Source organism: Rhea americana, unplaced genomic scaffold (genome assembly GCF_003343005.1).
Source record: "Rhea americana isolate MKP2758 unplaced genomic scaffold, rheAme1 scaffold_390, whole genome shotgun sequence".
Taxonomy (NCBI): Eukaryota; Metazoa; Chordata; class Aves; order Rheiformes; family Rheidae; genus Rhea; species Rhea americana.
The window spans coordinates 10,742-137,640 of NW_028186524.1; the positions used below are offsets into that span (position 1 = coordinate 10,742).

The following is a 126,899-nucleotide window of genomic DNA, read 5'->3' on the forward strand; positions in this document are numbered from 1 at the left end:
GGGGGAGCTGCGGCGCGGGGCACGCCGGGAGGCGCCCGGGGTAGCGGGGGGAGCTGCGGCGCGGGGCACGCCGGGAGCGCCCGGTGGTAATGGCGGCGCGGCCCGTGTGCCTCCCTGCAGGACGAGGACGCCGTGGTGCGCTGCCTCTCCGTGCTCACCAACGTGGCTGACCAGCTGTACTACCCCTGCGAGCACGTTGCGTGGGCTGCCGACGCCGGCGTCCTGCGCGCCGGCTCTGCCAAGTGGTGGGCTCTGAGCACGGGGCTCTGGGCCCTCTCCCTGCTGCTGGGCCTCGGACGGTAAGGCCGGGCCGTGAGGCCGCCGTCAGGAACGGGGGTGTCGCAGCGAAGCTGTTGCAGCTGCAGAAGGATGTTCTTCCAGCCCTCTCAGGGGTGGGACTAATGCAAGTAAAGTCCCTTCAGTGCAGGAAAGAGAACTCTGTGTTGTCTTGTTTTCAGATCCCTGAGAATTTTGTTCCAGTTAAGAAGAAAGCTGAGGCAGCGTGAGGGGTATGATTTCTCTCTTATGCAGTGGAGCTGTTTAAACACAGCTATTTCTCACTCAAAATAATTCATCTAGGGGCTGTTACTTATTATTATTATACTATGGTCTATTGCTAATCGTATTATTTTTATTCCCAACAGTAAATCTTCACCTCTGAGCCAAAAGAAAATGAGAGCCCAAGTGAAGGCTGAAGTTTTGCACATCATTAGTAGTTTGGCAGATCTCTCCAATGCCATCCATTGGCTGCCTCCAGGATTTCTCTGGGCTGGACAGTTTCCTCCATGGTTAGTAGGTCTCTTTGGGACCATATCCTCCCTGATTGGTATCTACCAGGCATCTGCAGGGGAAAAATCTGGGGTTGCGTGAACCAGAAATAAGCTTCAGGAATCCATTTTTTATATGGAAAAAATGTGGATAGTGTAAGCAGGGCATGTTTTAATTTTCCCAGATGTCAATGATTGTATTTCCATTCATTCTATAACTGAGACTGGGATCGAGATGTTCCTTTTACAGAGAGAATTGGTTGGGGCTAAAATGGTTCTTATGGCTCTTCATCACAGTAAGGTCTTTGAGGTGAATCCTCTGAAAATTAAGCAATCTCATAGGATTGGTAAAGTAGGGGAGGATGAAGTTAGATGGAGATAYGGCCATGGTTCTGTTATACAAAACTTATGAGGGAGAGATTCTGCGAGCTTAAGTTCATGGTGCTTGATGCCTCATCTGAAACCAGCAAGTGACCTGTATCATGGAAGTTTCTCTATCAGATATTTTGGTCTTTGAGTGCAGACCAGATGCCCTGACTGCAAACAGTAGCAAGTGACCAAGGGAGGTTGTTGGGTGGTGGGTTCTGTTTCTTTAGAGATCATGTGGGAAAGAAAAAGCAACTGTAAACAATGTCTTGCTAAGCTTCCTTCCAGTCAGTATTACTCATTTAAGGAGAAATATTAGATGTTGAGACTTCTAAATTAAATCAGAAAAAGCAAAAGTGCACTGAACCTCTAGAGGTGCCTTAACAGAAGGCCACGGGGTGGAGCTCTTCCGCTAGGCTGTGGCTGAGCCAACGGCCTTTTTTACAAAGAATCAAATATATTAATCACCTTTCAAGGGACCAATCAAATGCAGAGATGAGTTTTACAATCACATTCTAAGCTGTGCCGATAATAAAGGAGACGAATGTTTCAAAGGTGGCCTTGAGTGATTTTTACTACTGATAACTGGACACATGCTCTTTATCTGGCTGTGGAAAGTTCCAAACTGTTCCCTGGCAACAAAAGACATTTGTGCTTGTGTTAGCTAAACTGCCATAGGCGCAGGCAAAGACCATCTGTTAGCCAGACTCCTTTCTAGTGCGATAATTCAGAGCACCTGACTATTTCCGTTTTCCTAGAGATGCAGCTTTTGAAAGTTTTGCTTAGTCTGAGCAGTGCTCGTGTTCCACGCAACTTAGTACCAGACATACCACCTTTGTAGGATGGCTGATTTTTTTCCATGACCTTGCCAAAAGATTTTAAACTGTCTCCTCTACCTACCTGCCTACCTCTATCTACAAGCAAGGAACACAGCAAGGCCCTGATGGTCTTTTATCCTTTACCCTGTTCTTGCTTCTCTGCTTGGCTGTTTGTCTGGACCTTCACCCTGCTAAGTGCCCAGCCTGCCACAGAGGACACTTTGATGACTTTGCCCAGAGGCTAGTGTCATGGATTGGCGGGGCAAGCATAGGCAGGTAGTAACTGGTTTTTGCTGTAGTCACAGTGCAGGTCTTGTTTTGCAAACAGGCARAAGACCTAGGTACTGCGGCTTATGGGCAGTTGTGTCTGGCCCAGTTCTGTCCTTAAAAAAATCAGCAGRAGGCAAACCTCTGATGCAGAAGTAAAAGTTTAAACTATACCTTTAATGTAGAGGAAGCACACTGTAAACTGCTTTAAGTGTATTTTGCACYTAAATTTTTAAATCGCAGCAGGTAAAGCACTGAGTCTTCAAATACGATGCAGTCTTGAAATCAGCAGTTTTAGCCCCGAGTGACACTGTGTTCAAGCACCTATGGGTGGCTGCTGCTGACCGCCGAGCCTGGCCCCAGCAGCACTCGCTGCAGCTGACTTGCCGAGGGTTTTTTTGCACAAGAGCTGTTGTGAGGGCTGGACCGAGCTCCCAGGAACCTGCCGTCTCTCTGCWGCAGCCATCCGCCCTCGGGCCTGCAGAGCAGGAAACCATGTGCAGCGCAGCGCCGGCTGGTTTGGCCCTGACCTCCCCGCGCCCGGGCGAGCCCCGCGCAGACCCGCGGCTCCTGCCTTTAGGGCCCTTTATGGCGAATGACTCGGTGAACAAAGCTGCAGCCGAGTTTTACTGCCCTCAGATCCGCCGCGGAAGGGAGGAGCGCTCCTGCTTGGGCAACGCTGCCGAGCTACCGCGGCAGCGGTGTCGCGGCGCCACCCCGACGAAGGGGGTACGGAGCGGCCCCCCCCCCCCCGCGGCGCATGCGCACGGCCCCGGCCGCCGGTTCCCATTCACAAAGAGCGAGCCGAGGGCGCCGCGGCCGCTGATTGGCTGGACGGCGGCTCCGTCACGCGGGGGGCGGTCACGCGGCGGCGGGGCGGTCACGCGGCGGCGCGGCGCGGCGGCAGAGCGTGGACCGCGAGCGGTGAGTGCGCGGCGGCGCCGGGTGCTGCCACGAGGCTGCCTGCGGCGGCTGGACACCGCGTCCGTCTGTCCGCCCGCAACCCGGGACAAGCCCCGGTGAGGCGCAGGACCGCGGGGCCGGGGCGGTGCAGGCAGCAGACATCACCCGGTGCCGCTCGGGGCCCGGCGGTACCGGCGGGGGCCTCGCCTCCGACCGGGGGCTGCCCGACGTCGCGCTGCGCGCCGCGCTCGGCTGCCCCCGGCGCCGCTCCCGCAGCCCCCGTACCGCCGGCACGGAGCACCGTCTGCTCCCCGCCGCTGGCCCCCGGCACGGCGCCGCCGCGGCCGCCGTCCCGCTGCCGCCTCCGGTGCGGCCCCGGCTCCGGGCCTCCCCCCGGCGCCCGCGCTCCCGGGGGGTGAGAGCGGAGCTTTCAGTGCTGACTCCCTGGTTTTGCCTTTCAGAGCAGCCTGGCAGCGATGTCCGTCAGCAGCCACGAGAACCGGAAATCCCGCTCGAGCTCCGGCTCCATGAACATCCACCTCTTCCACAAGCCGGGCCATGCCGACAGCCTCCTCACCCACCTGAACCTGCTCCGCAAGCGGCACCTCTTCACCGACGTGGTGCTGCGGGCCGGGAACCAGGCCTTCCACTGCCACCGGGCCGTGCTGGCCTCCTGCAGCCGCTACTTCGATGCTATGTTCAGCGGGGGCCTGAAGGAGAGCAGAGACGCAGAAGTGAACTTCCACGACTCCCTGCACCCCGAGGTCCTGGAGCTGCTGCTGGATTACGCCTACTCAGCCCGGGTGTTGATTAACGAGGAGAACGCCGAGTCCTTGCTGGAGGCCGGAGATATGTTGCAATTCCAGGACATTCGGGATGCTTCTGCTGACTTCCTGGAGAAGAACCTCTACCCTGGCAACTGCTTGAACATGCTTCTGCTGTCTGATGCCCACTGCTGTGAAAGGCTGCTAGAGCTCTCCTGGAGAATGGCCCTGGCCAACTTCACCTCCCTCTGCAAGACGGAAGACTTCCTCAGGCTGCCCAAGGACAAGCTCCTTGAGCTGGTGGAAAGCGAAGAGCTGGAGGTAGAGGATGAGACCCTGGTATATGARGCTGTTATAGGTTGGATCCAGTATGATTTGCCCCGACGTCATGAAGATCTGCCAGAGCTGCTGCGCTCTGTCCGCCTGGCCCTTCTGCCTGAGTCCTACCTGCGGAAGCAAGTGGCCTGCGAGAAAGTGGTGACCAGCCACAAGCTGGGGGAGGAGATTGTGGCTGATGCTGTACGATGCAAAATGAAGATCATGCAGAACGATGGGCTCGTGACCGGATGCTGTGCCCGGCCCCGGAAAGTCAGCCAGGCCCTGTTGCTGCTCGGGGGCCAGACGTTCATGTGTGACAAGATTTATATGCTGGACCATAAAACCAGCGAGATCATTCCTCGTGCCGACATCCCAAGCCCTCGCAAAGAGTGTAGCGCCTGTGCGATCGGGTGCAAAGTGTACATCACGGGTGGAAAAGGCTCCGAGAACGGTGCTTCCAAAGATGTCTGGGTTTATGACACTCTCCACGATGAGTGGGCGAAGGCTGCTCCAATGCTGGTGGCACGGTTTGGCCACGGCTCCGCTGAACTGGACTACTGTCTYTACGTGGTTGGGGGTCACACAGCAGTGAGTGGTGCCTTCCCAGCCTCTCCCTCCGTCTCTCTCAAGCAAGTTGAGCACTATGACCCACAGCTGGACAAATGGTCCTTGGTGGCCCCTCTCCGAGAAGGCGTAAGCAACGCTGCTGTGGTGGGAGCCAAGATGAAGCTGTTTGTTTTTGGTGGCACCAGCACCAACCAGGAGAAGCTGCCCAAGGTGCAGTGCTTTGACCCCTGCCAGAACCGCTGGACGGTGCCTGCCAGCTGCCCCCAGCCCTGGCGGTACACAGCTGCCGCCGTGGTGGGCAGCCACATCATCGTGATCGGGGGGGACACGGAGTTCTCCGCCAGCTCCGCTTACCGTTTCCACAGCGACAGCTACCAGTGGTCCAAGTTTGGGGACGTGACTGCCAAGCGCATCAGCTGYCGTGCCGTTACCTCAGGCAACAGACTGTACGTGGTGGGGGGCTACTGCGGGGCTCAGCGTGGCAAAACACTAGACTGCTACGACCCATCCTCTGAGACCTGGAGGAGCATCACGACAGTGCCGTATTCCCTCATCCCCACAGCCTTCGTCAGCACCTGGAAGTACCTGTCTGCCTGAGCTACGGCATTGCAGTCAGCATACCTGGCAGGCAAGTATCAGCCYGGGGCCCTGTCCTCTGAAACTTAGTGCTGCACAAGGGTTAAACCCTGCGAGYAGATGTACGTGGATCCTAGCTGGGGATGTCCTAGCAAACATCAGCTCCAGAAATGTGCTTCCAGTCTAGTAGTTAGATATAGTTAGTAGAAGATATCTAAAACCATGCAGGAGAAGTGTCTCTTTAGGTGCTCAAACGCTGTCGGGAGAAGATCAGTATAAATAACAGAACATATAACCTAACAACCTAACCCTTCCGCTGAGTCTCAGCCTATGCAAAGATTTTGGGGAATGCCATAGCTGAGTAGGATTAGGCGTCCTTGGTAGGGAAAGCTCGTCAAGCCGATCAGGACGGTATCATGCAATCTGTCTGCAGGAGCTCAGAGAAGATACCACGTGGTGCCACGAGGGACCGGCTGCTGCTTTTAGCACAGCCTTCTCCTGGTGCCACAGTTAATCTGCTGGTGGCACCCAAATAGCAGCCACTGTCTTGTGGGACATGAGCTATGTCTATGGGACATAGCTCATGAGGGCTATGAGCTGGTGCCAGGACGGAATTATAGCTGGGATTTAGTCCCAGAATGGTATGTAATTGCATTTTTAAGACAAGCCCTGTCTACATATAAACACAGGGTTTCTCCACTTTAATTATTCTCTGGTCCCCTTCATGCTATTTCTTTTCTGCCACACAGCAATTAATTTTTAAAAAGCTTGCAGCTGAAATTAAACCTTTCTAGAGACTCTTGGCAGAAAAGATGCCAGTGAATCACAGATCCCAGGGAGTTAATTCTTTTTCATTTGCAAGAGATCTAATACCCAAATGAATTTGTTTGATGCAGAAAAACCATTCTGTAATACCTATAGAAAATTCCTGAAGTAGAACTGGAGTGGAGGGAATCAAGTACGAGTACTTCTATAGCAACAGAATTCTCGGTTAGTTTTGAGGCCTAGGGAGTGTTCTTGGGTTTAAAGCGCACTATTCATAATACGCTCTTCTGCACTACAGGTTTCACATCTGATTTTGCTAGTGTTTTGCTTCATCAAGCATCCAGACAGAAGACGTGAGCAGTAGGAGACTTCTACCGAGCAARTCTGTGAACTTCCAAGTCTGGATGGATTTATCCAGAAACTTCCAAGCCCTTGCATGGATTTATCAGCATGAGAAGGGCTCAAGGCAGCACAGCTTTGGCTTTGAACTGCTTTGGAAAGGGGTGGGGGAAGAGCTTGGAGAAACCCCCTTGGACTGGCAGCTTGYGCTGTCCCTTGAGACGGCAAAAGGTTTCCAAGTTTTCTCCTAACTCATGTGGTCTCACAGCAGGAGCCAGAGGAATACTTTTTAGTTCTTTCATTTAATATTTTGCTTTGAATTATATTTACTAGAAAGAACAAAGGAAGTTCCTACTAGCCGGCAGCAGGCCCTGGGCTATGCTGCTGTCTCTGTATCTGTGACTTGGAATGCAGTCAGCACCAGAGGCAGTTGCCTGAAATGTCTTAACACTTGACAGTAACTTGCCCATGGGCTGGTTCTGTGTATTTTTTTATACAGCAGTTGCGTGTGTTTCTTATTCACTCTGGAGCTGCTTCAATAAATCTGAATAAAATCTACTGTGTGCCTTGCCTGTTCTGTATGCTTAAGCTGCAAATTCTCCCAGCCCACACTCAAGGTAATGTTTAGCAGAAGTAGAGAAGATCATTCCTGCTGCCAAGTCCAAACCTTGATCTGCACGAGGAGGGGGCTCAGATCTTTCTATACCTTCGTAACACAGGGTTCACAGAAACTCGGCTGCCATTTGCCTTCCTGCTCTGAAAGAAAGACACACAAACCTCTTTCTCATAAGCCCTTCTTGGCCCTTACCCGGGCATCCTTAGCTGGGCTGTCTTCCTCATCGCCGAGCTGCTGCTCCTCTCCCAGACAGCTGCGTGCTCCGGCCCTGCTGCAGGTGACGAGATAGAGAGAGCAGTTAGGAGAGAACAGCTCTATCAAAGCAGGGGAGTTAGAAGGAACCAGTGTGGGCAGAAGAAACAGACACTGAAGGTGCGAGCAGACGTCTGACCACAGAAAAGACGGTTTAGGTGCGATCTGTTACACATTCTTAGACTCAGTGTCACAACCTTTCCCAGCCACTAGTAAAGGCAAGACTGGAAGGAGAAAAGCTGCCCTATTGGTGGCGGCTACAGCAGATACAGTGACTTTTGCATCCTGTTTTCTGATGCCTCGGCCGTTTTCAGCCCCGGGCTGGGCCTCTTTCCAGAGCTACCCTTGCTGTGCCTCTTCTCCGTTGTTCTCTGAGCCTGGCTAGAGGCTCGTTCAACAGGCAGCAGGGCGAGGAGCCCCCAGCTTGCACCACAGCCTGAACCTGGACCCCCGCACAGGACAGCCGGCATGTGGGGCAGCTCCCAGCCCGAGGCAGCACCCGCCCGTCTGGTCCCGCGCACGCAGCTGGGTGAGCATGCTGCGGCCAAGGGGAGAATCACAGGACGGGACGGAGCTGGGACGAGAAGCCAGCAGGAAGCGCCTTTATCCCTGTAATTTAGCACGAAGCTGCTCCCCCCTTTTTAAATCGATGGCTAATCTTGCAGGCCGGACAAAGTCCAAAGTTGCCCAGCAAGTCAGAGGCGCTGAGGTTTCACTTGTGGCCATTTGAGCAGCGGCTGTTTTGTTTATGCTGCCAAGCAATAAATGCTGGCTCCAAGCCACATCCGGCTTTTGCACTAGGGACAAAGTTGCTTCTAGCAACATCAGGTCTCTGTCTGCCTCCCGTTCCCGACGCTGGGATGTTATTTGAGCCCTGCTTGCTGCATTTTCGGTAGTGGTGGGGGAGCAAGTGTCCCTTCTGCTGAAGCCTTTGCAAGGCTCAGTGACTTGTTTCCTCATTGCAAACTGTTATTACAGCTAACTGCATCTCAGGGAAAAACAGCACTCGAAAAGAAGCACACCTGGGTTTAGCTCTGCAACRGCTCCCTGCTACTGGCAGCAAAGAGCTGCTTTTTATTGCCTTTAGCCTTCCCTCTTCTGGCAGAAAGCCCTGTCCTGGCTCTCCAGCTCCTCAGAGCAGGACCCAGCTCCCAGCACTGCGGAGAGCACTCCTGGGGAAAACCAGACAGCGGTTTCTCTTGCCTGCTTTGCTTTGGGCCCAGCAGCGCACAGCACAGACCTGTTTTCCCAGTCAGACTTTTCTGTGCGTTGATCCAATCGCTGCCTCAGTGTGGAGGCCGGAAGTTTTAGGCTGACTGAACTGCAAATAAAATTGGTTTGGGGGGAATTTGGTTACGGGGACAGAAGTCCTCCTGAATCAATACCATCCACTTGGACTCAACATAGCTCAAACCAAAGGATCTCCTGCTTAGGCAGGAAAATGATTCTCAGTGCTTYCACCCCTCTGGAAGTGCATGTCATGTCCCCCCTGCCCCATCAGCAGATTCCCATATCCAGTGTGCAATAAGGTCTAGGTTTGATTTCACCAGTTATCCAGTGACACAGTGAACTGGATGCAACTCCCGTATCCCACAGACAGCTCCCGTATCTGCCTAGCTCCTTGCGCTCTTGTTCCCAACTCTGAAGAGAATTGAATTCAGTGGCAGCTGAGACCTGCAGCCACTTGCTGACACGGCATAACAGTGCAGAGATGCCTTTGAGCACCGAAGCTCATGCAGGAAGCAGCAGGTATGACCTAGCTGCCAGGCCGTAACGCAGCAGTTGCTCCGAGGTCTTCCCTGCAAWGGTCACAACCCCAGCAAGACAGAGAGGAGAACTGCAAAAGCATTACCTAGACACGGCTTCTCGGGCTCCCAGCTGCATTCTGCTCAGCAGCTCCCGCCGCCAGGGTTAGGGTAGCAGAGTCTTCCTCCCCGCTCCACYAGGGAAGGCCAGAGCTGTTAAATGTAAAAAGCAGCACAACAGTAACTGAGACATCATCTTTTCTGGCTTAGAGCAGATATGGATCATTCAAGTGTCCTGTGGTGCTCTCACTGCACAGCTAGCAAAGCTGGGCACACGTGGCCGGGCTGCAGGGACAAGCCGTGGYGGTACAAGAAGAACAAGGCACCACACTCTGCAGGCAGCATTATTTTGCCCATGAATTTAGATATTTTATACAAGGAAAAGAGCATTATACATCTACCTATTTGGCTCCTGAAAGATCTGTTCATCACATGCAGCTCTGGGATGGCTTCAACACATTATGCTGCATCGAATGAAAAGGAACCATCTGCTGCTTTGGCACGGGAAGGGCACATCTGCATTACGCTGCTCAGTGAGGATTTTCGTGCTCCTATGTACTTGTACCTCTGCCACAAAGCAATCCCTGCCTTGTTCAAGCCTCCTGAGCATGTAACTGTACCAGAGCTAGCAACCATGTGTCTCATACTCCAACCCTGCCAGCTCCAGTAGAGTTTGGCTTTTCTCCTCTGCCAGATCCCATGGGCCCAGAAGCAGCAAACAACGTAGGCATGACACAAGGAGAAGCCCCAYGTCCCTTGTCTGTTGAGCCTTGGGCTGGCCCCACTCGGGGGTGAGAAATTAGCCCAGATTTGAGTCACAGGAGTGAGGAAAGGAAAAGGCAAAACCTAGCCCCCTCCCACTATTAAAGCACACCAKGAGCCAATATCCGTTGTGCATGTTYGTCTTCAAGCATCTGGTTCGCCAACGAATCGCAGATGCGCGTATGGGAACCATCCGCCATTCCTCACCCACATAAAAGAGGAAGGTTTAGCATAAAGCTGGTCGTTGCCTATAGCCTCAGAGTGATTCATCCAAAGAGAAGGAATGTGGTTTGGGTTTCGGGTTAATTATCTGCAGATTTTAAATGAGACAAGGCAGGGTGGAGCTGCTGGAACACCAGTGCAATCGGTGCAAGCAATTAACAGCTATGAACACGCTGCCAACCGTCCTGAAATCACATCCTCCTTGTGACAAATGGAGAACGTACATCAAGGGAGTGACAGCATTATCAGGGACAGTGTCAGCCAAGACCTTTACAGACACCTGAGGGACCTCTACGCTGAAGTGTGACACAGAGMCACCCACAGTAGTTTGAGCACTGATGGCTGCAGCAGTACTGAGTTTCTAACAAAAACAAATTCTGCCCAAGAATTAAACTTGCCCTTACAGAGCTCTGGGCTGTTGCAGCACCAAGCTGGGAATCGGCACTGCGGGGAGACCTCTGAGCCGTGTTACTCCCAATCCGGCCTCATTCAGGCTCTTCTACCTTCCTCAAAAACTCTTCCACCATTTGGTCTGAGGCGTGATTAGGGCTGCAAGGAGAGTACAGTGCAGCTAGAAAAGAGTCCACTGCTCTTGAAGTGCTACCTTTTAACCCGAGCAGTACACTGTGCCTTTCAACTGTCCCCATGAAGTCACTTTGATTCCATTTACTGTTGTGGAATAATATTTAAAAACAAACACAAAGAATTATTTTCCTCTTTCTAGCAAGAAACATGGGGAGATCGGAAAGTGCACAGAGGTAGCGACCTCCAGTGGTCACTGCAGCTCAGCTCCGTGGAAGCTGAACATCAAGCAGAAGCATGCAGATCTAAGATATTTTCTCTTAAGGAAGTGCAAATAAAAACTTTATATTCACAGTTTAAAACTCCATTCTCTAAACCATCAGTCTTGCTTCCTATAAAGAACAAAATCATATTGTAAACACTAGTGTCCCAAGTTTTTAATTATCTAAACACACTAGAAGAAYTGTCTTTCCAATTCAGAGTTCCAGCTTATGCTGCAACACAAATGCCAGCAGCATTTCAGTAGAATACAGTCTGCATTACTCAGCCCCTGACTCCTGTGCACGAAGAACCTCGATCCTTCAAAGAGGCCTCGATATACGTAACAGCTTATCACTGCACAGATCAATTCAGACTGCGCCACGCGCACTGTCCCATGCAGAACTGGCTGAGGGTCCTTCTCAACGCTGGTTCCAGCACAGGATCATGACAATAAAAGATTTGCACCTCATCCTTTGAGGATGTCTATCTGAGGCCTGGTTCTCTCACTCTCGTCCTGGTTTTACCTCTGCTCTAATCTCCAGAACTATCTGAGGTTACAGAGTGTTTGGGCTAGCCTGTCAGCAAGCCACAAATGAGGATTTTACTAGGAAATGCAACATGCTGACTCTGGAGCAGGGGAGCACTGCACCAACAAGTGGCTCTGGGACACTACTGAGAACAAGGGCTGCCAAACTGACACAAGCAGTAGCCAGAAAGTTTCTATTTTTGTTATACATGTTACAAATGGGAACTGATACTGGCTGGGACAGTCAGGTATGTCTCAGACTGTGGCCCCATGCGAAGTACCTGTCTGCCAATACAAGCAACTTTGCTCAAGCTCACTCTTTCACTAGTATGCTGTACTCAATCGTTTTGAGATCAGCTGATTTTTTCCTAGAGTGCTCACCTCGTTGGCAAAGTCTGCAATCATTAGTATCCTCCACTTAATTCATCCTACACACTCCTCTTCTCTGGAAGACAGACAGTTTTGTTCATATGGCAGGTTAATTCTGTCCGGGGTAGCAAATGAGAAACCCATGAGAAATGCTGCTTTGATCTTTAGGCAAATAAGAAAAAAATATATATATTAAGGCAGTCAGTTTTTAACTTTTTTTTTATTGCTAGAAGTTGGTTTCAGTCCTATTGCAGCTCTGAAATCCTTCAGTAGAGAAACATTGCAATCATTGTAAAAATCATCATTTGGTGTGCTAAGATCAAGTTTACAATTAATCAAGAGTGCACAATTCAACAGAATATTAACATTTAACCATCAACTTTACAAATAAAATAAGGACTACAAAGACGCTGCTACTGAGTATCAACAGTAAGGAACTATTTACAATGTTTACATCCTAAGAAAAAACAAAACTCTTCCCCCCAAAAATGCTCAATTTAACCACGAACCATGATTATTTATTAAATCTTTACAGTGCAAAGTGGGCCTAGAAACCAGACCTAGGACTAAACAGCATCAAGAGAGTTCACAGCTCTGAGTGAGATGCACACAACTACACCAACACAATTTCCTTTCATGAAAGATTTCCTTCCAGGTACAAACAGAAGTGGAATTTGAAATAAACTTTTCTAAAGTGCTCCAATTTCTTTCAGTACAAAAATATAAAACACTGATTTATAAACATGGCACAAGTGGTATTGGAYGTATAACACGCTGATGGTAAATGATGAAGAGCCGTCAGTGGTCACAAAGACGTTGGGTCTGGCCTTGAAGAGGCGGGGGAAGGCTTTTCTTTTACTTGCTCAACAAGGTTATGCAAGGAGAGCAAATAYGTAACCTGTCGCCAAGAAGATTTTTCTTGCACATGTGAGAACTGCTGGGGAAGACAACAAAACGCTCCAAGTTCCCTTGCACAGGGGCACAACACACAGGGATACCACTGAGCAGCACCAGGGGAGCCTTAGCTCCCACTCTGAAGGATTGAATGTAGAAGTTAAACTACACGTGTTTTTAACCCTTGGCTATTCTAATTTTTGACTGTCATTGTAAATGCAAATGGCAAACACCTAGTTCCATGAAAGCAGGATCATCTGACTACTACGCAGAACGACAAAATTGCCAGCAAATTATTTAGAATTACTCCTACATTTGCAGGAATGCTATTACCTTGGTGAGCAAGCATCTCTAGAAATACCAATTCTTCTGCCTCACACTGGGAAATGATTAGTAATTTCAATTTGTGGAACATGCCACAACGACAATCCACAGATAGTACATTTAAAAACTAGGAGAGCATTTACAATACACACAGGGCAGATGTGCTCAATACTAGTGAATATGGACATTCCTTCAGTCCAAAATACAAAATGACCATAGTCTGAATGGGAAGAAATAGAGGAAACAACCTTTACACCAGAGTTGAAAATTGAAGATCAAAACCACAGTCTCTACATTTCAACATCACAATATTGAATACAAATATGATCATAATTTTAAGGCGGTGACACAAAGCAAAGAAAAATGCAGTTCAAAKCTTGTGCTCTAATTTCCTCCATACCCCAGTTCAGCAAAAAAGCCAAAAAGCACATCGGAGGCACACAATTTTGAACTGTCTAATCCTTTGACATCAGTTAAAAGCAAACTTTTATTTTAAGTAACCAAAACGTCCAATGGAATCAAAAGCAGGTCACTTAGCCCAGGACACAGCAGTATTTTGTAATCTAATCTGCTTCAAAAAATAACTTTGCTTCAAATGAGAGTTAAGAATCCAAAACTAGCTCACTCATCTAGAGTGATTTAATGACAATCTGACAGATTAAACTTTGCGAAAGTGGAGAGATGAAACATTTTTCATTTAAATAAAATCTTTCACTTGGTTTCCTCCATTTTCTACAAATACTTTTACCATACTCTGGTCTGTCGTTGCACTAAAATGAGATATCACAGCATTTGCTAATTCTAAAGTCTCTCCCTTGCTGGGTACTGCCCAGGAAACCACATTAATACCCAGTATGGCACATAATGATTTTGACCCACGGAACTATGAGCAGATGAAGATCCAGTCTCAACTCAAGGTGAAAACAGTTGTCATAGCACTAGCTGCAGCTAGACATGTATACTGAGGACAGACAGTCACTTAAAAGGTAATTTCTCAGTTACAGAATTAAGATTCATATTCCAAGGAGGTTTTGTGATGTTGAACCACCAGCCTAGCTTGTAAGCATCCTACGTCCATTCGCTAACAGTCATAACAACATATTTAGATCACTGCTGACAACAAGGATTAAAACAGTTATATTTAAGTTCAAACATACTAAAAGAAATTAGACCTCACTGCAGACATAATATTTTCCAGATGTCACKGTTCGTTCTCTGACTTTGTTCACTGTGCAAAGGAAAAAAAAGGCAGCCAAACAAACCTCTTCAGTCCATACACATTTCTCTCACACTTCGAGACAGACACAAAATTAAATCAAAGAAATGTCTCTAAAAATTGTTTTAAATCCTCCAAACAGCCAATGGAGACCTCGCTGCTTGGCTGAGGCTCAGGACATGAGCTCCTTCCCCTCATCCAACTTAACTTCATGCTACAACTCCCCAAAACCTGGTAATCAAAGGAAATCGGACATAGTATTTTCACTAGGAGTGGCCCAAACCACAGCATAAAGGCAAGAACATACTGTGCATTCCTGCTGTTTCACTGTGTGTTTATGGAAGAAAATACATGGTAGCACAGATGACTGGAGCCTTGACATCAGCAGACTGAAAAATCATTCTTATAAAGCTGTTGGATCTTACATGCTGGCTTCATCAGAACTGATTTTTCTTTTAAGAAAAATTCTCCTCCACTTCAACCTAACATTTAGGAATGCAGAAATGAATACAATGTAGAACTATGTTCTAACTATCATCAACATCATATCAACACAAAAATCACTACGTTCCTAATAGYGACCATATTGTATTTTGCAAATTTAACCATTGATAATCCGCACCAGTTCTGCATGACTGATGATTTACCAAGCAATACTTTGGTATTATAGTGAAGTCTATCGTATTTAATAGTGATAATTTGTTCTAGCAACAAGTCAGATGGTTTGGAGTCTCCTCTCATTCATAACCTTGCAACTCTATTAAACTCAACAGCATTGCTTCAGGTTTACACCAATATCAGTTCCTAAAGAAATGATCATTAAATCCAAGAAGTACTGCAGAAGGAGTGCTTGCTCTGTAAGACAGAATCAGTATTTCATCACTTATCYTTTTCCTCTCACACCAATCAATAAATTTGGATTTTTCCGTTTTTTGTCTGGAGATAACAACCCAAATTGTCACCAGCTGGAAACAAACTTCAGATCTTCTGCTGAAATGTATAATGTTTCTCGCATGGTAGCTACTGAGCTAATTTTAAAATCTTCAATCAAAGTGAAGCTACTGTGTTAAAGAACATTACTAATGTCACATAGGCCCTAACCACTGAGACAGAGTCAATGATTTGAAAAGAAACTGCTGAATTGCCATTCAGTGCCATTACCATACAACAGAATGGAAAACTGATCAGGCATTCCATTCATCTGTGCTAAAATCACTTTAAATCAAGATATGACAAAACTATTATCAGTCACATTCTGAAAGGTATTAACTCAAGTTTTTAAGCACCGAGATACTGATTTCTCTAAATCTATAACAATCCCCTTCTACATAACCTCTTCTGTGCACAACGTATCTGACTGCTCACCTTGGAATACATGTCCTTAGGTGAASTGTCTAATAAAAACGGAGACACGGAAATAATATACACCAGATGACTGTACAGATTACTACAAAGGGGCACAAAGCCTTTTGAACAGAACTACGTTAMTACCATCACTATTTCATGATTAAGAACTGACCTATTTAATAAGAGGTGTTCAAGCTGGCTTAGCTTTAAGCAGCTAAACCAATGGAGTTTTAGCCAATGGTACATTTTTAAGAAACAGTTCTTATTCCCTTCATTCCTGACAGTGTTGCAGAGAAGTCTCTGCAGTAACAGCAGCCTTATTATCTTCTGATACGTGGAATAATGTCTCATCAAGCTGGCTGACAAACAAGAGATGCAGAAAACTTAGGATTAAGCAAGACAATAAATTACTGCATTCAAACACTTCCTATGTCTTCAGTGAGAAGTAAAATGCAAGTCTCTAAGTTCATTCTGAACCAACTCAACACTTTTGATTGGGAATCTGCGCTGCTCTCGTTAACATGGAGAACTACTCACAGTATGTATCTAAGGACATAGTTATTCCCTAGTGCAAGCTGATGGCCAAAGAAATGTGCATTTGGTCCAACTCTTCATTACTGTCGTATATTTTCACATGTCCAACCCTTCACATCCACAAGCAGGTGAAGCTCCTGACCCTTGATCACTTAAGAAGCCTACCTTCTCTCTTCCACTGTGCCTGGCCATCAAACATGTGCTCCACTGAATCTCTAAAGGAATAGAGTTGCTAGTCTGGCTCCTGTGAGCAGGTATCACAAYGGTTGCCATGCCTGGCTGTAAGAAGACTGGCTTGCTAGTCAATTAGTCACTGAAACACAGTTAGCATAACCCATTACACTGACCATGTATCCGTAATAATGCATTTAAAAATTCTCAGCCAACATTTGGGGCCTACTACTAAAATGTTTTTACATAAAAAATCTGGGAGGTTCAACATCAATTAAAACAGTTTACTTCACAAGRTGGTGCCCACAAAGAGCACAGATTCACCAAAGAGTAAATTACAGTAAATAGCAGCATTTTAATATGCTCTRAATTTATATATCCTTGCCATGTATCAATATATTTCCATGTTTGGAGAAAATAAAAGCAAGTTATTACTACTGTGTCCTCATTCTGAGCTGCTGGCAGAGAAGCCAACAAAGTAAAACAGTAATCCTGGTCTGGTCTTTGCTAGTATTAATGGGGCAGGGATGAAAAGCCATCCACATCAGGTCTCTGTCATGTTGAACACTTGGGCCTGAGTTCTTGAAACAGTATGTCAAAAAACTAATCTTCAAATGGAAACAATCAGAAGAAAATCACATCTTCTTTGCTGGTATCATCTTGCACATTTAACAGAGCTGGCTGAGAGGCCACGAGGGTCTGGACAGAAACATTGTTGGGCTTGAATAAGTTTGCTGAGGCAGATGAAAGTGCTTCTGGCTGAGCATCAGTAGGGCCATACAATTCTACAGAAGAAGAGAAAGAAGAAAGACTCATGACACTGCACAGAAAGCTTGATGCATCTCCACACATGAACAAGTTGGTCAAGACATACCTGGCTGGAATGCAGTGGTCTGGCTGCTTGGGAGGACTGGACTTGCTGATCGCCTGCCTCTCAAGACACCCTCCTCTCGTCCAACAAGCCTGGGGGGAATCAGCTGTTTCTGATCAACAGATGCTGAAGAAAGTATTTTACAAATTAGTATTTCATTCTGGCAATACGCAGATTTCATTGTTTCATGCTGCGGCCCATTTTATTGACACTTTTGTATATCCGAGGAAGCTGCTGTTCCACTAAGAGCTGGTGCTCCTGATGCAAATTACTTAATTTTTCTCTTCAGTTACTTATGATATAGATATTTTCCCTCTCCTCTTCCTTTAGGATTTCTATTTCAGTTACCAGCAGTGCTGACAACCAGATTTAAAACAGAGTATTAGAGAGCACAGTGGAGAAAAGTATCTTTGCCCTAACATTCAACTGACAACAGCTATTTGCTACTTTTAATGCTGAGAACTGTGATGAACTTTTGTCTCTGTTCTCCATCTGTCTCACAGCTGCTCAGCAGCAGAGTACATTGCTTTTATTGTTGAAATTTAGCGACTGACAGGCCATAACACCAATTCACAAAAACAATTGTTCTGGATCCAGAGAATTCCTCTCAGTACACATTCCTTACACATCACACAAACCAAATACAATATTTGCCTCTGGTACAGATTTCTTGTTCCATTTTATTCTATGATCTACATATGTGCCTAACAAGCATGCATCCCACTAATGCTCATGAGAGACTAGAGGCCAATATATCTAAGTTTTATATCTTTCATAAAAATTCTATAAAAATACCATTAAGTACATTTTCACTGCAGAGATCATTATGTAAGAGTTATTAAAAAATAAATCACGAGAGATGTGGCATTAGAGCTTTATTTTCTCATTTACCTGCATTTGGTATTCAGGGTAAGAGGATATCAGGCTTTATTTATGTGCAAAAGCGTAAGCAAGTTCGTAATTGCATTAAAATTTAAGCAGAACAGAGAGAGACATTTCTACAAAGCGCAAAAGCCCTCTCAAGGGCTTTGGCCCCAAGTCCACAATAGTCATGCAGGCCTAGGCAACATGTAAACTTGCCAGGTCTGAATCCTATATAAAGGTAAAAAGATAATTTTGTAACTTTAAACTATAGGCTATTCTCCTAAGCTGGAAATAAGGCTCTTCTAAGCAGCAGGAAAAAAAAAAAGTGGTTTTTGCTGGGTCTGTCATTGGCAGAGATCACTACTTCAGTGCCCTGTAGTTTGCAGCACAAATTACACTATGACAAGATGACTGCATTTTTAACTTGTTTCTATTTCTGACAAAATCAGCCCCCTTTGAGCAATGCAGCACACACAGCATCTGATTTCTGGCCTGGAAAACTGTATTTAATGATTGACTGGTGCTAAGAAAGGCATCACATTCGATGTCATTACAACTCTGGACAGTTAGGGAGAAAAGGTTAAGCCAGAATCAAAATGTTCCATGCGTGCAGAACAAGCAAAGCATTTGCTATTTTCTATTACCACTACTATATTTGCATACCAGGCAAGAAGATTTTACATCTAGGCTTACAAGTTCTTACCACAACTCTGTTCTGTTAGGTTAAGACACTCCATTTTCAGCATTACCCATTTGTGCCATATCTCCAATTCAAGCAACATACACAGCCGTAACTTTTAACTTTAGAATTTTTATGGCCTATCAAGCACAGTAAGCAYACTAACAACTCGTAGTACATTATTTTCGGCCTCCACATGGGTAGCCAGAGGTTTAAACTATCGTKTTCTGTCTTACTGTGACGCTAGCAGAGCTCAAAAATGCATTTAAATACACTTACCTGAACTGTCGGTCCTATGAGATGCCTTGTTCTTCCCACCTTTCTCTTTGCTTCCTTTTGTAAAAGTGGCAAGCTTAGTAGGAATCTGCTGCTGAACAGCAGCTGGTTTCTGTATCTGATTAGTTGCACTCAGGAGATGTATTGGCACTTCATTCTTCAGCGCAAGAACTGGACGATTCTCCATGGTAGTACTGTCCCTACGAACCAGCTCYGTCCGTTCCAAGTAATCCATCCCAGAGACGCTCACTCTCCCAGAGGTTTTCAAGACTGGCAGAGATGGTTCTATCCCTTCTCCATTGAAGCTAATGGAATGGCTCAGCATCTGATTTTAAATGAGAAAAAAACGTATTCCAAGTAAAACTAGTATTTTCATACTCTAAGACACAATGAGGAGAGACCACCCTAAGCCCTGCACTTTTTTGTGATAAATGCAACAGGCTAAACCAAGCCCAAAGACAGTGGCAATCAGGAAAAAGAGCAGGGGCAACACAGACTATGTGAGTCCTTGAAAACTGAAAAGGACCTTAGCAACTCCAGACTGCTTAAATGTCATAGCTAGCACAGGAACTAAAAAGCAGATTGCACTAGGTGATGACAAAAGGGAAAGAAAAGTACAACTTTCAGCCAGTGAAAAATGATCCAATTTCATCAGACCTCAAAACGCACACTTTGAAACAGAGATGTTTTTAGAAATCAATTGTATAAAATGCCACCAATGTAGCACATCTCCTTCATTCATCTGTCTGCAGTAGGACAGTTCCTGTATTTAAAAAAACCTCAGTTAGTCAGGTTCAAAAGTAACCTTTTCTCTGTTTCTACTTTATATATATATATGTATATGTACGTATGTATGTATATGTACGTATATATATTTATATACGCATACATATATTCCCATTATCTAAACGTCTTGGTTGAATTTCATAGATATCTGAGGAACTGCAGAGCTCTGATGTCTCTCATGATGGCCTTTGTCAGCTATTTTAGATGATGGCACGCAAACCCCCATAAGAAGCAAACAAGGATAGTCTGTTCGCAGAGAGTTACATTGTTGAGACAATGTTACTGCTACAAAGAGGGGCCTTCTTCATTCAGAAGCAAGCAGGTATCAGTTAGAAATCAAACTCCAAGAATACCAGTTCCTTACCTGTCCTAATTCTGGGGAGCACGTGCCTGATACTGTGTTCTGTTTCTTCAGCTTCCTTAGTTGATCTAGACGCTCTCTCTCTTTCTCAACTGCCCTCTGAGCTTCCCGCAGCCTCTCTAGATCATGCTGATAGGCCTCTCGCTGCCTCTCTAGCTCTTCCTTCTCCTGATTCAACCTATCTTTTAGCTGCCGAATCTCCTCTTCGTGCTCCTGAAGCCGGGCTTCTGTGCTTTCAAATTCCCTCTGCTGCCGACTTCTTTCCCGTTCCCAGCGCTGCTGCTCCAGCTTCAGCTGGTTCTGAAGTTTCTGTACATTCATCAGTTCTTCTCTCTGTTTTTCAAAGTTACGTTGCTTCTCCTGCTCTAGCAGTAGGTTACCTCGCGTAGACTGCAGCCGGTATTGCTTCTCTCGGTCTATCATAGTGGCTCGTTGCATCTCAATATAGCTGTCCTGCTGAGAGATCACTGCCTGGAGGGGAAATGCGAGTCCCTCGTAAGGCCCATGGGCTCAAGAAACACGTACAGCAAAGCAAAAAGACAACAGCATCTACCAGAGTTGATCACCAAGACCTTTGTCTTCAAGTGCAGGTCTAACTTCCTCAGCTTGCATATATCATCACAAATGGCAAAATACTACAGACAGCTGAGCAAACTGTTATCTTCACAGATGTCAAAATTAACACATTTTGCATGTAAAACTATGACTCTGAATCTGACAAAAATCACTTAAAATATTACTTATTATAAAGTTACAGTAAATACATAGATACAAGTATATATCAAGAATAAAAATTTTATTGGGAGATGTATCTCAGTAGCAGGGAGATTAGATGGAACTCAAAGCAGCAAGAAAACTACCTTACATGAGCAGGAAAAAGCATTCAATTATTTAAGATAGTATTACCGTTGTTTCAAAAACTGGACACAATGTTTCCTTGAGACTCAAGTCTTAAATTGTTTCCCAAGACAAGTCTTAAATTGCTCAGGGGATATATCTAAGGTAGTTCCTCTATATCTGCCTAAAATTCATTAAACCTAATGCCTAACAAAATTTCTTAGAGTATGTAGTCGTTTTACCTGTAGACTGAAGAGTAACCGCAACAGTGTTTGTATCCTTCGGACAAGCTGAGGAGGAGAGGTAGGGAGGAAAGAAGACATTAGGCATTGTGGAAGAGAGCTCTGTTTTGAAGCAGCACTAAGGTTTTTATTTTTTAAAAAATAGTAAACATAATCAACGTTATCTATACAGAAACACACAATAGAAGCATGGCAAAAAGAATATTCTAATATAGTAATAGCCAATATAGCAATATGCAGGCACAATCAATTTGAGCGTATTAGCCTTTGCACAAATATGCTATCCAAATCTCACTGGGATTCCAGGGAGGAATCTTCATCATCTGTTTTCTTCATATGAGCTATTTAACGACCACTTCCTCCTATGCTCCAGGTGTAGCACTCATTAGCGGTTCAGAGGCAAATTTTGTCAGTGAGCTGAGAGCATACAATCCTTGCAAACATGCAGGAAAAGTAACTAGCCAGCTCTTTGAAACATTATCTGCCTACATACCCAGAGTTCATCTTTGTTTTCTAATGGGGCTTTTATCTCTGCATCCATAATGCATTAGTAATGGTAAGATACAGTTTGTTAGTGAACTTGCAGTTCTACAGATACTTAAAATATTGTTTTCTTTTGCATGCTATTATTATTATTATTGCTATTTCCCTTTATATTTCCTAACAGCAGAAGTAACATACCTCAGACTCTATAGTGGGCTGCAAACTACTGCTGTCACCCAGCCTTGTTGTATCACTCTGAAAAAAGACAAAAACAACATAGGTCCTAGAGCACACATCTTGGGCTGTGGCAGTGCTGCCAAAACACTTTGGAAGTGTTCATCTCATTAGAGAACAGCATTTACAGCTGGAACACAGATTGCTCCCCTGAACTGAAGGAGGTATATCAAAAGTACTTAAGCCACAGGCCAGTCTGAAACAAATGCATGATCATTAAAGCTAGAACTAAAGATATAGCATCAAATGAACAAGTATAAAACCAAATTATCATGTCTCCCAAGATCTAAGCTACAAACCATTAACTCGCCCCACACAAATAGCCTTAATAGAGTCAAGTAATTTCACAGAATGCTGTCACAGTCCAGCCCTTCCAGCTATTAGGACTTTTGGCTTTCAGAGGTTTATCCACCACTATTATGAACAAGGGCCATCAGGAAATACATTCAAGTTGTATACAAGCCCAACATACGGTTTGAGATCCTTCTTCTGTATCAAAAGGGAGGTCGTGGAGCTGCACATCTGAATTTACTGCAGGGCCTCTCCAGTCCCACTCTCTCTGCTCACCACCACTGTTCTTCCTAAAACTATCATCTGAAAGAAGAGTGGAGTGTGAGTGGCTCATACTAGCACAGAGCCTTTGGAAACTCACTACATAACAGAGCAAGCAGAAAAAAATTGTGATCTTGAAGCCAGAAACAGATTGCAACTGCATGGCTTATCCATACTGATTAAAAGAAGTAGTAAAGTAGAAAATAGGAAGAACAACACTGCTCAGAAAGGTATTATAAGCTTGAAGAGATTTAGTTAAGATAAATAGGGAGAGTAAGGTCAAATTACATTATATTACTTTAAACAAAGTAACTACAAAGCAGCATGAACAGATCACCTGTAGCTACTCATGAAGATGAGATACTTACTGGCAGAAAAATCCTATTCAAAGTTAGCACTGCTTTAACATTCAAGGAGGTGGGGGGAGATAGAAACCATACTACATAGAGTACTACAGTCTGATAGACCTATACAGCTCTTCACAAGCAAATGAAACAATTTCTAGAGATAACCAGTGAAATAAGGACTGTTTCATTTTTTTAATAAGCACATAAAATAAAAATGAAGAGAAAGAAACAGTATCTAGTATTTCTATTTATTTCATTAATTAGCTGATAAAGCACCTGTGCCAAAAGGACAATTTACATTATCCAAGAATTCAGCAACCCTTTAGTGACAGTGCAGATACAAGGGCAAAAGGTTTTAATGATTTAATAAATAAATAAAAAGGGCAGCTGAATTAAAATTTCCTGCACTTTCAAGCTTAACTTTTCATCAAAATTAAAATGCTAGGTGGAACTGTGATAATTAGAAAGCATAGATTCAGGTAATAATGCCCTTAGCAAAAAACAACTAAGAGCCCTACTCTGCTCTCTAGTGTTGATATTGGAAGCATAGGATACAACATGCTGATACCACATGGCATCTAAAAATCTGTACTCAGCCCTCACAGCCCTTATTTCTTACTTTTATTTGAAATTGAGGGGCTGCTGTCATATCCTCCAAAGGTCTCTGCTCTCTTGGGGAATGCTGACCCACAGCTATCTTCAGGCTGACAGGCTCCACTGCCCAAATGAGTGAAGATGAGGTTTTGGAGATTTTCAGCTACGAAAGAGGAGAACATGTCATTTTAAACAACCATATCTACATAGTGAGACAACTGCATCATGCTAGCAAGTCACGAAACACTTCAATCACCATGTACATTAAAAAAATCAGGCAGTTTGAGAACTTCTGTACAGTACAGATAACTCCTTATGACAGGCTCTTCATATTGCACATAAGAAGATAACCTCCTCCTTGAATATAAGGTTAAATCATTAGGACTTGAATGGATTTTTGTCAATCTTAAAGTGATGTCTGTGTTTATTCTCCTTCTAAATATGCTATCCCTCGACAGGCTATCTTGTTCTAGAACCCTCTGATCTAAATAAACAGATAAATAATCCAAGCTGCAGACAAGGTTTTCTACCTAAACAAACAAGGTGCACTTTACCTGTCTTGAAGATTGGTTCTGACACCAAGAAATCTGAAGAGCATTAAGTGTTATGTTATTACAAGATTTTCCAGATCAACAAGCTGTACTTAGATCCTGTGTGCTTATCCACACTTGCATCTGTTTAAACACATACACATTCCCACATTGCATTTACCTTCTGTCACTGCAGACTTCAAAATCACCTCTCCTTGCAGGTTCTCTGAGATATCCCCCCGAAGAAGTAGTCTAGATCGGACTCCCTGTGAATGGTCTTCAAATCCATTCATTTCAGACATTTCTAGATAAATCTGTTGCTTCTCAGTCAGACTTTGCACAATCAGGTCATCTTTCATGTTCAGACGCTCTAAAGGAAGAAACAAACTCAGTTCTGCCCTCCAAATCACTGTAAGAGTACAATGCTAAATTCAGAAGATTATTATTCATTTTATATTTAGAGCATCAAACATACAGATATCATTAACAGTTTAAAAAACAAGTGGGAAAAGCCCAAGGAGCACAGAAAGCTTTGCCTCCTGTTCAACAAAAAACTGGGAAGATTTTGTCTAATTTTATTAGATTTATTTAACTATTTCTACATGGTCTTGCAACATGCTGAAAGACTTACAAAGGAGAAACTTGATCACATCATATGATAAAAGAACAAGATGGTCATAAATCACAAGCGATGCTGAGAAGCTGTTTGTGGAATATATAACTAAGCCATTACCCTGAAAGTCTTTCAACTTAGCGGCTCTTGCTTCAGCCAGCCTCCTTTCTGCTTCAGGTTCATTAAAAGTTCCTCCCTCTTCATCAGGACAGCTGTAAAAAGGGGGAGACAGAAAGATGCTTGACTTGCTCATTAGATAACTTAGAGTCATCTCAGGATTCAACCCATGTCTTTCCCTAGGATGTGCTTTATCTTCTGTTAATCTTCCTCCCTTATCCAAAGCCCTGTTGTATTTGGCATCAGTGAGCTAACTTTTTTTTTTTTTTTTTTTTTTTTTTTTTTAACAGCTATGTCTTAGGATGTTTTTTCTTGCATCTTTTACGCATGATTTCTTCACAATAGGCATACACAGAAGTACATGCTTCACTCTTGCAAAAGAGAGTTTTGGGATAGTTAAATGTATTTTTAGCTAAGGTTACTCCTATGAGGCCTGCTGAAGAAGAGACAGATGAGCAAGAAATCAAATCCTCTGTCTTTCATTCATAATTTACCTTTCTACAGCTCTGCGAATGTGAGCCATCCAGGAATTCCTCTCTTCTTTTGAGCTTGTATGAATTTCATACATTTCTGGTCCTTTTAAGGAAGCACTAATTAAGAACATTGCTTTTTCCTCATTAGCTACCTCTCTTACAATTAACTTTTGCAATGAGATAACTGGTGGTTTAGAGTCCTGCGAAATAAAATATAGTTTATTACACGATATTATATACATTCTTTAGGGTTAGTGCTTCTTAGCCCTCCCCTCCTCCCCTTTTCCTATTTATACAGGGCCATCATGGCTGTAACATTCTGACATTATTAATTTACTACTGTGGCCTTTTCACATGACACTTTTGACATCCACCATCTTTTACTCATCAACCATAGATCAAAACACTGAATAAGAACGTACATTCCAAAAATAAGAGGTCTTAGTACTTGTTTGAGTATTAAAGCATGCATTGATTTAACCAGCTGAACGTTCCCACTGGTCCCGGAAATCAAGCAAAGGCAAGTCAAGCAAAAGCAAATCAAGTTAAAGGCAAGAAACAGCAATTTCAGAGTTAGTTGTTACGATTTGTGAAAGCATCCCCATTCCGTGCATTAGAACATGGTCAAATTGAAAAGCCATTGCTTTAATAACCCTGAAGTTACCCAAATAGATTTTTCCATTAGAATTCAGCTTTAATTTTAATGTCTTGAAAAAAATACATATCCCAAAAAACAATTACATAAGACAAATAGTTTCTTTGTTCCTACTTCCATTACATCATAACTGAACTAGATCAGTACAAAATGTACACAATCAACTGTTCTGAGGATACCTGTGGAAATGCCCCAGAAAAACAGGCAAATCTACTGAGTGTTCCAAAGTGCTGCGGTAATTACTTTTGCATTTAATGTTGGTTACATTTGCTTCAGGAAAATTCTCAGCCTCCAGTAAGTCATAGGTTACTACGGCCATGGCTTCCCATTTCCCTTGCCAAGGTGAAAGATTCTTTCCTTCATATTAATGTACAGAAGGAGACCTTACTTGCATGTGCCTTTCAAACTAGAATTGTAGCATGTTTAACATATATGATTTGTATAAATAGCATCATAACAGAGCTTGGTGAAAGGGCAAGTCACAGCATAAGAAAAGAAGGAAGTAATAAATCTCAAAACATGCTCAAGGCATCAAAAAACCATAGGAGATGCCACAGCTAGAGCAGACTGATGCAAAGGAACACTGTTTTGTACCAAGAGACAGCAGGAGCACCAGGACTGCTTCAGGAGAATTGACTCTATAATATCTAACTTGTTTATTAACTTCATTTTCCTTCTGAACCTGCCATAACAAGTATTTAACATTTCTATCTGCACTTCTTCTGTAGTTACTGTAACTTTCATAAATACAATGAGTGAATGTATTAACTAAGGAGAACAATACCTACCACTGATGCAAATACATATTTTTGGTCCTTTTCTTGTAATAGCAAAAGTACATCAGTTAACAGGACTGCCAGAATATCTACAGCAGAAATAGAAAGACAAAAAATAAATTATTTTACATCAAAAAGACTGAAGCAGACTCAGATCACTTAACTTTAATTCCCCGTGGGACAGGAAAATAGGAGGGGGATAAGTCAATGTTTGCAATATTCAGTCTCCCACCACATTCCACTTGGAATCCCCATCAATAGCCTATACGTGTGCAGAACCAGCAGAATACAAATGGTCCATTTAAAATTTTAAAATACCTGCTTAGGCATGCTACACATGGTCTCAAACACTCAAGAGCGAACACTGTCTACCTTAACAGCGGATTCTTCTGGAACTGCCGATGTTCACAGTACCAGGTACTCTTAGCTGCATTATATGAACCAGTGAAGCTTCTCCTTGAACATTTGAGCAAGGAAGCTGTTAAAATGTTCACTTGTGCACGCTGATTTGATTTTCTGGTAAAATAGGCACTATGTAGAATGAAGGTGTCATAGGGTTGACTTGACACAATTTTTCAAAGTGTGAACCCAGAGCTCGCACAAGATAATGTCTTTCCACAGGAGACTGAATCAGTATGACTCAAAGCTTTGTCATCTATCTAAAGACCTCCCACTTGAATTGGAAAGCAGATCAGACAGATAATAAGCAAACAGCATAAGGAACTTAGCACGCACCATTACAGAGATGCTTATTGGACAAGCCAAGAATAGAACAAGTGCTATTTCCTCCAACATCCTATTAAACAAGCAGGTTATTGTCATCATGCTTTATACTTAAGTCAATTGGTAATAAACAGTTACTAAAACAAAGAAAAATCTTGCTTCCTAGTTGCACTTTTCCCCTTCCTAGCCTTTTACCTTTGAGTCGCCCTGATGCGGCTTTCCAGTATAGCATCCCATCCAGCAAAAGCCGCCTCTGCCCCATGTCGTCCTTCCGGAAGAAAAGCCCATTCTTGCATTTCCCAGATGATTTCAGCTCCATTTTATGCATAATCTCTTTAAGGCGCTGCCCTTTCTCACACTCATTTACCATGGCATCCACATGAGTGATTGTGTCCTTAATTAAGCTGAGAGACTGTGTCAGCTCTTCGTAATCTTTAGTCCCAGCTACAAAAGAGGGAAGAGTTGCAATTAACCAGATTTTGAACTCTGGAATGCAAAATGAGCCATCCAAACATATTTTAACATGAAAAGTTTCATACTCAATATCTAATGATAATTTCTAAGCACATAAGGATAAATAAATGATTTTAAAGAGACTCCTAAAGCACTAACTCCCCAATAAACTGACAGGCTTAATTACTATGATTTCATGGCGCTAGACTTGAAACAGAACACCCCTGCTCTTGACCCTCTGATGAGGTGCGACTGAACTGGATCTGCATCTAGAACTACATCTTCATCTAATAAAGAAGTGAGGAAGCAAGAATAAGGCAGTACCAGCCTGCCCTCCTTGTCTGAGGGAAGGACATGCAAAGCATGGGAGAAAAAGGATGAGCAGACAACTGTCAGGCATCCAGGAAAGATTAGGCAAACTACCTTCAGTATTCTGAATAATACGTTCCACCAACACCGGGTATTTGGTGATCCGCTGTGTAACTAGAAGGATACACTCCTGAACACCAAGTCTCCTCACAATGGAATAGTTGCCTATTTTCTAGAAAACAAAAAGACAAATCATTCATATGCTCTTCTAACTCCCTCCCCTCTTCATTCACACATTTTCTATCTTGAAACATTTTGTACAGCTAGGCATAGCACCAGAAAATTAGCTGCACTCTTTTACTACAGCAAAATTCAGGACAGCAATCAAAAACAAGTAATTTATTACTTTTTGCTTTTATTCCTAGAAAAATATTTTAAGTATTATTTCCAACTACTGTTAATTAAATCTGCAGTCAAGCAGAGAAAGTTCCAAATTTTAACAGTCGATTTGCTAACTATCTGCATTTTTTTAAATATTTTTAATAATAGGATCAATTCTTAAATACATAGAAAGTACTATAGTTTTAAAATCAGATCCAACCACCTAACCACAAAACTACATCAATAAAGACTAAAAAAAGTGTTTACTTTTTAACACTTTATGTTCGTCACTATGTGAACTACAGAAATACATTTCTGTTTAGAAATACAAAACAGATCTGCAAACATCAGAATCTCAATAGCTGGCCTGACTCCAGGTACAACACAATCCTGGCAGCAGAATACAATAGCAAGCTCTTTTTTGTCAAGGACTGAGGCTATATATTTTAAAACTCACTCCGTTTACTTATTTGGTTCCTTGTAAGGAGAGCTTTTTCACTTTTGAAACACCTAGTTAAGAGAAGCTATAACTACAGGGACACGTTGGAAAGTTCACACTGTATCACTTACTAATGACTGGAAAATGAGAATACTTTGGACTGTGCAATGCCATCTAAGACTCAGCTTACATGCTTGCCGTTTGGCTGTGTTTCCCCAGTCCTTCCTGTTAACTGCAGTTTACAGTGTGGAGTAGATAAACAGAACGTCCTAGAGCCAATCTCCTGGATTTGGAAAGATGACTTAGCAGGCAGAACTAGAGCAATATTACTTACCTTTTCTATTGCGTTTTATCAACAGCATTAATCATGATTTGATTTATCAAACCAATATAGAAAGGCGGTCACCTATCAGGTAAGTCAGTGACAGAACCATGAATAAAACAAATATCCTAGTCTTAGTCATACGCACTCTTAAAAGAAAATCCTGCCTGACTCAAATTTAACACCTGCTAATTGTGGCTCAAGAGATCGAAAATACAGAAAGCTAACAGCCCATCAAACAATAAGATCACGCTTCTTTAATTCCATCCATTCAAATTTAAGAGATCTTCAAGAACAAAATAACACCCACAGTAGTCAAGCATATGTTGCTCTGTCAGAATGGAAGGTTTCTAATTGTTGTTTACCTTTATTAAGTTTTGGAACTTCTTATTGCTTTGGAGAAGGTCTTTGTAGTGACTAACAGCTTCATTGTGACCACAACAGAACACACCATATTTTTCTTTCATTCTCTCCCCATTTTCACCTGAAAACTAATTGGAAATAGAAGGATGGAAAATACGAATTACAACAGTACACCTACACACTGCAAGACCTGGATTTAACCAGGTTTTATGGTAACTGACTTCTGAGACAATGTTTCTTTGATATTTCAATTCCCTCTTTATCGGAGAGATTTATGCAGAGTGACATGAGAGAGCTTGGAGTAACACAGAACAACCAAAACTAACTGACTGCTGTCATAATGAGAATTTTTAAAAGGACTCCTGGGCCTCTGCACTTCCAAAGACTAAAAGCTGCAAAAGGTGAGGGGTTAAAAAAAAATAGTCAAGATATATGAAAGAAATCATTTTGCATCTACTCCAGATCAAAAAGGGCATTAAAATTAAAAGCAGCAGTGATCAGCTGAAAGAATCTTTACTACATTTTTAAAGGGCCAAAATCCAAGCAAAATTAAATGCGGTAGAGCTGTGATCAAGAAGGACATCAGTAATATGTTACTTGAATTTTGGAACAGATGAAAAATAAAACTGAACCATTTGCAGTAGCATACACAGACATATATGTGGACCCAAAGGAAAAATATTTGATAAACATTCCATTTTAAAACATTATTTGTGATGAGACATATTCCTGGGAGCCAAGATCACACACTAAACTAGGAAGATAATCTTAAACCCAGTGTTAAATGAAGGCTCTATTACATTCAAGCTTTACAGAACATGAAGCTAAAAGTAAGATTGAAGTTAGTAATTTAATCATGTCAGCTGATGTTGGTAGAACTTAATTCACACCTGCTTTACCAAGATGTCCCCAATGTTCTGGATAATATAATTTCGGTCACTGCCTTCTTCCAAGGACTCCCTTCGCCGCTCCTTTAATTGGAGCAGGAATTGCCCATGCATCTCCAGCAACTCATCCACACAAGGGAAAAGTTTGTTGATGACTGCATTTGGGAACTGCAGCTCCTCTCTCATGGCTTTGGAGTACACCTTCAGCATAATTTTCAGTGTTCTGACATGGTGCATTTCAGTCTGCATTAGTTCTGGGCAAGAGGAAATAATAATAATAAAAAAAAAATCATGAGTCATTTATATACTGTGCAATGACTAGTAAAGATATCACAGAGYAGACTCTGAAAGGCAACACCTTTTGCAAGTGACCAGCAAGCCCATCACCAGAATAACAATAGCTAGACCGACTATCCTGGATTATAAAACACTCCTACTCGTTTATACTGGTAAGAGTAAATAGTAACAAAAGAGTTATACTGATACATATTTGATGCCATAAAACTTCACCAATTCTAAGTGATGCAATACACATTTCTAGTTTCTGAATTTAAGTACTTCCAAATATGCTCTTCAGTAAAATTAACAAATATCTTCCTTTTAAAAGAAAGCTAGTAATCCCTGAGAAATTCTGGTCTAAAGCAGACCATCTGTCCAGATAAAATGTCTAGTTAGTGTAATCTACACCTATTATTTAGGATAGAAAAATGCAACACTACTTCTAACTGCTAAGAAGAAGAGAACAAACTATTTTCACTATCAGAGGGGTATGACAAGAGAGACAAGGTAGTAGTCTTACACTGCAGCAAGAGAAACTCATATCATCAGGAATAACTATTTCCTTATTATCACAAGGATTAACACTGGAACAGATTGCATAGAGCACCTTTGAAATCTCCATTTTCAAAGATTTTTAAGAACAGGTTAAATAAAACTCTGACATCTAGGTGCAGCTGATTTTATAGTAGCCCAGCAGTGAGGACTAGATGACATCATAAGTTTCCTTCTAGCTCTATTTTGTATTGTTCTAGATCTCAATAGAAGCAAACTATTCCAGGGCTGTCCATACAGCTTTGCTAAGGTATCATAACAGTATTGAGAAAAGAATATAAACATCACTGATGTAAAGTTCTTAAATTTGTCCTGTTAATCTCCCATCTAAGTAGTGACCAAGATTGACCCTACTTATTTAATGACATCTCTCAGTCACAGTTGAGCTAGGGATATTCCCTAACTGTACCGATGGGCTTTGTTGCTTACACAGGCATATTGGAAACTATGGGTTGCTCAGAATTATTAGTAGGAGAACTTATGCACACTAAGACAGGGAACATACATGAAAATCTTCACTCAATTTTAGATTCCAAGCATAAGTCAAAACAGGAAGCCAATTAAAACAATGATTTCTACCTCGGTTCAAAATGGTGGCACTATGAAATACAAAATATATTCATAAAAATAACAAATATTCTTACCATAAATGACATCTTGCCTTTTTATAACTTCTTTCTTTTGCCTTTTTGCATAAGGCTGTTCCACTGCAACACTCCAAGACTCTGCCTCAAACTCAAGAGCATCTGTTTCTATTTCACTTCGGAGGGACACAGAATACACATCTGGATCAAAAGCACATTTAATTTCATTAATCAACAAATTATGTCTAGCCATATGCCTCATTACCACCTTTAAGAACAAGAGTAAAAACCATCTGTGTTGTTTTGTTAAGACTGTGTTAGAAATTGTATAAAATCCTGTAAAGCATAGAAATTCCATACCTTCCAGAAAAATGGAGTCTGATGTTGAAGGTGCAAGTGATACAACATCATCTGATGATTGCTTAAATTTTATAAATCCAGAATCCCCTTCATCCATGTCTCCTGAAATTAATCTGAATAGCCAAAGAAATCAGACAACAAGGAATCAGAAGAGAACTTCAACATACATATTTTTTAAGTTGCTCGACTAAACAAACAAACAAACCTCTAATTCCTGTAACAAACATCTTTCCTTAATTATAGTGCAATTAAGTTAAAATAAATATATAAAAGGTATTTTTGCACTCCAACTTTAAACAGTTGGATCAACTGAGTAACTTAATAATGAAATGTTACAGCTCTAATTAGAAGAGTATGAGCATGCAACTTCTGTATGACATTTTAAAAGACATCACCTGCTGACAAATCATATCCAGTTCAGAGTACAAAGAGCACTTTCACTGAGAACTGAGCATAATTGTGGCACATTAAAAGGACATAACTATATAAACAGTATATATTTTTGAATTTGTCTACTATCTTAATCAACGTATACTGCAATTTAGAACACTGCTGCCTCCTACACTAGTCAGAACTAGTAATATCTAGAAAAAATGATCTCAGAAAATATTCCTGAATTTCAACAAGTCTGAAGACTAATACACCCATGGGGGGAAAAAAATAATCTACACAGAGCTACTGAAACATTCCCCTATTTTATATAATATTTTGTGGCATAGTGCAGGGAGACTAAAGAGAAAGTGTTGATTTAAACCAATAAATAGCTTACTACTTAGGGGATATTTTAAATTAATTTCAGCATTAGAAGCTGACTGAATCTCTTTCTGAGCTTGAAAATAAACATGAGCTCTTGTTTTAGCACTGTAATTGTTTTTACTTTTACAAAGGGAGGATGCAGCAGAAGCTAGTGGATTAGAAGAGAAGCAGTTTACTTACCCAAATTTATTAACAGCTCCAGCAGTATTCAGTGAAGATTGAGAATTTCCTCTTTGGGTGATAGTCATACCGAGATTCCGCGACAATACCGGGGTGCCATCCGGTCCCAGGAGAAGACCTCGGGGCTGCTCCTTCAAAGAAGCGGCTAGAGAGGCAAAAATTGAATTGGTACTCAGAAAATGAGGCGTACACTGCAGATCGCCTGCTCTCAAACCTCTCTCTGAATGTGGACGGAGAACAGACAGGATCTTGGATGTCAAGAGCTCATTGTCCAAAAAGACATTCTCATTCCATTTTCTTGAAAAGGAACCACAAAAAGACAGCTCAGGATGAGCTGGAATTGTATTGCTTCTGCCGCTGCTTTTTGAATTTGTATTCCCCATGCTCACTACCGGCTGCCCTAAGACTTGGCACAGTAACGTGGCCCCAGAGATGCACTGTTTTTATACTACCTGTGATCCTTCTAGAAATGTAAAGCTGCCACTTAACTTACTGTATTGGCTAAATCAGCAGGTCTGAAGTGCAGGAAATTGGTCCCTACTGTGCCCATTTAGTGTGGAAATTGCAAAGTATCTTCTCCTTTAGTAAAACACCAGAACCTACACACAATTATTCACACCCTGCCATATAAGGGCACAGAACATTTCATGGCAAACGAGAAAATCTGAGATCACATAAAAACCACAAGTTCTTTGCACTGCTTACTGCTACATAGTGATTTATATCTGCATGTGCACATGCTGAACGTAATAGATACCAGAGCTAAATTTAATTTTAGTACTGCAGCTTTTAAATGCTTTTTAAATCTAGACAGACTGTGAACTGGAAAGATTTTTAAAACTTTAATCACTATTATACAGTGCACGGAAGCCTGTAATAGACTTATAAAAAATGTATATCGTTATTTAGCACTAATGTCTATAATGACTTGTAAGGAATAGGAGACAAAATACATTCTTTTAAAAAAGGATCTTCAGAGAAGTCTAAGGTGAAGAATCAGTGCGAGACAATCTTCAAAACTTTGTGTCACTTATGAAGTCTGCAGCTGCCCTTTCTTCAAAGTGCTTTTAAGGACATGGGAGTGAAAGAGACCTCGTGGATCCTTGAGCCCAGGTCTCTACTATTGYATGCAAGCGTTATCTTACACACAGACTGAATTCCTCTCCCACTACTGTGCCTGGGAGGCTGCTTCAGGACCATGCTGTTCAAGCAGTTCAAGAGTGTCTTCAACTTCCAGCCTAGGTTTATTGATGGCCAATTTATAACTTGTTCATTTGATAACACTGGTGCTTATCTAGTCCGAACAGTTCCTTTTTCTTAGTATGTACTCTTCAGTGTACTTTCATCAGCAGTCATCTATTCCTCCACTTCTGTTTTGTTCAACTAAACACAGCTAAACAAAGGTATTCAAGTTTCTTCTCATAAGACAGGTTTTTCCAGATTTCCTAATATCCTGTATTCTACATTTGCATGTCTTTCAGTTCTCTTCCTTAAAAGACTTGACTAAAATTGTATGCAGGGCTGCAGATGAGATTTCACCTATGACTTTTAGTACAAATGTTATCAGTAGATCTTTTACCCACTGGAAATACCTCTCCTGGTACCTCCCAGGATCAGGTTCAAAACGTCTTGGCTGCACTGCACACTTAATTCTCAATCTACAAYAAACTGGATAAGCTGACATGTAACTTCCTCCATCGTCTCCARATGATGAGCTCCAAGTCGACCGTCCCAAATAAAGGAGACTAAGTGGATTTCAACAAGATCTGCAAAGGAGGATTTCTTGAAGAGAGACTTAAAAATAAATGCCATCCTGTTTCCATATGAGGAAATATTAAAATCATCACGTTCTCCTACTTTGCTTCACCCACCAAGAACATCAAGTTTTGTTTCATAAACCTGCTAGGTCAAATCTAAAAATCTCCAGAGGGAAAATATGAAGGGAGCACAGCTTGCACCTTTCATAAAATGTATTCCTCTTTTACATTGATACCATACCTTTGGCTTTTTCTGCTTGGCATTGATGTCTGCGGTGWTATATTGTGCATAAAGACATACAATGCCTGTGCTATTAGCTGTTCCTTTAACTTCCTGCTTCTGCTTTTGACTATGAAAAATAAGTACTGCCTGCCTAGCAGAGCCTGCACCAACAAAAAGCCATTTTCTGAGTTCAATTAGCACTGTCTGCACACTGCTGAGAGTCCGTATCGATTGTTGTTAACCTATCACATCAGACCAGACTGTATACCACAGAGCAATTTCAACGACAAGCCCTATGGTCAACTTTTCCTATTTTCATTATTCCTTATTGTTTCCTATTTTAGTCTCTGCACTTTCCCCTAAGTGGACAAAAACATTCTTGGCAGCACAAACAACCACTTATCTTATTATAACAATTCTTCCCTTTGTGCGGTCTCTCAGTAAGGTTGTTTCCTAAAGAAGTAGGAGCCTGAAATGCAGGTCAGAGGATACCTAACAAAGATGTACGCAACATTCAGACTAATACTCAAAGATTCTCATCAATTCTGTTTCTTACAGCCAGCAAAGTAACCAAATAGACCAACTGTAAAGCAAAAATAATTGTTCAAGCTATTGTCAAACATCTTAGGGCCAAGAAATCTGTTCTGTTAACGCAGATCTTGTAACTTCTACTAACTAAAATACTATTTAAATCTTAGACCTGCAACTCTGATGTCTGTTGTATTTGGAAGTATAAAATAATCACTTCAGTAAGCTTAACAAGAGTTGAAAAGAAAAGAAAAGAAAAGGTTACAATCGCACAGTTTGAGAAGAATTCTCTTAGATGGTGAACATGCCAAAGAATTCAGCAAAACTAGGTAAAAGAAAAAAAAGAAAAAGAAAAAAAACAGCTATTTGGTCTTTTCCAGTAGCAAAAAGCTATTTCAAAGCCCTTGCTGCACAATAGCTGTTCTTTCTTCTTATTTTTTTCCCAGATCCCTTTTCCCACTTTGTTTCAACAAAGATTTATGTTCAGACCATTTATGCTAGCTTGTCTTAGAGATTTCTAGCAACCAGTAGCTGCAGGCAAGTTTTAAATAGACAATTATGAAAATCTGATGTAAAACAAAGTTCACAGTTCTAGTCTTTTCAGAGGCCAGAGAATAGACAATCAATGAGAAACTAGCTTATTGATCCCCTTTCACCATGATATTTTGAGGTTACACAGCAAGAAGGTATAAAGGAAAATAAAAAGATAAAAAGATAAAAACACACAGGAGATTGCTAGGAGCCTCTAAGCCATTCCCAGTAGAAAAAAAATGAAGCCATCTTATTAAAAGAGACCTTTTCTATACTTCAATAACACACTGTGTATAGCCTTTAAAACATATTAAAGAAAAAAATACAATTGACCAGATAAGCCTTGAGCACGGAAATCATTCTTTAGTACAAACCTGGGGAAATGCACTGGGACGAACTTTGTGGAGATCCAGAAGGTCTGTGCTGCAAATCTTTCTGTTGTAGGAAAAAATACAATATTCTTACACATACAAACCAAACTTTCAGTCCAAAACAAATCATATTTTCCCTGTAAGTAGAACTTTATACTGAAAATATAGAAGATTTGACACAAGATCAGTTTCGATTTTTTTCACATTCCAGAACAATGGTATATTGACATTTACGTTACATATAAATACTCCATCAAGTACCAGCTAGACTGAAGTTGAACCAAAAAGGAAAAGTTACAGCTGAATTAAAGCTATGATCAGATAATCTAGTAAATGAAAGCAAACCCTTTAAGTTGGTAGTCTTCATCCACACTTTGTTGCAGTTCAGCTTACAGCAATACTAATTAAAGTAACCCAGATAATGTTTGGTTTCAACCAAAATTAATACTGTCCATTTAAAAATGTGCCTTTGTTCAGCCGCACAGCTTTTCTCATTCTTACAGCACTAAAATATTCCAAATTCATTGAGAAAGAATTTGTATAAAAGTTAGAGAAATTAAATAAATAATACAGTCTGCAACAAATGGTTCTCTGGGGGTCTCACTTCACTCTGAGTCTCACTTCTGATTTCATTCCCTGTATCACTTTGTGTTACCTCTCCTTTTTCTCTTCAGGAGTAGTTTGCAGGGGGTGATTCAAACATCAAAATTTGGAGACAGTCAAGTGTGGAAATCAAAYCTCTATTGCATTTAGCACAGGAGCAACTGAATGTTTATGTTTGAAATAAAAATGCACAGTGACTTTAAAAGTATATATATGTGTATATACCTATATATGTATATAGATATACTTATATAGATAAGTAGATAGATTTATAAAACCACACATCTACCCTCAAAAAGGTTACATCCTAAATCACCAGAGCCTAAAGTACTTCCTCCAACCTCTACTTGCCCAAAAAGAGCTGTTCTGTTTTCTCCTTCTCATAGTACTCCCTAATCTGCTGTCAGTCTCTGAAATCACCAACAGTCACAGGCTAACACAAACTAAAAAACCCTCCAGTTTAAATGGTTATAAGGAAGAGGAAATAATTTTCAAATAAAATACCAGAATGAAAAATGACAGCTACGTAGCTATCAGAAACCAACTTGTGACCTTACGTGCAATCTTAGGCACCCCTGTGACAAAGAAAAAAAGTGAACATCTTGGCAAGATTTAAAGTTTATCACAGTTCAAAAATGAAAGGACTTATTCCGCATTGCTCAGCTTATAAATAATATGCAGCTATTACGATCAAATTCGTCTCTACTCCTCATTCTTCTATCAACTTTGAGGTTGCACTGTATTTATAAATATAGTAGCACAAAATTCAGAGGTATCAAATTAAGAATATCCATTTTTTAAGCAAGAAATAATTCAATTATGTTCCAAAAACAAGACATTGTATTTGAGCATTCTAAGGGCAAGTCACAGTTCTGACAGACACAAACAATGGTAATTAGTYTTCAGTAACACAATACAACGTTTCACTATTTTCTCTACATAAATTCTCACAAATTACTATAAAGACAAGTTAATAACTATTCGATGTCTTGGAGATGTAGGGCAAGATTCCACACTGATTTAAATTAAAACACTCGCACTAAATTCAATTCATTATGTCAAGCACTATTATTTACAGGACAAGCTGTAAAACCTACCCTGGGTTTGATGCTGCTGCATTCAGCCAGTAAATTCTTGCAGTTCTTATGGACATTCACTGCACAATCTGAAATGAAAACAAACAAAAAACTTAAATTATTCTTTCCATGATCTTCCAGGGAAATAAAGGGTAAGCAATAAAAGATTTTAGACAAGATGCACAGTAATCTCAGATGATTCAGTGAGCATCCCTTTTGTGCATATTCTATTCTTGATTTTACATCAAATACTCAAACTTTAGAAATAAGATTCAGAATCAATAGTAAAACTCACAGAGACACTACTGAATGCACTAATATTATCCTGCTTAGCTTCCACTTGACCAGAACATCACTTTCTTCAGATTTGAAAGTGTTATTTCCATGTCTCATATAACTCAGAATTAATACTATTCAAAAAAGAAGAAATTTATTTTGCTCCACGTGTAGTTGTCATTTCTACATAGAGTATTAATAGGAGCCAAAGTAGATAAAGTGAAAAAGTTCAAAACACATTATAGAATCATTCAAGTACTATCATCCTTTGAGCTTCACAAAGAAATTGTTTCCAGAATATGGAAATAGAACAGCCCTTTCTCACTCCAAATGCATAACACCACTAATATCATGGTTAAATCCAATCTCAACTTTTCTCATAACAATTATATATTGAGGAAACAGCATGATGAAAACTGGTACTATCAAACATTCTTCAGAATCTCTCTGTCCCTCTTTAAGAATCAGATACTTTCTTTATCTAAAGACCACAGAAGCAGGACACCAGGAACCCAACTAGTAAGGCAAACCAGGATTTGTTTCTTCCCACAGATTGCACACATGCCTCTTAAGAGACAAATTGAACAAAACCAGGAAGATGGATGCTGTATCTGCTACAGAAAAGCCCATTTGTGTTCATATCACAGAGAAATAACTATTTAAGGCCTGTTCATACAAACAGAACTATTACCCACTTCTGGCACCAAGACTGCTGACCTGCTTTAAGGCTCCTGGCTAACAGAAATTCTCACTTAGAACTGCTTTTCATAATTACAGCAAATCTCTGAGAACATAAGCAATATTTTTGCTTGGTCTTATTTATAAATAAATTAATAAACAGATATAGAAACAAGCCTAAGAGAAAAACTGAACGCATGCATGAAACTGAAAGATGTTTACATGTTATGCAATTTCCACAAGCATGGGAAACAAGTTCAGAATGCTCTACTTTAGGTGCCTGCCATACAAAATTTTTCACAACAAACACCCTCCAAAACTTCCCTCTTATTTGTGATATTTCTACCAATATCTTACTATATGCAACAAAATAAAAGGCACTATATACAACTTCAGGTGAACATGCCTCTAAAAACGCATGATAATAAATGTATCAAAATTATTTACTTCCTGAAAGTATGTACAGGACAACTAAGATATTAGCTATTTCAGCATCGATAAAGTCTGCACAGATCACTGTGAAATACAGAGCTTGTTAAAAACAGGCCAAAACAACAATCAGTTGACAATGACAGCTCCTTCCTCCTGAGACAAAGTAGCAATTGTAGGGCTAAATCACCATACTAAAGGAAATAGAAAAAAAAATCTTATTACATCATGCTGAATTACATGGACCACAGAGGCTGGATTTTAGTCTAGTTTACAGATGGATTCCCTTCAGGGCAGAAGAGGCACCGCGACACAACGAAGTGTGACACAGCCACCACCTGCTCTACTATACACGCTTTGAGAATAATCAACATCTGCAGTGATGACTACAGCATGTCGACTAAGCATAGTTTCTATTTAAAATTAGACTGGATAAAGGAATAACACTCCTATGCTTAAGCTAATTAGTTTTAAATTACAATCAAATATTTTCAAAAACCAAAGGTCACCAGTATAGGGCAGTCATTGCACATGAATTCTATTACTTGCTAAAGTTATGTTTTTGCAAAAGCAATTATTCTGGTTCCTGTGCACCCAAGAGTGCTAAACGCATGCACTCCCAACTTCATTAGCATGCTCTTGGCAATCATCTGTATGAGCCTGAATACATTTTCAGTGTTAGAAGGCAATGTCTACACACACACATATATATATATATGTATATATATATGTGTATGTATATATATAAAAAATATGTAAACACAAACATTATATATATATATATATATACACACACACACACAGACACACACAGATAGATACCTACTTGTAGATACACAAACATATACATACATATTTATGATTTGATATGCATTTTGGAGATATATCATATACAATTCTTAAAAAGCTCTAGTTACATAGATATATATAAATTTATAACTATTTACAATAAAATTTTATTATAAATTTGCAGATACACTATACAGACTGTAGAAACTCTGTATGGTGTATCTTCAAATCTCCTTTTGAAATTATTTCATTATCTAGAATTGTGTAATACAGCACTCCATAATCATTTACTCCAACTATGACTGGACATTTGTATTCCTTGGTACTTACATATCTTTAGTGATTAAGTTCAACAATTTTTTTCTTATTAATGATTATCAAGACCACTCCTACTTCAAAAACTTGGGCAGTTGGTTAAGCTAACTGTAAAAGGGATATTAACTTAAAAACATATTTCATTTTCAAAATCATGCACTTGCTCTGCTACAAGTAACATCTTATACCACTCCCAGTAGATATTTTCCAGGTAATTACATGACATCTCTAACAATACCATATACTAGTTTCTTAGGCTGCTGAAACACTCTTTATGTGATAGGAGAGAACATACTAGAAAACACAAAAATACTACAGGAAAGCCTCAGAAAACTGCAGGTGAATCAAATGATTCTCTAAGAGACTATTTGAAATCCAACAATTTTAATGATTTCTACATGGCATTATTTTTACCCGTGTAACAGAGAGAATTTTGAAAACTAGCGGAAGTTGGCAGGGAAAAAAAAAAGTGATTTTATAAACATACTTCATTTTTTAAAATATAATCCAGCTGTCCCTACTCAACACACTTTTTGAAGACAGCGCTGAGTCAAGTACATTCCAATTCAGGGTAAGAATGATCATTTGAATACTAGTGAATCTGATTTCCTCTCCTCTAAATCTAAGATCTCTTTGCAGTCTTTATTCTTTCAGATAGCCTCTTTGAACAGGACACTAGAGAAGAGCAGGGGTCAAGAAACAGCAAAGAGAAGAATGAGGAACAGATGAATCTGGAGAAATCAGAGAAACCTGAAAACATCCAGACTGATATGTAAGAACAGAAATAAATCAGAGAAATCATTATAAGAATATACAAATAGAGATATAACTTTAGAAATGACAGATGGAAGGAACTTTCTTTCCTGCATCATAATAGAAAGAAAAAGAAAAGAAAAGAAAAAAGGAGATCAATAAAAGAAAAGGAATATTGGTAAATTCAAAACTGATAAAGAAAATATTTCTGCATGTAACACTTCAGTAGCTGATGGCATTAGGTTTTATTTGGATCAATAACTTGGAAAAGTATACAAATGAACTGGACACTTGTTTCTCAAACTGGAGAGACACGGGAAGTCCAAAGAAGCACAGGGCTGAGAACGCTCAGGGAACTCCCACTAAATCTCTTCCTTTCCTCTTCCCAGTCTTGTCCTCCCTCAACTTTTCTCCCAGCTACATGACTAACTGGAACTACAAGAATATGAGTTTGAGAAAGAAAAATAATTCCTCCAAAGGATTTTATTTCCACAAAGGCTATACAGAAGGACTGCAGCTATAGCTAGTGCTGAGAACACCAGCTAGGCAGCCTCAGAAAGGATCCTCAGCTATAAGCTAGTAGGCAAGTATTTGGGTCACCTTGACTGGATGGGGACAGAAACACCACTTCTAGAGCTAAAGCAATCAATCAATACCACAAATAGCAAGAGAAATTAAGTAAAACCAGCATGGTGGTTTCTGGGCTTAAATCAAGCCATTTGTCATTAGACTGAGCATTTTGAGAGCATCACATTATCTTCCTTCTGCCTATTATGTGAACAGTCACTGCATTGGAGGCATTTCACATTGGTTAGAGTCAGTGATGACCTTTAGTCCATTGACTGACTAAATGAAACCGAGGCCACATCCAGCAAAGAGATATTCAGGACCAAGGAGCTCAATAAACATCATAAAAGATTCTGTTCAAGATTCAGGATAATGAAAGTAATTTCTGGTAGAATAATAAAAACTTCCCTTTTTAATGAGATGCCTTCCAAAGGCACATAAAAAAAAACAATTCACAAGTAGTCACTTAAGAGTATTTTATTGGACAACATATTACACTGCCCCAAAGCGTAACACTGATTCACAGTATTCAAGAGGGCAATGAACCAAACTCAAAAAGAGCATGTGAATGCATTTTCTCCCACAGCTGTAATACCTTACAGTGGATGAGACACTGGCAATGTCCTATAAATGTCTACCAGAATTGAATTCCAGGATAAATCTGTGACTCACCAAACATTATGAGTATTATGACCCTGACCTTTGGTATGGAACAGTACTACCCAATAAAATAACTCTTAAATGGCTATTTGCAAACTAATAGTTAGGTATGCTGTAATCAGTCTAAAATACAACTTCTCCCTTCCCCCCCCCCACAAACATATTTTTATTTATGGTAGATTGAAAAATCTTTAAAACATAATTAACCTCAAACAAGGACAGCCTTCAGTACTGATTCTAATGATACAAGGAGTTAGAACACTCTTAATGCTATTAAATTCAACCAGCAGAAATGAGCTGTGGGCAGAATAACTTTCTTGTAAAACTAAGAATTTTTCTGATATTAAGTAATTCTGGACACTGCAGAGACGAAAGAAAATCTCTTCCCTTTTTCCTCCTTGTTACAACATACAAGATCACTACTCTCTATTGAACTAACAAAGAAAATGTTTAGTTCTGAGGAACCTGTATATGAAGGATTAACATAAAATATAAAATCTAAATTTACACATAAAAACACACAACACAATCACTGAGAAACATTTCAAACTATAGTATTCCAGAAAAAGCAAACCAACTTTGTGAATCCTCATGGAAGAGGAGGAGTTTCACTTGAACTTGAAGAAGTTCCTGTGTTCGCTAAAACCAGGTCATGTATCCTAATGAATTCAGAACAGATTTAACGTTTGTCCTAGTGGCTTTAGTGTTTATTTGTTTTGCTAACATGCTCCATTGAGCAGAGGCAGAAACGAAAAACTGGAAGAGTGCAGAGTGACAGAGGACACTTCACATTCTGAAACACAAACAGCCCACACTAGACAGCAACAACACTAAATTATTAGGTTTCAGTTTCCCTGTTAAAATATTCCTCTTGTTCTCCACAGATGATCTAGGAATTACTTTCTCAGTGTTTTTGTTGTTATTGTCAATAGCAGATTAGAATGGTTTATGTCATTCCTAACAAACTGTAAGTTCCAGTGGGCTGGGTCTTATTTTTGTTTCTGTTTTTTTAAGCACTAACTCCTTCATCCCCTGGAATGGATCAAATGAACAACTGATAATTTTTTTTTAAGGCAAAATAAAAATAGTATATTGTTCTAGAAGAAAGATTAGTACCATTTAAATTCACTCACACTGAACCCTTCCCCCATTTTACAGAAACACTGCAGCATGACTGAAGCAGCAAGTATGACAATCATAAATGGTATTTAAAATATTTCATAGGTAAACATTAAGTGGAACTACAACACACAGTGTCTGATGGCTCCTGTGTGAGAGTCATAGCTCATGCATTTATTTTTTACCATAACAAGGGGGATCTTACAAATATTTTATAACTTTAAAGATTTAAAAAACATGCCAAATTAAAAAAAAAAAGTCACTAAGAAGAAAAAAGACCTTCAAAAGGGATAGCACCAACAACTCAGGAGCTGTTCCATTTCTTAGTTTTTGGTAGGAGGCCTACATATGCTACAGTAAGGAAACCACAGTGCAAAATCTTCAGACAGTATTTATTAGAGCAGTAAACCCAAATACACTACCAGAAACACTTTGAAAGCTACTCTATTTATCAATCAGCCCCAGTTTCTCCCAACCCCTCCCAAAATCTGTCATTGCTTCTAGCTCTCTTCAGGGATTTCCTTTCCAGCAGGTATAAGCATTTCAGCTAAGCCTACAATCTGATATTATCTCTCTCTCGTTTCTATATTGAGGAATATGTCAGCTTTGGGGAATATTTCAAACGGGTCAGTCATCACAATTGTGGGTAAGCACCAGTATGCAATTTCCATCATTTTTTTCTAACATAGTCAAAGTCCTTTTATGTGCACCTTGGACATTCCTCACCCCTGCAGCCCCAGCATGAGTAGTACAAGCAAACAAGAAGACAAGACATAGGATATTTTCCTCAAGAATAAGGATGCTGAGACTCAAGCTATGGGGTAAAAAGAACTAGATACACGTGATGCTAGATCAATTCCTTTCCGTAATTCACACAGTAATATTTCAGTTCCTTCTCTGGCTCCCAAGATAGACCCCTAAGTCTCTGAGATAAAGACTGGATCTTCACAGGCTACATACTGCTTTATCTCCCTAATCAAGCCTTGAAATGCTGACGTTGGAATGGCTTGAAGCCTGCAGAAGTTATCTTGAAAGGGAAGAGATAAACCAAGCGCTCTGTACAAAATCTCGATTTCCTTCACGTTTTCGAAGGAGGCAGGTGTTGTGCAACTCGCCGGCGCGGAGCGCGGCGGGACGTTGCTAGGCGGCACTGGCCAGCTGACACACTCTCCCCACAGCCAGCAGGTCCCCGCCGAAAACCCCGCGGGCACCAGCGCGGCGCCTGCGGAGCCCCGGCCCCAGGCCCCAGACACCGCCGCCGCCCCGGTCCCGAGGCTGGGGACGGCCGGGCACCGGGCCGAGGCCTCTCGGGGCTTTGCTCTACGGGAGAGAGAGGGGGGCCTAGCGCTAAGGGGGACCCCCCGCTAAGGCCGGGAGGGGGTGCCGCCTCGGGGAGCGGCGGAACGAGGCTCAGGGCGCCGGCGGGCTCGCTGACACCCCGGTCTCTTACCGGACTCCCCGGGGAGCCGCCGCTTGAACTCTCGGTCCCGGGAGCCGCCGCCACAGCAACAGGAAACGCCCCTATGTCCCGGAAGCAAAAAGCCGCGCCTGCGCCGCCGCGCAGAGGGCAGGGCAGGGCGAGGTGGTCTCCCACCGTGGGCTCGCGGCTTCCCCTCAGGGAGCGCGCGACGCCCCCCTCAGCCCGCGCTCTCCCCTCAGGAGCGCGCGACGCTCCCCCCCAACCCGCGCTCTCCCCTCAGGAGCGCGCGACGCTCACCCCCAACCCGCGCTCTCCCCTCTGGGAGCGCGCGACGCTCCCCTCAGCCCGCGCTCTCCCCTCAGGGAGCGCGCGACGCTCCCCCCAACCCGCGCTCTCCCCTCAGGGAGCGCGCGACGCCCCCCTCAGCCCGCGCTCTCCCCTCAGGGAGCGCGCGACGCTCCCCCCCAACCCGCGCTCTCCCCTCAGGGAGCGCGCGACGCCCCCTCAGCCCGCGCTCTCCCCTCAGGGAGCGCGCGACGCCCCCCTCAGCCCGCGCTTTCCCCTCAGGGAGCGCGTGACGCCCCCCTCAGCCCGCGCTCTCCCCTCAGGAGCGCGCGACGCCCCCCTCAGCCCGCGCTTTCCTCTGAGGGAGCGCGCGACGCCCCCTCAGCCTGCTCCTTCCCCTCAGCCGGCTCCCCGCCGAGGGGGACAGGCTGCCCCCTGCCCCGAGCCAGGAGAGCCAGCTCCTGCTCTTCGCCCTGCTCCTGCGGGCGGATGTAAACATCCCGCACCGCGGGGGGCTTTCTGAGGGGAGCTGCCTTCCGTCAGCGCCTGGCCACGTCCTGAGCAAAGACTAAACAAAGCCCCTGATGGATGGGATGTAGCATCCCGAGTGACAGCTTTAACATGGTAGTTCATATGTTTGTGCAGAGCCAGGGATTTATGCTAAATACCATATTTATCATTAAAACCCCAGGGTGATTTGCATTCACTAGGGGCTGCGCTGAAGTGTTTACAGTCGCTTCTGCCAAGGCAAGGTTAGGGCGCCTGTGAGTTGGCAGGGTGCGCGCTGCCTGGCCACCTTGGTGCTGCTAGCGCCCACAGTCCGCCCAGGCCTTCGCACACGGCCCCTGCGCAGACAAGCAAGGAAAAGGGGCTATGGCTCCACTTTTAGCACATCTGTGCACCGGCTTGTACAACTGAATTGCTTACTGAAAACAAAAGCTTTTCCTGATACCAACAGGGCCTGCAGTTTGCCCTGGTGCTAGTGCCTGGCTGCTATAGAGCTCTCTGTGTGGGAAGAGGAAAAATTAGAGGAGCGCGTGACCTGCCTTTACCTCCTTATCTCTCGCTTGCTCTGAGGACTCACGATACTGATCTCCACTGCAAGTCTGTCATATTTTGAATCATACACGTTCATGCTATTACCCGCATTCCCTGACAAGCTTGAAAATGCAACACATTTATAAAACAAATGTCTCTCTCAAAATCCACCCTACAGCTTTCCTGCACTGCTTTGAAAGAACCTGGCAGCAGTTGGGCTGGAAATGTGCTGAAATCACAGACTATCATGGGACCAATATTCTTTCTTCTTTCCATGTTGTGACCTGTTTCATCAATTTTTTCCCCCATCTTATAGTTGCAAGCTTTTCAGAAGTGCTCTCTCTTGTTCTGCTTCTCTACAAGACTACAGTGAGGTCCCAGTCCTTTATTGGGACCTCTCAGCACTGAAATAATACAAAGAAATAATCACTATATGAAGCAATTTGTGGGTAAACAGCTGGCTGCCATTTAGTGACAGATTAATCCTTAGACACTTCAAACTTTGTGCTTCACTATAATATACAAGTAAAGCATTGCAGATTGCCCAACTGCAGTTTTCACAGAACATCCTGTGCTTGTATGGCTGGCCTCAGGGCATCTCCGCAAAATCAGAGTAAAATCTGGCACAGCGACCTACGCAAATACTCTAGCTTAGAGCTAAGGTTTGGATCACAGTGAAGAGTATAGCACCCACTTTCTAATTCTGTTTAATTATCTACAATAATAAAACATTTCTTACTGAACGAATAGTAGAGGGAATGGTAGATAGATTACCACCAGATCAGCTTATGCATTTGTCAGGCCAAGTGTTTAAGATCCTGAGGTTTTATAAGGGAAGGCATGGGTGGGGGGAGCAGCTTGGAAATGTTCCAAGTAAAGGCAGTACTGCCCAGATAGGAGAAGAAAGTGAAAAGCAGAAAATGAGGAGGACTCAGAATAATGTTTTGCAGCTTCCTTCTCTAAACCCTCTAGAGTTGCAAAGACTATTTAGCAGGGCCAGCTGTATGTCAGCAGATTCATAGTTCGGTCAGTGTTTCCTCTGAAACCAATACGACAGACCACTTTCACAGTTGCTTTACATCCTGCTTTGTTGGCTTATAACAGAATTAGCCCATAGTCTCTCTGATTTTGCCTGTTTTATTTGGACTTCTGTCAGTAATCATTTATTCCAAGTAGAACTCCCAGTCCATTTATCACTGTCATCACGTTACAGCAGCTAAACCTCTTTCCCCAAAATAGAAGCTTTTTGGCAGTTGAGTTTCTTTCCAGAAATGTAAGTCTCAGGTTGTCTGCTGCTTTTTAGATTTCTCTGGACTCTGAGTGGGCTATCAGCAGAAATGTCATGATAGGAAATGAGACGAGTCCTCATTAATGTAAGCCAAACCTGTCTTTCTTATATTAGCTTACTGGTGCTGCACTGGAAATCCTAAAAGCAAAAGTGTGCAAACACAATTGCGAAGTGAGAGGTGAATTTCACACACTACATTTCAAGTCTAGACTAGGCAATATTTTGGGCTGTTTCCTTTACAGATGAAAACAGCATGAGTGAAAGATGTTTGTCCGACAATTGCAGAGACCCATGTCCTCCATTTACCCACAGAACTATTAGAAGAAAGGAAGCAGCTCTCCAAACTTCTTTCACAATATGCCTTAAATTAGTCCTGGAGACTGCATGTTACAACCATTTGTTATAAATTAGCCTGTCGACTGAAACAGCCAGCAAGGGTCATCCTAGGACAGGTGGGCAGTATGATATTAATCACAGCCAGCCCTCYAGCCTGCATTATTCGTGAAGATTCAGTAAATGGAGTGCCTTCTCTTAAAGAAAAGGWGTTTGTCTGAAACCTGCTGAATGCTTTAGTTGCAATTTGGTTAACTTTTGAAGATGGTGGCCTCTCTGAGCAACCAAAGGGGGCTACAGCTGCATCTTTCCCATAAAGTAATAGACTGGTTGCTCTCAACTAAAGAAGATGTAGAAGACCCACCTCTACTCCAGTGTTCAAGCTTAGGTCACTAGGAGGAAAGCAATCCTTCTGTCATATGTATTCCATGACATATCCTTGGCTCCCCTCCACGGCACAGCCTGTTTGGAGAGCTCTCCTCCTGTCAGGGCTTTCCTGGGATTCATCTAAGTCCTGTTGCATAAACTCTGGAAGCATGTTTATAAGAAAGGATTAATTTAGGCATAGAACCTTTTCCACACTTGACATCAAAGGCTCAAAAGGAGCTTTCTCTATTTCCAGGTGAACAACAAACTAAGAGGCACACAGTTCAAAGTTTATGTAACAAGTGAAGTTTGGGTGGCCACTGTTGTTGAGATCCCAGTTACCACAAGCATTCCTCTTTGTTTTTCATCCCTGCCATACTCTTAACATTGTAAGACTGAAACTGGAGCTGCAGAAACTATCCTGCATCTGTACTCCAGACACACACAGCAGACTCCTTACCTCCCATGCTGGGAGATTTGTACTGCTAAGATGTCCCTGGTGTGAGGCTACACCATGAGGTGCGGGCAGGGAAGCAAGTGTGCCATGTACAGAGCTACCCAGGCTGCTGACCTTCTTCACAGCACACATTTATGTCTCTAGCAGAAGAATTATAATTCGTCATTCTGAACTAAGCGCACAGCTCCTTGCTGTTACTTCCTCGAATAAGAAGAAATCTTATTCCTATTTCACGCAGTTATGGTAGCTACCTGACCTTCTGTGCCACAGGGTAGTGAAAAGACTTAAGGCTTCCTAGCCATTCCCCTGTCCTTCCTCTCTTTGGCCTCAACTCATCCCTCTCCTTTTCRCCATTTATTCTTTTATTTTCTTTAGATGAGCCTATTTTGTCTTCTACCACGTGGTGGTGCTACAGTTAAAAATACCATGGAGATAACAAATAAACAACAGCACCTGACCATGAGGTGGACAGAGAGCTGGCCTCAGGCCAAAGCATATAGATGGTGAAGTGTGAATTTATTATGAGAAAACAAAAAGAGCAGCCAAATATTCTTAGATGCTGGCAACAACTACAGCTCAGACTGAACGCTGGCAGAGCAGCTCTCACTGCTGAAAAGTAGACATGTCACCCTGGCTGAGGTGTGGCCCAAAATCTTCCTTTTCAAGAGCCTTATCAGGGACTCGCCAGGAGACAGTGCACCACTCCTCACTGCAATAACAGGAGCTAGTGAGATCAACCACCAACTCTGGTGCCCAGAAGGAGCTTGCAAAGGTCTCAGCATTCTGCCCAGCATAATCCAAATATAGGCACTCTCAGACTAACAGCTGTCCAACGACAGGTCCCAATCCAGATCTGACCAGAGACAAACCAATAATTTTAACAAACATCTCAAGCCCTGCCCAATTCCTCAGCCTCAGCTCAAGCCACCACAAAGGGAGCATATGAAAACAAGCTCTGCAGCCCAACCACCTACACTGGCCTCTACACAAGCAGCAAAATCCCCATATAGCTCAGAAAGCCAAAGGAGACATCACAGAATCCCGAAGACATCCAGTTCTTCAGTCACCTTGTAGTTTTTCTCCTGAAAGTTAGTAAGACTCAGAAACACAGATTCCTCACAGCAGGGCTAAGAACCAAGGTAAAGATTACTCCAACTTACACTCATTCTCCGCACATTTATAGTGGACAACGATATGCTGAACCATACTCCAGTTTAGACACATCTTCGACCTCTAGCTCACACCCCTTGTGCTCCGGATCACCAATTACTAAAGCAGCTGTTCAAAGAAGCATCACTTGTGCCATCCTGGGCAAACAGCCTCAGAGCTTCCAGGGCCATACAGAGCGTGACTCCAAGCTCTTGGTGCTCTGGGGTCGGAGTCTACCTGCATCCTCTCAGATTCAGATACTCTTTGTAAAGCAGCATACCATGCAAGTAGAGCCTCCGCTATGAGGTTCCTTGGAAAGCAAGCATAAGGTCTTGGCACAACACCACCTCCTCTCACAGTTGTTTCTAAACATCCACAAAGCACTTGCTCTCACTCAGCTCCCTGCTGTCCCTTGCTGCAACACATGCCATGTGTTCACTAACAGCTAGGCCCATGATCCTTTTACATTTCCCTCCATCTGCCCTGAAAGGAAAACATGCTCCTCACAATACATGTCCAAGGGCAGCCAGTTCTCTTCTGTCCCAGGAAGGTTTTACTGACCTTAAGAGCCTCTGAGAGTCTCCTACTTGAGAATGAGCATTGCTTGAGGATACAGGGCAGAGAAAGAGAGCAAGTCTCTCATTTCCAAAAGATTTATTCTGTGCACAGACAATCCCTCTGGAAAGAAAGTGTTCTTCAGTGCCCTGAGTGCCTGCCCCAAAGAGCAGAGGCAGGGCTCGCCTATCAGCCAAGCCCATGCAGCAAAGCCCACATGTCCCCTGCATGCCAAGTGAACACAACAGGAGGACAAGGACAAGCAAAGGAGCAGCTGCAATTCCTGTGCACTGCTTAGATCTGCAAAGCAACAGTCTCATCCTTGCAGGTCCTGGGAGGCACCATTTAACTTTTGGATTAGCTAATAAAGCTCTAGGAATTCCCTGTGTCCATTCACAGAGCAGATGTGGAGCTGACAAATTACTATGTGTGGGGAAAAAAAGCCTAAAAGACCCAGCTTCTCTCAGGCAGCAAGGATAAGTGCTTGGGCGATGCAGAACTTTGTGAAAAAGCAGAGTTGACCCAGAACCCTCCTTTTGGGAATAGGGCAGGAAATGTCAGATGGCCAAAGATAATGAGAASAAACTAATGCCAGGCAGGGTTTAGAGATCATTTAGCCTATCTGGAGAACAACTGAGCCAGGCCAAGCAGGGTGGTGCAGTATAGTCAAGCCAGGCAGAAAACTGAAGCAATCTATGAGGCTGATACAGGCGGGGGTATAGCCAGCCTGGCCCAGACAGCAGGTTGGGGAAGCAGGTTACAGCCAGGCTGGGTCAGAGTCAGATAGTGACAGCCGTACTCACTCAGGCACTGCAGACCACTTTTATTCACAAGAGGTTTGGCACACAGTGAGCAGCTGGTGCAACTGGAGAAAACCCCTGGCACAAGCTGGTGCCCATTGATCTCTTTCCACCTTTCTTTTGGCTCCTTTGGCTCTTTCTCCTTCTCTTTCTCTTTGGTCTGCTCTTTGTTCTTACCCTGGAGGAGAGAAAACACAGCTATTACAGGCCTCTATTATGGGCCTTGCACTCCCCACACGTTCCTTTTTTCCTTAGTAAAAATGAGCAGGCAGAGAGGTGGCCCATAGAAAGTACAATGGGCCTCTTAGTACTCCAGCCTTTGAGATTCAAGTGACTTTCCCAAATGCCTTCCTAAAGGCTAGAGCCACATGTGATGAAGGGCAGGACATGGCGTTACAGCACGAGTTGGCCCTTCTGCTGGCTCTCCTCCTTGCCACAGTGGGTGATCTGCCATTGAAGGGCAGGCAGAACATGCCCATGATCAAGGTGGTCGAAAAATCAGGTATCAGTTTGTCCAGTGCTGGACAATAGTCCAGGCGGGCTGGGAGTATAGAGGTCACGTCTATCCAAAAGCAATCCAACTGGCTTMTTGGGTCAGATCATATTTTCTACTTGGAAAATTCAGTAAACCCTTTGCAGATTCATCATCTCTCCCTTACCTTATCCTTCTGCCAGGATCCAGTGACTCGGCTCCGCAGGGAACTCAGACGTCGCATCACCTTTGTGCCTCTCTCTGCTTTATCAGTCTTTCCACTGTCCTCATTTCTGAAACAAGCCCCCCAAAATTTTAGCTACGGGGAAGGTAACTGGGCAAGCACAGTTCTCTAAAAGATCACTCATAGATTTCACTTGATGCACTACTTTAGGACCCCATCTCTGACTTTCCATCCCCCCAGAAGTTCAAGTTCAGCATCAGTCATGTCTTTCAGGGAGAGATGTGCAAATAAGGAGCTGAGCTTTCAAATTATCTGTGCAAGTTCTGTCTGTCTCTCTGTTTTTTGATCAGTGCCATACACAACGGGGGCCCCAGTCCTGTCTCATACCAGTGTCCTGCACACAGCGTTAGCAGGGCAGTAGAGCTTAGATGGAGGGGAACTAGAAATCAGAATCTGCTCAGGGGACACAAAGCATCTGGGTTACTGCCTGGCTTAGCACTCACTTACTCATTAGACAGGAACTCAAACCACGTGAGGTTCTGCTGGGAAGCATCGCTGCTTTCTTGCACACATGCTCTCTGCTTCGCCCTGTGCAGGGGAAAGACATTAGACACACAGCACAAAACACCAGAGCAGAACTTGTGCRTCAGCTGAAAGGCCCGTCTTTGGAGAGTGGGCAGTCACATGTGTTTAGAATTACAGAACAGGCCAGTAAAGTGCTACTTCTCCTTGCAATCTCACTCTAGTTTCAGAAACACTGGAAGAATACAGCAATTCTGCTGCCCTAGGTATTTGTCCTCAGAGGACTAAGTGTCATTAGCCTTTGGGTCCCAGGCAGGCCCATGACCTCCAACCCCAGTGGAGGGATTTAGAGCACAAAGTCATGGGCTCAGAGAGGAAGCATCAGTAATTCTGTGCACTCTCCAAAAGGGCTGTGTGTAAGGGGGCAAGCTCTGTTCTGTGCTGTTCCTAGGTACCAGTTCCAGAGGCACTCACCCATGATACTGTTTCAGCTCCTGAAGTACCTGCTGGACAATTAGTCTACCAAGGATGAGGCAAAAGAAAAATGAGAGATTAGAAAATRTCCTTGTAAATACATTTTGTACCCCGTGAAGCATCAGATGCCATTTTATGACCAACTGTTCAGCCCCAGCATGGAGTGGGATCTCCCTTATGGTTTGATACTGGATCTCCAGTAGCTCAGATGCACTCAGGAATCCCAGCCATCTCGATATGGCCATTCCAGGACTGACAATACCTACACTTGGTCTGGGGACACATGGTCCTTCTCCAGCATCTCCAGAGCAGGGGGTTCAACACCTGGAACATAAAACACTCTCAGCAGGGATTCTGGTTTGCCTTTGCAGAGCACCAGGTTTCAAGCTATGCAATTAGACCCTGTTAATYCTGCTAGGTTTAAACTCTGCATCTGATGGTGTGAGAGAAGTGCTGAGCGAGGGAAAGGCTGCATCACTTTTCTGTGTTATCGCTCTATTCTCCAGTCTATTTTACTTTAATTTCTGAGCAGCCTGCTTGCAACCAGAGGGTAGGAAGTAACACYGTCGCACAGACCCTACCCATGAGGGCCAGCTTCCACACTTGGCTGCCCCTCCACTCACTTCCCAGGCTGTGCTCTCAACAACTTTCTACATTTTGCCTCAGGGCAGTCCTCACAGGTGTAAGAGGTTAATAGATTCCAGCAGTAGAGAGATGGCCAAAATTAAGTTTGCATCAGCTGTGGTGCTGATAGGCCATCTGTTGCGCTCTCATATGAGCTGAGTCCTGTCACCACATTTTGCAGCAGAGGTTGCAATAAGAGCTGGAGCTCAGGAAAAAATCTGAGCAGGGATTTCTCTTTTCTCAGGCTCATAAAGCCCTCCTAAGGAGGGCATTTAAACCCAGTCAGATAAGATGATRCATTTTGTTCCTAGGATACCATCTTGTGTGAGTAGGGAACGACCAATGCACCAGCCACAGACAGGTTATATGGCAATGTGTCACTGGAGACAGGCATGTCTGCACTTAGACTACACACTTTGCCTAGAACAAACTCTAAGTCAGCTTGATTTTGTTCCAGGAGCTCCTGGGACCATGTAGAAGGCAAGGGCAGAGGATGTCTAGGCTTTCAGAGGCTACATCTCCAGTTTTGTATCTTCTTAATCACAAAAAATTTGAATTCATTTAATGCCATAGATTTAGTATATACCAACCTTCCACAGCTGAAAGAGGAGTGTCGAAACTGCAAGGTATCTGAGGGGAGGCAACCTTGTCGCAGGCTGATGGGACAGACTTTGACCTCAGTCTCTTCCCATTGCTGCCACATTCCTGGAGAAGTAAAAGGTCATGGACATCTTTGGTCCTTGGTGCACCAAGGGAACCTCCATCGGTGGCACAGCGTGGCTGGTGAAGTGCAAGGCAGGGGATAGGGCTCCCATCTCCAGCTAACTGCTAGTGGGCAGATTATTCCCTCACTGCCTGGCTGATGATAGCTGTGGCATCAACCACAGCCATAGCAGGGCACAGGATTAGTCCAAGGCCCAAGAGATGGATCCTGTCACCAGCTCTGCCTCAAAGTCTCAGTGGGGAACCAGCAAGGCAGCTGCCAGAAAAAAAAAAACCTTCAAAAACAAATACAGAGGAAAACTACCAGGAACAGGCTGACTCCTCGCCCCTTCCCTCTTGTTTTGTCAGGTTGTGATGACAGCAGCCTGTAGGGCCCATTTGTTTGTTGGACTTCAGGTGTGGACTCCAGGGCAGGCTGGAGCAAGTATATGCTGCTGTGACATTTGTTATCTTGTGGCTGACACCTCCTTAGCTACTTCCCACTTCTTACTTGTGCCTATAAGACATGTTACACTGCTATGCAGTTCTCCTTTTAATATGAATTGAATCCAAAGAAATTCTCTGGAAAAGCAAAAGGTGAAAGTGGAGGAGTCAAATTTCTGCCTTCAACTACCCGACGGAGGATAATAGATCAGACGAAGCCAGACTCTTCGCAGGGGTGCACAGTGACAGGAAAAAAGGCAACATATGCAAGTTGCCATAAGGCAAATTCCAACTAGATGTAAGGGAAAAGAGGGCTGTGTATCAGCCAGCTCTCAGGGCCTTTATCCTGCAAGAGGAGACAGTTTGTCCCAGAGCAGAGAAAGCTTGTCCTTGCTGAGATTCCTGCCAACACCTTGGTATACCTGGTTCAGCACTGGCATCTGAGGAATCCAGCCTGCGGCTGCCACCTGTGCGTGTGGCTTTCTGCATCCCCAGCTCGCCCCACTGCGAACATGCACACAGCCCTCACGCACTCACCACCTCCTCAAAGCTGGGGCCAACCGTGAGGTTCGGGCRTAACGGCTCTATCTCCACTTTGATCACCGTGCCGCCCCACTGCTGCTCCAGGCTTCCAGCTCCCCTCTGGGCAGTTGAAGGCACACGAGAGGCCACGTCCTCATGCTCTGGGTCACTGCCCATCTCTGTGGCATCCAGGCTAAACCTAATTCAGGAAAGAAGCACAAGCCAGCTTAGCAAGCCAGCCCTGTTGCGCCATGCAACACCCTGGCTTTGGACAGACAGTCCTGAGGAGCGCATGAAATTAAGACAAAGCAGGGTCACTACAGCAGGCACACGGAAAGGGAAATGTCAAGAAGCATCAGCCCAGACACCAAATCCTGGGCCTGTTAAAAGCAGCTGCTCTGGCTGCCATCAGCAGGTTCACCCAGAGATGTTTAGTGCCCAGCGGCTCCTGCTGATCTCTTAGCAACCCTGAGACTGTGCAGCCATCCTGACAGCAGCCTGCCTTGCCTGCGTGAGCGCTGCTGCCCTGGTGGCTGCAATGCCAGGAAAGTTCCTCTGGGCATTTAGAAATGGCAGATGTTGTTGTTTATCAAATCACTGTACTAGCATCATGTCGTAAATCCTACCCCACCACAGCCTAGCTTCAAGGAAGGAAGAAGAAATCCTTTTCTGGGAAATGAGGGGCAGAACAGCCTTCCCAGTGCACCATGGTTTCCRAGCGCAAAGTGCTGTCGCAGTGCCAACAGCATAGGAGCAAAATGATGAATAGGGCTCAGTGGAAAATCTTACTCTCCCCAGTGGATTCTGTCTGCAGATCACTGTCACTTCATTCCTGCTGCCAGAGACAGGCTTCAGGAAGCATTTGCTTAGGGGACAGTGGGGCATATTCCCCTTCCCTGGCCCTACACTCACACATGCTTCATCACCCAGCAAGGGGACTGAGTAAATCCCTGACACTCTGATAGCTGTTCTGTGAGGTTGTTGCTCATGTGCCTGTTGTACAGTATAAACTGTGACTGATCCGCAGCGCATGGAACAACAATAGGTCTGAGAACTGAAGCCTGAGCTTGATAAAGAGTGGTCAAGATTTCAGACTGAGATAATTTTAGGGCACCTTATAAGGAGGAGAGATAAAAATAGTCATTGCTGGCCTGCACCTAACTCCCAACCAGCAGCAAGATCAATACGTTTGTCAGGAGGGGAAGCACGCGTGCAAAAACCTGGAGCCTGAGGCCTTCATGTGACAGGAGCACGGCACAACAGTAATGCCAGGCCTGGAAACCAGAGCTGCCAGCCAGAGCTCAGCATCGYGCCGCAAAATACACTGTCTTCTGCRGCCTCATGGAGAACAAAGGGCAGGAGGACAGTGCTGCAACTGCAAGTACAGACTCCACCAAGCCAGCTCACTGACAAGAAGGAAAAGCAGGTTTGACAGAGCTGTCTTCATACTTGTGGAGTGGGCGAAGTTGCCTCTGAGCCAGGAGACAGAGGGTATCAGGGCAGCTGATACTATTCAAAAGTTCCCTCTAGGCAGAGATGTGCTCTGCCCAGATGAGAGATCCTCTTCCCAGCCCCAAGAGCAGGAAAGAGGCTCTTCCTAATACCAAGAAGACGTAAAAGCCTTTTGCCGTCCCACTGTCTGTTCCTCCACATCCCACCCAACCTGAGCAGTAGGCTTCCAGCAGATGCTGATGTGGGAGGGAGACCACCCAGCTGCAGCCAGAGCTCGGGGCAGTGTGATCGCTCCAGCTTTGCACTCTTTCATTGAACTGTATGTATCAGATTCTGCTCCCAGGCCTGCTTTACCTGCGCTTACAGTCCTGGGGCGATGTGGGGCTCTCCCAGCTGTGTCTCCGTGAGGTAGACATGGATCTCACAAGCGTAGGGAAGGTCTCCTCAGCCTCCTGCAGCTCCAGCACTTTGCCCAGCTCTGCAGGACATTCAGAGGTGCCAKTTCCCTCTTGCGGTACTGCTGTGCAGGAGGAAACACGGTCTCTGTTCAGAAAGTGGCAGTCGGCCTCCCCATAACGTACCGAGCAGGAGACAGGATTGGAAAAAGCAACATCCACGGACATTTTGCTCAAAATCCCTGGTCTCTCTTCCAATAAGCGAAAGGCAGATACRACTTGGGGTGCTTGTTCTGGCTGTGATGCAGTCTCTGGTGCTGTGCTGGTAACTGGCAGGCTCAGAAATCCCAGATCTCTGTAATACTCCGTGCCATGGAGAGCAGACTCTGAGAGGAGATCCTCCGTGCTGCTGTGCAAATCTGCCGTAGGGACATCCAGCTCTACGGAAGATGAGTCCTCCTGCAAAGGGAACAACAGCTTGGCATAGAACAGGTTGCYCAGAGAGGTTGCGGAGKCTCCTTCTCTGGAGATATTCAAGGCCCGCCTGGATGCAACCCTGTCTAACATGCTCTAGGTGACCCTGCTGAGCAGGGAGGTTGGACTAGATGATCTCCAGAGGTCCCTTACAACCTTACTGATTCTATGATTCTATGGCATGAGCATGTGAATCCTATACTCCCTTCTGAAGGTGTTGCATATATCCTGCAAAGGGGGCATTTCCCTGTGGAGCCATACCTGCTTTTCTTTCCTGTCCCAGCCCACCTGCAGCTAGGCAGGCCCARCCTGCAGCTTGGTTTCTCACAACAGGCTTTGTAACATCCTGCTGCACCTCACGGCCAGGCTGTCCCAGCCCCAACTGCTCAGCTTGCTGCAGGGGATGCGGATATTGCCCTCAAGGTCTCTCTCTCTCTTATTCCCACTAACATCAGTGTGAAGCAAGGAGCTTTGATTTTGCCTAGCAGCAGGAACAATACAACCTTGTATTCCTTCCAGCCCATGACAGTCTGTATTGGTACCCCTTTTCCCCATCCTTATTCCACCCACAGACCCCTTGGGATGCAGTCTTGACTACCRAGTTAGCTGACCCTGGCTCCTGCCTTGTGCTGTGGTAGCAGAGCAAAACAGGACACTTGCCTTTTCTTCAGCCATACAAGTGAAGAAGGAGTCATTCCCAGCAATCAGGGGTGGGAGGAAGTTTTTGGGGTTGCGATACTCCGAGGCAGCAATGCTGCGGTCAGTGAATTCCTGTAAGCATGGCTTGCCCTCGGATCCTGCAAGAGAGAAAGTCACAGCATGTGACCAGGCAGCCTGGAGGTGTGTGAAATCAGCCGCACACGGAGAGCTAGCATCTGGTGGCACTGAAAGGCTCCAGGTGGCCCTCTGCTCTCTTGCAGACAGGCAGTGCAGGTGGTATCAGCACCTTGGTGGCCTTGATCCTCCAGGAACATGACGCAGGGGTCCCCTAGCAGCAGAAACTTTATCCCTCGAGCTATGGTGTGTGCAGAGACAAAGACCAGGCTTGCACTGCTCGAGCCAGACACTTACTTACAGCATTTCCTGTGCTACAGAGGCTGTTTCTGTAGTAAGACAGAAGAGTTAAGCACATTATGACTGCTGTCATTTAGATTATGGACCTTTAAAGCAGCAGGAATCCGTGAAAAAGAAATATTGTCAGCAATTTTATTCTCATCCTTAAAGAACAAAGGATGCCGCTGGGAGATGAGATCAGAGACACATTAATGACTCCAGGCAACACTGAACATTCAGAGCAGCAGTGGAAGCATAAAATGCTCCTGATACCAAGGTCGCTGTGGAAGGTGTGGATTTTGCCCGCACAGGATTGTTAAACGAGTGTGAGCCTGAGTGTGTGTACACCATCTGATAACTCATTCAGAAACAAAAACAAGGTCTGGACATACTTCATGGTACAATATATTGTCCAGCTGACTAAAGCACATTCCTATGTAACGAGACACACTGTAAATGTTAGCTACGATCTCTAAACCAGCGCATGACTCACAGAGGGCTTTTATTCCTTTGAGATACATACAGCTGAGGCGAATGGACAAAAGCCAGGTTGCTGGATGAGGCACCCTAGTCGATGTCTGAAGATGTGGAGAGCAATAGCAAGAGAATGTAAGAGGCCATGTCTACCCAATGGGAAAAAGAAAAACACTGCTAGAAACCCATCATACTCCACAAAAGCCAAGGATAAAAACATGAACGTGAGTAAAACATAGCTAAAAACACACTCTTGGAAACAGCAGAGCCTGCTGTGGGTTTTAATGCTACACCATGCAGCCAGAAAGGCAGAAATAGCACGGTGCCAATGAGAAAAAGGCATCAAACATGCGGGAGAGTTTGGAGGTTTGTTCCTTGGTGCACACTGCACACTGCTGTTGCCAGAGTTTCTGTTTTAAGGAATGTTTGGGGTGTTTAAATGTGTGTGGTAATTTAATGTAAGGGACTGTAAATAACACACTAAAGAAAACACTCTATAAAGGTTCTATTTTAATTCAGGGGCTTTTAACCATAATAGCAGTGAAAATTTGAAGCAGCCTAGCTAGGAAGGTGGTAGAATTCGCTTCACATGAAATATTTAATTGATAAATTCCTGCACAGGGTGTACAAACTGTCCTTGATCCACATCTGAAATGCTTTATCTATAAAACTGGTAAGGGCTTAGCAAACTATTTAACATCACCTTTTGTTTTCCTCAGCTATGCTTGGAATAGCTTTATTCCATGTAATAAAAAAAGTCAGTATTTGGAAATGAATAGCCATTTAACAAATGCAGGGTTTGGCACAACATTGGAAAAAAAGGGCAGCCGGAGATGTCTGCAGGGAATAAAAGCCACTAAACCCCCAAACAGGCTGGAGCAGAGCCAAGGTAGAACTGACCTCAGGGGAGCAACCAGGTGGCTGGAAGTTCCCAGAGGGATGAAGATAAATTTTGCTTCCCCTCATACAAGTTATCTTCAAGGAAAGAAGTAAAAGGAGATTCCTTGCTCTTATCATGCCTTGCAGCAGGGAACTCATCTCGCTGCAGGGAGCAGAGCCCCAAGAGGCAGCAGGGATGGAGCTGCATGAGCTGACAAGCGCTGTGCCCTGACAGAGGCCAGAGCCTGGCCCACAGGTTTACCTAAAACAAAGAGGTATTTTCCTCTCAAGCAGGGTCATGTCTGGCCTGCCAAGGCTTCGCTGTGCCTGCCGAAGGCTCCAGCCTACAGCTCTGAAGTGGATCCCTGGAACAGAGTCAGCAACGGCTCCTTGGAGGTCTGGAAAACATTTCCTGTGCTCTGCCTGTGCCATGCAGGGTTAAGGATTTGGGCAAAACATGCTGCCAGCAAAAGACCCTCTGCAGCCTCACAGAACGACTTATATCCTCCTCGGGCACTTTAGACACTCCTGCTCAACACTCGATAAATCAGGCTTGCAGCCACCCTCCAGGGAACACCACAGCACCAGCCGTTAGGCAGCAGCACACAGAGCGCACAGAGTTACGGCGATGGGGAGACCATTTTAGGCAATGTGTGAACACCAGACATGACAATTCAGAGCTCCCCGCATCTAATTCCTGTGCTAGCTCCATGTATAGAGCTGTGCTGTGCGGACAAGAGGGCAAGGGGGGTGCTGGAGGGGTTTCTGGGRTGGGGGAAAAGCAGTTTCAGGTTCAGGTTCCAGCAGGCCGAGCAAGGAGAGGTCAGTGTGGAGCACACAGAGAAGGAAGGCAGGTCTAGGGGGCTGTGAACATCCTTGTACCCGCAAAGTGGTCACCAACACGCTAGCAAGACGAGCCAGCTGAACAGCTCTTGAATCTCCTGGAATTTAACCTGGAAATGAAGCTCCGTCTAGCTGCTGCACAGTGGTAAGGGACAGGGCCTCTCTGCTCTCCAGCAGAGCTGGACAACAGCGTTCACTTTTCCTCAGTTGAGGCTGGAGACAAGATGACGGAGCGACACTTTCAAGAGCGCACTCTGTTTGCTTTAGGGGAACATTAAGCAGATTAGGTACTGCAGTTGCTTAATTCGCCTCTGTCCGGGAACCATAAAAGGTTATTGCTGCAGGGAGCAGCCTCATCAGAGGAATTCCCAAGGCAGAGCTGGGGAGGAAGCACTGCTGRCAGGTCCCGGCAGGTCCCTGTGGCTCGTGAGCGGGGCTGTCCAGGGCTTTGCCAGGTCAGCTTCCTGGTAGGCAAAACATGACAAAGCTGGGTTCTGCATGGGGAGGAAGGAAGTAGTGACCAGCACTCACCACATGTGATAGTCAGGAAGAGTCTTGGGGGTTTTGATGCCRTGGAGACAGAGGGCCCAGCCAACTGATCTGGTTCTTTTCAAGGAAAAACCCCCTGTCCTCCTGTAACCTAGTGCAAAGATACTGGGACCTCAAGAAAGATTTAAATTCTTCCATTTCAGACCTGCAGTCCAGACCTCCCTCCTCTCTGCAACTAGCTGCTCACATGAGCCCATCACCAGCAAATGGTTACAGCAGGGGACAGCAGCTGAGCGGTCAGTGCTGGAAGAAGATCTGCCAGCCACCGATTCGCGGCAGCCCTGGGAGCAGCTCCCGGCCCTTCCTCGCCCACCTGCTCTGCTGGTCAGCGCAGGATGCTGACAGGCCCCGAGTGACCCTGGAGCCAGGCCAGCGCTGGCAGGGAAAAACGTTAGAGGAAACGTGGGGCGCGAGCTCTCTCCTTGCAGGTCACATCCTCTAAGCATCGACTGCTCCCGGCGCTTCCACTGTGAAAGGTCACACCAAACACGGTGGCGCAAAGGCAGTGGATAGTTCTGCTAAGCGAAACAATCCCAGGAGGAAGGAAAGACCAGTGCATCTGGGCATTTCCCAGCAACCCGGGACAGAGGCTGCTGGGAAACCACCAAGAGCATCAAGACAAGAAACAAAAATCGTTCAGTCTCTGCCCCAGCCGCTACCTTGCTGGCCCAGCATCAGCTGCCCTTTACATCCTGCCTTCTAGGATGACCAGAACTATAGGATAAAACCTCTGCAAAGCTAGTACTAAACTTGCTGTGCCAAAATCAGGGCAAGTGCAGTCCTTGGCATGGTCTGGGCCCCAGGTCAGCAGCTGCTGGCAGCGGCAGGGATTGGCTCATGCGGCGGAGGCTGGAGGAGGGGAGAAGATAAGCTGTCCAACACTATAACACACCGTACAGCGAGCTGCTGCCTTATTGCTGTGTTTGAGTCCTGGTTTTAGGGCATGCGGGGCTGGGGAATAACGGATCTAGCACAATCCAGCTGCTCCTCAGCTCTCTCTCAGCTGAAGGGTCTCAGCAGTTTGCTGATGAAGGATTTGCAGCCCCTCTGAGTCTCCAGCTAACAATCCCAATGCAGCTTCCATTGGAGACTCTTCCAGGTACCGAGGGACAGCCGAGCGCTACGGCACAGTCAAGCAGAGGCTGAAGAGGAACTGAGTGAGACCCAAATGTTTTATGTCTGCAGTGCAAACCCCAGTGGGACAAACTGCTCACGCTTTTGCTCCCTCATGCTGGAGGGAGAAGACCCTACTGGGACACGCTCTCCAAAACAGTCAGTGCTTTGGTCACTCTGAGGGAGGTTTATTTAATATAGAAATTTGTCCAGCTGAACCTTCCCCATGAGGCCATAACCTGCAGGTGCAGCTCTAGCAGGGATGGAGGGGGTGTCCCAGCCAGGGCTCGGGGGAACTGCTTGGGGCTCACCGTGGGATCAGATCCCTGCACGATCCTGCTCCCTGCTCTGACTTTACCTTCCAGTGACTGTTCAGTTTGGATCTCACTCTGCTGCATGTCCATGGAGGAGACTGGAAAATGGGGGGGGAGAGCAATGAGGGAGGAAAGAGCTGGCGCATATCAAGCACTCTAATGCCACAGTTAAATGTACTCAAAAGCGTCAGCCTAAAGCCAGTGTTTGCAGGGAAGGACAGCAGAGGCTGGCTCCTCAGGGACTGCAAGTGTCCTGCTTCCCGGGGCTCTGACGTTGCTCTTTCAAAGTCAAGGTACTGCATACAGGAATGAGGCCGGTTCACACCATTGCTCATGTTTCCCCTCTCTGCTCTCCAACATTGCGATACCAAGCTGGTGCCACACAAACCACTACGGCTCAGCCTATGCTCCGAACGCAGGGCTCTGCTTGTCAGCCCTCACTGAAGGGCTGGGGGAGCCTTTCCCCCAAGCTCTGCTCAAACACCAGACTCCTGGCACACGATGTAACGCTCAGTCCTCTCCAGGCAGCCGTGCAGAGACAGCTGCCTGCAAAAACTGAGACCTCCAGATCACTGGCAACAGCGAATCAAATTATTACGAAACCAGGAGGCTAATATTTAACCCATTACCCAGCTCCTAAAAGCACTCACAAGTCTTGAAAACAGGTTAAAAGGAAGGAATAGCATTAACCAATAYGAGTCCCCTGCAGAGGGGAGCAGCATGTACCCTACGCGCGCAGCCCTGCCTGGGGAACCCAGCGCTCTTTGCTACCTGCTCGCCAGAGACAGGCACTCCYGGCTGCACGCAGCAGCCCAGCTCCCGAAACACGGTCGCTTCCCACAYGCAGGCCATTACCTCGCTTAAAGGACCATCTCTTCTTCCAGCACTTCGAAAATGACGGCCAGGAGTGGTTCAGCAGCGAGTCTGACATTTGGGAGCCCTCTAAGCCCTGTGCAAGGTATAACCCCAAGCAGAAGACGACAGCACAGAGCACAGCAGAGCTCAGCGCGGTCTAAGGCAGCGCCGCAGGCTGCAGCCCAGGGGCTGCCAAGGGGGGAGTGGAGAAGCCAAGTGTTTTGTCAGAAGTATCAGCTGATGGAAGCTGTAGCCAGAGAGAAATTCCTGGTCTCCAGTGTTCCCACCTGTGTGACGGGTCAGTGACTTCCTACAGCAGGGCCTGGGGATTAGTGGCCCCAGAGCACAGAGCAGCCCCTGAACACCCTGAATGCTGATCCAGGCTTGCAGATGGAAACAGAAAGCAAGCTGTTAACACGCCATAACCTTCCTCTCTCTGCCCTAACCTCCTTGCTCCATTCATAGTTATCAGAGGTCAGCCTGACAAACTGTCACCTTTAAGTCAGTACTGCAAGGGTGCTGGGCCCCTTCACCTGGGAAATGCAGGACAAGCATTTAGACCRTGGGCTTGATATTTACACTGTTGTTCGGCATCGTTTTCACGTACCAAGGCATAGCCTCTGCGAGGGAAGGTGAGAGACCCCGTCCCTCTGCGACACCAGCAGCATCTTGTGGCTCTTAGCAAGTCCTCGTCCCTCAGTAAGGACCTTTCACCAGCTCCTTCTCAGCTCCTCTGTGCTTTCAGGTACCTGGAAGCTATCTCCAAACTGCCCCAAGACCAAATTCCCCGCCCTGAGTTCTCCGAGCCTGTTGTTTCCATCTGGCACCAGCCCCTCAGCCCAGACTGGGTCCAAACGTAGCCCTCAGCACCTCGATTAGGCTGAAGAAGCTGAGCTTTACCCCATCTACTTGCAGGCTTTCCGGTAAGACCGAACCTCTGTTCAGCTTCTGCCCTTGGCCCTCAGCAAAGCAGAGCAGTTTGGGAATGGCCCCAGGCATCTCCATGGCAGAGCCCACCTTGGGCCACTGTTATGCGCAGGTGGGTGGCAACGAGCATTTCCCTCAGCCAGCCACAAACTCCAGGCTGCTGCCTGCCCAGCGCAGCCCTGGTCACATCCCTCTGTTCGAATCTCCACCCCGACAACTGGTGCCCTGTCSAGGAGCGGGTGCTTTGGAGAGGGACCTGGGGGACTCAGCGGCRGGGCTCAGCCAGGCTCCCCTTTCATGCCAGCCAAACGCTGTGGCTCCCAGCCGCGGGTGGTCCAAGAGCCCCTTCCCTTAGCAAGAGGCATCTTCCTGTGCCTTCAGCTGTGGCGCAGCAACCAGCAGGAGCCAAGACCAGCACCATGCAGGTGTTCAGACACCTCAGTCCTGTCCCAAAGGCAGCCACGGTTAAACTCCAGCCTCCTCTCCTCTGCTTCACTTGCAGCAGGGCTCCTCGTAGGCCAAGGCTCCGTGGCCCGAGTTTGCCTTCAAGCATGCTTGTGGAGAGGGAAGGCTGRGCAAAGCCCCAAACAGCCTTTTTGCTTCAAGGCCAGTTGCTTCCTCATAAGGCCTTAAGGAAGACAAGTGACAACCCCAGGAACATGGGACGTAGCTCATCTTGAGCAACTTACCCCAAAGACTGGAGGCATCTCCCCAGCAAGCCTTCCAAGCGCACTCATCTCTAGATGCTGGAACAAAGCGAGGAGCAGACTCATTGGGGAAGCAGCAGCCGTGCAGCTGKTTTGCTCACGGGGACCTCTGGCTCAATCATCTCACCACTTCCCCTCTCTGAAGGCACAAACAAATTCGCCTCTCCCATCCTGCAGTTCCGTCGATGGAGGGATTGGTGCTCCCCCTGCACTCCCTCCCTCCATCCTGGGAGTCACGGCTCCGGGATCAGAGCTGCCTCAGGGCTGCACAGCCTGAAGCGCCTGCTCGGGAGCCCAGAGAGCAGCTGAAGCAGTGGTGGATGCGAGGCCAGCAATTGCCACAAACTGCTTCCTGTTCCGTTCAAAGAAAAAGCAYGTCGTATGTGCCTGAGAACCTTACACACACAAGGACTGTGCCCGTGCGCTTGCTGCACCATCCTTGCTAGCTTTGTGCCAGAGGCACAGAGGCCTGTTAACGTTTCCTTGGTTTTCAGGARCTGATGATTGATGCTCAATGTGGATTGAGACAGAGCATCTTAAGGAACTGCACAGAAAACAGCAACGGAGACCCCGAAGCTCAGGTCTCAGTCTTGCACAGGACACGGGATGATGCAACGGCAAAGCACAGAAACAACCATTTCATCTAAATACATCCGTGCAGCTAAGAGACCGATCAACGGGCACTTCAAGTCCCAAAGCAAGCGGGGAAGAGGGATGATGCTGTGCCCCCGTGCCCTTCCGCTGTCTGACAGGCAGAGCCCCAGGACACCACTGTGCTCCAGTTTCTATGCACGGGCTTTCGCTGCATCCTAACAGCCCGGGGGCTGATGTGTGCACGTACCTCATCTGCCTGCCCTGAGCACACACCAGCCCCAGCCGAGCCTTAATCGGAACAAGGTCCGCTCACACTCCAATTACGTGGAGACCGCAGCTTTGGCAGCACTTGGAATAGCAGTTACCCAGTGCTCCAGGAAACCGCAAGAGCGAAGAGGAATTAAGGTTTAATTTCTCTGAGGTCCACAAGAGCTCGATAAGGATCAGCGATCAGGGCTCTGCCTAAACCGGGCAGCTGCCCTAGCTGAAGGGATGGGGGAAGTGTCCTCAGCTTGAACAAGGACCTTCTTCTGCCTTGTGTCTGATGTGGTTCTGGGACTACTGATGCTGAGCTGTGCAGCAACAAGGGCTGACGCTGACAAGCCTCAGCTGCCTCTCCCCAGCATCCCTGACCCAAGACCTTAGCAGGCAACAAACCTCCTGTGACAGCAAGTTCAAGTGTTCTGGCTTTGCAAAATTTTGCATTTTGCAGCTCCAGAGAACAAGCCTGTGCCAACAGATGCAATTCCAAAGCATTTAAAAAATACGTTTGTTTTTCATTGCGCTTTTATGCTAACAGAAATCCAGACGGGCCCAAAAGGTGCTGAAGTTCTGCCGAGCTGCTTTGTGCAGCTGCCCAAAGCACAAGCGYGGGGTGGCATGCTGAGAGCACAGCCGGCTGCAATTGCCTCTTACACTTGTTATTTTCGGAGGCGCTAGATGGCATCAGCACAGCACATTTTCTATTAACAAGCAACATGTTCTCCCCTTTCCTCACCGGGCCATTCCGGCCCTATCTGAGGCTGCAGCTGGAGCGGTCCTTGGTGGATCTGGCAGGGATGGGGCAAGGAGCCCATGGAGTTAAGGGTTCATCTCTAGTTCCTCAGGAAAAGGAGCACATTTTGCAGAAAAAAGAAAGCTACATTGGTGACATTTATAGCAATTTATTGCACAAGCATCAAAAAAACATTCTTATTCTTGGGTCCATCTGTGCCTTGGGCCTGGGAGAGGTTGGCRGCAGCAGCAGCTGCCCCCAAAGCTCATCCCGTGCCCTGGCGCCGCCAGCTTTCCCAAAGAGCAGAGCGCCCCGAAGGCGCACCCAGCCACTGAGCAGCCTCCAGCTCGCRGTCACAGCGGAGGAACCGGACCAGTTTGGTGACCGCAGAGCACCTCTATCGCCTTCAGGCTGCGCAAGGAAAGGCCCTCACGCGAGCCAAGGCCCAGTGAAGAGCCCGAGTTGCGGCGTGGGCCGAATTAGCCCACAGAGCGAGGYCTGCGGCCGGCCACCGGGACCGGGGAAGAAAACATGAAGTTACAGCCATTAATTCCACCAGCTGCACTGCAGTAAAAATTGTGCCCTGCTGTCAACCACCACGAAGAGCCGGTGCCAGCCGCAGTGCACAGCGCGGGCGGCCAAAGACTCATGGCTGCAGCTCCTGCCGAGGAGGAACAACGCGACACGGAGTGATTTCACTTAAAAGGAGCAAAGCACAGTGCTGTGTCTGAAAAGCAAAGTATGTCAAGGTGAAAAATACCGTAAGTCCTCGGAGCTTGTTGTTGCAGCTGATGAGGAAGGAAATCTCACCTCTCAAAAAACCAAACCAAACCAAACAAAAAGGAAAACCAAAACCCCTTAAAACCTCCAAGAAAATGCGACCTCAARATTAGAGTTAGAAGAACAAATTTTACCTCTCAAGAGCTGCCTGACACAGAATGTTAGGCAAGATGGTTCCCAGCACAGATCTGGTTACAGCTCAGACTCGGGGATGAAGCAGGTCCCCTGGACAGGGTTTTTCTTTTTGCTATGATTTTTTAACCACTTTTGTATAAATCTGTTCTGCTAAAAGTGAGGAAAACCTGAGTCCATCCACATGGAAATGAAAGAATTACATTAAAGAAAAGCAGCTCTAGACATTTCAGGCAGAAGAAATCCTTTCATCATTTACCCAATGGCTTCATGCTACCGAAAACTGTACCGTCAAGGACACGGCCCTGGACAGACCACACAAGCCATTTCACAGAGGAGTTAAACAGGCTTCAAACCCCCAGCCCGTAATTGGCAGATCTGTGGGGGTTTTTGTTTTTTGTTTTTTTAATCTCCCTAATACCATTCGTTTTGTAACTGAAAATATTGCTTATTCAAAGATATGAATTTAATGCTTTTTCTGTGGTAAAGCAGCATTCAGGGCTGTGCAGACAGCAGACAAAGTGAACAGAGTTATTCTTGGATAATTTATTCAGATTTTTAATATAAACAGTTAATTGTTCAATATTCTGACACACAGCAAGAATTTTTCTTAATATTCAAAGATATTTTCTATACACATCACCGCTTGGCTCATATATGAAAACATTGTAAAATATTTTTTTTTCTTTTTTTTTTCTCTTTTCTCTCTCTTTTTTTTTTCCCCACCATGGCACATTTGATCCTTTATTTCAATCAAGAGGTATCTGCAATACTGTTTGTATTCTGGAACCTTTTATACGCAGAGAGAAAGGCAGGAGCAGTAAGATTAAACAGAAAACAGAAGAAATGAAGACTTCACAGAACATCACTTAACATGTAACTGAAACTGTCTTTAGTTTATTTAAGGTGCAAGCAGAACAACATTTGCTTTTGGCTGTGTTTGATAAAACCGATGTCCAGTACCCACATCCATGTATTTCCTCAAACACGAACCACTGTTTTGATACTTGAAGAAAATAATTGCCCAAACTAAAGCAAAAAGGTAAAGCTTTTCGAAGTAACATTCTAACTTTTCAAATTTATAAGTGGCATTTCAAAAAAATCCATCAGCCAGTTTTCACGGGACTTGGTTATGGAGTAAGTGTTCAGAAACTAAGATTGCTGAAGCGCTACCAGATAGATGCTGCCAGGCAAGTTCCGGTTAACAGAAGAGCTTTGGTAACAYGCCCAGCTAAGGTACTCATACTTCTTAGTAATCCCACCCCGAGCTCAAGCTGTGTTTTCCATCGATAGTACTAAAAACTCAAGTCTTAGTAGTACAAAGTCAGAGCCATACTGAGGACACTGGATCTTARTAACAGCTGGGATTCAGCTAAGTGAGCAGGTATCTGCCCACATTTAAACTCCACTGATGGCTGCTTTGGCAGAATTATTCCAGGTGCCCCTGTCCAGGCCAGGCTGGGCTCCCACAGCAACTTTCTGGACTAAGCGGAAGGAAGTATTTAGTACCATCAGCTGGAACAATGTACTCAAAACAGAATGGCTACCAAAAAAATTATTTCTTGCTGGTTCAAATATGCTGGCAAAGAAAAAATAACACCACTGTAGGAGTTAATACTAACTTTATTATACAATATTTAAAAAGCCATTTCTCTACCTGTCCCCTTATAGCTTGCATTGTGCTGCAGCTGATTTGCCGAAACTGCAAGAATAAGTGCTTACTTTTGAAAAGGACAAGCAATTTAATTTTAAAAAGAAATACACATTTAATGACAGCAGATTTAATAAAAATGGTAGCTTTATGATTGCTTTTGAATAGTCCGATTCCTCCAAAAGTCAGTTTTACTACTGGCTTCACTCTTGCGATACTCATAACAAGGCAAGCCAAAATGGAACAGGTTGAAGCATGTTAACGCTCTTACACCAACATTCACATACAGTATCCAAAGCAGAAGTTAACACAGAGCCAAGCAGAAGGTAATAAAAAGGCCAAATTTAATTAAGTTCATACAAATATTAACTAATCTTATTTTGAATTTTATGCATTTCTGAAGTTACTGTTTCTTGATTCCAATCCATTCAACAGCTCCTTTCCCTGGAAAACACACATGGGAAACTACGAGGGGCATCAGCTGCTCTGCGGAGGGGAATGAGCTCCTGACAGGCCAAGCCCACCTGGTCTGCAAGTCTTCACGTGAGAAGTCAGGTGAGGCAGCTTTGAGGCTAGGCTATAGCGAGAGGATCAGAGGGTTTTCTGCAGTTTCTTGTTCACTCTGCTATTACTCCACAGTCTCCGAACCAATCTCATATGGATCACGGGAGCACCTAGCACAGCCTTTAGTCTAAGGTTTTATGGCACAAAGATACTGGTTTATTTTCTGACTTGTAAAACAAGGTTCCAGTCTTGATATCAGGAATCACTGCTAGCAGTGAGGGGCCCAGAGTAYCTCAGGGTCCGTCGTCCTATCACAGTGACATTAAGAGGGAACTTGATTGCCTCTCTCCCTCCCCTAAAAAGGGGGGCTCAAGGATAACTGACACAGTACCCTTCTTGCTCCTGTCTTTTCCTATTTGCCTTCGTTATATTTATGTCAATAACACAATAAGCAACTTTGAGATTTTTCCAAAAAGATACCAACATTAATGCAAAATACTATAATTAAGCAAAGTGTCCCATTACTATAATACAAATTTAGGAGGAAAGAGACATACCACCCATAAATTAAGAGTACCCTTTAGCAACCTAACAGCAGCCTCATCATACCAACACAGCTGCTTTATCATCAATGTAAAATAGCATTGCTGCAGCTTGATCTATTTCCTATCATTTTTCTGACCCTGTGCTGGCACAGAGTTTATGTTGATTAGCTCTTCTATTTTACAACACAGAGTATTTACAAGCAGCCAAGACAGACATGTTTTTAACCTAACAGACAAGCTTTGCAATGCTGCACTGTACTGCAAGAGAAGTACCAGATTTGCAAGAGGCAATCAGGAAGTGGCAATTGAATTTAACGTGCAAATGTTTCTCAGAAACCTCTCCAGTCTCATGCTTCAAATATTTGCTCAATAGAAACACAGCAGAGGACAGAAAGCTATTTCTTGCACTTCCTGCTTTACTAGCTTTAGAGATAGTAAAGTTCTGGCTACTTGCTGGTGCCCCTTGGTGCCTCCGAACAACGCACTGGAGGCGATGACTCCTCCTTAACACACTTAAGGCTCTGTCCTGTGGTGCAGGTGGGAACTTCTCAGCTGCCCCTTCTGCAAAGGGCAGGATCCAGTCCCACAGCCAATGCAATCTCAAGAAAAGAGCGAGCTTCCCACCTGCTGCTCAGAGTAGCCCTCCTCCAGACACTTCACCTAGTTTCCTGCACTACCATTTGGCTTCTCCTTATCACTTAATAGCATGTGCTTGTGCTTCTGCTATAGCTGTGATAGTCTCATCCTGGTAGGGATCTCACCCAACTGAAAAGCAGCAACTCACCAGATGAAGGCACAGCCACCTGTTGCATAACACACCTTCCTGGAAATGAGTTCTGAGTAACACCTCATATAGCGAAGGTTTCATCTAACAAATGCAATCTCAGCTTACACGCAAGCCCTGTCGTCTCTGAACAGGTATCTGCAAGATCCAAGTGAGGGACTTCTGCATCCCTGGAGTAAAGATCTTCCAATAATAGAGACCAACAATAATAGAGACCAAAGTGTCAACTGTGGGCTGAAAGTAAAGGATTTTGCAGAAGTGAGAGCTGGGCTTTACAGAATATCGTCATTTACTCTTTCTAATTCTACAGCTAGGTAAGTGTAATCTTTAACATTCAGGAGTGGCAACCAGTAGTGTTTTTTTTATAGGGACTTGCTGTGGGGAAAAACGATATTCTTACCGCTAGTACCATATGTCTTTCCTTATCCTTGGCACAATATAAAACGGTGACCAGAGAAATCTTTATGCACAGTATTGGGTATAAACAACTGCTCAGTTTGGTGCAGAGTAAAGATGACAATATAAGCCACGTGAACGGACTGCCTGTCCACAAAGCAAAACATACGTTCCCTTGTTCAGTGATCTGAGTGTTGCAAATCATGTGAACTCAGAGGGCCAACCAATATCAATCAAATTTAAAAGCCTGACCCAATACAAGGTTCCAATGATTGTTTATGTAATAAATCTTATACTCCTACAGTTACGATTACTGAAATTTAAAATCTCACCAAAACAATGATATGTGGGAAAGGTTTGTTTTAGAAGGTCACACCCTACTGGCATTACTCCAGATTACCTGTGCACAGTGACAAAAGCATGCGACCATGAGATTCAAATTCAACCAGAACCAGAAGGGCTAGTCACAGTCCCTGGTCCACACTGGCAAACACAGCTCCAGAAGGAAGCTGTCTATTCGTTTTAGGTCATTAATTTGCAAAGTCCAAACATTTAAATGGCTTGCTTGCTTTTGTTTTTTATTCTAAATCACAACAGAACTAAGACGATGATAACAGATCCAAATTAGCTATTGTGCATGTGAAACTAAATAGGTTCCTTTGGTCACTACTGCTCAGATTAGTGATAAACAGTGACTAGCTCTTCTCTTACCCATTCCCCTTGGTGAATGGTCCCTAGTATTGGTATCAGCTGATATTGATTTTCCCTGATCCACAGTAGGTCCAGACCAGAATATTTAAACAAGTTTAGAGGTGCGCAGTATTAAAAATATCCTTAAGAAACACTGAGGTAGACTGCACCAGAACAGGACAAAAATACTCCCACTACATCAACCTGCCAAGCTTTTACCAATACAAATTTACAAGTTCTCTGTGTTTAAGAAAACAAGTTGTTTGGTTTTTTTTTTACAGTGTTTTATATATTAAAATAAATAAAAAAATTCTAGTAAGAAAAACTTCTCTTCCTTAGAAAAGTGTGAGAATATGTCTTCTTTCCTGCAGTGTAGCATAGAGCTGCTAAACAGTTACTACTTTGTAAAGCAGAAGAAATGTAAACGAGGCCTTTAGAAATTGAAGGTTCTTACCCCATGTCTATACTGTCTATTTTCTATCTAACTTTGTGAGCAGTCTTTTTGTACCTTCCACCTTGGCTCAAACAGACCAGCTTCAGCAAGCACAAAGAGCTGACAATTCCTCACGGTGCACAGAGTCCATAATCCTCCACAGATGTTGTCCTAACAGGTTTAACTATGGTTTGGCTTGAGTGGAGCAGGATCTGAGAGATGCTTCCCTAYAAACTCCAACCCTATTCCATTCAGTTACAGTGAGGAAGAAGCAGCACTGCCTGGGCTGGAAAAAAAAGCCACACGTCAGTTGTGTAGCATCCCCGCTCTCCCCAGAGATTCTCTCCCGGCAGAGAGAACAAGTATGCATGCTCTTTTTCAGTGGACTTCTCCAAGAGGAAAAGTGGAGAATTGAGCAATCTCTCCCCCCTTTTAAAACCATCTCCTGTTACAATGGCCTGAAACATCTTTAATGTTCATTTCTTGCTTTAGCACTTCTCCCTGCCAGCACACTCCCTCATCACTGTGAGATGCATTTAGTTTCACAATCATTTTCTAATACCTTGTGCTAATCAGCTCTGTCTTTATGCAAACAGCAGCAAAAAAAAGCACAGTCCAAAAGACAAAAGTTAACATCCTGAAGAGCTGAAAGCAGTGGCTAACGCGCATGGCCTGGGAAATGTGCAGGGCACAGCGCAGGTGTCTCAGGAAAACATCAAAGGCCTGCAGGCAGCACTAGGCCAGGCGCCCGAGCAGCAGCAGACAGGCAGCGGGTAGCTAACCACAGTCACATTCAGCTTCTGCTTCATGTACAGAGCCAAGAGCCTCACGCTCTCCCCCCTTTAGATCGGCTTAGTGTCTCTTCTGGTTAGAGTCCTTGCTCTTCCCCTTGCCAGTTTCTTCTTGGCGCAAGGYGCACAGAAGGCAAAGCAAGGGGAGTCGGGGCAAAGAAGCAACAGGACTCAGGACAGGGATATCCCGGTGTCCTTCAGCCCCCAACAACCAAGTTAAGTCCCCAACTATTTTATCTCAGGGTTTCAACTGGAGCCAGCTGACTGCATTATATAAATCATGAAGCTGCATTATAAAGCCTTGTCAAGTATAAACTTAACATGTGCTTCATAGTTCCTAAAAGGGTAATCAGCTAAAATTAGTTCATTCTGAAATCTCTGGACCACTTTAAGACCAAACAATCCCCCAAATTCTACCCTCCCAGAAAGGATCATAAACAGTCAATAATTTATATGAAGTTTAAATTTAAACTAAAGACATTTTAAATATGTTACAACAAACAATATATATACTCAATGCTGTAAGAACAGAAAACTCGGTATCTCAGGTCAGGGGACTCTACTTTGTTTGGTCTTGAAAGTACCCATAAATCTCAGATTTCTGCTCCTTTGGCTCCCAGCACATTTTCCTCATTTGTTAATGAGAGAAAAYCTACTCCCAAGAGTCCTTAGTATAAAAATAATCTGTTTAGGATTCAGTCATTCCAGGGAAATGGGGAAAAGATAAGTACACACTTCCGAGAAGAGGAAAGCTTCTGTGAGAACATACAAAACTTATGTACAAAAAGAAGTGTATATTTTGATACACATATACACTCCACATATATATACTGCACACACGCGCACACACACACACACACGCACGCACCCCTGGGATTTAACCCATTTAAAAAGTATGAAAGCAGCAGCTATTGGTCAATCTGAGGATATGGCGCGTCTCATTGATGGGTATTCAATCCTTCAGCTGTAGTGAAGAATCTGCCTGAAAGCCTGGAATTCTACTGGAAATGCTTTTGTCCTGCAGAAGTTTTGTTCCGCACCGTTACACTGTAGCTCAGATACCAGCAAATTTAACTTCGTTTGTTGGCAAATGTGGATGCTCCTCCTTTAGTTTAACTTAAAAGGTCACTTCCTGTTTTGAAACCATGGTTACAGAAGGGCCAGCAGCCATGGAAACCTTTTCCATTTATGTTCACAGATAAGTCCACTGACAACCAGTCAACTTGGCAAAAAAAAAAAAAAAAAGTTTTAATCATAAGATGATTAAAAATCTAAAGAGTTTGTAGATGTGTGTCATACACTGTGGCAGCAATAAGAAAAGTCCTGAGATTTGTGAAGGGGAAAAAGCAGACACCCTTGGGCCAAACAGGAAGCGTTAGGAAGGACTTGACCTGGGCATGGAGAGAATCCGCCCGTTTTTCTTGCCACCATTCATGTGAGTGTAAGGTATGTGCTCTTCATAGTTCCCCTTGAGGGCCATGGAGGGTCCGTTGTCCCGCCCCAGGGCTTTGTCCCTCTGCGAGTACGAGGAGGGATCGAGGGGAATGCTCTCCATGTTCTCAAAGTCCATCTCGTACTCCTCTGTTTCCAGAGGTTTGTTCTCCTCACTGTAAAAGAACGAGACCTCATGGAAGCTGGGGTGCAAGTCCTCCTTCAGCATCTCGATGATCTCAATAAAGGTGGGGCGCATTTTAGGGTTGTACTGCCAGCACATCTGCATCAGGCTGTGCCTGCATCAAGACAAACAAGTGTCAGGGACAGAAGAAACGATTCCACATAGGCAGAGCTGGCACAGACCCACACTTGTGTCTGTGTCAGACCACCCACGACAGGGGCTACTCCTCCGGCCCTTGATCCCCCTGTCCCTGCTGAGGTTGTGCTTGTTCTTTCTCCAGTCTCCATTTCTGCTGTAGATCCTTACGCTTCTTTGTCACTATTTCTGTCTAAATCAACAATTCCTTCCAATTCCTTCAGTTGCTCCTAACTCAGCTTTCAAAGGAAACAGGGCTGTACTTCACATATTCGGCGTGCATGCGCATATATGCTTATATCCAAGCCACAGAATTTTTAATTCATTGACTAATTTCACCTCAACCTGAAAGATAATTGATTTCTAAAAACTTCAAGGAAAACAGAAGGTTGTGCAGAGGGCAGAAGTTCTGTAAACATCCCACCTACAAGAAAGACTGCAGCAAGGGGTCATGTGTTATCAGACACTGTGAAGAAAGAACTTGCAAGTGTCCCAAGTACAAATAAGCTTTCAAACTGGAGTTTGTAATTGGCCACCAGGGAAGAGTCCCCAGGAGGGCAGGCTTTTATCATAAGGATACTCACAAAGCATGTTTATTTTTTGACTGTGGAGCTGGACACGCTGTTTTGGCTAGAACCGGGCCAAGGTAAGAGGTTACTGAAACCAGCTAGTTACTCTCAGCGTTCTCTTTCCCAGCCAGGGCTCCTTCCCCTCATCTCTGCATCCTGCTTCACTTATGGCTCTTTACGCCCCTTCTATCAAAATGACCYAGCTCAGGTTAAATGCTTCGTAACAGGATTTTGTAATTACTCTGCCAGAAACAGCTTAGGGAGCATCTGGGTATGCAGCCACGCTTGTGGATCCAGGGATGCAACAACCCTCAGACAGCGAATGTCGAGAGCAGCTGYGGACAGCAACCCTTAACCCGGCACAGGAGAACGTCTGGCTTTGGTTTTTCTAATCCTCTTTGTAAGGTGTTTTTTACTGTGTCTCCACACTGCCCCCTTCTCCCTCTCAGCTTACAGGCAGCCTAGCCTTGGTCTCTTAAGTGGAGCAATGAGTCTGCCACAGAAATGAAAAGGCYGCAGACATGATAAACAGCTGTTGGCGCAGCCAAGTGTTCCCCTACCTTTACCTTCTCATTAGCTATAAATTGGATTTCTGAAAATTAGCAGTTAAATGCTGTAATTCTCAAGGCAATGCAATACCAAACTATTTACGTAGTACAGCGAGATGATTTACGCAAAACCTCAAAAGACCTTGGATTAGCAAGCTGCTTTCCAGCCTCTGCAGCCACGTGGATGCAGGCTGTGGCCAGGCCCTGCTGCACTGCATATGTAAACTGCCATTCACCAGCATGCAGAAGGGCAAAAGTAATTTGTTTGGGCCACTGATACAGTGCTTATTTGTGGTTTAAGCTTTTCCTATGCTTTATACTTCATTCTGTTGAGTCTATACTCCTGATGTAAGGTCCAGGCTGGTTTTATTTTTCCATTCTAGGGAAACAGGCTTGCTTGGGACTCYAGCTTTAATTCCTGGCTCTCTGAGGATGTGTTGGTTGCATTTCTAGGGCAGGTGCCTCACTATATTCCTATTTGTTCTTCCACCCGCAGAGAAGGGGCTAAGAAGTGCCACATGCTGGGCCACCTCTGTTGACCATAGTGTAGCTAAAGGAGCGCAGCTTGTTCCTTTCCACCTGCTTTACTACTTACAGCCTCTCTGGGCAGTTGTCTGGCTGATCCAGGTATCCTCCATCCATTACAAACTTTAGCACCTGTTCATTGGAGAGCCCTTGGTACGGCTGCTCTGCTAAACTGCTTATTTCCCAAAGGACAACACCAAAAGACCTAAGAAAAAAGACAAGGCTTCTGGTAAGAATATAATATCCAGGAGATCCATAAGTGACATTCTTAATTTGGAGAATATCTATTTWAAAAAAACAACTATATTTTTAGGAAAACAGTTTAAAAAACGTTTTATTTTGTTTGTATTCTGAAAAAGTCAGCAACTCGCACAATTTAAATCAAGTGTGTTAAATTCATGAGCTCTCCTGCTAGGATTCAGCTTGGAAGGCAGAGCACAACTTACCACACATCTGAATAAGCCGTGAAAACTCCATCCTTCAGCGATTCAGGTGCCATCCACCGCACTGGCAGCAGTCCTTTGCCTCCCTTTCGGTAATAATCTGTCTCATAGATATCTCTGGTCATTCCAAAGTCTGAGAAAAGCAATTGGGATGTATTAGATATCTCTGCGCTGAGCTCCGTTGGTTAACTGATGGTTACTGAGAGGAAGCGCGCTGCTAAACATGCACAATCAAAACTGTCCCAGCTGGCAGGGGTGGGCGCTCGGTGCAGGACGCCTCCCTGCACCTTCCACTGGCAGGTTCCCCAAACTGCTTCGCAACCTCTGCAGCACCAGTGGGGCTGCTGCCTGTCTCAGAGCTTTTCCTACTTCTTTCATTGGTTAGCACCTCCAGATGAGTGTTTCTTTCCTCTGACGTTAGGCTATTGCTACATACCCGATAATCCTCAAATGTCCCACTTTTCAGTCATTTGTCCCCTTATGATTAGCATCCAAAACACTTTCCTCTTCCTTGCATTTTTTTCTTTTCTGGACTATTATAGGGCCATGATAGAGACTCTAGAGATGCAACTTTTAGTGAAAGCTTCTARTCTAAACTTCTAGTCTATTCATCCCCTTTAAGTAAAACAAAGCTCTTTGCGTTTCCAAAGAGAGCCAGTGGAAATCATGTGCATTTACAGCATTCCTCTCGAATTTCACAGGTTGCCTTTTCAACAGACGTGACCCGCAGAATTATCTTCTGACCATACGCTACATACCTCCAATTTTTACAGTGAAGTCTTCTGCAACCATGCAGTTCCGAGCTGCAAGATCTCTGTGGACAAATTTTTTGGCGTTCAGATAGGCCATGCCATCAGCGATCTCTGCAGCCATCTGGATCATTTCTCTCAGCRTTGGTGGGGGACGACCAGGGTTATTCTACCAAAAAAAAAAAAAATTAGAAACTAAATCAAGTCAGTCTGTTACACAACACAGTCCCTCTCTCCTGTCTTTACCTCAGCATCAGGTCTCAAAGAGCGAAGGTAGCTTTTCAGATCTCCATGTGCCATTAACTCCATGACCACTAAAGTAGGTTGGCCCTTGGAGACCACCCCGAGGAGGCGAACCTGGAAAACAAACGAGAATTTCCTTTGGGGCTRTGTCCAAGCACACTGGGCAAAGCCCAGCTATGAAAACAGAAGGTACTGCGCAGCCAAGCCTGCCCTGAAGAGTACCACAAATCCTCTCACACAGAGGAGTTTTGAAAGAGCAAAAGTGAAATGATGCAGGCAGTTGCACTTGTTTTATAGTGATGTAAGACACAGAAAGATCCCAGCTCTTCGTGATCAGTTGTCTCTTCAGAAGGGCTGCTTTTGTAATCTGAATCTCAAGCTTTGAAAGCATTAAAGGAGTGTTAGTTACGTGGTGGGACTTTCATTTGCTAACCATGCAAAGGCACACAGTGCTGCTTACCACATGATGGCAGCTGAACCCTTTCATCACAGAAGCTTCGTTTAGGAATTCAATGCGCTCTCGGAGGCTGGCTGATTCATTAACAGTTTTTACAGCTACTCGAGTCTCTGGCTCTCCCTTTACTATGTCCTTGGCAATCCCTTCGTAGACCATGCCGAAAGAGCCCTGTCCCAGCTCTCGGAGGAGAGTGATCTTGTCTCGTGGAACCTCCCACTCATCCGGGACATAAACTGTTAAACAGAGGGAGACACTTCTGAATGGGGAGAGCACTGTTTGAAAAAGATTTCTGTAGCAGGCTTCTGTAGCACTGCCACAGGACACTGTAGATATAACCTGCTCAAAAATCCAGCTAGAAAAATCCATAAAGGAAAAAGCCAACCCCATACTGCAGCACTGTCTGAATGACTACAGCAGAGAAGCAGCACAGCAGACAGCGCTCATTGCTCACCATCGCTGGCGCTGAGGTACTCAGGATTAGAGGATGCATAGAGYGGCCCAGTTGGTCCTTCAGTTTGTCTAGAAGAGATAGAGAAGCTTTTCAGCACATTCGCAGACTTTGAAACTTTTGAATTTAAGACAGTCTTATCAATTCCCAAAGCATACRGCAAATACAAAGTGGCACAGTTTCCAAAAGCACAAAGTACTTCCTAAACTAATGTTCAAATCATTATCCAAAYAGAAAATAAAGACAATACCACACAGAATTACTTCAAACAAGTAAACAAAATCTTTGGATATAATTTTTATTTGCTCTGGTGAAAACTATGTAAGAGTGTACCCACCTCTTTTTCACAAGCACATAAGCAGCTCCAATAATTCCAGCAATTATTATCGCAAAAATGATTGGAACAATTATAACAGCAATATTAGGTTGAGCATTCACTAAGAGAGAAAGAGAGAGTTAGATGTATTATACAGGCCTCAAAATGCAAGTCTTTTCCTGAATAAAATCGCCTCCTTGAATAAATAGGAACAATCATGAAACTAGCAGWTGCTTCAGATACAGAAGGCAGAGCTGCTCAGAATGAGAACTCAAACYGCAAGTTCAACATGTAAGAGAAAGAAACTGATACACTTCTAAGTATTCTCGGTTTCTTGAGAGTCCATGTATAGATGAACATCTTATGACCCTCTACACTTCCCTGTGCACCACTAAATTCCCATCTTCCAACAACAATCTGGGTTTCTATCAGAAATTAAATGTGGGGGAGGGAGGAGGGGAAATCCAAACTCACAATAATCTGCCACATAGAAATAGGTAGGTTCCGTCCATGAGCCATTTCCAGCCAGTGAGGTAGCTCGTATACGGACGCTGTAGTTTCCAGGCTGCAGTCCACGCAGTTTACAGCCCTGCTCACTGGCAAAATGCTTACGGGAAACGCAGTAGTGGGCTTCCTGCAGGCAGAGGGAAGAGGAAGCTATATTCCACTGCCTCTGCAGCAATCCAGAGGCCTATAGCAGCACAATAGGATTTCCTCCTCACCTCCTTGACTGGCAAATGCACACAAATATTGYATTCACATGCATAAGTCTATTCCAATAGAGTGGTTTTGTCCTGGATTTGCATTTTATAGTTTAAGTAGTTCAGATTTCACAGAACGTATGCCATTTGCTGTACCATACCTCAGCCCTGAAATCTGACCTCGGCTGGCAAGCCCTGCTACCCACACAGCACTGCCATTCCGCACAGGCAGCAGAGCTGCCCTCTTGCTGCTCAATGCTTCTTTAATATCTTTAATGAACCGAAATTTAGAGCTGTAATTTCTGTCTTTCTGTGAAATAAAGCTCCTAGACAAGTCTAGGCAGAAAGTTAGCAAATTAGATAATCCCATTTGGCTAAGAGGCACCAAAGAGAGAAATTTTTAGTTTTTGTTGTCACCACACAGGCTTCCAGAGGACACAAGCTCACGAGCAAATTTTTATATCACATTGGTTCACGCAAAATGAAACCAAAAGGACAGAACACCTTATGCACTCAGACTAACAAAGACAGGACAGTTCTGGGTTCCCATGATTACTGCAGCAAACATTGTCTTGAAGCACATCTGTTATCCCAAAACAACTACAGAGCCATGCTCAGTGCTAATCCTAAAGTGAGAAAATGCATAGCCAYATCCCAGCAATGATATAGGGGATGTGATGCCAAAAGTGACACAAGAAACCAGAGAGAAAAGCAGAATGGTCTCTACAAATCCAACTTCCAGCCTCCCCGGTATCAACCTCCAACTGAGCCTTGCCGAGACGGGAGTGAAACACAGAGCTGCTCCTCCAAACGTGCCAAGCTAAGGAACAAGCACAAGTTCTCACCTCCGTCTCCCCAAGACGTCCATAATTCACTTCGTACAGCACAATAAGACCATTTGGTTCCTTTGGTTCCTGCCACTTCAAATGCACAGTATTTTTTTCAACCAGCTCATGGGTAACTGGACCAGCGATGTCATCGGCCTTAGCTAGAACAAAGGTCACGATTAATAATAGTGTTTATTTCAGGTCTTTCACAAAAATCAAAACTGCCAGTACGTAATACATCATCCTTTTGTATCAGGAAATAACGAAAGCACCAGCTTTACACRGTGTTTTTCTACTACAGCTGTCTCCCACGGGAAAGCCAGCCAACCTTCTGACTATGGTCACCTCCATCAACCCAAAGAAAAGCTTGGGAAGATAATTACCTTCTGGCATGGTCCTGGCACTGACATAAGCTGCAACACTGCATCGAGATTCCTGAGCATCGTGGTTACATGCATGGAGCTCAATGCGATACCCTGTAAAATGCCGCAGGCCTGAGATAACCAAGGACTCCTTAGACTTAACTTTTTCAAAAGGTTTCTGTTCATCTGCATTCTCAGATGCTGCTGCAGAAGCATTTGGAGAGGAGGGGATGGTGGGTATCACCACAGTGGCATTTGCCATGGAGCCAAGGTCTCTTCGTTTTCTTGATGGCCTGTCAAAAATTACATGTTGAAATGTTATTTATCAKCTTCAATGCATGCAAAGTTATCTGAAAAGAAAGAGTTAAATTGGAGAGTTCAAAGTACAACTGGAAACTCAAATTCAAGCCTCATATTTACAAGGCAACAAGCACCAAGAAATTCAAGACCTTTTATTTTAAACAACAAATCTGTCTCGACCCTGCAACGAGCATGGCTTTAAGTTCCTGTGTCCTTGCGACACCTTCCTTGCACAAGCACATACATAAGGAAGATATGACAGCATAAGACCAGTTTCACAGCTCACTGGAATGCACCCACCATGCAGATTCAGATTTAGGATTCCATCTATTTAGATGCTTTTAACCTTTTCATGAGAGACTGTTTTTTTTTAAGTCCTTTTCAGCCGACATTTAAAACAGATTCACGTTATATACATTCATTGTGCTGTTTGTTAACAAAAGATTGCCTCTCAAATTATTGCACGTTAGTCTGGAAATCAGTTTCTGCAGTCATGAAAATAAAATTGCTATTGTGAYCTTGTCAACTTCCCTGTCTGCAAGGGAACACTACAAGCCAACTTTAATGTCAGATACATTAAATAAACAAACAAAAARTCTATCCAGCAGAACTAAGAACCATTCAAAAACTCAGTTTATTTGAAGAAAAAAAGCCCAACAACTACTAAACCAAAATTCCTTGTTCTAATATCAAGACAGTGACGCTTTACTTCCTGCAACACACTCACAAGCAGGCATTCCAGGTTGGGAACTAAGCAACTTGGAGAATCGGTAATAGTATCCAGTTACACAAAAGGAATTAATGCCATTGGAAAAGTGGATCATGTATTTTAAGAGGATGATGATCTTTTCCTGTGTGTGCATATGTGTGCAGCTATTAAAGGGTACAAAGAGTGACCTGAACTGAACCCACACTTGAGGCATCTCCAGTCTCTAAAAATGTAACAAGCTGTTGAAGCAAATCTTTGCTGCTGAACTGAACTTTCCACTGCCACCCTCTGACTACCAAGCAAATGACTGGCCACCTAGAGCTACAGCAGGTGCCTGCATCGATCAGGTCTTTGTCTGCAATCCCCAGGTCCATTTTCTGATGTTATTTTTCCCTCAAACTACAAATGCAGCCAACTGGAAAGCAGATTTTAAGATTTCCTCAAACTAAACATCACCTTGCATACAACAATGTAAGTACATTTGTCCACCTAAAGAAAAAAATGTGATGCCAAAAAGCAGGTTCAACAGAGCACATTCCAGGTTTTAGTTTTCTCTTCCTGCAATTACTAATTAACTCCAGAGACATCATTTTTTAAGTTGCCGTTATCTTGACTTGTGCATTGTTCTGCAGAGAGTCCCCCAACGATGGGGCAGAGTTCAAAGATCCAGGTCTGGATCATGCCACCTCCCTCCTTCAGAAGGGATCTTTACGGTCAACCAGAATCTTGTTTACACTTAAAAGCAGAGCTATACCCACTGTTTACAAAGTGTGGATTCAGCTATTCCTCATGTTTAAGAGTTGTTTTTCACAAGTAAAACAGTAACCAGGCCACCGATGCAACACAACAAGAATAACTTTTTCTTTCTGAGTAACAGAAAGCATGAAAAACTTTTGAAGCTGTAAATCCAGATCTTCATGTATCTGTTATCCTAGATTTGTAGCAATTTTCTTGCCAAACCCTCTGTATTCCCAATTATCTTGCACTGAAACAACAGTGGRAAGAACAACTTTATGACTCAAGGCCACTTCAGTAGCTCTAGTGAGCTGTCACGTGAAATACTCAGGTCTGGATTCTTTTTCCTCCTACCAGAGACTATCAGCATGTGTGAGGGCTCTCTGAATAGCAGCCATTTAGTTCCTTTCTGCCTCTCAGGACCTGTATTACTTCTGAACACTTTCCATACTTTTCACAGAATCACAGAGTTGCTGAGGTTGGAAGCGACCTCTGGAGATCAACTAATCCAACCCCTCTGCTCAAAGCAGGGTCAACCAGAGCAGGTTGCTCAGGGCTGGGTCCACTGGGTTTGGGTATCTCCAAGGATGGAGACTCCACAGCGCCTCTAGGCACCCGATCCAGTGTTTGATCACCCTTTTGTTCCAATCTGTGAAAAATTCTTTCCAAGATAAAATGAATAACACAGTAAAGAAGAAACAAAGCATCAGCTTCTGATGGCCACTTTGTTAGCTACAAAGGGACGTTACAGAGCACGTAGCGTAGACACCCACTAGCTCTGACTGGGAAGGTGGGTACGGCAAGAAGCATTTAGAAACTTCTTGTTTGCCTTGCCAATGCCAAAACAAATTAACCCACAAGACTTGAAACTCTCGAAGTATCTGATTAACTCTGCACAAGGTGAAGAATGGCTCCGGGATTTCCACAGGGGTTCTGAGAAAGTAAGCTAAGATCAGACCTAGACTGAGGCTGAGCATGACAGATCTGTGGTAGAGCCTAGGGCCAAAAGGATACTGCACAGGGATCAGATAGCTGGGAACGGGACAGGAGGAGAAAAATGGTACACAGAAAATAAGGAGACAAGACATACGTGGCTGACTTCTCAGCTGCTCTACTGTCTTCTCCAGCCCTGCCATTTCCCACATTTTGCTAGTCTCATCTCTAAGATTCCTGCTAGGGACTGCCAGAGGGCTTTTATTTATTTATTATTTTCTATTTTTCTCCTCCAGGAGGAGGCCACAGCAGTGTCTTGAGAGAGGCTGACAAACTACCAGAAGCAATATAAAAAAGAACCTGAAGTCAAACACACTTCATGTTCAGTTGCCAGGCTCTAAATAGGGTGTCCTATGAGCTGGCAAAAGGCATAGTAATCTAATTACTTTGCCACAGCCTGAAACCTGTCAGAAAAGACAAGCAGGCTGCGTGTCAGCAGGACAGTATCTCTGCTGCTCCCTTATCATAACAGAGTTGTATTAAAATGCTAAATCTGTCTAGGGGAAGTGGAGATTTATTCCTTTGCAGGCTGACAAGGTGGCACATCCTGGTGATTGGTTTCTTCCTAAAATACATACCCCAGAAACTGGCCTGAGAAGCATCCTGAGGTGGCTGCACAATACGATTGAGACAGAAAGAGAGAGAGAGACAGAGAGAGGGGGGAAAAAAAAGACAAGAAAAAAAGAAATCACATTGTCAGAATTGTCTGCCTACATCAAGAGGAATTTGGCTTCTGAATATGGCTTGCTTTTCCTCTGGTTTTGAATATGCTACATCCTGGGCATCATTCTGCACACTGAAACTTGTTCTGATAAACACTAACAGCAAGGAAATAGTACAGGAGCGACTCTGCATGAACTCCCATGTGACAGCAGCAGGCATCAACCAGGCTCACAGAGAAGAGATACTGTCTAGTAACACACTCTTCATAAATAAAAGTAGTTCATTGCAGTAACTTGGCTTTTGTCAAGCAGGTGCAAACAAATGCTTAGCTAAACGCAGTAAGCCAACAACAAATTTAGAGCACAAAATACGTGACAGTGACAAGGGTAAATCATTACCGACTCTAAACTGATTCCCAGTGATTCCTCTAAGCTGCATATGAAGTGTGAAGATATTCAACACCACTTAACGTGACACTGCGTGCGCCATTCAAAACAGGACATTTACCACCCACAGCAGTTGCATTCCTCATGGTACTGGAGGTATTTCCCAGACCAAGTGCAAGGAAGACCGCAAATACCGCACTAAAGGACAAGGCTGTGGCATGGTAAACTTCCCTTTTTCTTTTCTTTTTAACTTGATAAAAAGCTAGACCACAAAATTCTAAGACAGAGGAGAGGAAAAAAAAAAAAGGCTATTTCTGGTATCACATAAGTTTAAATGAGCTACAGTTTTTTTAGTCATTTGTTGAGGAGTCTCACTTTATTCTCAAGCTGAGAATTCAGAGACAGGAAACACAGCAGGATCTTCCAAATCCGTAATAACATCACTTGTAGGTGCTCAGCTTTCCCAGGTCTCAGATGCACATAATCAGCTAGACTAGACAGCCTCATGGAAGCCCAGAGACTGGCAGTATGGCCCTGTCTAGCCCAGTACTTTTGTTTAATACTTAATTACCTTTCCCTACCCCACACCACTTAGACAATAATTTTGGCTATTTGTACCTGGGGACAAAAACCTCATTGTGAAGATAGTTCTCAAATGTCTTGCGGAAGGCAGACTCTTCCAACTCCTTCTGTATTTGAGAGTCTGTTTTAGGACAGGAGCAGCATTCTCCACTGACATCCTCATTTTCACTTTGATTGTATTTCTGAGGGTCTTCGGATTCAAAAGGAGGAGACCACGTCCTTGAGGGCAGTTTTAATCCTATGGACAAAACCATTTAATATTATTCTGATGCTTGACAAGGCAGAAGCAGATGTTTCATGCTACCATGGGAAAACAGCTAATGAGTAAGATTCAAAACTGGTGCATGCTAGAGTCATAGCACTTCGGGGCATCCTGAACACTCACATCCAAGCTCGAGTGGTTTTACCCTTGTGACAGGCCTTTGATTCAAATCTATGCTAGTTTTTTATTTAATTTTATTTTATTTTTTGGGGGGAGGGAGGGTGTTAGATGTTGCTGTAGCCAAACAGAATGCCAGCTAAGTTCATCTCATTGCAGAAAATAGAGCAGCAAGCGAGTCCTCAAAGAAACTCCTAATCCTGAAAGCTTTCCAAAAACAAAGGCACAGGATGATTTCAAAAGTTAACCTGGCCWCTTCTCCAGAAGCACCATAACATTTTATCTTACTATCTCCACAGCTGTTTTTATACTTATTACTCATGTTTAACAGGAATAAGTGCAGATGGGAGATCCCCAAAGGATAAAATATCTGATTATTTCGTGTAAAAAAATGTTTTTTGGAGAGCTTTTGTACATGACCTGGCAGAAGTGACTAATGTACAATGTAACTGAACAGTGGGAAAACACAGCTACATCACAGCCTGTTTCTTTAACAATAGTCTTGAGAACAGCAGAATTAGGCATTTAAATTACCTCAAAGATGTGTGAAAGCTCACTCCATGGACAATGCCAAGATAGTCTCACCACCACCCGGAAAGCTTGAAAGCCCAGCGCAGAGAAGCACTCACTCACCCTTTAAGCAGTAATCCAGTTCATAAAGCTCACTATCTTCTGCCTGCTGCTGCCAGAACACCAGGTAGTGTGTGATGTTTCCATTGGGCTCGGAGGGGGGCTTCCATTTCAAAATGATTTGGGATGAAGAATTAGAAACGGATATCGGATCTAATGGGACTGAAGGAACTGCAGAGGGGGAAAACAAAAAAAGAAAAAGAAAAAAGAGAGAGAGATACAGAGATCAGGTTCGCTGCCCTGTGAGGCCTGGACAGAACATGAGACAGGCACAGAGAAGTTTTCTTTTCCTCAGGAATAAAGTATACTCCAGGGTAGGCACACTGACACTCAGTAAACCTGCTGGAGGTTACACCAGTGTGCATGCAAGCTCTCTTCTTAGATACGTGCAAACATGATGAAAGACAAGCTTATTAGTACCCTCCCCCCATTCAGGGAAGTACATTCTTCCATTTGCTTTGGAATATCCTCTTATGAAATTAAAGCAGCAATGTCAGTGGGAGGTGCCATGATTACCAGTCAAAAGATGACTTTGGTCTATTTTTTATTTGCAAAGCAACAATAATTTAATGATACTGACCAGTAGCGTTGGTCTGCACATAGATAATTTCACTCTTTGCACCGTATGTTCTTCGTTCATCTGAGAAGGTGACCAGGGTTTTAACAAACACAGCGTACTGCGTCCATGGCTTCAAGCCCCTCAGAAGCCAGCCTGGTTGGGCCTGGGCTTTGGGCTCATTTGACCGCGGAGGAGGGTCAACATCCACAACTGTCCAGCTGTTTGACCCACAAGCATCTTGGCCATCAAACTCCGTCACATTTTGGTAGGGACTTAAAAGGAAAAAAAGTCTCAAATTAACAAAATCCTGATTTCAGGTTTTTAGGAACAACACATGGATTCTGGAAATGAGGCACAGTGAGTTTTGCAACCCAGTCTCCTAACACTACCACAAATCAGGAGCTGTTCCACAACCAATCCAGACAACCAAATCCAGGCTCATTATTTTCAGTTCGAAAAAAACTGAATTGATGAAAATCAGTTTGGTAACCTTGATTTTTTAAAGAATGGTTCCCATTTAAACGGGAATAAATATCTCATCATCCTGTGGAGATAATTGGGAGATGATAATCTATACCCTCATAGTCAGAGCATGTGTGGATGTGTAGAACAGTTGGAATAATTAATGTTGGACTGCTCTTAAATGAGGAATATTTACTGTATACAATTCAGTAAATTGGGAATCTTAATTAGCACTTATATAAACAGGTAACACTGGAAACTGAAGTGAAAGAGCCAGAAAAAGAAAATCAAAGAGACTAAATAGCTGTGTCCACAACAGGTTTAATATTTACTCTTTAATCCCAATTGTCATTTGTGGAAGCCCAGCATGGCTGCTATTTTGTACCCCAACTGTGGGTCACCAAAGGTATCCTCTCCTTAAGCTTCCACTTACGCTTCTTTGTAAAAAAGCATAAATCCCAGGAGATCACGGAAATCAGGAGGCCAGTATGGTTCCCACTTCAATAGGATCTTGTCATGAGATGTTCTAATAGAAGAAAATTTCAGCAATTCATTTTCGCCTATGACAAAAAAGAAACGACAATGATTTTGTTGATGTTAAAAGTAATGTTTTCTATTTGTAATTAATTTAGAATTTTCTATTTTTCACAGATGAATATGGGGACTTTAGTATTGAGAAGAGCTGCTCATTCAAACCTTATCTTTGATGCTATCTGTGCTTTGAGGCAGGGTTTGGAACAGATGATCTCCACAGGTTACTGCTCTCTTAAATTATTCTATGATTTTATGAAAATGACCCTGTAGAAGATTTGAACTAAATTCTAGTTAGCTAGAAATCTAAAAGTAGCATATTTTAAAATTCATGACAATCTGCATAACCAGTAAAATGGTTTACATTGCTTATGTAGGCCCTGTCTTCAAAGRGGGTGAATTCCCAGCCTTGCCCAGGAACAGCATGGTCCCTTTGCAAACAGGAGGGAAAAGCGACAAATAGTTGCAGGAGGGTGGAGTTTCGAGACTCAGGGGAAGTGTTAGGGTACGGTTCGTCCAAGCAGCCCAAGAAGGACAAGCTGCATAGCTCTGACTGGATTTGCCATTCCTGCAGTAGCTGCACGAGGGAGGAAGAACATTTATTTCACTGGCACCACATCCAGAACAAACATTGGCTTTTTTTTTTTTTTTTTTTTTATATAAACAGGATGCTGCCAGTGTGAAAACCAGACTTGAAACATAAAAACAAACAAAAAGCCAAACACACTGGCAACATGTGGTCTGGTGGGGAGAGGCGAGGAGAACAGCACAGCAGAGTAGACTTAAAGCTGGCAAAGAAAAATGGAGCCATCTCCTCCTGCTGCTTTTAAAGCAAAGCAACCAGATGGCCTGGGAGCTGCGCACACAACCACGTGATAGTGCAAGATTTGAACCCCAAATCCTGTATCACAGGTCAAGATGACTTTTTACAGAAAGTCGATCCCTTGTACCCCCTTCGCTCTGCCAGTTAGAGCTGTGATGTCCCTGAGGCTGTGGTTCTACCAGTGCTTTTCAGTGGTACAGCCAGTTTCAGGTAGGTGATTACACTCCCCTCTCCCCACTGTGCTGGCRTGGCTGCATGTGTCAAACTGGATCGGGAAACTGATCCAGCTGAAAGATCTTCACTTTTTAAGTCTGTTCACAAACAGCCGCACCAGCACAGCAGCAAGGGCAGAACAGGGGAAGGGGCTGTTTAAGCAGCACTGTCACCAATCAGGGAAAGAGGATCATGTGTTGCATGGAACAGGAAAAAGCAGCAGGGTTGGGGCATAAGGGATTTGCTTATGGTAGCATTGCTACCTAGATAAATGTCTGCACAACTACACTCTGAGTGGAAGGACGTCAGCAAGAGAATGCTGGAAGCAACACTGCTTGTTTGCTCCTTAGCCATGCTGACACAGGCATCACCTTATTGCTGTAGTTGAAGGAAGCTGCCAGCTTAAAACCCCCTGAAAAGCATAACAAAAATTGTAGGAAAAATGTGTCCAACTGTTGTCATAGCAACTCCCTCAGATGGCTGCAGAGATGAGTGAAAATGCTGTTCCTCTATGTTTGTTCTGAATGCATACTGTCCCCTCATGACAGGCTAAAAGAAAATTATGATTATTAATCAGGTACTCAGCCGTAACACAAAGTCCCGATCTAGACTGAGGTTACATTGTGCTAAATTCTTCCAAAAGACACAACAATACACTCAGCCCTGAAAAACTCACAGCTGAGCACACAGAAAAACACTGAAGACCAAAGCTGCCAAGGCAAGTTCCTGGCCAGATGTAGTACTCGTAAGTACTTTCACTCATGGCATATTGACAATGTCGCTGCAGCATACGAGCAAGTAGCAAATCACATGACTGGTGTTTTACCAGAAGGACACAAGGACAGCCCTCGAAACAAATTYATAGGCGAGGCAGAGAGGAATAAGAGTATAAGGTTAGCAAAGACAGAGGGAAAGGAGAGTGATGCAAAGTCTTGCTGCATTCAGAAACTTTCTTACATGAGGCTTGGTCACCATTTGTCTTCAGGGCTATGTCATTCCTTTCCTGCCGCCCCTTAGTTCCAGAGATCTCCTCCATCTTGTGGATTTCTGATAAACAGAGTTTGGGATTATAATGGAAGAAGAGTTTGCCTCGTGCAATGGTAAGGTTGTGCTTACTCCAGTCCCAAAGCTGGCGAAGATTCTGGTTGTCCAAGGCATAAAAAGAATAATTCCTGAAAGCAGAGAATGAAAACATGGATTCAGAAGAGATCCTCTGAGAACCTCCGAAAACTCCTCTCATACACTGATCCAGACATCATGGAAAAACAAATACAAACTATCTTCCCCAACAGGCTGCAAGCCATGGGCAGAAGAACATTTTAAAATAACTTGCAGATTGTTTACCAATACAAATCACCCAGATAGCACTGGCACTCCCTCAAGCTTCAAAGTACAAAATTAAAATATCTGTTGAAGAAACTCACCCAGCTTCTAATGTTTCTCCTTTAATTAGATGCAGTTTACGAAAAAAAGAAAGAGAAACCAAGGCATAGGACCGGCGAATTTTTAAGTAACCTGAGATTTCTTCAATCAAGCCAAGATTTGCTTCAAGTTCAGCTGCTATGTTATCTATAGAGAGGAAAACATCGGTTTTAGCTTTCTGATAACAGAAGGAAACACTGATATCAAAGCCCAAACAGATTAAATGAAATGGCTCTACATAAATCTAAATGACACTACAAAAATCAATTAGCAAAAAAAAGATAAAATAAAAAAAAAAACGAATGAACACCACAAGAGTCTTGGCTTTGCTGTTATTTTTTCTGAACCGCTTAAAGATTCAGAGTGATCAAAGCAAGATAGAAATCCCCCAGCTCATGGAGTGTGTCGTATTCACTGATCCAACACCCACTGCCCTCTACCCTCTTACTCATACAGAACTTACTTCCTCCACGGATGTTTATAACTAAGCTTCCATTAACAACTGTGCAGCCGCGGAGCTCCTGGGCAGATGTCACTGAATCAATAGTCTTCTCTTTCCCATAGTCACAAACCTTTGGGCAGGGCCCTGCGCAGGGAGTACAGTGCAAGCTGAAAAACAAGAATGTAGAAGTGATGTTTTTGCAGAATATAATATGAGGCATCTCCAGCAATTCTCAAAGGCAGAGTAATCAGCTCAAAGAGATGCTGTTCTGACAAGGAGCCAAGGGATTCACTTGCAGTGCACAGCACACGGCTCTTAGGAACCTCGAGGAATTGCTAATTGTTCTTATTGTTTGGACATTCCAAATTCCAGTCTGAACTATGGGTCATTACGAGATGAAATAATTTCTCCTTGCCATTCTGTCCATTCCTATGTAAACAGAACAAAGCAATTTTGACGACTATCAGTAGCTGATCCACCACGCTGCTGTTCAGTGCTATAAGTATCAGTGGTTTCAAGATTAAGGAACCCAGGTCCAGTCTCCAGTCTAAGAGGACTACATGTGTAGCTGATGAGCAGAGGGCAGGGCATTCATCCGGGAATGCCCTCTGATGAAGCACTGCACATCAAGTTGCTTAAAAAACACAAGCAAGCACGTGCTTTGTGCTCTGGGGAAATACTTCTTAAATGGCAGCAAGATGATTGCTTGCCCTGGTCATAACACCACAAGAATGTGCTTCCAACTAGTTCAGAGAGGAAAAAGAAAGAAAAAAAAATGCTCCATCTGCTCTAGGAAAAGCACAGAGTAGTGTTGTGGGATCCTACCAACAGCAAACTGGAGCAAATTTAAGAGAGGAGATGGCTGCTATTACACAAGCAACATACCTACTTCGGGGGCTGCTGGTTCATCCTTTTGAAATGCAAAACAGGAAACAGAATATAAAGTCCTGCTAGAGCAAATTCCCTGAAATTGTTCTATCAGGAGCGAATACATGTGAGCACAAAAGCTACCAATATTCATAGGAAATCTGACTCATCACAATATATAATGTTATTGTGGAACAAACAGCAAAGTTTTTAGCGATAAACAGCTCAGCAGCAAAAAGTATTTAATTCATTTGCTGAAAAACCCTGGGAATAGTCAGAATGGCTGTTCCCCGCCTTGAGTTATGCTGTAGTTGTTTGTTATATTGTCYGTTGATGTCTGGCACAGCTTGAACCTGCTCAATGAAAATAATTGGAGGGACGAGGGACAGATATTCTGAGAATGATTCACTCAATATATGCTACGCATATTCTGCATTCTACATCTCTTCATTAGGCTCAACTTTTTCCTGTTCTGCTAAATATGAAGGCCTTTTAGTCTGAGGTCTGCTTTGGAARGGAAGCAAGGCTACTAACGGCCTCCCCATTCCCCATCTCCCTCATCCCACTCAAGTACAGGAAGAGGAGTGTCAACAAGTCAGAAGGCTCTTTCTTGCCCTCTCTCGACCTCCCTTTCCAAACCTGAGAGGGAAGAAGGGAAGCCAAGCGAAGCAGAGGAAGAATAAACTACTGAGACAGGGTAGATAAATGTATCCGCTTTAATGGTTTGCACTAACAAGGTATTAGTTTGCCAGTCAAATTAAATTAGACTGGACAATTGTCACAGCCACTCCAGCACTGCAACTCCCTCAGATACAGAATACGTCTCTACCCACGCGGGAGATGCACAAAGCTCCTGAGCAATATCCAAGCTACAGCATGGTTTGTTTAGTTGCAGACACTTGCACTTACTTGCTGGAATTCATGATGTACCCTGACGGGCATTCATGAACACATTCATTATTGTGGATAACGTGACACCCTGACTCCCTGGCATTTTTGCATTTGTTGTGTAGCTCCTGGCAGAAGCTGAAAGTCACACAGCGCCACCCCTCAAAATGATAGTAATTGGGTGGGCAGCTATCCACGCATTTGCCATCGAGGTAAAAGTTGCGGCAAGCCACGCATTTCTCAGGGTTGTTTGGCTCCGTGCAGTCGCCGAGACATTCGCTATGACAGCACTGACCGTCAGAGGTGCAGCCTTGTGACTTGCAGGCAGGTGGGCAAACTGCAAAGAGAAAAGAAAAAGAAACTAAGTATCACAGCCTGAGGATGCACCACCACGAGGGCCTTCTAGCAACCATTCTGTCCAACTCTGCTTCGCATCCTTCTTTTCACAGAGACATCCATGAAGCGCAGAACTCAGCCTCATCTCCACTTTTCAACTCCAAGTTCCAAATTTTGATCACACTATTGCAGTGCAGAGCACCCTGCCATTCAAGTTCACAATTCACCGATTCACTTCAAGTTTCAATTAAGTAGATTATTTGGAGTATTTGTCTCCAAAAAGAGAACCAACGTGCCCAGCACTGGTAGGCTCCCAGGAGCGCTCTGCGACTCGCACACCACGCCTGCAGCCCCGAACGAGTGAGGAGACTCGCACAGTGACAGCTTTCAAGCCTGGGACAGCCAGCTTCAGCCAGAAGATTCTGGTTTCCTACTTTAAGAAACTAAGTTTCCCACATTAATGCTGCTAATAGTGCTTGTCCAACCCTACTGTTACATACCCTTCTGCTTTATCAGAGCCTCCTTCCTGCCTGTACATCAACCTGTCACCGGTTTCCCGGGGGGAAGCCTGCWGCCCTGGCACCCAGTACAAATACTCGACCGCTTCTCCTGAGGAAGCCCAAGATGAAGAGCACCCACAAGTGTTATTGCTTGAGGTTTTTATGGTTTACTTTTTAATTATCCATTACTTAGTGCCTCACAATACTTTTAATGAATGGTTTGGGCTTTGAAATAGAAACCAAGCTGCAGCATAGCTCAGAGCAAACACCATGACTAACACGGAGTGAGGAGCTGCAGGAGACTCCAAGCAAACCAAAGAAAGCTCGGAAGGGAACCACATTCCTGACGCTTTACTTACCCTTTGCTCAGCACCTTCGCGCTCAGGCTTACTGTTCAAATGAGCCTGAACAAATTAAACCCAACTGCTTCATCCAGGACATGCCACAGAAATTTCAGTTCAGGAAGGATACAATAAAGCTGAAGACACCACTAGAAGAGTTTAAGCCAAAAAAGCCAAGTACATCTTTAATGCAGCAGTTCACTTAAACAGATGAATGTGAGGATGAGGAAKGTGGCATGGGACTAGATTTAACTGTATGGTAGCATTCAACCTCTGGACTACTGTTATGAATCACTAAGAAGCAAATTCCAACATCACYTCCTTCTCACCAAAAAAAAGAGAATTTTGTCAGCAGGAGGAGCATCTGGCCCCGGTCTGAGCTCCATCTTGTGTCCTGCCTAAGCGCGCTCCATAAAGCGGCAGACAGGTAAGCTCTCCTGTCATCTGCGCTGGCCAGACCAAGCAACTCTGCACCAAATTAAAAGCAGTTGTCTCAAAATTTCACAGGCTTTCTGTCTGTGGTGGATGMATGGGCTAGAAAGAAATTACCTTGGACAGGACAGAGGTCTAACCAAGTTCTTTTGCCCATCTCTCCTTTCCCCTGACAGAGGCTTTGCCATCCTGGAGTCTTCTCACAAGACAGTAGTTTAAAAGCAGGTGGACACAGASCTCCTGGGTCAGAAAAGTAAGTGCAAACGCGTTCCCCTTCCTATCTCTGTTAAATCTATTCCAGACTGCAGGGCTCTCAYGGCAATTCTTGCAAGTGCTCAGTACCAGAAAAGACTAAAGAGGCAGCAATATAAGATGTTGCCACAAATTAGGGTTTACAATRTTCACTGGAAAGACAATCTACTTCAGCCGAGCAGCTTCGTCCCTCCTCTTGGCAGTTGCAGGTCATGGCTTGCCCCGYAGCTCCTACGAGGGCCAGTTTCAAAAAGAGTAAAGGCCAAAACCAACACCCTACAGATGGTGATGTGACAACGAAAGGAAGGCTGTCACCTGCTGACACCTGCACTGGGTGTACATCAAATCTGCTCGAAGCAGAACGTGGCACGCTCACCTCAGCCAGTCATACGGCCACGGGTATCTACATCAGTATCTACTGACAGGACCTACGTCATGCTGGTCAACTGCACGAAGACTGCACCAAAAAAAAACCAAACCAAAACAAAACAAAAAAAACCCCACCACCACAAGAAGAAAAACCCCCAAACATACACACACACACACACACACACTTACCTTCTCCCCTAAAAATAAAGGCCGAACCACAACACTCGGCACAAGCAGTTCAGTTTTGGGGCTATTCGGTGTTGAAGCAGAAGGGGCTTTCTTTGGGGAAGTTCCAGACACACCAATGTATAGGGGCTAAAACGTTATTTTTAACTTTTGGCTAGCTTGCTTGAACAGACCAATACTGGAATGTGGTCTAGTTTTATTCAACTAAATGAACAGCATGCAGGTTCCATAGTACAACATGCCACCAATGTTTTTATGATCAAATCACCAGCTGCGGTTAGGAAGAACCTCCCCCCCTCGCTAAAGGGATTGCGGAATTAAGTGTGTCAAGGCAGTTAATGCCATTCTTGGAATAAGCAGCAGTAGCTGCAGTAGATGGGATAGTAAAAAGGAACAACCTCTGGTTTGTTCCAGCCTGATAAATCCTTTGAACAAACATGAAATGGCTAAAGTTGAAATTCTATCATAGGTCCATTTAATCTCATAAATGGTTGACTTCTTCYACGTCAATCATTCAGCACAGACATCTTCTCTATCCGTCTCCCAAGATTCATCCATTAACTTGAAACACAGAAGTGGATTATAGAATTCATTTGCTTTTATGGTGGCAGAGCATTTGCCCTTTTATAGTAATAGCTCTTACAAACCTGTCACGTAGAAACAGTAACACACTGAAGGGCAGTAGGCAAATAGGAACAACTTGCAGGTGATACCTTGTATTGGAGTAAATACAAACTGAAAAGCTTGCTTTAAAAACACAGGAATACATCCTTTACCAGGCCCCAGAAGGTGCAGGCAGTCCAGCAACAGATGTCATGGCAGGGGGTTAATTCAAACTCATAATTAAATTTAGCAATACAGTACATCAAGAAAAGCTGTGCCTAAAAAGTAAGTAAACAACCTGGGACTGGTACTAACTGAACTACTCTGGCAAGTATGAGAAAAAAGAAAAAAAGTAAACCATCCGTTTATTAGAAATATTGGCAACAAAATGCAGACAGAAGATTCCAGAATTTAGTCCAAAACACTATCAGGTTTACTAACTCTAGTCTAACATGTCAAGGTTTACGGGGAAAAAAATAAAAAACTCGTCTGGGCTGTTTCTCATGCATCTCCCCGTGGTCACCCTTCCTCCCCAGGGAGCGCCGATACACTGGTGTCCCGCACGGGCTTCCACGCCAGCCAGTCTCTCCTGAGAGAGGACAGCATCCCCTCGGGAAGTGAATTCCTACAGCAAACACGGAGGAAAACTTTTTGCGAGCAGGAGGATGAGCGGGGGCTGTGCAGACTGCAGTGCTCCTCATCAGCCCTCWCTGCAGTGTAGAAGGCAAAAGGATGTTTCCCAGGTACCTCTCRTGCTTAGGGACTACAAAGTTTAAGCAATCTGAAACACTTGTTTCTTCAGGATGCAGTGAATCAGACAGGTAATTCTGCAAAGTTGGCCCACAYGCAAAACACAGTTGCATGTAGTTTATGTTATGCCACAGAATATTTTTGTATTTGTAATTTGTAATGGAAGCCAATCTCTAAAGTCCTATGCTTATTTACACATTTTAAACACAGCTGCAGATATTCATGGAGCAGAAACTGTTTAAATTCTCATCTCTAAAGGTTTTCAGATGATATAACTGAACTATTTTTGAAGAGGAGAAAGAGATGTTAAGAACAATTTTAACAGCTTTTCATGTCTGTAAGACAGCTTGAAGAGAGTAAAGTAGCCAAGGCAACAATTTTTCCATTAAGCACTCAAGATAAGAAATCGTCAGGCACTGTTCTGCACAAATTTAAGTTGCAGAGGATCCTGAATAGATGTCACGTAGACATTGTTGAAGTACGCATTTTATAAAACGAGCACCTGAAAATGGCGTAGACACCTCTCCAGCGTAATCCCCTACCGCTTTGTACAAATCCTACGGCAAGATCCAGGTTATGAGAGTCTGCATGGGTCAGACAGCTTTTATTTTTCCCCTTTTCCCACTCAACATTATCCTTTTGCCATAGGGCAACACAGACTAAGTTTATGCTGACCAAGTCTATCTCATTAGCACTTTCTCGTCTAGTTTTGTGGACCAAATAGCCGAGAGCAGCTTACAGAGATTCACCTCTTCGCGAGCACAAGCTGAGCACACAGCCTAGGGAGGAACTTGCGTATACTTGCACGCGCCGACCATGCAGCCACGGCCTCTGCTTATTGCCGAGGGACTTGAGAGTTTGCAGAACGTGGTGCTGAGCCCTCCCTCCCTTAATAGGGAAGGGGGGCAACTTTCTTCACTTCCTTGCAGAAAAGAGAAAAATTAAAAAAGAAACTTGGAACTTCTTATGAAATAGAGGTAACCAAACAACTAATTTGGGGGTAGGGGCAGAAGCCACCATGCTATACCATGAAAGCTGCTGCATGAAAAAACATGCCACAGCACTGGCACTAGAGCAGAGTTCTTCACTGCAGTTACATAAACCTCCTCATCAGAGCCCTGGGAACTGGGCTTCTAAAATCCCTACCCCAGCGATGACAAACTGCACAACGCTCAACCAACCTGCCCGGGACAGGGGAGAAACCGAGCTGGCACAGAGGTTCAAACCTGTTGTTCTAGGCGTGAATAAATATTTAACTAGCTAGCTAGAGTGACTCCGAAGACTTGGGAAACAATGCGTTTTACAAACCTTTCTGATTATGGATTCAAACGGACATTTCTTCRTGCTGCTGAGGCCCAGCTGGGGGGACAGACAGCAGGCGAGTCAGCGCAAAGGAATTTCTACCTCCGTGGATCACTCACGTCACTTCGCTCCCTCCAGTGCTTCAGGTGAAAACAAAATACACTGACACTGTAAAACACTCCCAAGCCAGTCCAGGTAGCCAGAAGACTCATATTTAACTGACAAGTCAATTAGGCTAGATACTGTGTCTAGTTTGTCCAAATAGCTGACTGTTACTAAAAACATCTGTATTAGGTTTTTATTTCTCACTTTTTGCTAACAGAACAGTGAATTGTCAGAGAAAAAAAAAAGGACAAACATTGGTCAGGGTAATTTTTCTTTTCCTTTGGGTTCCTCTACCACTGGATTGACTAAAATAGCTATCTCCCAGACCAACTGAATAGTGTATTCAAACAGGCAGTAGTTCAGGTGTAATAAAAAGTATATATTTTATTAAGAAGAAATTCTAAGCCACACATATGAAATCCAATATTCTGCATTGTATCCTGTATTGAGACAGGCATTCCCACAGGGTTTTGGGACCGCTCAGACCATGAACCAACATGATTTTTCTGCCTTGCAATCACAAGCCTCGCTCTGTGTGACTCTGGCTCAGCAGRGCCAGCGCACAAGTCCCTCAGGCCTCTCTCGTCCAGCCAGGGCCACYGGCCGCAGCCCGGCCAAGCGGCTCCTCTCCGGCTGCTGCGCAGGAGGGTGGCGAGTGGGAACCTTCACTGCGCTGCCAGGTCTGTTTTCTTGAACGATTGAAAAAAATAAAATAAAGGGGGGGGGAGTTGACTATAAACAAGGCAATCAGGAGAAATTAAAGACTCCAGTTCCCCTGAAATCCAGGACAGGAAACAACTGCGACAGGAGCACCGCCCTCAAGCTTAGCCAATGCATTTGCTGCCTGTGCAGGGAGGCATCCAACCACTCGGCTATCTGCACAAAGCAAACACTGCTTAACCCCTTGCCAGCTGCGCCGAGCGGGGCACCGCAACCCAGCCCTGCGCTCCTGCCGCCCACATGCTAGTTTACATCATTCTCTAGAGAAGCTGCTGTAACACTCGCAAGGCTAATGCAATGTAACGAAGTTAYTGCAAGGTTTTCTCGTGCTGAGCTTTAACTCACAAGGCGTATTTATAACTGGAAGAAAAACGTAGGAGGAAATAAGGATGACTCCAGCACTGACACGGCTTAAAATGGCTTATTTTGGCTGCAATATGTACAATTCRATGCCAGAGCTTAGGTTAGTGTAATGTTATATGACACACACACGCGTATAATTCAAAGCCAGTGTCCCACAGAAACAGTATCGTAGAGCTCATCATTTCCCTGAGTTTCTTCTCTTACTGTACATGGCAGTAATTTCTGTCACATGTAGTTGTTCAAGAATGTTCTCTCTCACACACACACGCTATAAATCATAGCTGAGTCGCCACTGCAGCAGGAACTGCAACTTAATTTCCTAACTGTATATTAGCAATAGTGAGCTGAGTAGAAAAGTGTTCTTGTAGTTCTAAACCAAAAAGAAAGGAAAACTATGGACTAACTGCCCAAGGCAGTAACTCCTGTGTGTTTGTGTTGCAACCATGTGATCTTATTTTAGCACTGCAAACTGTTTCCTAAACTTCTAGAAATGCTAAACAGTGTAGCTTTCATCAAAAYCCACATGGTTCTTGCATCCCCACAAAATTATGAATTAAATCATATTATACACATGTATACCTAAAGTGCATAAATATATCTTAAGGTTGAAAGAAACTATTTAAGTAGCTGCCCTGCAGCTTGTATCCTTCAGTTACTTCTCCATGTCCCCAGGACCAGAAAAGCAGAAATCTGAACTCCACCAATGACAATTCTTAGGCTGCACAGGACAAACAGCTCCCAGGGATGTGTTARCAAAAACTGTACTAGTAATATGCTGGGGAAGAACAGGACCATGAGGGTCCAGCAGACTGAAGAGTGGACTAAAACCAGAATATGRTGACTAGGTCTCCTAAACACCTCAGAATCTACTGAATAAGTACAGAAATAAGAATAGCCTTGAACAGAACATAAAACATAAGGTTAACATGCTTCTACGGAGAACGGCCAGCTAGCACAGACAGCTGCCTGACACTGGGCTGCAGTCATCAAGTGAAATTCAGGAAACATCGAAGGACATTTGAGTAAACTTCACGTCAGTTATTCAGTGCTCAACTGCTTTAGCAGCATTTATTCTTTCCTGTTGCCCAACACCASAGATGACCAAGGAACAAACCCCCAAATGTATCAAACTTGAACGCTTTTTCCTCAGCACCAACTTGGGAAAGAGCAAGTGCCAAATAACTTCAAGGTTTTACTATCAGCACTAAAATTAAAGTGTTATTTATAAAATAAGACAGAGTATAGTACATAACGCCACGACTCCACTGAACTGCAAGTTGGGAATGTCAGGAGGTCCGTATTTACACAGGAACAGATAAAATTAACTGCAGGTGCCTCCCTTCCCATAGACAGTGACTTCCAAAAACAACAAACTGTTACTAAAACATAAAAGGAAACTCTTCCCATTGACATTTCTCAGGACAATATTACAATTCTTATCTTGCATATCAGTAAGGATAAGAAAAAAAAACTTGTTTCGCCTCCAAGCCCCTTCACGGGTTACGTGCCTGTCTGGAGCTATGCTAAACGTCTCAACCACTGCAAAACGGGACCAGGGCCACTTACGGACCTCACGGATTCTGCTATTTTCCGCAATGCTCCCTCCCAGCGCAGAACAGCCGCCACAGTTCAGAGCAGCAGAGGTGCTGGTGACGTGTGGATCCAGTAGGATCAGCAAATGCTACAGGACATCCTGAATCTCATCAAGCCTCAGGTTAGAAAAGATAAGGGGCTTGGGGTTCTGCACCCCCTTGTCCAGCTGTGATAATGCACGATATGGAAGTCTCTGAAATAAGTTGCTGAATGGAGATGGGGGGAAGAAAAAAAAAGTTTGAGCTGCATTTTTGATATAGGAAAATAAAGGATGAAGGGAGATTGCTTTAAAAAAGGTTTAAAGTACTTCTGAGTACTTGCAGGCTCTTGCATGCTAACCTTCTGCTCTTCAGACTGTGGAGCAATCCGTTATTTTTCTCCCTATAACTACTGGTCTGTTTTTCCCTGGAAATACAGACATTGACTCATACACAAATTATGCCAAGAAATACGGAAAACTTACCAAGAGGAACTCAAATGTATGTATTATGTATACACACACACACTTTATGTGACACCACGTGCTTGGTGTTTTGCTTGTGAAGTAAAGCAAATAACAAAGGTAAAAATAAGGAGAGCTGCTCTCCAGGATGCCCTGASAGAGCACACAGACTGCTCTTCTCTACAGCCAGAGCTCCGGGGACGTCCTGGCGGGAGGAATGCTGCTGGTGCTTCTGATTTTCAGAGAAAAGCGAAATGAATACCGAGGGTCAAAAGATCAATGCAACATGTACAAGTTTAGCTGCATGACATTAATTTGTGTTAATAACTGCACGGCTTTGTATTCTTGTATGTCTTTAAGGAAATCCACTGCTTCATTTGGTATAAACAAGAGATACCAAACAAAACCCTGCATGTTTTCCATCACTAAGCCATTTCCAAATTGCCCTGCCCAGTCCCTGTGGGGAGTTCAGGTGTATCATATACTGGCAAGTAATCTTAATATGGTGAAGCTGTTGGTCACGCACTCCTTATTAAGGAATTACAGCCTTTACAAATGATCTTCTCCAGCTATTACACCAAGGATACAACTCAGTCTCTCCGCCTAGGTGTCAAAAGCCCTTTGTAACTGCAGATTTATTGACTCCAGCCACCGAGACGGCCCAACTACCTTTTTTCTTTTTTCCTTCCCTTCCTTCCCCCCACCCTTAAAAAAAAAAAAAAAAACACACAAACGAAAAAAAAAAAAAATCATGGATGGACCTTCTTGGGCAATAGACCTCAGCAATGATATTCCCTCACTTCTTCCCACTGAACCTTCAGGAAAGGCTCAGTCATTTCACAGATCCTCTAGACTTTTCTTTCCATTTCCCTCCTTGGAAGATTGTTACTCCTGCTGTCCTCTGTCACCCAAACTACTTACACCAAGGAAGAGGAGCAGAAGCAGATGTCTCCCAGTTGGGAATGCCTGAAACTTTTTTTAGGCAAATACGCTACTGATCAAAGAAACGCTTTCCCTTCATGCATTTTAAGCAACTCACATGTTTAGATCATGGCAGCAAATCCCCTACACACTAACTTTATAGACTAAAGCATCTTTCTCTGATGAGAGCTAGGGGGAAAAGCTGGGGAAAAACCCTCCAGACTCCATTTATTTGCATTTGTCTAGTACAATTCAGCTGGGCCAATTCCCCAAACAGGCAAAAACAACTCGCAGAATTCTGACTGAACTCTTGGCAGTCAAGCTCAAAAATATCAAAACACGGAGTTTGATTTGAAAACACAGCAGCCCTGTTAAAGGCGGAACAAGTGTCACAAAGTGCATACAAGGATAGCAACGAGAAGTTGTAAATACTTTACCTAGCATCTACAACACTGCTATTGTGCCATTCCCTGGCAAGCAGATCAAGCCTGCTCTTGTACTTTGTGTTCAAAATTACATGGGAGCTTAGTGCAGCATAAGGAATTGGAAATAACTACCAACCTCGGGGTTTTTCTTCTTTAATATTCAAGCCCCAAAATTGGCACTACATCCTGAAGTACAACTGGAGCTCCCAGCCACTTATCACTAAATATAATGCTCTGTGCAAACCAGTGCAAACTCCAGGCTTTGCTATTTTCAGACCTTTTGATAGCTTATAATTTGAGAGTATTAAGAAACCACTGCATCCATTCCTATCCCTTAAGTACCCAAGAACTGGGAGGCTAGAAGCTTCCAAACTTCAGCCCTGCTGGTAGTAATTTCCAACACAACTGCTAAGTGAACTGTTTCCTTCCCTATAAAAAGGGGTAGAAATGTTCCATCTACCTAACTGTTGGGGAAGATGGAGATTCATACAGAGCAGTTAATCTCAAGGTAGTCTGAAGATCAGCAACTTCATACTGTACTTGATCTACCTTGTAACACAGGTTTGTAATTTAGACCAAGTGCAAAATCTTTAAAAGGAATATGGGGATTTTTCCTGTAAAGTTTTTCGTATATTTTGCTCACAGCTAAAAATTATTTACTTTTTTTTTTTTTCAAATTTCGATTCTTATTATAGTTTTAGGATTTGCTTTTTTGCTTTTATCATTCAATGGTTTACTCACCATCTAGGAGCCTCATGAGAGCTTCATGTTAATATTTAACCATATATTACTATTTCAGATGCACAGCATCTTGCAAACATTTCTCAGTTCACTTTAACCCACTCCCCTGTGAGAACTATTCACTCTTACTGAGCTCCCAGGAAATCCAAAAGAGTCAGAGTAAAGTGATTCATGCAGCCAGGGATGCCCTAAACATAAGTGTAATCAGGAGTAAAGTCTCTATCCAGCAGGATGTGAACCACCTCCCTTGAAAGCCCTGTGACTGTCAGCCCAAGACCGAGGGCAAGTTTCCCAACAGGCCAGTTTATTTCTTTGTAACTGGCATCATRGATTGACCAGAATAAGACAGCGAGACTCAGTGAACCAGGACAAGCTGTGTAAGAGAGCTAAGAAGTTCCTATCTGACATACTGAGAAACAGAAACAAATACAGCTATGCATTAGCGCTTCAATGTACGTGGTCTAAGAACACAATCCTGTCCAACTTCTCCAGTTATACCAGTTGGTCTAACACAGGCTATTACTTCTACCTACAAACCTTGTCCTGAAAATAAGGAGCGATACGATCAAGGCATAAGGCTAAAAGCATAACCTTTGCTTTCTGGACAGATAAGAGAGGAGTAAGATTGCTTTTCCCAAGGCCACAGAGGAGGATGTTATAGTAAACAAGGCATGAAAGAATGAAAGCTAAGTTGACACATTCAACTATGTCTGGAGAGAAAAGATTGCATTTTAGATAAGCTATGTGAAAAGGTTTGTGAAATATAACCTGGATACAAAAAATGAGAACAAATCTATACTGAAAGGGAAATAAGCGTACAGCATATAGGAAAACGGAGCTGTCCATAACTGAGGAAGGTAATAAAAAAGGCAGAAGTATAAGATTAACCACAAGGAGATTAAACTGATAACTAATGATCTACACTGAAATGTCAGGCAGAGGTTAAGATTTTAATCTGGATACATATGAATCAAACAGGTACTGGGGCTGAATTTGCATTAGTGGATAAAGGCACTGAAGAGAAGTCAGAGAAGAAGGAACATGACCTATGCCCGCCTGCCTCCTTCCCCACCTCACTGCCCAGAAAGCTAGAGGGCTAGAAGAGGAGAGAGAAAAGGGCCAAGTATTATCTGAGAGTCAGCTGCACAGAGAAATATTTGGAGGGTGAATATGCCCGTGACAGCTAGCTAGCTCTGCATCCCAGATTTTTTTTTTTTTTTTTTAGGTTACCCAGATGCATAAACTGTTTTAGTGTACGGTCATTTAGCATGCTGCCCAAATACATGCTAGACACGGAACGGCTGCAGCGGAAAGCCGATTACAATGTCGGTCTCTGTCCCACTGCAGCCACTCCAAGGGTAAAGGGTTTCGCTCTGTGCCAAGAGAGGCTGACGGCTGGGGACCGAAGCAGAGGGATAGAGCCTCCGAGTCTCGGGCAGGCTCCCCACGCCGTCAGCGCCCTGGGAAGAAGCGCCGCTGGTCAGCTGCCCGCTCCCCAGCATAATCCAAGGCTGGCAGCAGGCAGCTTCCCAGRAATCAGAACAGAGCAGCTATTCCCCGGGCGAGTGGCTAAAGCCTGAAAGGATTCGCCAAAGGGCTAATACACAGTTGTGCAGCAGACTGCTCTCAATTACCGTTTCTTAACGAGCATGCGGAGACCTGCCAAATCTAAACAGATACCTGCACTCCTTCCCAGAGCACAGCATTCACATTTATAATGCGAAAAGGATCGCTCTGATTGCTCGTTCTGAGTTCTTGTCCAATGCCACTTATTACAGATCCAACAGGAATTAATTCCTGCCTGGCTGATCAGTTTTAGGAAATCATCTGGTCCTGATTTAAAATACTTCAGTGATGGAAAGCTGACCATAACTTTTTGTTTTAGCAGTTTCATCATTACAAAATATGCTTTATTTCTAGCCTGTTTTTCCTCTATTTCAACTTTCCAACTGAAGACCTTGTTACCAGATTCTCCATTTACGTACATCCAGAACTAAATGCTGTAAATTTAACAGCTCTCAGCTTTCCCCAAACCTACAACAATTTTTCAAAATCATACCTGTGAAAAGGAGAAATGCACGTGGTATCTTATTACTAGTCCTATTTGTATCAAACATATACATGATATTCATCTATATATTCTTTCATCGACACTAGCCCTTTTGGTCACATCAACTCATGCCCAATCTATATACCCTTCTTTCYTTGCCCAAAGCTGCAAGGTTTTAAGCTACTGAATGTGCGATTTTTTTGCATCACTGCTTCCCTAATCAAAGTCCCAAAGAAGACAATAAAAACATCAAAAAGYCACACTAGTACAACTACGGAAAAACAAATGGCTACAGATTAGCACAAAAAAAAACATTAACAGTATTGCACAAGCATTCTCAAAGACTACTAATGTATTTCTCCTTGGAGATTATGCAAGAGAAAGTTGTAATCTGAGGAGAATTTAATCCCAAACTAGTCGTGCCATAGCRCATGCAAACCCAGGGAGGCCAGCAATGAGGGAACTAAATCTTCTGAAGTTCCATTAGCCTCGGAGGAGGCCTCTGCTTCTCTGTCTTTCTTCCACAGTAGCTAACAGCTCTGCCTGTCAATTGTTGACTCTKGAAAATTCTACTTATTTCATACTTAGGACATAAGCTCTTAAAATAAAACATCATCATCACTAAAGTCACTTTGCTCAATAATGAGGAAGTTCAGTAGTAGCAAAAGCCTTATTATCAGCCAGCTAAACTATACTCAACTGTACAGAGAAACAGSATCCGCTTGCACAACCCAAACTCCGCAGGCGTGTGCCACGATTGCTAAAAAGCCTCAGCTTCATGGATGCTTATCAGCACAGCAGTCAAGATACGGTCTAATCACCACCCGCCATCAGCGYTGTCCACTGCAGAGCAATTAAGACTATTCAGAGTTCGTCTAACTAACACAGCGGCACAAGCCCTGCCACCTGCCAATCCCTAGAGTAATCACCATGGGAAAAAAATTGTACGGAAATAACCTTGCATTAGATAGAGTCCCCTCCCCAAAAAAAAAAAAAAAAAAAAAAAAAAAAAAAAAAAAAAAAACCCGAAACACCAAAAAAACCCTCCCTCACACCACAAACACACACCAAACGAGCTCATCTAGCAAGGAAAAGGGACTATACTATACACCCCCCGCCCCCTCCCCAAAGCCCTATCAGTTTCTCCAGGGACAAAGACTTTTTCTAAAGCATGTTAAGGAGGTTTCAAATCTCAGCACAGAGCTGCCATTATCAGAAGCCATCTTTAACTGGAACAGAGATGAAGTCCTTGAGATATCATCCAGTCCATCCACCTGTTCACAGCCCGAACAAATACTTCGCCTACGACATTTCTGACAGTTGTTTGTCCTAACTGTTCTTAAAGATCTCCAGTTAAACTTTGCCTCAAGGCACTTCCTGCATTAGCTGTCCGAGCTTTATTAAAATCRAGCTCTTCCGCAGGTCAGGATCATCATCTCCATTTTGCAAGACAAACGCTGAGGCACACAGAGGGGAAGCGACTTCCACAGAATTGCCCCAAAGGCCAGTGATAGTGCTGAGAATAGGACTGCGGTATCAAAGTTCACACACAGCACTCGATCCTCTGCAAAATAATGACTTAGTACAAAATGAAACACTTAACAGTTTATCACCGAGTCCTGTTCGGCCTCCTTAAGTATCAAAGCAAGGCTCACGCTTGAAGCTCTGCCATTCCAAACTATCCGTCGAGTGGATGCGTGCACTACTGTAATGGATAGTCACTGGCAGACCCGACCACTGGGAGACCAAGGCTTATTCAAAAACAAGCTCTTTCCGTTATCACAGATTAGAGCATGTGGAAAAACAGAACACTTTCCCAGTGCTGATCAACAAGAACCATCAGGCAGTAACTCCTCGTATTTACATGGCTCGGTTGGTAATAGGAGTAGAGGATGCTCTGCTTTCAACACCTACCAAACCCATGCACTACACAAGCTCAAAGACCAACATTTAATATTGCCTACACTAAATATTGATGCTTGAGGAAGATATCTAGTTTTTCCTAATTTTGTATCAAGCTATAGAAATTTGRTATTTAAGCACTGAAAGAGCAGCCAAACACTGTAGGAGTTATTTAAACAGCCTTGGAGATAAGGTTGTTATAACGTGGAAGAGAAGGCTAAAGGAAAGATAATCCATACATGATGCTGATGCATTTCCCCTCTCTTGGGTTTTTGCTAATGTAACAACTGTYGAACTCTGCCAACAAGGTGAAAAGTTGTTTCGGATAAAATTCTAGTTTCCACAAAACTGTTTTTTCATTAAGTCTTCTAGTAAGACTCCTACTGCATGTTATGCTTTCAATTTGCCAGAAATATAAAACTGTGCATAGATTCCCCAAGCCTATAATCCTCCGAATTGAAGGAACAGAGAAACAGTTTACTGAGCTTTAAAGGCTTCGTTTCAAATACAGTTTTAAAACAAAAAGCCTTATTCCTTTAAGCCACTCTAAGGCTCCACTGGGCGAGACTTTCAGACAGTCAGACATCACACCGAGGAGCTCCATTTCCTCTCTGGCTTTTGGGAGTTTCTGAGGGGTACTTACAAGGGAACTCTTGGACTCATTCATCCTGAACTGAAGCTGTGTAAACACATCCAGTGCAATCAGCCTTATATCAGAAAGATGACATTCAGAAAAGACTGAAGATCAGAAAAAAAAAACAGGTCCTATTTGTTTTATTAAATCATCGCTATTATTTTTTCATTACCCATAGAATGTAACATGAACATGTTTTTGCAGAAAAGACAAGAAACACTYGTCTGAGACTCAAATTTTTAAGAGTATTTCTCTTGCTCATGAAGTATTAAAATCCTTGCATTGTAGTAAGGCAACACGGATGACTAATGAAACTTCAACTGGTAACAGAAAAATGCTTAGATACTCCATCTCTGATGCCCTTATTATCCTGTGATGTCTGCTGACTTGCAAACACCTTATTCCCAGGAAAGCTAGGAATTGTATCTTTAAGAGTGCAATAGAGTTCAAGTCTACTAGTGCAATCATTCTCAATCATAAAACGTTGCCAGTATCATAAAATGTTTTTGAGAGTGATGTTTGAAGTCTCTGTCTGAGAGAGATTTCTAGACTCTTAATTCTGCACAATAACTGACACTTCATTTTCTGCTGCAGCTTCCTTAGTGAGAAGCAGTTACTATTTCCAGATATTCCCAAACAAACAACTCAAAAGCTAACGGCATCTTACTCGCATTATCAAAAGTGGAGCTGCCAAGTTCAGCAGCTCTCCCACAGACACTAAATAATCCTTCCCCAAGCACACAGTATCAAACTCTGCCTTCTTCACTCCACATCAATTGAAAGGGGGGAAAAAAAACAACAAAAAAAAATAAAAAAACAACCAGCATATGGGCAATCCCACTGCATGTCATGCAAACTACCTTGTAATTTTGCTACCCAGGAATGTCACATTTCAGCACTGAGCTCGCTCGCTTCCCAGCAGGAGAGGCCCATCTGTTCCTTCCTCGCTCAAACGGTCCCAGACAGACTCTCTATCAGCCCAACTTCTCCTTCACCATATGTGCTGCTCCTTCACTACAAAGTTCTACCCACGCAGCATTGAAACTTATGTATTAAAGCCTTCAACTGCAATAATGCTGTACGTTATTAATATAATTAAATCTTCACAGCTACAAAACCACGGAAAATATGCATATACATACACACACAGGTACACATAAAGAGTTTGAAATGGCAGCTACACAACATAAAGCTTTCATTTCAGACCTGAAGACTTATAAACCCTAAACTCTGCCCTGTAACTCCTTCTTTGCTTAAATCCTACAGTCCAACAGACTTTATTTTAACTAACAAATTGAGATCCTCCTCCTCCCTTCCCTGCCCCAGACAACTCACTTTTCAAAAAAACACTACAAGAGAATGACTCCWGCCTAGGAAAAATGTTGCTTTGGGGTCAGACTAAAGTGACTGCAAGGAGCAGCAAGAATCAGAAAGCCAGCAACCTAATGCCCTACAACTTCTCAGTCTGCAGATATTTTCTCTGGTCTCTGGCAAGCTTGCTMTCTAAGTTGCCTTAACTTTCTGCATTGACTTAAAAAATCATCAGTTTTTTGCTGTAACTTGAGCCAAGGGRCAGCTCATCATGTCAGGGCCCTGAAATTCCAGCGTGGTCACATACCAGCAGAAACAGCGAAACAGGTCCAAAGCGACCAGTAGCAAGAGGTGCACCTCTCCCGAGCCTTACAAATTACAGAGAAAACAAAATATTTGGGTAGGTCTATAGACAGATTAATAAAATTCCCCTTCCCCCAACAMGAGATCCTACAAACCTTACAAGCTTCATCACATACAGACTAATCTTGCTAAGTACCTGTCACTCATTATGTTTGCATATGAACAACAGTTGTAAGCTCTGGTGACTACAGGGTGGTCGCTGACACTGGCAGATGTTTAAATCGCTGGATTTTAAATTACAGTSGAGCAGTATTTCTTGACATCCTTGAAAAAGGAGCCTCTCTAACCTGATGCACAAGATTAAAATCGTATTTTTTCCTAAGAGCTCTGAAGTGATACCAGAGAAACTAGGTACACCCTAAGTTCTTCTACAAGAAGGAAATTGTGCTGAATACCATTCTTCTAATCAGGCTTTCTTTCCAAGTCTTTTGTAGAAGTTCCTTCAAAATATCCTCTTCCTCAGAAACTCTGAAAGCTTCTCAAGATACCCAAGACACAACCTCTGGCCAGGTAAGCACAAAAGCACGTTCCTAACTTAAGGAATTCACATTTCTGATACTGAGCTAGAAACTACTTGCTCATGTGGAGCAAAATCTTGCCCAGTGCGAGGCCTTCTATTCTACAGCAATTCTGATCATATTTTGAAGAAGGGAAAAGGAAATTCCAAGTTAGAAAGCTTTCTGGACACAAACAGGTGCTGAACACACTGCCCTAGCTTTCCAGTTCATTTAAATGGAGATTTCAAAGGGAAGCCAGATTTAAAYGAAAACATTACACTAACTCAGCCAAGATTTAAGTACTGCAGAGAGCCAAAGTTAATTCTCTGTTTGTGTGAAATGTCATAAGCCAAAATAAAAGTAACACCGATGACTCTCCAATAGTGTCAGTGTAGCCAGCGCAGCGCCTCCCCCCATCACTACCTCATCTGCAATCTAGATGAGGATTATGAACACGCATGGTAGTACTCCACAGCGTTTCAATATGCAAGCCATACGACACTAGTCTGCGCACTTACGCAACGCCAACCGCAAGCTCGGGATCAAAGCAGCGACTGAAGTAACTACAGGCACGTCCCAAGCAGCTCAGCTGCCTGCCAAGCGGCCCCGGCCCGCACCCCACACCTTCCCGCTACCCGCGCTGCTTCTCAGCCAGCCCAGGGCCCTAATTAAGAAGCATAAACATCCCAGCAAGTTCATTCACATCCCTCGAATAGGAACTTCCACACAATTATAGGATACAATTGGGAAGCAGGATCACTGAACTTTTAACCAGCTATTGTTACAAACTGAGAGGAGGGTTAGTGTTGCTTCCTCCAGGACACAGACAGTTATTCACTAGCTCTGTAATTAATCATAAGGTCCTGAAATCCTCAACCTTTCAGCTGGAAACAATCTGTGTACTGGTCACACCTCCTTTTGTTGCTGTTTTATTTTTTATTTTCTTTATCTTTTTTTTTTTTTTTTTAACCACAGAACTTGCAGACAGAGACAGCTCCTATCAAATGCAATTCCTGAGAGAGAAAGATGTTACAAAGTGCTTTGCCAAGTCACACATTTCACTTGGTCTCATTACACACACTGCATGTATTTCTTTGTATGGACCCAAACAATTCACAGACTTTTCGAGGCCTTCTCAAAGAAGCCTATCCAGTCCTTCATCATAAAATGAAAGAAGCTATACCAACACGCATACTTTAAATTTATTTTGCCCCATTTGCATAAACTRTCATGAGCTGGGGGATCAAAACTGTAGAGGGAGGGGAAAACATAAAGGATATATAAGTTGTCTAGTTGCTTATCTCAACTTACTGCACCAAGGCACCCCAACATTCAGCAAGATTTGCTCTGAATGAAACAATCTCACCAGATGAACCATCTCCATTTCCAGAACTCTCCTTCATGTGTTGCTAACACTAGTTAACCCCATCTCTCAGGATTTTTTTTTTAAACATTCTGTGAGTACCTGCTTCTAGAAGAAGATACCTGCTTCTAGAAGAAGATAAAAAGAAGCTTTTCCAATTTTAACTGTAGAAGCAGCAAAATCTCTCATTCTCCTTTTCATCTACTCAAACACATTGTATGTCTTGACAAGATCTCTATACAGAAATTCAGTTATCTTAACTTTGGGAAGAACTCTCCTATATTTACTACTTATTAACTGTTGGTTGAACCAGAATTTGCTCTTCTTCAAAGCACTGTAAAGATGGAGCAGATCAGAGTGCTGGTCGAGGATGGGGGGAGAAGAAGAGCTTGCAAACGTTAAGTGATGGTGCATCTGTGAAGAAGCCCTGTGAAGGAACAAAAATGTGGTGAGAATATGGGAGCTGCGCGCATGCACAAAAAGTTGTTACCAAGTGAAAACTGCAAGTACCGAAATCCTACAGCTTTGTATGCTCCCAGGTCAGTGGACTGTTAATAGAAAAGCAGAAGTATATGCTTCTTCATAGCCCAAAGTTTTCTTTATTGTTTTTTACATAAGTAGTATATTCTTAAATAGCAAATTGTGTAGGCTGATTTTTTTTCCACCTCTTCTCTCCTAATTCTGGGCTGTATCATACTGCCAAGCACCATAAATCTCTTAACTACTCTTAATAAGCTAAAGTGAATTAGTTTAGGATGTCTAGCCATTTGCAAGCATCACAATAGCCCCAACCACAAGCGCTACACACACTCAATAAAGCTGTCACTTGGCAAGGTTCAGAACAGACGCCCCAGTGAGATTATCGGGTGTCAACTTCCATCTGGCATTTGTTAGAGCTGGGAAAAAAAAAAGAAAAAGAAAGAAAGAAAAAAAAAAGTAGTTCTTATCAGATCTCTAAATAAAAAGAGCACTTCCAGTTTATGCGGTAGCAACTGGAAAAATTTCTTTGTGTTCAAAGCTTTAAAAATATCTTGCCCTTGAGGTTGRCTAAGTCTGTTTGGTGCTTCGAGACCCCTTTCCCATACAAAGGTAATAAAATTAAACCTATGGTTACAGAAATTCCCAGCACATAAAAATTACAGGAAGCTGTTGCTAAGTAATATTTCTGTCTAAGTAAACATCACAAAATATTTCCCACACACACCTCCAAACTTTGTTATTCAAACCTGCCTCAAAGATGTTCATAGTCACAGGATTTCTTCTTGCACCACTTTAAAACCACTCAGTTCTATTTCACAGCAGTTTAAAAGCACTTGGGCTGAGCAATGTTTCTGCAAGTGCTTTGCTGTGTCGCTTATATTAGGAAACACAAGAAAGCTACCGAAGCAACTCTTCAGGCCCTTACCTGTCCCCTACTTGCCCCTTTATTTTCCCTAGATGGGTCACAAGAAAATTGAGACAAGCTCTATTCTCCAGTCCTCCTTGCTATATAACCGTAAAAAATCTGCAAAAACATCATTACTTTTATACCATACTTTCCTCTAGCATCTCCTCTGTATGCCAGCTACACCAGACTGCCATTCCCTCTACCTACACTATTTTACCAGCTAGTTCTCCAGTTGGCCCAAAAGGCTTCGGACACTTCTGCTTTCTTTTAATGGGGTTGTAACTTTGCAATATATTCTAGATGTACTAATTGAGAGACACATATCCTTTGTTTATATTGCACAAAGCAAGACACAGTTCAAAGAAAGACCGTATCTACAAGATTGAAACAACCAACAGTGTTAAATAAATCAAACTTCTGGCTGGCTGAAGTCCCAAGATCAAGAACAGAATCCTGCAAAGGTTTTATTCTGGATGAATAGGAGAACTTGGATTTCATCATATTCTCTAAGGAATTAAACTCATATTCCAGATATCCATCCTTACAGTCCAGGAATGCAGCCTTTCARTATTCACAAGGGACTGTCTGATATTACAGATTGTTTCCCTACACAGTTTTATTTGGCCATTCCACTTTTCCTTCCTATTACCTTTCCCCACCTCCAGATGATTCAATATGCAACTACAAGGCAGAACAGCCTTTACAAAGAGGCTATCAAAAACATCAGGCTGCCTCAGAGTATGTATGTACAGAGAAGAGCAACTGCAAAGGGAATTGGCAGGAAATCTTATTTTACAGGGAATTGTTTCTCCTTCAAGTGGAGTGACAGACATATAGCATTTTTTATTGCATAAAAAGGAGTCACGTGGAAAAAAAATGCAAAATACGAAAATCATGTTTGGCAGATCTAAACTGAAGTCTAGGACGTGGCATTTCCAGCATTTTTGTTGTCTGAATTCTTCAGCAAAGACACTCTCTGTATGAGCATGTTGCACTGAACCAAGAACTGTATTTTTATGGTAATGAAAATGATTATTAAAAATATATATATATATATATATATATATAAAAACATGAGCTGAAAGAGTACGAAACCTCCCTAACAGGCACAGCACTTAGCTGCCACAAACAGCATAAGGCTTGACCCAAATTCCAAACAGACTGCACATTGCCCCCCTCCCTTCTTACCCAAAATTTAACAATTTAAGTTGGCTTTAACTGAACTGACTTGCTTTTCACCCCTACATAAGTAATTTACAATTTAGGAAAAAATAAAACTTCAGTTGAGGAAATATATCCTGACCAATCTTAATCTAGGCGATATCCACCTACACATCTTTGCACTTGAACACAGACACAGCAGGTTTTTCCAGTGTGCAGTTGCCCACAAACTATTTCAGTTCCTCACTGCCTATTTCACAGACAACCTTAGCTCTAAGCACTGTAAGAAAAATCCTTTACTTTGTTGTCTCGAACATCTTATCACTAAACAAAAAATTCTGGGCCAGAGTTACAGCTGCAAGTATGATTCAGAGTCTTGGATGTGTGCCTCAAAGACAATCATATGCTGTAACCAAAAGTTAGTTATGGAGTTAACTGGGATATTTAGACTGATTAAAATAAAGAAATACCAGAGATGCATGCTCAATACGAGCTTGGAATCCCAACAGGGGTGACACGCGAAGCGACTGCGGAGAGCAGGCACGGGAAGGACAGGGGTCGTTGTGGACCCCATTGCAGTCCCCAGCGTTACCATCTCCCACCCCAGTGGCAGGAGGCTGTCGGCGCTCGCCCATCCCTCAGCTGTTCTCGCGCGCTCTGTCAAGCTTCCTGCTGACCCAAGTTTCTCCAGCGAGACTCAGCCTAACAGGCTGGGAAAGTCTGGCACCTTGTGACCTTTCTCTGCGAATTGACACATGTTCTGTAACATCAAAACAATCAGTATTTAAGTATTCTTTCAGTCTTTTTTCCCAGTAGACAAAACAGCAAAGTAACATTTTGCAGTTACAGTCTCAAGGCAGCAATGCTATCTAGGCACCCTTCAGGGTTTAGACAGCAACAAGTTCCTTGTTAGTGAAGCAAAACAGCAGAAAGGAGATTCTACACTAAGAGTTATGAATCAACTAACRATACAAATATCAACAACTTTCATAAAAAACAAACAAACAAGCTTGCTCTGAGAAAGGTATCATAAAATCACTACATCTCATCCCTGTATTGGTTARAAGAGAAAGGGTTAAACTAAAAGAGTGCAGCATACTTAAAACCAGAAAGCTGGGAGCCTACAATACACTCGATGAGACAGCATCAGCTGCTGAAGATTCCCTGATAAACTGCAAAAATGCAGAGGGAAAGATGCCATGACATTAATACCCTCAGCACTGGGAGTTGCTATGAGGCTCTGCAGGCAAAGGAAAGCCAAAGTGCAATTCACACAAGCTTATAATAATCTTGACAAAACAATTACACATACTAAGAATACGTTATGGCTGGCACAAGAACAAAGAACCTAGTTCTTCCACTAACAGATTCACCAAATAAATGTCACTTAATCTCTACCATAGTTATTAGTGTGCAGGTACATTAAACGTTTCACCACTTAATACTAATCAAAAACAGTTAAAGTAACTCATGAGGCATGCAGGCAGGTGTCACACGGCATAATGCAACACAAATTCCATCTTGTTGAGAACACCAGCTACCAACAAATAAAAGTACAAATCTTACCATTCACAATAAAGACCAATTAGTAAAACTAAGACTTGTCAAGTGTGTGTTTTTGAAGATACATTTTAGTTACAGCCAAAGTCTTTAAGAGCACTGCTTCACTAAACCTTGTGAAAGAGAAAAGCAAATGAAAGCTTTTGTGTATTATGCAAGCTGAATGATTTCAAAAGCAATCAAACGGACATGTTTAGCTTGGCTTCCTTAAGTAACTAGGGCTAAATGAGCGTGTGATAATGCGATAGTGTGATAATGGATAATCCTCTAATAAATTTAGTTGAATTTGTATGAGAGGCTCAGGACCTGAGAKTTCTGCCTTTCTGGTAAAGGGCAAAGGTAAAGGTAAAATACTACATCCATACATGTTTCATGGAAATAGGCAGTCATATAAAGGAGAGAAATCATACATTCCATCCCACTGTGGCACAGCCAGAGAAAATCTGCAGGAATGAGATACTATGAAGGGTCTAGCCACAGAAAAAGTTTCAATTAGATCTCATTCCCTACTAAACAGCAGAAAATACAAAACATGAACATATAAGAAACCAAGTTTCAGTATCGATAACTGTACACCAAAAGAATTTCAAAATTAAAATGCACTATAACCATACTTTTCATTGTAAGAAAGGTATACACATGTGTTTGCATATTCATGCTCATACCCTCTTATTCTGAAGATATAAAATAGCCACTTTCTTTAAAAGAAAACTAGACAATTTGAGGTAAATAGCAGCAGAGGGGAAACCACATTAATTTCATTAGTTTATGCATACTGCTAGGAATTTCTTCCCAAATTTGGCACTTAGCACTCAGAGTTGCCCTTTAAAGCTTGGCAAGAAATTCTCCCCAGCCCGCAAATTTCCTAATTTCGTCTTAGGACACACTACTTCATTTGGATGCACTACCTCCAGAAAGCCAGACAACTCTAAATGTGTCAGTTTTACCTCAGTTGCTCCCCATTAGTCAGATTTAACACAAAATCAAAAGTAAATATATATAAAAACTAAACTTAAGGTCAGATTTTTAGTTACAAGGCTGAAAAAAACAAGCCTGGAAGAAATTAAAAGCAACTCAAATACAGTTTAAGAATTGGAGTTCAGGGCACCAACCTTCCTGAATACACCTTCAGCTCTGAACCAAGACCCCAGCCTGAAAGGCTCTTTACTTCATCCTCCCCATGACTCCTGCTATGGGCAGTCCTGCTCCAAGTTCTTCTCTCATGTTTCCCCCATCCCTTTCCTTTGGGTCTGTCCTGGCTTCCAGCTTCTTATTCAGTGCAAATTTTGCTCACTGATTGACTCAGACCTTCATAAAGAAGGTCTTGCACCTTCTTTTTACAGCATGAAGATTTCACTAGAAAGGGAAATGCACCCTTCTGGAGTGCATTTATATCCCATAAAGACTTTCTCTGCTGAATCTGCTCTCTTTTAGCCCACTAGACACTTTCACTCAAACYGGATTTTAAATCTTATGCCAAAGCCTTGTCAGAGTTACTAATACCACTTTAACAATTATATAAGATACCAGTTACACTCAGTCTGTTAGACTTGTGAGCTGTAGGCAGTTCTTAACTTTCTTGAGAAATCAAATATAAATGTTTTTGTATGGAACAACAGCTATTAACAGCCTAATTCTAAAGGGCCTCCCCTTCCTTCTTGCCCTCACCTACCTACCATCAATTGTGAGGTTTGCTTCAGGGGGAGAAGAAATCAGTGTTTAAAAGGCAGCAGTTAACAAGTATAAATTAGCCCTTCAATAGATCTGATAGGTTCTGATATATCATTCTGCAGACCTACCTCTCTGGCAGCGGTCATGGGTCCAGCAGCGTTCAATGAAGATGCCATTTATTACAGTAGGCGGACAGTTGCTTTTCCCTTTCACAGTTCCTGGACACACATCTCCACACTCTTCTTTGTCATCCTTGTTGGCAACAATGTAATTATCTTCTACAGAATCCAAAATCCTCGACCAGTCAATCGTGGACAAATAACACAGTTCGTTGTTCTTCTCAATCCGCACAGCACCTCGAGTTATGTTCATCAGGTTATAGAGGCCAATCTCCTTCAAGTGAACCATCTCAAAAATGACTAGCGCATAGTTAAAAAATAAATGAGTTCCTCGAATCACAGTGAGGTTAGGAAAAAGTCCCTTTAAACTCTCTAGGCCATACACACGAAAAAGAAGCAAGTAGTCTGTAATCATAGTCAGTTTAGGAAAGCTGAGCTCACGGAAATCTTCAGGCTTGGTTTTAAACATCAGCAATATTTGCAAGTGGCCCTCAATCACAGTGCAGTTCTCAAGCATATTCAGCCGTGTCAGATTGTTGCGAATGTCCATGCTTCTGCAAACTGGAAGGCAAAGAACAATTACTATTTTTTAAGGTAATTGCTTCMGTTTTCTAAATACACACATTTTTCTAATCATACCACAATATATAGCAACATTCAGAACATAGGCTGCAAGTGTTAGGAAACACGCTGTCAGGAACGTTTCCCGATACATGATTACAAAATAAGACTGAGAATATTTCATATTTTTTTTTCTGTCATCTTCAGTTTCTGGGTATTACTTCTATCATGACTGGAGCTGTAATACCAGGCTTCAAATGTCACTTGGCATTTACAAAAGTAAGATGCGTCTATGCAACAGTGTTTTCTTTAGATAGTTGCCAGTGACACACCTACCTCATCTCAGATTGTGCAATTAATGCCAGTGGATTAGAGGGAGTAATTTAGAATGGTTGCAGGCAAGAGAAGTTAGGAAATGGTAGTACTCCGGAAGAGAAGAAAAACCCGGGAAACATATACATTAAAAAGAGTACAGCCTATACTCTTGTTCAGACTTTACTGACAGAAACAATTTACTGCATTAATAATTATTGCCCTAAGCATTCTTTTCAGATTAGAGGGGTTTTGTTACTATATTCTGAAGGTTGGAAACCTCCCTGCCTTAAATATTGAGACAATTCACTTAGTAGAACCAGTAACTGGGAGAAAGAACTGGCAAAGTGAACAATTATATCCAGCACAAATTTGAAGGTAAACAGAATAATCCAGACACCAGCAACACCAGGAACAGAAAGRAAAAAGCCTGGATTGGAAACAAGTTTTTATTCTAAACACAAGTAAGAAATCAAGAATGAAATCTAGAGCACTGTGCCTGTTGAACGCCACAAAAGCCCAAGCGACGGCCCTTTCAAACCGAACTTCACAGGCACACGCAGCCAGATGCGAGCTCTAACGGAATCCCTGCGGAAAGGGAAGCCTGGCTCGCGATACGGGGTGCAACACGAGACTAGGAAAGCCTTAATCAGAAACAGACGGGGAGCTCCTCCGAGAGCTGACAGCACTAGACCTTTCATCTTGTGTCACTCTCTGTAAACTTACATCTACAAAAATCAACATATCACAGCTTCAAGAAATCATCCAGCAATCAAACCTTACAAAACTGATGTATAGACAGACTTCAGCATTTATGATTGTCTGATTCCTCACAATTTAACACATGATATGCTGTCTGGGTTAAAAACAAGTTGTGCACAAACATTTTAATGGTTATTATTATTATTTTTTTTTAATGCAAAAGAAAAAAAAGGCAACACTAACATAGGATTCAGAGCAATGTTATTGCCTAACAGGCTATTTTGGCACTATATACAAGCTGTTTCATAAATTGCTTTCTGGAAGAAAAATTCAATGCACACAGTGCATCAAAAAAAATCTATTTATTTATTTATAAGTAGCAAAGAAAATCTGATGACCAACTAGCAGCAATCTTTTTGCCCCATGAAAAACTGCAGCCAAACTGGAAGTCAGCCCAAAAGCTGCCTTGCTGCACATCCCAACCATGTGATAAAAGACTTGGAAAGCAACAAATGCAGTTTAATGAAGTTCTTTAAGTATTTATTTTAAACAATTAAGATTGGTAATACCAAGGAAGCCAGTGTATGACAGGTAGATCCCATTACATAGGTCTTTCTGCAAGAGCTGAAAATTTCAAACAAGTTACCACATTTTGCTCTACAGTAGCTAGGAAGGCTGTTTATGTCCCTTAACTTTAAATCAAGACACAAACAAATAACTTGAAAGCACGGTAGGCAGGGCAGAAGGAAAAACCTTGAAGAAATTTGTTCTTTGTAACAAGGCTAACTTCTTTTTTTATTATTTTTTTTTTATTATTATTTTTAGTATCAATTAAAGTCACAATACATTCATATGTTACTCTGAATTTAACAAACTGCCTGCACTGAGAAGCTATCAACTTCACTATGACTTCGCTATAGCGTCTACTTAGGACAAGGACGGCACAACATTCAATCAAAAAGGAGTAATTTGTGGGAGCAGCATCACTGCTGATCAGCTGGTGACAAAGAACTTCAACAAACCTATGACAGTTTTGCAGAAGGAAAAAATAATTCTCAGTCAGATGCAAACTGGGAAAGAGCAAAGGTAGGGAAAGCTCCCCTCAAGTTATTTTTTACTGAAAGATTTTTGTCTCATCACATAGGAGAATATTTTCTATTAAAAAGTCAAAAATCAAAAAAGATTTTGTACGTTATTAATTTAAATGATCAAGACACATATATAAAATCCTGCCTTTATGCCAATGGTTTCTTCAGAAAAGGAGCAACAACAGCAGGACAAATAAAGCTSAACAAATGTTGAAATTCAATGTACAAGTCACTGAGGCAACTAAAACTATCTGGTAATATAAAATCCACCTTCCTACTTCTTAGTAACAGCCTACTGAAAACACAGGTAAACGTCGGCAAGCTAAGGTGGTACCCAGGACCATCTGCTATGCCACAGTACAAAGTACTGTCTAGAGCAATTTGAAYGTATACAGCTAACCTGAAGAAAACTGAAAACAACGAAAGAAAAACCCCTAAAAACAAACAAAAACCCACAACTCAACTCTACAGAATAATGGTTACTTCCAAAAATAAAAGCTCTAGGCTTTTATTGTGGCTCAAAGCCACAAGAGGCAGCTGCACACTAAGCATAACTATCAGAGTCTTTCATCATTTCGACGAGAAGTTCTCAACTGGCCACAGAGATTGCCCTGTTCTTCCGAGAGCTGAGCTCTCCGGAAAGAGGRGAGACCGAAACCTCGAGGACTGGCGAGGAGAGCTGCCAGGGCCGATACAGCCAGGACGATGCCCTCCGTGCCCCGTGCTGTGGCTGCGCTGCGGGGCTGAGAGAACCGAGGAACGAAGTGGGCAAACCCACTCCGAAGGGGGGATCTCGGGTGGGAAACTGCCGGCACCACAGGCAGGATGCCGAGCACCAGAGCGAACGGTCACCCCATTTGGCCGAGGAAGAGAGACGCGTCCTGAAAGGCTTCTGGGAGAGCGTTCTCTGCTTTCACGCAGCAATAAGCTGATCCTCTGCCTTCCCCAAGTTCACTGCGCTCACCACTCTTCTAGATGCTCAAAAGTCAAATTATCAAACTGCTCGTGAACCTGATGTGGATCACTGCTGGCTTGCAACGATCAGAAATGCAGCAAGTAGTGCTGCCCCTGGTAAAACTGGCCAGAAAGCCGCTCAAAAGCTTTCTTCCCTCTTCCAAAAATGCAAAAATCTAAGCATCTGTGCAGGGTATAAACCTCCCTAACCTTTGGCTTCACCTACCCTGAAATATCTTCCCCCTGCTGCAGTTCACAGAGAAGGTAGCCAAAGGCTAAGACAGGCAAATGTTTTCACAAGGTGTGTTGAAGAACAGTCAGTTAAAACTGAACCTAAAAAAAGATAGGTGATGCTTGTGAGTAAACAGCAAGGCATTTTGAAGAGTTAAATAATCAAATAAATCTGCAGGAGCTGGAAGTACACATCCACAGGCTGTCAGTTCAGTTTGCATTTTAGAACTATTTTTGTATTTTTGGCCAATTCTGAGCTCTCACAGAGAAAGCATTACTTGTGAGCAGCGCTGTCGGCTCAGGCCAGACAGGAGATTCCACATGCCCTGGCAAACAAGGAGCTGACCTTAGTTATTCAAACTTTGCTGCTTTTAAAGCTTAGCAATAGCAATGTAATAAACCGGTACATTGTCTGCTATGTTTAGGAAATTCCAATACTGGGAGCTACTGCACAAATCCTCTTAATGGAAAGCGCTCAAATGCTGCAATACTAGCATTGTACAGAAACCTGCACAGCATTTAAAACAAATCAAGAGGTTTGCTGCTGAAATAAACAACTGAATAAAAGGCACAAACTACCACATCTGTAAATCTAAAAAAAAATAAATAAATAAATAAATAAATAAAGGGATCTATCCAGGTTTTTACATATCTAGAGAAGTCACACTTAAGAATTATTTTTCATGCTCCATTGTAGTTTAGCTTTTAAGTGGTAAGTATCATCACAGTATCTTAGCTTCTTTTTTTTATCACTTCAAGGATTAAAGAGATAAAGTTAGGAATATCTGATAAAATATGCTTTTCTGTTGTCGGGATCTCAGTCGCTTCCTGCTTTTGAATTCTTTTCAGCAGTTTGCATCTTCTGTTCAKGCAATAGCTGCTCAAGTCATCCCTTAAATATACTGTTACCAAGACAACAAAAAGCAGGTTTAAGCAAAGTAATAAGTGTTTTCCCTGCTCTCAATAAGACTTCTTCTGCAGGGGTAGAGGAATTATTCAACAGTTCGGTAGGAATGCTAGTCAGGTTTGGTCCAGAAGAAAGACACCCAAGTTGAGAAGCCAATCATAAGAAAGATGATCCATTTTCAAAAATATAGAAAATCATTTGCAGGGAAACAAAAATCTCAGACTGATTCTCAAACAGTAAGCCCAAAACTATTCCCGTTCAAAGTAGAGGCAAAACTAAACTTTACCAGAAACAGGCTCCTTGTGCAGGAGTACAGCATTACACCATCAGAGAGGAAACACTACATCCCTAGTTACTGAGCTATTCAAAGGAACTTGAAAAGGGGGGGGGGGGGAGGAATCGTTTTAGACATGTTTCATCAGACCCCCCAAGACAAAAGTTGCAAGGCACACTTTTTAAAACAAACAAACAGAAAAGCCCAAGAGACCGAGTCTCTCGAACAAACTCGTTTGGCAACAACCTTAAAGCACTGAATGAAGAAACTGGATCTGATGTCAGAGGTTACTTTTCAAGATACAGTCTAAGTGGGGGAATATCTGGAACTTAAGCCTTGTTTATAGTAAACTGTTTGGATATCAAACCTTAATGATTCATTACTTCAGAGCTCTGGCTCTTTAACAGTCAAGACCAGGATACTCCAGCATCACACACAAAGATCACATTTCATTCAAGATAACCACTGGTTAATTCAACATTTTTAGATTGTTCACTGCCTACTTGAACAAATGAATTATTGAAGAAAAATGACACTCACTTTGATCAAGTCAAAAGCACTGTAATTCTATATAATGCGGACTTTTAGAAGTGATATTAAGCACTTGGAAAAAAAGGGCTTTCACGTGTTTTGGGGATAACTGCTGAGACAGGATAATGTCCAGTTAAGTGACAGGTCAGTAGAAGGGATGGTAAGGCAGTTCCCAGCCTACTGTAACACTAGTTTAATAAACAGAAAAACATCTGATTGTGAAAAGTTCATTTTTAAGTTTCAATTTTCCATTTCAGCCATCCAGATCTTACCTATGAAGCAAATTCTGATATGCATTTAAAAATGAGTCTGTTTATAAACCTTTGGCCTGCTCAGATAACATCTCAGATGGCTGTTATCTTCCACTAATCAAGAGACTGGTGCTGAACTAAGGGCAAACCTGTTGTGGAGCCTGCTTTCTTTAATGCCAGAAGCATATATAACCTCACAGTCTAGCCTAAAAAGCCCCACAGAATTCTGTGCCTTTTCCTCAGACCTGGTTTGCTACACCATTACACTCTCCATGTCAAAATCAAAACAGTAACAGAAAAAAATAAGATTTCTACTGCTATGCTTTCCACATAAAGATAAAAGGCAGTGAAGTAAGAGCATCCCGGGACCACAGGAGATCAATTAGGGAACATGCAGAAGTCAGTACTAACAGACCTTAAAATCCTGCTTACTGCAAAGGGAGGAGGAACAAGATTTGGTATGTTCCAATACCAACATAACTTCCACGAGACCGTCACCCCAAAATTGACCTCCAGAAAGCATATGGATTTTACAAACTACTCACAGTGACAGTTAATGTACTATACCTCTCTCTAAAACATCCAGAGGTCACACCGGGATAGCCGACAGACAAAACCATTGCCTAGTTTTGATACTGCCCTGCCCTGTTGCAGTTACTCTTTCTACTTTAAGCTCCTGGGAGCAAAATTTCATTCTAGGCTGAGTCTCTCAACATTAAAAATTAATAAAGAGTTGAAATGGAAAAAGAGGCCGCAGTTTCTTAATGAGTTTATGAGCACAAAGAAAAAATCTGTATAAGACAGAAATCGTAAGTTCGAAGCAGATTATTTAAAATGAACATTATCACAAGAGTAAGAAGCAGAATTTGTCCCAATTTGTCCCTAATTTAGGTACCTACATCTCAGCTAGATGTCTGACTCTCACTGTCATCAACAGTCACTGGAAAACAAGTACAGTGACCAAACGTAAGTGAATGCTTTAGGAAGGGAGCAATTGCCTCTAAACTCTCCTGACTATATTGATTAATTCTCTACTAGCTACAAAAGGAGCCCAAAGTAACTTGCTTGATTGGTAGACATCTGAAACTAGGTGAGGTAAATCCCACTCTAAATACCACAGCTAATGAATGACATGCATGAGTCACGTGTGAGATTTATTTCATCAAGTTGTGCTGTGTTTACACAGTGGTAAAAAACAAAAAAGCTGTTTTTCTTCACAAAACAAGATTGTACGCATCTTCRTTTTGTGTGCATGTCAATTCTCATTTCCTTAACCCATGCTTCTACCCCTCTCCATAGCTTCTAAACATACAAACTCATTTCAGTCCAAGGTAAAATGAGAGTTCTCGCACATATCGTGTTCCTAAAAGACTCATGAAAACTAGGGGTGGGAAAGGAAGACAAATTCAGCATCTCCATCAAGAAAAGCTTTAAGTGTGAACTCCAACTGTGCAACCATCCAGCTTGCCTGCTGTCCCATCTGCACGTGCAGCTCAAAACTGTTCATCTTATCTGYCACTTTTGCCCAGCCTCTTATGGGACACGAGAGGAACTGTGGCATGGTCTAAAAGAAGTAAAGGGAGGAGGAAGGCACAGGAAATGCTACGGTTAGAGACCGGGGAATACTGTCACTGGAGAGCRGCATTATCAGGGTGCATGTTTGTGCAGAACGCAGGACACAAATCTCYAAGAAAGCAGACTTCATTAGTTCCGTTGCTCAGGGAACAACTTGTTTGCTTATGCAACTAYTGTACATGCATTTACCCTTCAAGCCACTCTGATGTAGGCCTTCGCATTAGTGTGTTGTTTTCGATCCACAGTGTAGTGCAGCGTGATCTAACCATTCTCAGAAAATGAGGCAGAAAATGAAAGCTAAGTAACTGAAAATCTTTTGCATTAGAGACCTCATAATCCAAACAGTCTGCAAAATACTTTGAAAAGTATTTGCACTACATCAATAATATAAAAACATTCCGTCCCAGACTCTGCCACAGGCTTTGACATCATATGCATCGCTCCTGTTTCTCCATCCATAAATTGTAAAGCATACTTTCCTACCACACAGTAATGCCGCAAAGATTAAGCAGTTAGGATCATAAACACACTTACCACCCAAAAAGCAGACTATGATAAAAGAAGATGATTGACTGTAGTAGCAGCAATACTGTTTTCAAATTTAGAGACACAGGAGTAGTTATTTTATAGTTATTTATTATTAGTGCTATATGCCAATTATCTTTTACATTTCTCTGTTGGAGATGGGCAGGTTTGTACAAGCGTGCAAACCATAGGTTAGGTCCTAGGTTAAAAACTTATCACTAGTCTTTTTCAAGTCTCATAATGCAAAGCACATCTAAAGAAGAAATTGGATATTTTTAAAGTATATAACTTGGTAGACTGATGGGGAGGGAGGGAGGGAAATCTGTCTGAAATGTATGCCCTGCTTTTTTCCCCTTAGCATTACAAGCATTTCGAAAGAGTCCACCATTGCAATGTCCAGGCTCTAACCTACTTGCTTGCTATTGCCTTTGCCAATGGGAAAGCTATCAGGTAGCAGCTGTAGGATAGACAGCTTCAGTGTTCAGTCCTCTTTAAATAAATATTATCCTTTGGTTAAAAAAAAAAAATCTGTAAACATCACCCAAAATTCAAAATAGATACTAACTAGGGACAATTTCCTTAAGCAAGTTTAATCAACAGAAACCTAGCAGAACAGCTCAGAAGGCTTATCTTAAATTTGCGTCTAACATGAGTTTAACAAGTTTGCCACCTGCAACACCCGTTTTTACACCCCCCTCTCCTACTTTACAAGACTTCGCCTGAACAGCCCCCCCGGTCCTTCAGCCCCCTTTAACCCCGCGGGTCTGGGAGCCCGGCCCGCAGCGCGCCACGACCTCCTCGCTGGAAGCCTCGGCGCGCTACAAAGACTTTCCGCGACCGGAGCCAGTTTTGCAACCGGCCCCAAGGCGAAGCGGGCGCGACCCCGGCGCGGCGGCAGCGTCCTGCCCCGCAGCCCGCCCGCGCCGAGGCGCCGCTGCCGGCGCGCAGCTCCCGGCCCCCTCTTCCAGGCGCAGCGCGGGCAGCACGCTGACACCCGCCCCCGCGGCCGAGGTGTTAAAGCCCGATGCGGTCAGACGTTCAAAATACRCCGGAGCAGTAAATACGCCGGCAGAAAGCCCGCGCCGCGCAAAGGCTCGCGCGGCCCCGCCGGCTGCGAGCCGAGCCGAGCCGGGGCAGAGCCCTCGGCGTCGCCCCGCTCTGCCCCCGCGCGCCTCGCGGCCGCCGAAGCGAACCCCGGGGGTGAAGGTGACCCGGCGCGTCGCCCCGCGGCGCCGGCGCCGCAGGCCCCGCGGCCGCTCCCCCCCCCGCCGCCACCTTC

General features: G+C 43.5%; 4 protein-coding genes across 9 annotated transcripts in view; 2 read left to right on the plus strand and 2 right to left on the minus strand.

Moving 5' to 3' along the window:
• PEX11G (peroxisomal biogenesis factor 11 gamma) overlaps positions 1–1,687 on the plus strand; it is a 4,333-nt gene extending 2,646 nt beyond the window's left edge. Inside the window, exons 3-5 of the mRNA XM_085313656.1 lie at positions 110–299; positions 459–509; positions 645–1,687. Coding sequence (XP_085169782.1) covers positions 110–299; positions 459–509; positions 645–870 — 467 coding nt within the window. The 3' untranslated portion in view covers positions 871–1,687. The remainder of the gene's footprint in view (positions 1–109; positions 300–458; positions 510–644) is intronic.
• Positions 1,688–2,647: 960 nt separating this feature from the next.
• On the plus strand, positions 2,648–7,008 carry LOC146590993 (ectoderm-neural cortex protein 1-like). Of its 3 annotated transcripts, none has more exons than XM_085313608.1 (3): positions 2,648–2,947; positions 3,583–5,398; positions 6,410–7,008. In XM_085313608.1, exons 1-2 carry the CDS (start codon positions 2,714–2,716, stop codon positions 5,365–5,367), a joined length of 2,019 nt encoding a protein of 672 aa, XP_085169734.1. In that variant the 5' UTR covers positions 2,648–2,713; the 3' UTR covers positions 5,368–5,398; positions 6,410–7,008. The 3 variants fall into 3 exon arrangements, with proteins under 3 accessions (XP_085169734.1, XP_085169735.1, XP_085169736.1); XM_085313609.1 differs by lacking the exon at positions 2,648–2,947 and adding an exon at positions 3,097–3,142; XM_085313610.1 differs by lacking the exon at positions 2,648–2,947 and adding an exon at positions 3,149–3,237.
• Positions 7,009–11,973: 4,965 nt separating this feature from the next.
• On the minus strand, positions 11,974–65,497 carry ARHGEF18 (Rho/Rac guanine nucleotide exchange factor 18). Of its 4 annotated transcripts, none has more exons than XM_085313613.1 (31): positions 65,477–65,497; positions 58,441–58,577; positions 57,266–57,765; positions 55,475–55,658; positions 54,382–54,496; positions 53,434–53,491; positions 53,168–53,212; positions 52,679–52,759; positions 52,175–52,280; positions 51,519–51,693; positions 38,260–38,327; positions 36,563–36,623; positions 33,150–33,294; positions 32,214–32,326; positions 31,914–32,054; positions 30,442–30,692; positions 29,554–29,679; positions 28,161–28,278; positions 27,480–27,728; positions 26,574–26,650; positions 25,152–25,330; positions 24,661–24,752; positions 24,109–24,297; positions 23,423–23,560; positions 22,377–22,498; positions 21,869–21,925; positions 21,188–21,235; positions 20,112–20,579; positions 18,965–19,286; positions 17,146–17,268; positions 11,974–17,056 (listed from the first exon to the last, which is right to left on the minus strand). In XM_085313613.1, exons 2-31 carry the CDS (start codon positions 58,453–58,455, stop codon positions 16,896–16,898), a joined length of 4,527 nt encoding a protein of 1,508 aa, XP_085169739.1. In that variant the 5' UTR covers positions 58,456–58,577; positions 65,477–65,497; the 3' UTR covers positions 11,974–16,895. The 4 variants fall into 4 exon arrangements, with proteins under 4 accessions (XP_085169739.1, XP_085169738.1, XP_085169737.1 ...); XM_085313612.1 differs by lacking the exon at positions 65,477–65,497 and adding an exon at positions 63,861–63,999; XM_085313611.1 differs by lacking the exons at positions 57,266–57,765; positions 58,441–58,577; positions 65,477–65,497.
• Positions 65,498–68,871: 3,374 nt separating this feature from the next.
• On the minus strand, positions 68,872–118,265 carry INSR (insulin receptor). The gene is made up of 20 exons (XM_085313615.1): positions 117,719–118,265; positions 93,332–93,647; positions 91,577–91,722; positions 91,116–91,260; positions 90,649–90,863; positions 88,558–88,684; positions 87,684–87,934; positions 87,107–87,274; positions 86,131–86,332; positions 81,748–82,019; positions 81,383–81,525; positions 80,311–80,470; positions 79,858–79,957; positions 79,524–79,591; positions 79,076–79,305; positions 78,619–78,729; positions 78,382–78,541; positions 77,627–77,756; positions 77,251–77,385; positions 68,872–75,518 (listed from the first exon to the last, which is right to left on the minus strand). Exons 1-20 carry the CDS (start codon positions 118,257–118,259, stop codon positions 75,164–75,166), a joined length of 3,975 nt encoding a protein of 1,324 aa, XP_085169741.1. The 5' UTR covers positions 118,260–118,265; the 3' UTR covers positions 68,872–75,163.
• Between the last annotated feature and the right edge of the window lie 8,634 nt (positions 118,266–126,899).